The sequence below is a fragment of the Microtus oregoni genome, unplaced genomic scaffold (genome assembly GCF_018167655.1).
Source record: "Microtus oregoni isolate MIOR12 unplaced genomic scaffold, Mior012 000005F_ref0000423, whole genome shotgun sequence".
NCBI classification, from domain to species: domain Eukaryota; kingdom Metazoa; phylum Chordata; class Mammalia; order Rodentia; family Cricetidae; genus Microtus; species Microtus oregoni.
Window position 1 is genome coordinate 60,537,644 of NW_024543064.1, and position 143,512 is coordinate 60,681,155.

At 43.3% G+C, this 143,512-nt stretch overlaps 3 protein-coding genes and 1 non-coding gene across 6 annotated transcripts; 3 read left to right on the forward strand and 1 right to left on the reverse strand.

Annotated features, from left to right (window-relative positions):
• Positions 1 to 28,884: 28,884 nt before the first annotated feature.
• Plin2 (perilipin 2) lies at positions 28,885 to 43,110 on the forward strand. Of its 3 annotated transcripts, none has more exons than XM_041653052.1 (8): positions 28,891 to 29,020; positions 30,150 to 30,206; positions 30,296 to 30,491; positions 34,212 to 34,294; positions 37,256 to 37,541; positions 39,291 to 39,472; positions 41,313 to 41,426; positions 42,397 to 43,110. In XM_041653052.1, exons 2-8 carry the CDS (start codon positions 30,177 to 30,179, stop codon positions 42,781 to 42,783), a joined length of 1,278 nt encoding a protein of 425 aa, XP_041508986.1. In that variant the 5' UTR covers positions 28,891 to 29,020; positions 30,150 to 30,176; the 3' UTR covers positions 42,784 to 43,110. The 3 variants fall into 3 exon arrangements, with proteins under 3 accessions (XP_041508988.1, XP_041508986.1, XP_041508987.1); XM_041653053.1 differs by lacking the exon at positions 28,891 to 29,020 and adding an exon at positions 29,406 to 29,424; XM_041653054.1 differs by lacking the exon at positions 41,313 to 41,426 and having other exon boundaries at positions 28,885 to 29,020.
• Haus6 (HAUS augmin like complex subunit 6) lies at positions 42,936 to 98,071 on the forward strand. The gene is made up of 18 exons (XM_041651157.1): positions 42,936 to 42,994; positions 59,646 to 59,987; positions 62,117 to 62,212; positions 63,576 to 63,654; positions 65,462 to 65,591; positions 68,913 to 69,057; positions 70,037 to 70,102; positions 70,516 to 70,564; positions 72,029 to 72,199; positions 74,788 to 74,981; positions 75,995 to 76,121; positions 77,415 to 77,517; positions 79,241 to 79,322; positions 85,312 to 85,378; positions 86,982 to 87,167; positions 90,544 to 90,679; positions 92,277 to 93,269; positions 94,183 to 98,071. Exons 1-18 carry the CDS (start codon positions 42,936 to 42,938, stop codon positions 94,221 to 94,223), a joined length of 3,066 nt encoding a protein of 1,021 aa, XP_041507091.1. The 3' UTR covers positions 94,224 to 98,071.
• On the forward strand, positions 85,107 to 85,237 carry LOC121448944. The gene has a single exon (XR_005974414.1).
• Positions 98,072 to 99,902: 1,831 nt separating the features above from the next.
• Positions 99,903 to 101,509, reverse strand: Rraga (Ras related GTP binding A). The gene has a single exon (XM_041651449.1). The coding sequence runs from the start codon at positions 101,239 to 101,241 to the stop codon at positions 100,300 to 100,302; it is 942 nt and encodes a 313-aa protein (XP_041507383.1). The 5' UTR covers positions 101,242 to 101,509; the 3' UTR covers positions 99,903 to 100,299.
• Between the last annotated feature and the right edge of the window lie 42,003 nt (positions 101,510 to 143,512).

Genomic DNA, 143,512 nt, shown 5'->3' on the forward strand with positions numbered 1-143,512 from the left:
TGTGTGTGTGTGTGTGTGTGTGTGTGTGTGTGTGTGTGTGTGTTGGGGATGGGGAAAGAGGAGGAGGTAGAGAGAGGAAAGAGAGCCAGGTGTGGTGGCTCAAACTTTTAAATGCCAGCACTCTGGAAACTTAGTCACGCAGATTTCCAATAAGTTCAAGGCCAGCCTGATTTACAAAGCAACTTCTGGGACAGCTGAGCTACAGAATGAGGCCTTGTCTCAAAAAACAGAAATAAAGAGAAACAAGCACCAGGTACGTAATCCTAACACTTGGGAAGTGGAGGCAGGAGAATCACGAGTTCAAACACTTCCTTCCCTAAATAGCAAGATTCAAGGTGTCCTGGGCTACCTGAAACTCTATGTCAACAAAGCAGGAGGACAATGATGGCTCAGTGGAAAAAGGTGTTTGCCACGCAAGCCTGAAGAACCAGGAACCCACATAAAGGTGGAAGGAGATAACCACTTCCCAAAAGTTGTCTTCAGACCTCCATGCACGCGCTGAGCATCCCTGACATTAATAGAAACGAGGAAGAACCTTCTGTACCTGGAATAAGTGTGGGAGGGTGCTGACGGGAGTCCCATGGTTGACACTGGTGGATTCCCTCCTTGTTCTCTGAAGCAGGGCATCTCAACTGAACCTGGAGTCCACTAGCTAAGCTGGTCACCCTGGCCACTTAATTCCAGGGATCCTTGTCCCCCAAGGGCTGGGGTTACAGGCAGATTGCCATGCCCACCCAACCTTTTTATGGAACCTGGGGTTTGGAGTTCCAGTCTTCATGCTCCCCTGGCAACTGCTTTACCCAGTAAGTCATCTCTCCAGGCTCAGATCTATGTTTCTGTACCCCTCATGCAGGAAGCTGAGGCAGAGGATTGCCACGAGTATAACGTACCTTGTGTTACATATTTTGTCCTATGCCAACTTTGGCTGTAAGGTGAGACTGTGTTTAAAACAGACGAAAACAAATAACAAAACATAAACAAGCAAAAAACAGTGTGGGGGCTGGAGAAATCATGCCACGTTTAAGAGTACTTGCTGCTCTTGCAGGGGTCTAGAGTTTAGTTCCCAGGACCCAGGTTGGACACCTGAGACCAGGGTGCAAATCCAGCTCCAGGGGATCTGATGGAACCCTCCTTTTGGCTTCTGAGGGTACCCATACTCAATAACACATGCACACACATAATTAAAAAGAAAACAAATCATTTTTTAAAAATCACTTTACAAGAAACATGGTATAGTAGTACACACCTTTAATCCCAACACCAAAGAGGCAAAAGCAGGCAGGTTTCTGTAAACAGAGGTTTCTTTCCCACCCTCCAGGTTCCAAATAACCATTCAGAGGCTTAATATTACTTATGTTTGGCCAATGGTTCAGACTTATTATTAGCTAGCTCTTATTTTTAAATTAACCCATATTTTTAAATCTATGCTTTATCACATAGTTCGTGACTAATTATTACCTCATTTTTTACATGTCTTTCTTCCTCGGCAACTCGTTGACATCTCCCAGACCCTACCTTCTTCTCGGGTATCTCTGCTTGGATTTCCCACCCAGCTCTATCCTGCCTTACCATAGGCCAAAGCAGCTTTATTTATCAACCAATGACAGCAGCATATATATATTTTTTTGAGACAGGGTTTTTCTGTAACTTGGGAGCCTGTCCTGGAACTAGCTCTTGTAGACCAGGCTGGCCTTGAACTCAGATCCACCTGCCTCTGCCTGCCAAGTGCTGGGATTAAAGGCATGTGCCATCACTGCCATATATATATATTCTTTTTTTAGATTGATTTATTTATTTATTATGTATACAGTGTTCTGTCTGTATGTATACCTGCAGGCCAGAAGACAGTACCAGATCTCATTATACATGGTTGTGAGCCACCATGTGGTTGCTAGGAATTGAACTCCTCTGGAAGAGTAGTCAGTGTTCTTAACCTCTCAGCCATCTCTCCAGTTCAGAGAGCAGTACCAATTCAAAATGTACAGAAAGATACCCCACAGCAGATCTCTGTGAGTTTGAGGCCAGCCTGGTCCACATAGTGAGTTCCAGAACAGCCCCTGTCTAAAGTAAGGTAAACAATCCCACCAAAAAAAAAAAAAAAGTCAGTCTTCAGAAAAATCAGACACACACACACACACACACACACACACACACACACACACATTTTTAAAGCAGAGTCTTACTGCCGAAACTCTGGCTGCCTGGAATTTGAACTTGATATGTAGATTAGGCGCTCCTTGAACTCACAGAGATCTGTCTGCCTCTGCCTCTTAAGTCCAGGCACCCAAGCAAGCTTTGGATCTCTTGGAGTTCCAGGAGGTTGTGAGCCTCCTCACACGGGTTCTGGAAACAGAACTTGGGTCCTCTTCAAGTGTAGTACGTGTTTCTCGCCATTACGTCATCTCTCTGGCCCATGTTTTTTAAAGATTTAGGGTGAATTGTGTAATGGTGAGCACGTGTAATCAGACGTGGCGGCAGAAGGATCAGGAGTTCTAGATTATTAGCTGCAGACGGAGTTTTAAACTAGCCCGCCTTTGGGCAGGGGAGTGGGGCAGAGGTGGGGTGAGGAATGCTTTGGAAGCAAGGATGGAATCGTAGCCTGGAAAAGCATTTGGAAGACTTTAGCAGGAGAAAGGGAATGTTGGCCTGGGGTGAGAGTGGGGCTAAAGTGACTGGGAGCTGAGTCACCAAAAGCCTGCTGACAAGACCCATTGAAGGTCTGCGGGTAGTCCCTCGCTCCACGGGAGTACCATTTTGATCACCAATCGGCAATTCTGTCACGTACCTATCTCCCTTTGGGTGACTGTATTTGGCCTTTGTCACCTCCAGCCCCCTCCATTTTTCAGAAGGCCTATCTTTATCTTTGCAGAGTGCTTTGAATAGTTGTTAAATGAGCTGGGTGTTTCACAGCTTGCATGGAAAAGCCCCGGCTGCAGCCTGCCCAGTCCCACCCTCATCACTTTCTCGGGAATCCTGAGTGTAGTCACGACTCCAGGAGGAGCTTGGGTTTCATCAGATGTCAGTCGGAGCATTGCAGGTTCTACTTATCCACAGGTGAATTACTTAGTATTTGTTCCTGTTTTCACCGGTTCTTTAAAAAAGCCATTCAGGAAGAGGTTCCTATTTGCATCTCTCATGGTTGTTACCAGAAAATGAGGAATTTAATTGCATCTTGGGTGGTCTTCAAGTAAAAAGGGACGGTCGTATGGAGGTGCTAGAGCTATGACTCTTACCCACCTCAGGCAGCTCGCGGCTCACAGAGCACACGCACACACACATACACAAGTAATTAAAATATCTTAACCCAGAAGTCTGGAGAAGGGCCTATCATTAACAACAGGCAGAGGGTTTTTGATTTCTCATATTGATTTCACATAGCCAAATTGCCACCTGAATACTTATTGAACAGACAGATACGGAGCACTTGATCTTTTCTTTTTAATTTGTTCCTTGATTTATAACTATGTCTGGATTCCACGTATTCACTATTTCAAGTACTCTGTGTGTGTGTGCGTGTGTGTGTGTGTGTGTTTGTGTGCATGTGTGCCCGCGCTGTCTCTGTTTAAGCTTTTCCTTAGTCTCAATCTTTGGTTTCTCTCCTGCAGCTGCCCCTTTGTTTCCTCCACTGTCTTCCTCTCTGTTATCGGAAAAGGGTTTTCACTTTTTCTATGACGCTGCCATACCCACCCCCATTTCTCCCCTCCCCCCTCCCCTGCTACCAGGGATACCCTGATACCCCAGTTTTGTTTTTTTTTAAGACAAGAGTCTTGTTGTATAGCCCTGGCTACTCTCACACTCTTCACTCTCCTACTTCTATTTCCCAAGTGCTGGAATTAAAGTGAGAGCCGCCATGCTCAGTTTACCCCTCTCTTCCCTGGCCAGCCTCGGGTGCACAGTGTGTGTCGGCTGACGTGAGCGTAGGGTCTTGTGCATCTATACTGGGCTACCTTGGCTATAGGCTAAGGTGAACTATCAGCATTAGGAGCTGGGTTCCCAGCTATTCTGGTCAGTACGTAATAGTGTCTCTGGCTTTTGTTGGCATGACCCTGATCACTAACTACATGAGCATCTTCTCAAGTGCTACTGGACAGTCACTTGTTTTTTTGGTAAAATGTTCAAGGTTTTTTTTTTTTGAGGCAGTCTCTTGTGTCCCAGGCTAGCTTCAAACTCACTACTTACTTAACCAAGGAGAGCCTTGAACTCCTCATCTTCCTGCCTCAACCTCCCAAGTGCTGAATTTCAGACATGTGAAACCACGCCCAGAAAAAAAAAATCTTCATTTTTTTTTTTTTTCCTTTTTAAAGATAGAGTCTCACTGTGTAGCCCTGAGTCTCATGACTGGTCTGGAACTTGCTATGTCATCCAAATTGGCCTCGAACTCGCAGAGATCTGCCAGAGCATTGGAATTAAAGGCATGGGCTGGTGTGCCACCATGTCCAGTCTTATATTCTAAAAAAAAAAAAAAAAAAAAAAAGAGGAAGCTTTTTTCCTATCATTTGATTGTTTTGACTGTTAATCTTGTAACAGGGATGCCGAGTAGTAAAACGTCAAGCCATTTAGCCAGACATCACGGTGCATGCCTGCGATCCCTGCGCTTGGCAGGCAGAGAGCAGCACCGCAAACTCAAAGGTCAGCCTGGTCTACACAGCGCGCTCCAGGCCAACCAAGATGACATAGTGAGACCCTGCTGCATTTTGAATCTTTGTACCATTGGAGCAAGGGATATGAAATATAGGAATCTAGAAGTGGAATCTGGAAGGCACACTTTCATGTTGAAACCACTATACTCCTAACCACCTTTTGTGGCCTGAGTTCTCATGTTTTAAATGTGTAGTGTTTCTTCCCACCCTGGTGTGCCTGGCCTGTATGTGGCTCAGCTGGGGAAAAGGTGAAGGGGTAGGAGTTGCAATTAGAGGATTAGTTGGCATGAGATAAGACATTTTTGAAAGCTTTTTCTTTTCTTTTTGAGATAGTGTCTTACTGTGTAGACTAGGCTGGCCTCAAACTCAGAGCTCTATCTGCTTCTGTCTCCCAAGTGCTAGGATTGTAGGCCTGTACCACCATGCCGAGTTTTGAAATGTTTTGAACAGAGGATAACATTGATGCTGTGTTGAGATTACAGGTTTGGTAAGTGGGATAGAGTGGAGGACTTCCTTCAGAGACTAGTTAAGAAACCACTGGAACTGGGCATAATTCTATCTGTTTGGCAGGATAAGGCATAAGAATCTTTTTTTTTTTTTTTTTTTTGGTTTTTCAAGACAGGGTTTCTCTGTGGTTTTTGGAGCCTGTCCTGGAACTAGCTCTTGCAGACCAGGCTGGTCTCGAACTCACAGAGATCCGCCTGCCTCTGCCTCCAAAGTGCTGGGATTAAAGGCGTGCGCCACCACCGCCCGGCAAAGCATAAGAATCTTGAGTCAAAGCCTGCCTGGGTTACTGGGTTCAGATAAAATGAGGGCTAGGATCTGTATATCATGTACTTATCATATGTAAGGTCACGTGTTCAATCCCAAGCTCAGGCAAACTAAACCAACAACACAAAGCCACTGTAAACTAAGCATGGTAGTGTACTCCAGAGTGGTATAATCCTATGCCCAGGGGATAGAGGCAGGAAAATAGCTATGAATTAAGATCAGATCAAAGGGGAAAAAAAGCCACTTAACCCCCCACTGCATTACTGATTTATTTAGAATGCACCCTCTCTCCTTTTGAGATGGGGTCTCATGTAGTCCAGGCTGGCCTCCAATCCCCTGTGTAGCTGGGGTTACAAATGTGTGTTCATGTCTGTCTGCGATGGGGTTTTGTGTGCCTGTTTTCTCAGGGCTGGCCATAAAACCCAATGCCTCAATTACGCTGGTTGTTAACTCTACCACAGCCCCAGCTTTGCCTGGAGCTCTGAGGGCTGCAAAATGGATTACATCCCAGCGTCTTGAGCAACACATCGGCCCATTCATCCCGCGTGACCCTTGCCCCAGATCGGTTTTGTCTTGCATAATGTTTCATTATTCATGGAACTAACTTTGGTCTAGATTTGAGTCATTTCCTGATAAAGTTTTACACCTACCTTGTGATGCTAAAGGTTTGCTGGTCTTAAAAGAAAACACAACTAACTAAGCAGCTCAGGCGAGCTCTGAACTTTGGCCTAGTTTTTGGTGTAACTGACACTGTGCTCCTCGGTGAACTTTCACCTGTAAGTCTGGTTTCCGGAAATTATGAAGAGTGATGAAGGTGAGCCTATTAGTCAATTTCAATCTTTCTAAATATCTCCCAAACGTATTAGCACATGTATTTAAAAAATAAAAGCATCTTTCTTCCTTTTCTCTTTTTGTTGCTTTTTGAGACAGTCTCATGTTTTCCAGGCTAACTGAGGACGCCTTGAACTTCTGATCCTCCAGTCAACACCTCTTGAGTGCTCAAATTAAAGGCATATGTTACCACACTAAGATATAGTCTGTGCTGGGGCTCGAACCCAGGGCCTCAGGTATATTAGGTGAATTACATTCCTAGCCCCAAATGTTACTTCTATCTCAGCCAGAGGAAGGAGTGATTCTTTTTATTTATTTATCTATCTGTTTGTTTATTTAGACAGAGCTGGTCTAGCTCACAGTAGCCTGACTCACTATGGTTTCAACATTGATCTTGAACTTCCGATCTTCCTGTCTCTAGGGCCCAATTGCTAGGATGACAGATTTGAGCCACTAGGCCCAACCGTTTCTATTTCTCATTCGCTTGCTCTTTTGATAGAGAATCTCACTACACGCACAATCCCAACACTAAAGGAGCTAAAGGAGGAAACATCGCTCCAAGTGTACAGGCAGCCTGCGCAGAGAGAAACCCCGTCTGGAAAAGCCGACAAGCTGGAAAGTGCTTTGGGCTGCCTCCGTTTAGTTTTTCATATTTTGGTACCAGAAACCGATCCCAGCCCTGCTTAAGTCCCAGCTTTCCCGCTGAGCCACACGCTGTTTCCCATCCTTTGTAGATTCGCCCCTTTAGCCCTGGGGCACAACTAACTCCAGACTCTGGTAATCACCTCCAAGAGAAAGGCTCCTCAAACAACGCTGGGCTTTGTGTGTGAACAGGGACGACGGATGCAGTCTCAGGCTTGCACTTTGAGAGCAAAGGTTGAGACCAGAGGTTGGAAACCTTTGTCTATAAAAGGCAATATGTTTGGTTTTGCAGGCCACGGGTCCTCTAGGCTGATTACTCGACTCTGTCATTATAAACTGAAAGCAAACAGTCCGTGTGCCGTCAGACAGACACAGCTGTGTTCCAGCAGGGTTTATTTGTAATGACAGGAGGCAGGCAGGAGTTGGTGGTGAGGCACTGATCCCTGCTAATTGATGGTTTTCAAACAAGCCCTTTGACACCCACAGGGATGAGAAAGGGGACAAAAGGGGAAAGCTGGGTAATTTTCTCATACGGTACTTCAACCAGAGACATATAACTTTAGAAGCTCTTGTTTACATGGTTAACTAATTTCCACAATGGGGTTGGTAGGCAAAAAGTGAGAGAGTTGCTTGCGTGATGTGTTTGTTGAAGGTCATCGTAGACGTGAGTCTGTCACTTTCTTCAGTCCAGCCACCGTGCTTTGATTCACTATCTTCCTAAGATAGCTCATTTCTCAACTTCTTATTTATTCATTCGTTTGTGTGTATGTGTGTGTGCCTGGCGTGGATGTTTGTACACACACCCGTGTGGGTAGCAGCCTGAGGAAGCCCGAAGACGGTGCTGGGTTCCCCTGTAACTGGAATTATAGGGAGTTGAGAACCACCATGTGGGTTCTGAGAATAAAACCAGAGTCCTCTGTAAGAGCAGTAATCGCTCTTAATGGCTGGGCTAGTTCTCCAGCCCCTCCAATAACCACTTCCGGTCATAGTGCTTCTCAAACTACAGGGGTCCCTATTTGTCACCTTTAATCTTCCTATTATCCCTCCCTAGAAGTAAATGTTTCCCATTTTGTGATTCCCAAGGAAGAGGAGGCTTCTTTCTCTGTAGCTTTGGAGCCTGTCCTGGAACTAGCTCTTGTAGACCCGGCTGGCCTCGAACTCACAGAGATCCACCTGCCTCTACCTTCCTAGTGTTGGGATTAAAGGCGTGTGCCCCCACCACCTGGCTGAAGAGGAGGTTTCTAATTGACCTTGTAGACCAGTCCCTTGTGGCTCTCAAAATTCGCTGAAGATGCCCTCCTTGTTTTCATGCACATTTGTTGCCCGGGTTCCATCCCACAACTCCTACTGGTGGCACCCTCAAATACCAGTGGCTTTCTGGAATCATCTGTTTCACCACCCAGAAGCTCTTTAGTGGTTTAATGTGTTCTCCCTCTCTTTCTCTCTCCATCTGGTTAGCGACTCCACCTTTCTTTTTATATATATATATATATATATATATATATATATATATATATTTATTATGTATACAATATTCTGTCTGTATGTATGCTTGCAGGCCAGAAGAGGGCACCAGACCCCATTACAGATGGTTGTGAGCCACCATGTGGTTGCTGGGAATTGAACTCATGACCTTTGGAAGAGCAGGCAATGCTCTTAACCTCTGAGCCATCTCTCCAGCCCCGCGACTCCACCTTTCTTCTTCCAGAGCTCTCTCTGTCCAGAAGTCCTTTCTATACCTCCCACCCAGCTTTTGTCCATTTAGCTTTTTATTACACCAGTCACAGTGACACATCTCACACAGTGTAGAGAAACATTCCGCAACACATTGTGAACAAGAAATGTTCTCTGGGTCTTACCTGCAAAGCACTGTCAGAACCAAGGAGCCACATTTAAATTCTTGGGGAAGACTAGCCTTTGGGGCTGTGGGTTGAAATAATAGACTAGAAAAGGATTGAGAGGCAAGATGGCACTCAGCTTGTGCAACAGGCTCTTGACGTTTGGCAGTTTCAGCAGCAACAATATGGGAATAAACATAACACCTAGCAAAGGCACAGCTGATTAGTTATCGACTCTAAGTATTGGATGTTTGAGTATTCACCTACAACGCTTTCTGTTTCAGAAGATAAACCTCATCCCGTGAATGCCTCAGGAAGCCCTCAGAGTCAACTCTGGCGTTAGGCACCCTGAGTCAGGTGGCCTCGGCTGGCGTCAAGCTTTCTGTACAGCTAAGGATGATCTTGAACTACCTTTGCCCCTTCCCACGTTGGGATTGCAGACATGAGCCACTATGCCGGGCTATAAAATAAAATGTCCTTTGATTAATAATTTGCCTCCTCTCATCCTGTACCCCTGATTTTCTCCAGTTATGCAGGCACTTGGGCTTGTAGTTAAATGGCCAACCTAGAGGATGGGTATTTAAGCAGGCCAGGACTCCCATTTGTTCCTTCCTCAGGGAATATGACAAAACCACAGATGTTGGTCTATGGAGCAGCCGTCTTAACTGTCGAAACGAGGTCACTGGAAGAATGGGGCCATTGTAAGCTCTGAGCAGAACACCACTTAACACGGAGTAGGAAGGAGGCAGAGGAACAAGAAGCCTGCTACCTCCAGGCACTTCTTGGAATTGGCAAGCAGTACTTGGCTAGGAATGGCTGTTGCGTGAGTTCCCAGTACTGTGTTGAGTTTAGACCGACAGAGCAGAATCATTTGTCAGAACGAGTGGGGCTTTCTTCTTAAAGTCTTTTTGGTTGGCTGGGACAGGGGCGGAACCCTCTGGGGCCGTCTAACACCAACTGTAAGGGGTGCACCTGAAGTGGTGCGTGGAAGAAAGATGCTGGACGAATGTGGAGAGCGTTCACAAGAGACAAACTGAGCTGTAGGACAGGCAGCCCTCATCAGCGTGGGCGTGGGCGTGGGCGGTCTATCAGGGCATCACGAGGCTTACCTTCTGCTCATGTCTCCCGGGGACAGCAAGGGCAGCTGGGGAGGAGGAGAGGACCAAGGGCAGAAGGCCAAGGTAGAGGGCAAGAGCTGAGGTGGCAGCACCTGACCTGGTGGAGAAACAAGGCTCGTCCTTTGAGAAGTTGCAATTGCAGAAGCCTGGTGACTAGCTGTTGTGGTCAGTGTGTGAGGAAGAAAAGAGCTTTATACAAAAGGGAAAGGGGGGGGGGGGGACACAGGGAGAGACAGAGACTCATTCTCACCCTCAGAGATCTCAGATAATAACTATAATAATTATATGTGCTTAGTTCTTTGATTTCTTTTTCTTTCTTTCCCTTCCCCTTCCCCTTCCTCTCTTGCTCTCCTTTCTCTTTCTTTCTTCCTTCCTTCCTTTCTTTCTTTCTTTCTTTTCTTTCTTTTTGGTTTTTCAAAACAGAATTTTTCTATATAGCAGCTCTGACTGTCCTGGAATTCTCTGTGTAGATCAGGCTGGCCTCTGCCTCCCCAGTGCTGGGATTAAAGGTGTGTGCCACCACCGCCCAGTTCTTTGTACGTTTGAAACAGGCTCTCATTGTGTAGTGTCAGGTGGCCTGAAACTCGCTGTGTAGGCCTGCTTACAGGACCCTTGTAGCCCCAGCCTTCCTCTCGTTGGGATTCCAGGTGTGTGCCGCCACAGAGAGAGCTGTCGTTAGGAACCAGTGCCGTCTTGCACTCTCAGTGGCGCCCAGTGCAAACTTTTATACTTGACAGGGCCTCCTCAAATAAGACTTATTATTCTTTGGGGTATGAAGAAAATACAGGCTTGGTAAGCTGATAATGTGCACTGCACTAAATGATTTGCAGGCCTGGGAACACAAAGGCTCCGCCCACCCCGGCACTCTTCCTTACACATTTGAAGGGCTCCCGTTAGCAGTCCGCTCGTCTACAGTCCACTCCTTATTGTGTTTTATTTTTTGACATATTCTCAACTTACCACGTAAACCAGGCTGGCCTTGAACTCACAGAGACCCCTTGTCTCCCCCTCCGGTGTTCTGGGATTAGAGGTGTACACCACAGGCCTAGCTCATTAGTCTTCTAAGCTATGTCTTTGACTACCTGGGAGGTTTGTGTTGCTGGCAATCCAGACTAGTTAAACCTCTGTGCCCATTAACCACTAATTAGAGATGCTAAAGGGCAAAGGGTGAGATGGGCAAGGCCTCTTGGAACTAGTCCTGTGGATAAAGAAACTCCCACAGGTCCAGGGAAGGAGTTACAGGAGAAGGGAGCCCTGAGGCTTTTGACCAGATTTGTATCTGCAGCGTTTCCTACCTTCCAGAGGGCTGTTAAGGACATCCCTCCACAGCTTGGGAATTGTGGGATGTGGGCCCCAGGTTCTCACAGGGTGCAAGACTGTTATGAGGAAGGCAGTGTGAAGCTAGTGAGGTAGCTCTTGATCTACTTGCTACATGGAAAGCTACTTACGTGTGTGTTTGTGTATGTTTGTGAGCACTCCTGGCCTTGGTGTGTGTGGGTCTATGTGTGCTCCTGTGCATGGGAGTGTGTATGGGTCTGTGTGTGTGTGCTCCTGTCTGTGTGTGTGCATGGGGGGGGGTCCTTTCTGTGTGTTTCTGTCCATGTGTGTGTGTTGAGGGGGTCTGTGTGTGTTCCTGTGTATGAGGGTGTGTGTGGTCTCTCTCTCTGCGTGTATGTGTATTCCTGTCGTGTATGTTTGTAGGTCTCTGTGTGTTTCTGTCCACGTGTGCGTGGGGGGGGGGTTCTGTGTATATGTGTTCCTGTCCGTGTGTGTGTGTGTTGAGGGGGTCTGTGTGTGTTTGCTCCTGTGTATGAGGGTGTGTGTGGTCTCTGTGTGTGTGTACTCCTGTCGTGTGTGTTTGTGGGTCTGTGTGTGTTTTCCTGTCCATGTGTGTATGGGGGGGATCTCTGTGTGTGTGTTCCTGTGCATGTGTGAGTGTAGGGAATCTGAGTGTGTTCTCCTATGGATGAGGGTGTGTCGGGGGTGTGCGTGTGTGTGCTCCTGTACATGAGGGCGTGTCAGGGTCTCTGTGTGTGTGCTCCTGTCCATGTGGGTGTGTGTATAAGTGTGTAAATCTCAGGTAGACGCCAGGTATCTTCCTTTATCGCTCTCCACATTAATTTTTGAGTCAGGGTCTCTCCCTGGACCTGGAGCTCTTTGGCTGTCTAGACAGACTGCATGGTAAGTCTTGGGGATCTTGTCTCCACCTCCCCATGCTGGGATCACAGGCCTGTGAAATTAGCCTGTCTTTTTAAATTTCTTAATCTTAAAAGATATTTATTCTTTAATTATGTGCATGTACTTACGTGGGGTAAACGTGTGTAAGTGCACATAGGGAAGCTTCTGGTCCCTCTGGACCTGAGTTATGGGCAGCTTAAGTCCTCTCAAGGGTTAACTGCCAAGCCATATCTCCAGTCCTTTAAATTTTTTTATTTATTTTTTTATTTTTTGGTTTTTTTGAGACAGGGTTTCTCTGTAGCTTTGGAACCTGTCCTGGAACTAACTTTTGTAGACCAGGCTGGCTTGAACTCACAGAGACCCGCCTGCCTCTGCCTCTGCCTCCTGAGTGCTGGGATTAAAGGCGTGCGCCACCACCACCCGGCGCTAAGTACTTTTTAAATTACATTCTTATTTACCTATTTGGGGTGGTGCCACTTGTGGAAGTCAAAGGACAATTTGCGGGAGTCAGTTCTCTCTACAACCTGCGTCCTATAGATCAAACTCAGATTGTCAGGCTTGGGGCCTTTACTCACTGAGCCTGGCCCTGTGCCTGAGGCTAAGAATCTGAACTCAGATCCCCACGGTTACTGAGCAAGCCCATTGCCAGCGGAACCAAATCTCCAGACATTTTACTGTTGTTTTTGTTTTTGAGACAAGGTCTTGTGCTCTGGCTAGCCTAGAACCTGCTGTGTACACCAGGCTAGGCTCAACCCTGACAAACTTCTCTCTTTGCCCCCAGAGTACTGGGATTCCAGGAGTACACTGGCACACTTGACCACTGGTTTTCTCTTTTAAATTTGTTATGCTTTTGTGTACCAAAGTAGAAACACAAATTCACTAAACATTTCAAACCTTTCTGCTGTCCCTGCCCATCTGTTCCCAATTGTCATTTTGAAGTATTTGATTTGATATAAGATGTTAAGATGTTTCTTTTTTCTTTTTCATTCTTTTCTTTTTTCTTTTCTTTTTTTTTTTTTTTTTTTTTGGTTTTTCGAGACAGGGTTTCTCTGTGGTTTTGGAGCCTGTCCTGGAACTAGCTCTTGTAGACCAGGCTGGCCTCGAACTCACAGAGATCTTCCTGCCTCTGCCTCCCGAGTGCTGGGATTAAAGGCGTGTGCCACCACCGCCCGGCTTTTCTTTTTTTTTTTTTTCAAGATAGGGTTTAACTGTAGAGCTCTGACTGTCCTGCAACTTGCTCTGTAGACCAGACTGACCTCGAAACTCAGAGATTTGCCTGCCTGCCTCTGTCTCCCGAGTGCTGTCATTAAAGACATAAGCTGCCATACTCCACACATGCCTTGGGATTTTGAAGAAAATTGTTTCTTAAACCACACAGAATCTCTAACCAAAAGAAACTGCTCTATAAACAGAGATTCCTTGGCGGTTTAAAGTATGTGTTCCAAGGTGTGTGTGTGTGTGTGTGTGTGTGTGTGTGTGTGTGTGTGAGAGAGAGAGAGAGAGAGAGAGAGAGGGAGGAGAATAGACCTGGGAAATATGGGGAGTAGGGGAGGGGAGAAATCATCTTTGTTCCCTTTGGGGAGGGTCTGGGAATGTAGCTCAATGGAATTGTTTGCTCAGTGCCCCCAGGTGCTGAGTTTTGTCCCCAGAACTGTTTGTGTTCCTTTTCTGGGAAATACTCTTTCTGTTCCTGATTCTTGCCCTCTCCATGATGTGTATTTCCCGTTTGGAAGAGATGCAGGGACAAGCTCCTCTTTTTGTGAAGCCAGGGCCTGGCAGATACCACACAAAGAGAGGGGAAAGGAAGGGAGGGGAGGCACGGGAGAGAGCTCCCAGTCGTGTGCATTGGCTCCGGGTTTGTCCTGGCTGGGTCCAGAGAAAGCTTGCTCAGAGATGGTATCACTGAGAGTCGGGGCAGAGGAAGCAGGCCAGCTCAGGGGAAGGCACAAATGGTGTCAATATCGACAGGCCAAGCAAGAGGTTTCAGGCCACAGGGACTGAGTGACATAAGGTTTTGTCATTAGTTTTGAACCTCTTAGACTCTGCTCTCTGTGGGAAAGGGCCCTTTGCATGGCCTACCAGGTAAGAAAAGGAGAGGGATCAATACTACAGTCTCCAGGTCCTGGCTGGAGTTGTTCATCTGCCCTAGCCAGAGCCGAGAAGCAGGGCTGACTGAGCAAGCCAGCAGGGAGCAGCAGCTGCTCACTGCAGGGTCTGTGGGATTGGAGTCACAGATAACGCAAGGACACTGAAGCCACCTGCTCAGCCCAGCGTGGGGAGTGAGAGCGAATGGCAGCCTCCAGCACCCGTTCCACAAACTAAGGCTCCATGGTTAGACTGTTACTGAACAGTCCAGGGAGCAGTGAGCCTGGAGGCCATCCTCGTCTGGGTGCCACACTGTGCCCCGGGGCATCCAGTGTTGAGTCAAGGTGGGCTGGGCAACTCAATGCTCTAAGCCTCCCTAGAAGCCATGGCCCATTCAGAGCCTGGAAAAGGGTGGACAGAGGGAATCTGGAGGAATACAGAATGGGGTGGAGGCCTGGGGTGGAACCATCACTCCTGCACAGGCAGAAGCCTAAAGGTGACATTAGAGGGCACAGGGACCTGTGGGTGGGAAGGCAAAGAAGCGACAGTCAGCAGAGCTGCCCCAGTGTGATCCTGAAAGGTCTGTGTGGAAGGTGTGTGTGTGTGTGTGAGTGAGGGTGGTTGCGAAGAGGGTTGGCTTGGACTTGTGGTTCCTCTATCTGTCTTTTTTTTTTTAAGATTTATTTATTATATACAGTGTTCTGTCTGCACGCCAGGAGAGGGCATCAGATCTCACTACAGATGGTTGTGAGCCACCATGTGGTTGCTGGGAATTGAACTCAGGACCTTTGGAAGAGCAGGCAGTGCTCTTAACCTCTGAGCCATCTTTCCAGCCCCTATCTGTCTTTTTTTACATTTTTATTTATTTATATTTTATTTTATGTGTATGATGTTCCACCTGTCTGTGTACCACTTCTGTGCCTGGTGCTTGGATTACCTGGAACTGGAATTAAAGATGGTTTTGGACCAGGCGGTGGTGGCGCACACCTTTAATCCCAGCACTTGGGAGACAGAGGCAGGTGGATATCTGTGAGTTCAAGGCCAGCCTGGTCTACAGAGTGAGTTCCAGAATAGGTTCCAATGCTACTCAGAGAAACTGTGTCCCGAAAAACCAACACAACAACAAAAACAACAGAACAAAACAAAAATATGTTTTTGGGTGCTGGGAATTTAAACGTCATTCCTTAGGAAAAACCACCAGGACTCTTAACTGCCAAGTCATCTCTCTGGTACTATTCTCCCACCCACATTCCTTTTTTAAAGGAAAAAATCTTACTTAGGTCAGGAAGACCTTGAACTGACTGAGTGGAGGCAGAATGACCTTGAAGTCCTACCCTCCCTCTCCCCACCCCCAGCTGATCTTAAGTGTTGTACCACCACACTTGATTTCTATTCCTGTGGCCTGTAGCTCCTCACCGAGTTGTGGCCTTTCTCGTGCGCTGGATGCTGGATGTACTTCATGGGAGGCTCTGCCTGTGCTCCTGGAAGGGAAAGTTTATCTGGTTCCCACATCCACCTTCAGCATGAACAACTGCTTCTCGAAACCCCAGGATGGTTTCAAGGGGCCAAGAACTCTGCTGAGCACTAAACTCAAGTGGGTCATGAAGACCCTGGGGATAGGCCAGAGGTCCATGTGGGTCCCTTCTAGGCCATGCTCACCTCTAGCCCAGAGCTGGGACGTCAGAGGCTTGACAGCTGGCTCAAATTTCTTCCCAGGAAGCATAGCCTAGTTGAAAGATTTTTATCTTTCAGAGGGAACTGTTAGAAATTAGATAGCCAGAAAATTTATTCACTAAGAACGTGAAAACTTGGTCACAGAATCTTCGACACATCCACAAAACAAACAAAAACTGGTTTTATGAAACACGCAGGCTGACCTTGGCAACTGAAGAGCAAGGGCTCTGCCCAAGTGTCGCTGATTCTTACAACTTACGATAGGCTTGAACAAAACCTTTGTAAACGTCTGGTTGAAAACCTGCAGTTTACACCTGGACCCCGCCACGGCAATGCAGCCACGGCAATGCAGCCATGCACCTTTAAGGCCACACCACCAACCAGCAGGTCTGGACATCGGGGCTAGCGTTTGGGAGGAATGCTGCTCGAAATACATAATTTCCTAGAGACACTACACAGAAAAAGTTATGTAAGTGGCATAGCCTAGGACGTTAGCAGCGACTGCCTGTTGGCACACTTAACAGCACTTCTGTCATCGCTGTGACTGAATGCCAGATAAGAAGCGACTTAAAAACAGCTTGGACCGGTGGCTCAGGCTTATTATCTCAGCCCTCAGGAGGCTGAGGCAGGAGGAGCTACAGGAGACCCCGCCTGCCTGAAGAAAGCATTAAGCTAGACTGTGGTCGTATGAGCCTTTATTACTGCAGGCACTCAGGAGACAGAAGCGGGCAAATCTCTGAGTTCGGGGCTAACCTGCTCTATAGGGTGAGTTCAAGGACAAGCAGGGCTACACAGAGAAGCTGTCTCAAAAAAACAAAATTAAAATAAGGGCAGTTGAAGGAGGGAAGGGTTTATTTAGGGGCTACAGTGTCATGGCAGGGAAAGCATGGCTGCAGGGGAGGGCATAAACCCCGGCTGCAGCTGTAGTTATGGGTGGTTGTAAGCCGTGGGAACTGAACTCTGACCTCACTCAATCATCGCTCCAGTCTCGTAAATAAACTAAGAGAAATGTAGTGGTTTGAAAGAAGATGGCCCGACTTTGTAGATTCCCCACGCGAGGCCTTATCCTTTCTGAGGAGTGGATAGGCGTTTGGGTGGGGGGAATGTGGGAGTGGAAAGCAGGAGGGGAGGGACGGAAAACTGTGGTTGATATATAAAATGAAAAAAAAAAAACCCACTTTTTTTTTTTTTTGGTTTTTCGAGTCAGGGTTTCTCTGTAGCTTTGGAGCCTGTCCTGGAACTAGCTCTTGTAGACCAGACTGGCCTCAAATTCACAGAGATCCGCCTGCCTCTGCCTCCCGAGTGCTGGGATTAAAGGCGTGCGCCACCACCTCCTGGCTGGAAAAAAAAAAAAAAAACCTTTTACATAAAAAAATAAAAAAATAAAAAAAAAAAAGAAAGAAGATGGCCCCCACAGGAAGTGGTACTATTAAGAGGTAGAGCCCTGTTGAGGTAGGTGTGGCCTTGGAGGGAGTGTGTCACTGTGGAGTGGACTTTGATGTCTCTTTTGCTCAAGCTTCTCTTAGTTTAACACTCAGTCCACTTTCTGTTGCCTGAGCAAGATGTAGCCAGTACCATGTCCGCTTGTGCTCCGCCATTCCCCCTGCTGGATGATAAGGGACGGAACCTCTGAACTGTAAGCCACCATCTCAGTTAAATGTTTTCCTTTGTAAGAGTTGCTGTGGTCATGGCTGTCTCTTCACAGCAATAGAAACCCTAAGACAAAGAGGAAGAAGAGGAGGAGGAGAGGTTTGGAAAAGAGGTATTTTTTTTATTTTTAAGCAGCTAGTCATGGTGGCTCACAAATTTCATCCCAGCGCTGTGTAGGCAGAGGCAGGTGCAGAGACAGGGTAGCATCTGTAAGTTCAAGACCAGCAAAACAAACAAAACCGGCAGCCTGCTCTCTCAAGCATAATTTCACACCACACACCAATTTTAGCTTTAGTTTTTCTCATTTAAATCCTTTGACTTTACAGACTTTTTGTTGTCTTCATGTAGAGTCTCCCTTGCTTTTGTAGACCAGGCTGGCCTCAAGCTCACTAGTGTCTAAGCGTGGCCTTGTTACAACTCTCAGAAACTCGTCTGCTTCATTCTTCTAAGTGATATGATTACATGTGTGATCACACCCAGCCTTTGTGAAGAGGTCTTGCTATGTAGTGCAGGCTAGCCTCAAGTCTGAGCACTCACCAGAGAACTGAAGATGGCCTTGAACCTCTGACCCTCTTGCCCCCAAGTGCTGGGACTACCAACGTATGCCATCAGGTCTAGGGCTTTTTCCCTTTTGGTTTACTCCGTGCCCTAGCCCATGGGATGCTGCCACTCACATGCACAGTGGCCTCTCTCTCAACTAAACTGAAAACACCTTGACAGATATGCCCAAAGGCGTATTTCATTAATGACCAAGGCATTTTTAAATCCAATCAGTTTGGCAATAGAACTTGATTATCACAAGCATATTCAGAGAGCTGGGACTGTAGCTAGGTGGAAGAGGACCTAACATGAGACCGTGGGTTTCAGGGCCAGTGGAGGAGGAGGATAGATTCTGATGGGCTCCAGAGTTTCTCCATCTGTTTGTCTGTCTGTCTGTCTTAGTTAAGGTTTCTATTACTATGAAGAGACACCATGACCATTGCAACTCTTTTTTTTTTTTTTTTTTTTTTTTTTTTTTTTGGTTTTTCGAGACAGGGTTTCTCTGTAGTTTTGGAGCCTGTCCTGGAACTAGCTCTTGTAGACCAGGCTGGTCTCGAACTCACAGAGATCCGCCTGCCTCTGCCTCCCGAGTGCTGGGATTAAAGGTGTGCGCCACCACCGCCCGGCCCATTGCAACTCTTATAAAGGAAAACATTTAACTGAGGTGGCAGCTTACAGTTTCAGGCATTATCATCATGGCTGGCAGCATGACGGTGGGCAGGCAGACATGGTGCTGGAGAAGTAGCTGAAAGTCAAGCAACTGGAAGTCAACTGTGACTCTCTTTTCCTTGTAGAACTGCCTAAGAGTGTTATGGTTTTTTGTTTGTTGGTTGGTTTTTGTTTTTGTTCTTTCGAGACAGGGTTTCTCTGTAGCTTTGGAGCCTGTCCTGGAACTAGCTCTGTAGACTAGGCTGGTCTTGAACTCACAGAGATACACCTGCCTCTGCCTCTCGGGTGTTGGGATTAAAGGCATGCACCACCACCGCCCGGTAAGACTGGTTATTAAACGAATGGGCAGCGTCAATATTAGGCTGTCTTGAAATCTCTTCTGCCAGTGAAATTAGTTCAAAACTCTTCCTCCTGGACTGGCCTGTGGTTAAGTCTGTGGGGAATTTTCTTGATAAATGATTGACATAGGAGGGCCCAGCTCACTGTAGGTGGCGCCATCCTGGAGCTGGTGCTTCTGAGTGTTGTAAGGAAACAGGCTGAGTAAGCCACCGTGAACAATCCAGTAAGCCACACTCCTCCATGGCCTCTGCATCAGCTTTTCCCTGACTTCACGGGATAATGAACTACAGTTGTAAGATTAAATACACCTTTTCCTCCCCAAGCTGCTTTTGGTCATGGTGTTTTATCTCAGCAATAGAGAAGTAGCTAAGACAATTAGTAAAGTTGAATGTTGGGTTCTCCAGGAAATTGTGCTTCATGTTGAGCAATCCACACAGAACGGACACTAGTCAAACTGCTAGTCACTGCCTCGTGACTTCCTACACTACTCTTTTTTTTTTTTTTTTTTTTTTTTTTGGTCTCTGGTCCATGAGGATGGTAGTCTTACCTACTTTTAGGTTCAGGTGAAAAGAAGACAGGACTATTTTCGTAAAGGAGCTGTTTTGTGACAGGACTGGCTAGTCCCTAGTCTGGTTTGAGACAGTTTTCCAGGAAGAACATGATGGAGCTATATACAATGTAAGCTATTCTGCTTCTCTGTTTGTTTTAAATTTTTTGAGACAGGGTTTCTCTGTGTAACCCTGGAAGTCCTGGAACTCACTCTATATACCAAGCTGGTGTTGAACTCAGAGATTCATGTTGTGGAACTATCTTTGTACACTGTAAATATGTATTACTCTTATTGGTTAATAAAGAGATGACTGACCTATAGCTAGGCAGAAAGAGATTGGGTGGGAAAGCCAGACTAGAAGGATCCTGGGAAGAGGAAGGGTGGAGTCTCAGGAGTCCTGAGCCAGATGCAGAGGAAGCAGGACATGTAGAAAATGAGGTAACACCTGGCAGTGGTGGCACACGCCTTTAATCCCAGCACTCAGGAGGCAGAGGCAGGCGGATCTCTGTGAGTTTGAGGCCAGCCTGGTCTACAAGAGCTAGTTCCAGGACAGGCTCCAAAGCTACAGAGAAACCCTGTCTCGAAAAACAAAAAACAAAACAAAAGAAAAAAAATGAGGTAACAAGTCATGAGCCACGTGGTAGAATTTAGATAAGAAATATGGGTTAATTTAGGTTGTAAGAGTTAGTAGTAAGCCTAAGCTATTAGACAAGACTTTATAATTAATATTAAGTCTCTGTGTGGTTATTTTGGAGCTGCTGGCAGGACAGAGCTGACCAGTGGCCCTGACAAAAAAAGTCTGCCTACAGATTCACCTGCTATACAGTCCCGGCTGTCTACCATGAGACGGTTTGCCAGTCGGGCAAGGGGCTGGAGATTGAAACACACACACACACACACACACACACACACACACACAAAGAAACATGGGTCATCCTTGAAATAAGAATGTCAATTTTATTGTGTTCCAGGGCAGCTTTTATAGGGTCATGCCCTAGCTCTCACGACTTATCAGCTGCAAGCCCACCAGAAACCTCTCCCCTGGCATCATGACTCATAAGGGTCTCATAACCAGAGCAGCTGCAAGCATAGGAAAACAAGTTGTTAACTCTGATAGGCAAGGGGTCACAGAAGATTCGGAGTCTGAGCATCTGCAGTCCCCAACAACCTGCCTTTGCCTCCAGAGTGCTGGAATTAAAGGCATGCAATGACCAATACTACCACCACCACGCCACCACCACCACCCAGCTGTGTTTTGTTATTTTGATATAACATAACGTCAGGGAACACTAGCTATGATCTCTTCTAACTCCATCTTTCCTAAGGCCCAAAGGAACAAATGTAAATAGCCCAAGTGCCCCCCCCCCGCCCGAAGAAACAAAGTATATATTCTTGAGTCAGACAGACTATGCCTGAATAATGGGCATGACTGGCACATGCATCTATTCCCAACACTCAGGGAGGCTGAGGCAGGGACATCAGGAGTTCAAGGCCAACCTCAGCCTCGTAGGGAGTCTGAAGTGAAGAAGTAAACTAAAACCCAAACAAGTCAACAATGTATTTATAGCCCAGTCCTGCCATTTTCTAGTTGATGGTCTTAGGGCAGAGAGCTGAATGTTCCACGGTAGCGTTTGCCAGGGGGCTCAGATAGTCTAGAGAGAGGAAACACTCTGTTCAAAGAGGGAGGAGACAGGAGAGGTCCAGCTGCACAAAGGAGGGGATTGGAAGGAGGCAAGAGGCGACTCTGGCAGGGTGGAACTGGAATACCTGGTGTTAACACAAGAGGGAGGAGAAATGGCGGCGGGATGGGGGAGGGGCTGTCTTCCTGCTAGCCAGTGCCCGCCCCCTCCTTAGGATCACTTTGTGTGACCAGCATGCCTGCAGGAGGCCATGGCTTAATCTTAGTAGACACTAACTTCAGACACAGGCTTCAACACACTTTTATACCATTAGCATTGCTACAAACCGAGACAAGATGTCAGCGGCTGCATCTGCGTAGGCTTTATAGCTCAGGAAGGCAGACTGGGCAGTGTCTGGAAGTCGCTGACGCCTGAGATTCCTTCAAGCTCCCCTGTCAGCTCAGCTCTTTGTTTCGGTGCTCAGTAAGACTCTCCTGAAAAATAAGGTCATACACAGGTCTAAGTCATTCCAGTCCCATTTCTATGTGTGTGACATTATTCTACCTGTTCAATTTATTGATTCATTTGTCTTTCACAGAAACTTTCAAAATAGGCTGTATTACTCTCATCTTTCAACGTCTCAAAACTTTGGCCAGGTGTTACCACCTTTGATTGCAGCACTTGGGAGGCAGAAGCAGGCAGATCCCTATGTGTTTGAGGCCTGCCTGGTCTACATAGCTAGCCCCTGGCCAGCCAGGGATACACAGTGAGCCCTAGTATAACATACATAAAAAACATAGGTAAGTGTACAGCTTGATAGTTTCAGAGTATGTGTGTGTGTGTGTGTGTGTGTGTGTGTGTGTGTATATATATATATATGGCGCACGCCTTTAATCCCAACACTCGGGAGGCAGAGGCAGGCGGATCTCTGTGAGTTCAAGACCAGCCTGGTCTACAGAGCTAGTTCCAGGACAGGCTCCAAAGCCACAGAGAAACCCCGTCTCGAAAGAACAAAAAAAATAAAAAAATAAAAAAAATTATATATATATATATATATATATATATATATATATATATATTAGATTCCTAAAATAAAAAACAACCCCCCCCAGGACCCTAACTCCACTTGTAGTCCCCCCCCTTTTGTTTGGTCTAAATATCATCCACTTTATTTATTTATTTATTTTTGCTACCTTTCCTAAGGCAGGGTCTCTCTCTCTCTCGTAGGCCTTTAAGTAGACCAGGCTGGCCTTGAACTCACAGAAGTCCACCTGCCCGCACCTCCGCCTCCTGAGTGCTGAGATTAAAGCTGTGCACCATCATGTTTGGCCCCATCCTTACTTTTTTACCTTTTTAATTTTATTTGGGTTTTTTTGGGAGGCAGGGGGAGGTACTGGGTGCTATGGTATGCTTGTAAAGTCAGAAGACAACTAGGAGAAGCACTTCTTTCTCTTCCTACCGTGTGGGTTCTGGGAAACCTCACTCAAACCATCGTGGTTGGCAGCAGACACTTCAGTCTTTTGAGCCTTCTTGCCCCCACCCTCGCGACCCCTTTAAGTAGTATCTTGCTGTGTAGTCCAGGCTGTCTGGAGTTCACTATGTGTAGCCCAGGCTAGAACTGAACTCCTGGTAGTCTTCTTGTCTCCGCTGACCCAGGGCTGGGATTACAGGTGTGTGCCGTCTCACACCCTTCGCTGCCTTTACTTTGTGTGTGTATGTGTGTTATATGTGCTTATGAATGTATGTGCAAGTGCACGTACCTCCATGTGCAGAGACCAGAGGACACCACAGGGTGCCCTGCTCTGTCACTCCCCACCTTATTCTTTGGAGAGAGGATCTCTCTCGCCGAACCTAGAGTTAGGCTGGAACCTAGCAAGCCCCAGTGGTTCTCCTCTTTCCCCTTCTTCCCTCAGTGCTGGGCAGCCACATCTGGCTTTTTATGTAGGTGGTGTGTACTCTTGCTGGCACAGTAAGCCACCTCACCAGTCCCTTGATCTTACCTGTAACATCAGAGTTCAACAGGCACGGAAACATGACTGTAAATCCCGATCACGTGACCTCTAATCCCAGCATTTAGGAGGTGGAGTTGAGGAACAGCAGTTCAAGGCCAACCTATACAACACAATGAATTTGAGAGTAGCCTAGGCTACACAGGGAGGCCCTGTCTCAAAAAAAAAAAAAAAAAAAAAGAGAAGAAGAAGAAAATGAAAAGACCAATAAAAGGAACTGTCAAATAACTTTTATCTAGATGAGGAAGTATTGGGAAGTATTGTTATCTACATTTTACAGGTGAGGGAACCAAAACAAAAATTAATTAAGCAACTAGCTCAGATCATCTACCTGGCATCTGGCATCTAATCTTGGCCAAGATGCCGCTTGGCCATGTGACAGATCAGGTGTCTGTCCTGAAGCTGTTCCTTCATAAAAAATGGTGGTAATAATTCCACGCCACCCACGCGCTACACTGTTGTGAGGTTTTACCAGTCCTCTCAGGTCCTGACTCAGTAGGTCAGGAGAAGGAGGCAGAAAGCCTCAGACCGTGGGAACCAGTGTTGTGAAAATAGCTTTGCTGGGCATAGTTCATGCCGTATTCCTAATACTCAGGAAGCTGAAGCAGGAGGATCACTGCAAGTTTGAGGCCAGCCTGGGCTCCATAGTGAATTTAAGGCTAGCCTGGGCTACAGAGTGAGACTTTGTCTCAAGAGAAAAAAAGAAAAGCAGCTTGAAGCTGCCCCTAGTCTCGGGAATTCTTTCTTGTTCGTTCTTTCTCTCTCTTTCTCTTTCTTGCTTCCTTTCTTCCTTCCTTCCTTCCTTCCTTTCTCCTTCCTTCCTTCCTTCCTTCCTTCCTTCCTTCCTTCCTTGTTTTGGTTTCTGAGACAGGGTTTCTCTGTGCAACAACCTTAGCTGTCCTGGAACTAGCTCTGTAGACCAGGCAGCCTTAAACTCATAGAGATCCACCTGCCTCTGCCTCTGCTGGGATTAAAGGCATGTGCCACCACTGCCGGGCTCTTGTTTTTTCTTTTCTTTTCTTTTTTTTTTTTTTACATCTCAAACAGATTTATTTTTAAAGGAATGGCCTAAGGGAGGGAAAAAAAAGGGGGGGATACAGAAGTATGGCCTAGAAAATAAATACAAATGTAAGCTGTTTTACTAATTATTTTATAACCACAAACTCGTACAGAGGATGATGCTCCACACAAAACACAACAGATTCAAACGAGGTGTTCCCTTAGCAAAGCTAAAGAGTCAGTCTCTGGTATTTGGAATTTAGGATGCAGTCCTTGTTTTTGGATGGATCACTGGGTGTTTGGCACAGTCCATGCTTTTAACCAGATTTGAACAGAAGAATGACCACCTGACCCAGGTAGAAGTAGATGAAGTGTTTGGTTTCATGTGTCACATAACTACCGAAGTTCCGCCCCACAATGCAGTGCCAGGTGGGGTTGTACTTCTTGTCAAATTCCTTCTTGAGGGGCTGGAGAGATGGCTCAGAGGTTAAGAGCATTGCCTGCTCTTCCAAAGGTCCTGAGTTCAATTCCCAGCAACCACATGGTGGCTCACAGCCATCTGCAATGAGGTCTGGTGCCCTCTTCTGGCCTACAGGCATACACACAGAATATTGTATACATAATAAATAAATAAATAAATATTAAAAAAATTCCTTCTTGATATGGGCCGCAATATCCTTTTCTATGTTGTACTTCTCCAACGCCTGAGTAGCGCACTCCACCGAGTCCTATTGCATCTCTTCCCACATGTCTGCATTTTTGATCACCGCCTTCCTGTCGCACGTGGTTGCCGTGGAGCAGGGGCCAGCCGGCTGCTGTGAGCTCCCGAGGAAGGTGCTGGCGCCGCTCAGGCAGCAAAGAAGAGCCGTTGGCTACCGAAGCCGTGGCGCATCTCTCTTGTTTTTTCTTAATGAATTTATTTGCTCTACTTAAGTGATGATGATGACAGTGATAAAGATGACAGCAACATCTAGAGCCAGGCATAGTGGTCCCAAGGTTAAGAGAGGTCAAGGTCAGCCTGGGCTGTACAGTGAGTTCAAGACCAATCAGGGACACTATTTCAAAACCAACATACCTAAGAAATGGAATGAAACTTGTAAAAGAGGAATTCTTTGCTCAAATTAAAATTTAATTTGACATCTATATCCTGATCCCCCTGCTCAAGTGGGCTTTACTGTGTATAATAATAATAATAACAGACATTCCTTTATAAGAAAGAGAAACTTTTTTTTTTTTGAGACAGGATGGTTTTGAACTCCTGATGCTCTTGCCTCCACATCCTACATGCTGGGTTCCAGGGCACCTTACCTGGCTGAGAAGAACTTTTAACTTTAAAGATTTTTATTTTATTTATGTGTATTTCCGTGTGGGTATGTGCATGTGGGTGCAGAGTGCACATACCTGCAGAGGCCCAAAGAGGACATTAGATCCTTGGAGCTGGGGTTACTGGTGGTTTTGCTGTAAGCTACGTGATATGGATGCAAGGAACCAATATCTGGTCTTCTGCAAGAGTAGCAAGTGTGCTTAACTGCTGAGCCATCTCTCCAGCCTTGGAAAAGAACTTTCTGTTTTCAAACAAAAACAGAATGTTAAGGCAGATGGTGGTGGTGCATGCCTTTAATCCCAGCACTCGGGAGACAGAGGCAGGTGGATCTCTGTGAGTTCGAGGCCAGCCTGGTCTACAGAGCAAAGTTCCAGTACAGCCTCCAAAAGCTACAGAGAAACCCTGTCTTAAAAAAAAAAAAAATTAAAAAAGAGTACTATGTAGCCAGGCATGGGTAGTTCATGCCTTTAATCCCGGCACTTGAAAAACAAAAACAGGAAGATCTCTGTGAGTTTGAGACCAGCCTGGTCTACATAGGGAGCTCCAAGCCAACCAGAGATACATAGTGAGACTTTATCTCAATAAACCAAAGAAAGTAAATCTTAAGGCAGACAAACAGTGTATTAAAAAGGCAACCCAAGTGCAGTCTCAAAGCAAGGCTGCTGAGTTCTAGATCCCAAAGGTGGTCACAGTGAGGAGGAGGTCCTCCCTGGGGTAGGGGTGTGCGATGGTTTCTGTCCGAGGTCTTAGAATACCCACTGAGAAAGAACGACACAAATCCTATGCTAAGATGTGGTCCAGGGACCAGAGCAAACTGTGGAGTTTAAGGATTAAGAGAGAGACAAGGACCCATGAGATGCACACCCTGTCCAATCAAATCCTGACTGAAGTGTTCTTTATCTGCCCACCCCAAAAGAAAGCTCTCCTCAGGATGCCTCACTCTCCTTGAATGGGCTCCTCCCCTTCTGAACGTTGTTTTCGCCACAGGCTCCCAGATCTCACACAGGTGAAAGTGAAAAAGAAGGGGGCACAAATGCCCTTTGTGGATTAGGATAGTCTGATTCCTGATGAATCCCTGCAGCCCTGTCTCTCACAGGCAAATGAAAACAGACTGGAAGTTTGACAACTTTAGAGAGGGGAAGTGACTCACAGGCTTGAAATTTAAAAAGAGGCTTTTTTTTTTTTTTTTTTTTGTAGGGGAAAGGGCAGAAAAAAGGCGTCAGATTAGAAAAAGTCATAAGGGATGGGGTGGAACGACAGTGGACAGACTAGATATCTGCTTAGAGTAACACCAAGCAGGAAGGAATTATTTGACCGCTTTTTTCATCATCATCAGAAGAAGAATTGGGGGTGGAGTTGCGGGGACAGGGTCTTGTTATGTAGCCTGGTTGGCTTAATACGCATTATGTAGCCCAGCCTGGTCTCGAACTTGTAGCAATCCCTCTGCAATCTCCTCATTGCTTCAGCTCACAACCGTTACTTCAGTTCCTAGCGATGCCATGTTGTCTTCCAGCCTCAGAAGGCACCTGCACAAAGGTGGCATATAAACACTCACACAAAACAAAATCTTTAAAAAAAAAAAAAAAAACAACACTTAGAACTTCTTTGACATTTTGGACTTCTTCAGACATTTTATGGCTTACTTTTTTTTTTTGTTAACACAGTGGTGTCTTTCGCAGTGCTGGCGATCGATCCAGACATACATTTTTAAAAAAATATTATTTATTGCCGGGCGATGGTGGCGCACGCCTTTAATCCCAGCACTTGGGAGGCAGAGGTAGGCGGATCTCTGTGAGTTCGAGACCAGCCTGGTCTACAGAGCTAGTTCCAGGACAGGCTCCAAAGCCACAGGGAAACCCTGTCTCGAAAAACCAAAAAAAAAAAAAATATTATTTATTATGGATACAATATTCTGTTTACATATATGCCTGCAGGCTAGAAGAGGACACCAGACCTCATTACAGATGGTTGTGAGCCACCATGTGGTTGCTGGGAATCGAACTCGGGTCCTTTAGAAGAGCACGCAATCCTCTTAACCGCTGAGCCACCTCTCCAGCCCCCAGACATACATTTTAACGAGCCAGTTTGGACCCTTGGACACACTGGCATGCTTTTTGCATGATGCAACATTGGTTAAGTGATTGATGTGGAGGTGACGGCTGCCCAGAGTTCAAATTTCACAGCTCCAGAAGCAGCTTCCATAAGCCTTGTTTAGTGGGATCTAGCGCTGTTGCTGCTTCCCTTACTCCATCCTCTGGGGACAGGGGAACTGCATGGCTAGGGCATGAGGGAGTATCCTTCCTAAACCTGTTCCCTCTAGTTTTCCTTGCAAGGAGTCAAAAGGCATGAGCCTCTACCTTTCCCGGGAAAGACATTCTCTGAACCCTTATGACTTCAGGTGGCTGCACAGCTTTCCAGATCAATAACCCGGTTCACACCCGTGCATCCTACACAGGGGTGAAAACGCCTCGGATGTTGATTATTAAGTTCCCTACAACAAACAGACAACAAACAAACAAACAAAAAGAAAACATTGTATAACGGGCAGGGCAGTAGTGGCACATATCTTTGATCCCCCCTTCAGGAGGCAGAGGCAGGTGGATCTCTGAGTTCGAGGCCAGCATGGTCTACAGAGTGAGTTCCAGGACAACCAGAATTGTAGATTGAGACCCCTTCTCGAAGTAAAACAAAACAAAAACATTTCATGAGTCACAGCCAAGTTGGCTGTCTTCCTTAATTTTGGGCTGCTATCACTCCAGGGCGATTTGGAGTTATCTTGCTGAAGAAAACACAGAGAGCAGTGCCAAGCTTTGTCTTTGAAAATCCAGATTAACCTTTCAATTCGAAACGTTTGATAAGTTGTCTCTGTTCGAGAACAGGGTGTTTATCTGGCATGAGACTTGTAACTGACTCCTGCTGCAATTTCCCAAGTGGTGAACCAACCACATCCCGCTGATGAATTGTTTACATCCAAAGAGCAGTAAACCAAAAATCTCTACAGGTCGTTATTGTGTTGGAATTTCACAGATCTTTGTTACTTTCTTGGCCCAAAGTAAAAGTTAGAACCGCGACTTCATTTTTGAAGCGTTCTTTTCTTGAGGGATATTTAATTTGTGCATTTTCCAACCCCTCACCCCCCACCCCGACCCAAGTCGAAGGCCTCGCTCCCAGGGTTCCCGGTCTCCTAGCACCGGGCTGGGATTTCCTGGCACTGGGCTTGAGTCCCTTGCCAGGGAAGTCCCTAGTTTCCCGGCTCTATGCTGGGATCCACTCTCCCGGGCGTGTCCCCGGTCTTCTGACATCAGACTGGGCTCTGCTCGCTTGGCCTGGGTTCCCTCCTCCCCGCTGGGCGGCTCTAGCGACCCAGCCCCGCCTGTTTTTAGCTGGAACCCGGCTCAGCTGCTGCCTGTGGCTAGGCTATCACGTGTCACGGTGGCCTGGGCGGGGCAGCCAGGCTCTTTTTAGCGGTTGCTCTGGGCTGCCCGGCTGTGCGGCGGGCTGGACCGTGCGGATTTGCTCTTTGTTCTGCTCTCCGGGCCGTTAGGTGGGTGCTGCACCAGATCATCAGGTCCCCCAGGCGGCCGCCGCTCATCTTGCTCTGCGCTCGGGACTGCAGCAGCGGGTGGCGGTTGTGCGCGAGCAGTCCCGGGCTAGCTCTCGCTTTTGTTTCAGAGCTTTACTTTCTGCTTGTACTTCCGTCTGGGCTGTGGTGGAGCGACTTGGGTTTGTCCTTTAAACGTTTAAAGGGAAACACCTTACAGAAGTACTTATGGGGGTGCGTAGAGGGAATGGTCTCGTTTATCCTTTAACGCCTCACTAGGCAGCGCCGTCTGCTCTCCGGCTCTCCAGAGCCCAAGCTGGCCTTGAACTCTGTCTCAGCGCAGGGATCACAGCACCACCCTACCCTTAGCAAACGTTGTAAAGTGCTATTTTACGGGCTGCACTAAGGTATGGATACTGGGCTCGAAGCTTCCACCTTCAGGGCAATTGTTGTGGAACTGGGACCTTTGGCAAGAGGCTGAACTGTGGCTGGACAGGTTCTGCTGCTGGGCAGACAAACGGCAGTTTCGTGTGGGTGTGGGTCACTGGGTAGCTAAATTTTACAGCTAGCGCCTCTCCCGAGATGTTCCTAAATTCCCTGGGGCGGCTCTTTCTTGAACTCAGTCGGCATAAGGCATTCACTGCTAGTTTTAATCTTTTTCATACGGGTGGTATTTTGAGATCCCTGAGGCTGTGAGCTGGTGTGGCCTGTACCTAATTCCAACACTAGGGAGGTTAAATTAGGAGGACCAGACTGGGCTTTAGACTGACCGAGGCTTGAGTAAATCAAGGGCACCCCTTTAATTCTTGGGATTCTGTCACAGAAACCGGCGTACCTGTTTCTCTACATCGAATTGTTTGCCTTTCTGGTTAGCATTTTTGAAAAGAGGTTGCCCTTCAAAGACGTTTTCTAGTGTCCTGGTTAAGAGATAGGACACGTGCTACTGACTGCTCATTCCTGTTGAAAGTTCTTAAACTGCTCTGGAGCCTCATCTAGCGTCAGGCTGTTGGCGCTGCAGAGGGCTGAGTTAGCCAGTGGGAAACTGAAATTTATCTGCCAGAATTGAGCACCTTCCTGGGTTGGAGAAGGAATCGCTTCCCAGTGTTCTGAAATCAGTTTCTTTTCTCTCCAGGTTTCTTTTTTTCTCCAGGAGGAAAAAATGGCGTCAGTTGCAATTGACCCACAACCGGTATGATTTTTTTTTTTTAAATACCCGTTTCTTGGCCCCTTTCTCTCTTCTGTTTTGAGTCATTAATATCCACTCCTCTCTGGTTGCAGAGCGTGGTGACCAGGGTGGCCAACTTGCCCTTGGTGAGCTCAACCTATGACCTGGTGTCCTCGGCTTATATCAGTACAAAGGACCAGCATCCGTATTTGAGATCTGTGTGTGAGATGGCGGAGAAGGGCGTGAAGACCGTGACCTCGGTGGCTGTGACGAGTGCGTTGCCCATCATCCAGAAGCTGGAGCCACAAAGTGAGTTCAGATTTTCCAGCCAATATTGAGCCCAAGGGACTAGGTAGGGTGAGTTTGAAACCCTCAGGCACCAGGAAACCCTCAGGCCTTCCTGAAACACAAATCGACCTCTGTGTGGAAGCTGTCTGGTGACCCTCATTGTCACAAAGGGACTGCTTTGTAGCCACGTTCTCTGATAGGAACTTCCCAGCCAGGCATGGTGGCTCATACCTGTCATCCTAACTGCTTTGGAGAGGAGATGGAGGAGTGTCAGCTGAAGGTCAGCCATGGCTACACAGTGAACTCCAGGCTGCCTGCGTTGTATGAGACACTGTCTCAAAAAGAAAAAAATAATAAGGCTACACTTGGCGGTGTATGCATTTAGTCCCAGAACTCTGGAAGTGGAGGCCGGCAGATCTTTGAGTTCAAGGCCAGCCTGCTCTACCTAGCAAAATACAGGCTAGCCAAGGGTACATAGTGAGACCTTGTCTCCAGACAAAAACAAAAAAGAAAGAAAGAGTAAATTTCAAAAATGCTTTTGTGTTAGTAATTGAAATTACAAAGGAATCATCTGGGGGGGGGGGTGGATTGAGTTAGCTTTCTCATTCAAATGTGCATATAGAAAATTTTTATTAGATTTTAAATTATTTTGTGTCTGGTTGTGTGTCTGCGTTTGTGTGTAGGTGTATGCCATGACCCTGGTCAGAGAATAACACTGATCAGTTCAGATCATCAGGCTTGGCAGCAAGCAAGCCTACTCACCGAGCTATCTTGCCTGCCCAAAATTTCTTTTTCGGGCAAGGTTGCACATTGTAGCTCATGCTGGCGTGGAATTCCCTATGTAACTTTATCCTTAAAGAAGGATATCACCCTGCCTTAGCCTCTCAAATGGCTGGGATCACAGGCCCAAACCCACTTGCCTGGTTTATGCAGTCCTGGGGACAGAACTTTGTGCTTGGCTAGGTGAACACTCAACCCACTGAGCTACATCATCGGTCCAAAACTTTGTATTTTTAATACTAACATTATTGATATAAGGAAAACACATCGAACAATTAATCCACTTAAATTAAAAATGACTGTAGCACAATGGTAGGGCAATTTCCTGGCATTTATGAGATGCTGCGTTCCATGCCCAGAACTGTAAACAATGAGAGCGAGCTCATTTTCATTAGCAGTCAGTTCCCACTTCCTTCTGTACCCCTCGGTTAATAGTAATCTATTTTTATATAAGATTATTTCTGGCCTCTGGTGTAAGCAGAGTCCTGAAACGTGGGCTTCTCCAACAGGCTTTTTTTCACTTAGCGTAGAGGTTTTTCAAGAACTGTCTGGGACATAGCGTCGCATGTACTGCATAACCATGACAGACGTTCATGCTGTATCTATTCTTAATCCCTTTTTTTTATTAAGGAATAATATTACATTGTGTGGGTAGAACATATTTATCTTAGGGTTACTGTTGTTGTGATGAAACAGCATAAATCCCAAAGCAACTGGAGGAGGAAAAGGTTTCTTTGGCTAACACAACCTGAATCACTGTCCTTGAGGGAAGCCAAGGCCGGAACTGACTCCAAGGCCACGGAGGAGTGCTGCTTACCCGCTTGAGTCTCTTGGCTTCCTCAGCTGGCTAATAGAAACCCAGGACCACCAGCTGGGGAGTGACCCCACCCACGATGGACTGGGCTCTCCCCCATCAATCACTAATTAAGAAAGTGCCCTTTAGGTGTGTGGATAGCCTTTTTTCTTGATTAGGTTCCCTCCTCTCTGATGACTCTAGCTTGTGTCAAGTTGACATAAAAACTCGCCAGGACAGTACGCCTCCCTCTTTTTCTGTGCCACAGTGTGTCTTTCTGTGTGTAGGCGGATTCTGGGGATCTGAACTCTGGTCTTGAAGCTCCTTTGATAAGGGCTTTACCACCAAGCTATCTCCCCAGCCCCAACAGTTTATCCATTCATCAGCGGATGGACATTAAAGTCGCTTCTCTTTGGGAAGGTGATGAATGATGCTTCTGGGAACATATGTATGTACAAGTTTGGGGAAGAATATTTTCAGTTTTGCTAGGATGTATTTAGGAGTAGAGCTGCTGGGTCTTCTATAACTGTTTAAATTTTAGAGGAATTGGGGCTGGGATTGGGACTGAGGGTTAAGAGCACTGGCTGCTCTTCTAGACAACCTTGGAGAGATTCCTAGCACCCACATGGTGGCTCACAACTATCTCTAACTCCAGTTTCAGGGGATCCAATGACAAAAACACCAGGCTTGTACACTTGGTGTACAGACATATACACAAACAAAACACCCACCCATACACATTGGATTTGTTTTTTTCAATTTTAGAGGAATCACCGGACTGTTTCACTAAGTGGCTACACCGGTGATTTTATACTCTCACCACCAATTTTTTCCAAAAACATGAACTGCTTTTTTTTTTTTTTTTTTGATTTTTCGAGACAGGGTTTCTCCGTAGCTTTTGGTTCCTGTCCTGGAACTAGCTCTTGTAGACCAGGCTGGCCTCGAACTCACAGAGATCCGCCTGCCTCTGCCTCCCAAGTGCTGGGATTAAAGGCGTGCGCCACCACCACCCGGCACATGAACTGCTTTTGACAAAGATTTGAATCAGTTTCCAAAGGCTAAATTAGGGCATTGGTGTAGCAAGTTTTAACCTATCCAGTCAGCCAGCTCCCAAATTATGACATAGAAATGTCTTTTTTTTTTTAAAGATTTATTTATTTATTATGTACACAGTGTTCAGCCTCCATGTATGCCTGAAGGCCAGAAGAGGGCGCCAGGTCTCATTACAGATGGTTGTGAGCCACCACGTGGGTTGCTGGGAATTGAACTCAGGACCTTCAGAAGAGCAGTCAGTGCTCTTAACCACTGAGCCATCTCTCAAGCCCTAGAAATGTCTTATTAATTATGAAAACTCAGCTAATAGCTTATGCTTATTTCTAACTAGCTCTTATAACTTAAATGAGCACATTTCTATTAATTTACTACTTTTAATTGATTAATTTAATTAATTTACTTTGTACTGCCCATGCTGCTTTCTTGCTTCCTCTGTATCTGGTGACTTTGCCTTCTTCCCAGCATCCTCTCTGCCCCGAGAATCCTGCCTAGCTATTGGCTGTTCAGCTTTCTATTAAACCAATCAGAGTGCTACAACTTCACAGTGTTCAAAAAGATTATTCCACGTCACCTTAGATTATAAGCATCCTTTGAGAAGCTCTCCCAACAATGCTAATTCTCAAGAGACTTTGATATGAATACTTGGCCTGTTACCTTTAACGGAGAAGCTTAGACTGAAATCTGGGCCTTATTAGGGGGACCCAGGGTGCCATTGTTCTCTGGTGAGATCCCAAAATGTATCATTGTGTACTGAGATAAATAGGGACTAACCTAGTTTTGAGAGTTTTCAGTTACTTTACTTCCTGACGGAAGGTTCGGAGGAAACTTGCCTACTCTGTTGCTAACATTGAGGCCGTCCTCCTAAGCTGCTTTTCCTGGACAGCCCCTTCCTTACCTGTCACTGGAGGAACATTGCTAGCAACCTGTGTAATTTCCTCCTGTCCCAGCGAGAGAAACCAGGAAGCAGATCCTGTGGGGTTTTTTTTAAGGAAAACAAAACTGCAATCTTGCTATTTTTTGTAATAAGGCGAAATTAAAGCCAAATAAAGGCCCAAGGTTTTGTCGCATGTGTTCTATACTTCAGTGACCATTTCCCTGTTTCCTGTTTCCTGCAGTTGCTGTTGCCAATACCTACGCCTGCAAGGGGCTAGACAGGATCGAGGAGAAACTGCCTATTCTGAATCAGCCTACTGCTGAGGTGAGGCTTGCTGCTCGGCGTGTTTCATCTTCTCTTTAGCCCAGGCTCTGTGTGCCACAAACACATGAGTAGCTTGCCCTTAAGCTCGAGCTGGGTGTAGTTTTGAAGGAGTAATGGCTGCCCCCTGACTTCCTGAACTGCTGCCGGGTTAAGTCCAAGAAGCAGAGAGGAACTAGCCGCTTTAGGTTAGGATGCTTTTAGGCTGCTCTCTATCAGTTTGTAACTTGGCTCCCGCTGTGACACTGCTCTTAAATAACTGGTTCCTTACTGCGCTGGATGTGGATAGAGCTGGGCGCAGGTCTGGGCTGGCTTTGTGCAATGCTGGTAGGAACCACAAGTATACGTGACACTAGACAGTGTTGGCAAAATGGTTGCCTCATCTGTCCTCGTGATTCTGTAGCTCAGATCATGCCCTCAATTTTTCTTTCTGGTTAAGAATACAGCATTGGGGCTGGAGAGATAGCTCAGTGGTTAAGACTATTGCTGCTCTTCCAAAGGTCATGAGTTCAATTCCCAGCAACCACATGATGGCTCGCAACCATCTGCAATGAGGTCTGGTGCCCTCTTCTGGCCTTCAGGCATACACACAGACAGAATATTGCATACATAATAAATAAATAAATAAATAATTGAAATATTAAAAAAAAGAATACAGCATTGCACAAAATGATAGGGGAAAATAGGGCTGTGTCTTTCACCATTTAAATCGGTGGGTTTTGTGGATAGCCTTTACAAAGACAGTCTCTAAAATTTTCACTTATGTTGCTTGAGGCTATTGTAAGGATAGGAATTCTTTTCTATTTGGGTCATTTAAATTTTGATGAGGGGTTGGTTAGTGTGGTGACACATGGCCTAGGGCTCTAAGCAGAGGCAGGATATTCCTGTGACTTCAAGACCAGTCTGGTTTACATAGCGAGTTCTCAGCCAACAGGGCTATGCAATAAGACCCTTTCTCCAAAAAAAAAAAAGAAAAAAAAGTTTTTTGATGACTTGTTTATAATATTCAGCATAACTTAAGAACTGGGTTATAGTTCATTGCTTGCCTACTGTGTACAAGGCCCTGCAACACCACTAACAAAAAATAGTCAATTTATTATATTTCAAACGAAAAAAAATTTAGGTTGGGATATTAAACTGAAAGCTTTATAAATTGTAGGGTTTTTTTGGTTGTTGTTCCATTTTGTTTTTGTTTTTTGAGATAGGGTTTCTCTGTGTAACAGCTTTTTTGATAACAGCATTTCTCCACATTGCCTGCAACTTGGTTGGTAGACCAGGTTGGCCTTGAACTCACAGAGATACTCCTGTCTCTCCCTCTCAAGTGCTGGATTAAAGGCAAGTGCCACCACTACCCAGCAGTACACTGAGATCTTATTAAGAAGTAATTTAGAGGATTTTGTTGCTAGAGCTCCTTGTGGCTGTGCGCCACCCTCCCCCGTGTCTTTTGCCATCCTTCCTCGTCCCTGTCATTCTTCTCTTTAACCTAGACAACCCTGTGTGCCAGTACCTAGAGGACCAAGTTCAGCTTGGTCTGCAGTTTTCTTTCTGGAATGATGTGACTTCTAAATGCGCTATCTAAAGTTATATAATCTCACCAGGAGTTAATATGTTTCCGCTTTTGTTTTTTGGGAGGTATAGGGTCTCTTAGCCTAGGCTGTCCTTGGATTCCCTTTGTAGGTAAGGGTGGCGCTAAACTGCTGACCCTCCTGCCTCTGCCTCCCAACTGCTGGGGTTGTAGGCTTGTAGACTACCATGCACCCTTTTTATGGTGCCAGCTCAAACCCAGGGTTTCATGCTGTATAAATACTCTACTGAGGGCTGGAGAGATGGCTCAGCGGTTAAGAGCACTGGCTGTTCTTCCAGAGGTCCTGAGTTCAATTCCCAGCAACCACATGATGGCTCACAACCATCTGTAATGAGATCTGGTGCCCTCTTCTGGCCTGCAGATGTATACATAATAAATAAATAAGTAAATAAGTAAATCCTTAAAAATAAATAAACAAATAAATAAATAAATACTCTACTGAGCTACATCCCCAGCCTCCCACCCTTCTTCAGTGGCCTTTTTCTCAACTTTTACCTATACGCAAATGTAACATTGTAAAGATTTTGGGGGGGCAAGGCAGAGGTTGCTGAGGATTGAACCCAGAGCTTTTGGTTTTATTTTGTCTTTGAGCCATAGTTTCCTTGTGTATCAGAACTCAAACTCCAACCTCAGCCTCTTGAGTGCTGAAATTAGAAGCATGAGCCACCAGTATAAGATAAAGTTTTGGAAAATACTGTATGTAAGTTAACTTTTTGTGGGGTAACTGGAGGAGTGCCTGTGCCACAGTGCATGTGTGGAGGTCCGAAGACAGCTTGAGGGAGTGGGTTCTCTCCTTCCGCCACGTGAGTCTCAGGATTAGAGCTCAGGTCTTCTGGCTCAGTAGCACTTGCTTTGGTCTGCTGGGCCATCTTATTAGCCCTAAGATAAATTCATTTTTGTTATTTTTGGGTGTTTTGGATACAGCGTTTCTCCACATAGCCTAGGCTATAGACCAGGCTGACCTCCCAGGCTTTTAAGATAAGTTATTAATGGGCAAATCAAAGCCAGTCATGGGGACACACACCTTTAATCCCAGCATTCAAGAGGCAGAGGCAATTGGATCTGAGTTCCAGGTCATTAAGGGCAGTGTTGTATGAGACCCTGTCTCAAACAAGAAACACAAGACCAAAACAACTTGCCTCAATAAATTAATCTCGTGTTTATTTATTTTACTTGCATATCTAACAATCCTTAAAGAATGGATGGATGTAGGACAAGGCGGCCTGACAGAGACTTTTAGCCTCACTGAGTCTTAATGCTATGCCCAAGACCAGGTGAAAAGATGCGTGTTCAGCCCGTCTTTACGCAGCCTTTGTAAAAGCCTAAGTGGGTATTCGCCCATTTTTTTCAACAAGCCGGCTTGTCTGTTCCTCTTGCAGATTGTTGCCAACGCCAAAGGTGCTGTGACTGGGGCCAAAGACGCAGTGACGACCACTGTGGCCGGGGCCAAAGATTCTGTAGCCAGCACTCTCACGGGGGTGGTGGACAAGACCAAAGGAGCAGTGACTGGCAGCGTGGAGAGGACCAAGTCTGTAGTCAACGGCGGCATCAACACCGTTTTGGGGAGTCGGATGGCGCAGCTCGTGAGCAGCGGGGTAGAAAACGCCCTTGCCAAGTCGGAGCTCCTGGTAGACCAGTACCTCCCTCTCACTCAGGGAGAGCTAGGTAAGGTTGCTTCTATGCCAAGGGGATTTATGATTCCCTTTTAAAAACTTTGTTCAGCCGGGCGATGGTGGCGCACGCCTTTAATCCCAGCACTTGGGAGGCAAAGGCAGGCGGATCTCTGTGAGTTCGAGACCAGCCTGGTCTACAAGAGCTAGTTCCAGGACAGGCTCCAAAGCCAGAGAAACCCTCTCTTGAAAAACCAAAAAAAAAAAAAAAAAAACTTTGTTCATTTATTTAGACACAGGTCTCACTATGTAGCCCTGGCTGGCCTATAGCTCTCTATTTAGACTAGGTTGGCTTTGAACTCAAAGAGATCTGACTGTCCGTCTCTGGAGTGCAGGGATAAACGTATACCACCGTGACTGATCCAAGGCTATCATTAACCTTTAATTAATTGGTTAATCAAATTACATTTTATAATTTTGCGTATGGCGTGGGAGACAAAGGAGAAGTTGCCAGGGCCGATTCTGTCCTGCCTGCATGCGTGTTCCAGTCACTGTTCTGTTGCTGTGATAAAACACCATGACTGAGGCAACTTATTAGAGAAAGCTTTTAATTGGACGTAAGGTTTTAGAGCCTTAGTGGCCATGATGTTGGAACAAAAACATGGCGGCTGGTCAGCTGAGAGCTCACGTCTTCGTGAGCAGCCCGCAGGCAGAGAAAGCACACTGGGGATGACACCAGTCTTTTGAAACACCAAAGCCTGCGCTGTGACAGACCTGTGGTCCATCGAGGCCACGCCTCTTAATCCTTCCCACACAGTTCCAGCAACTGGGGACCAAGTGTTCAACCGAAAGCCTCTGACCGTTCTCATTCACACCACTACAGTGTGGGTGCTGGGGATCAGACTCAGGTCGCCAGGCTAAGTGATGCCTCTGCCCGCTGAGTCATATGTCACCTTTCACATTGTTTGCTTTTAAGACAGGGTCTCATATGACCCAGGCTGGCCTTGAACTTACTATGTAGCTGAGGATGACTTTGATCCTTCTGGCTCTACCACACTCCTTGCCACGTATTTATTTACTTGTTTGTCTGTTTATTTTTACTGAGACAGGGTCTCACACAGCCCAAGCTGGCCTCAGACTCACTAGGTAGATAACTCCTGATCTCCTAAGTGCTGGTATTATAGGTGTGCACATAGTAAGTTCCAGTCCAGCCAGGATTGCATAGTGACTATTTCTCAAAAAACAAAACAAAACGGGGTATGGAGGCTTATGCCTGTAATCCCAGCACTAGGGGAGCAGAGGCAGGAGGAGGATCCAGAATTTTCTCCAGCCAGGGGTGGGAGAAATGGCTCAGTGGAAGACTCTGGGTTTAGTTTTCAGGACCCACATGGGGGCTTCCAACTGTCTGACTCAGTGCCAGGGGCTCTCGCACTACACACACATGTGATGCACAGATGTACATGCAGGCAAAACACTCACACACAGAAAATAAAAATAAGTAAATTAAAAAAAAAAACAAAACCTTAAACCTTAAAAAGTTTAAAGCCATTCTTGGTTATATAGCCTTAGTGGTCCTTAGGTATCAGGACCCACGTGGTACTGCTTGTACCATGTGCCAGGTCTATGTTGCTAAGACGTTCATGTTGGTGAGAAGAGGCATGTTTAAACACACATGTGTGTGTGTCTGTATGTATAAGTGTGTAACAGATACAGTGGATGTGAACAGTTTCAGAACGTCCTTGTTGGGGTCACAGCTGAGACTCCCTGTTTATTTTCTCTTTTTCTTTTTGTCTTTTATTTCCAGAGACAGAAGCAAAAAAGGTGGAAGGATTTGACATGGTTCAGAAGCCAAGTTACTATGTAAGATTGGGGTCCCTGTCCACCAAGCTCCGCTCCCGGGCCTATCAGCAGGCTCTCAGCAGGGTTAAAGATGCCAAACAGAAAAGCCAGGAGACCATTTCTCAGCTTCATTCCACTGTCCGTCTGGTGAGTACAGTGTTGTTTTAAGGATGAAAGTAGATATAATTGGGAAATTTAAGAATTTCAATATTGTATATGAATAGCCCAGGGAGGAGAATGGGTCATGCTCAGATGACTCTAGAGAAGGAAGTAAAACTCGATCTCCTGGGTGACAGTGCAGCCACCTCCCTGTTTTGTGGCACCCACAGAATGTGGTGCTGTTGTTGCCAGTGATCCAGAGACAGGGTTGGGAACTTCCACAGAACTCCAGCGCTCATAAGATCAGCTCTGTGGGGCTGGAGAGATGGCTTGGAAGTTGAGAGCACTTGTTGCACCTGCAAAACACCCAGAGGGGTTATCAGCGCACACACACACACACACACACACACACACACACACACACCAGTAGTTCAGAAGTACTTGTAACTCTAGTTTCAGCAGATCCAACACCTTCTTCTGGCCTTTGAGGGTACCATGTGTGCACATTGTGCAATACATACATGCCTACATACATACATGCCTATACACACACACACATGTACATGCATACATTCATACATATACTCATACACATAACATAAAAATAGGTCATCTAAAAAAACAAAACAATGACAATAAACACTTACTTTAATCCTAGCTCTCAGGGAGGGAGAGGTAGTAGGGTCTCTGTGAATTTGAGACCAGCCTGGTCTACATAGCACATTCTTAAACAGCCAGGACTAAGACTTTGGCTCAAAAAAGCTAAACAGCCGGGCGGTGGTGGCGCACGCCTTTAATCCCAGCACTCGGGAGGCAGAGGCAGGCGGATCTCTGTGAGTTCGAGGCCAGCCTGGTCTACAAGAGCTAGCTCCAGGACACGTTCCAAAGCTACAGAGATACCCTGTCCCAAAAAACCAAAAACAACAACAACAACAACAACAACAAAAACCTAAACAATCAAATAATCAGGCTATTCTAGAAAGTTATAAATGTATATCTTGAGCAGTTTTCCTCTTAGATTTTTGCCTTACAGATACTTTATTTTTTTTTTTTTTTGGTTTTTCGAGACAGAGTTTCCCTGTGTAGCCCTGGCTGTCCTTGAACTCGCTCTGTAAACCAGTCTGGTTTTGAACTCAGAGATCCACCTGCTTCTGCCTCCCGAGTGTTGGGATTAAAGGAGTGCAGCACCACCACCCGGCTATAGATACTTCTTTTACTTTATAGTTGCAAGAGACCCTAACAGTGCACAGCAAGAGCGGGGACGGGTTTGTGCAATACATCACAATAGATTGTTGTGCAGCCAGTAAAGACTGCCAAGTTCAAGAACGGCATGTATGGTACTGAGCGTCAGTTTCTTCCTGGAAGAACTGGTGGCTGGTGACAAGGAAGAGGAAGGCAGAATTCTCTTCCTCATTTTTTGTTTGTTTTGTTTTGTTTTGTTTTTGAGACAGTCTTGCTTGCTATGTAGTTCAGTCTGGATAGCTTCAGACTTGTAGCAATTCTCTTGCCTCTGCCTTCCAAATGCTGGGATTACAGGCACGCACCACCATGCCTGGGCCTCCTTCCTTTATTTTTTCCCCATGTTTTTTCCTTCTTTTAATTCTCATTTTCCCTTCAGGCAAATATAAACTCTATTACGCTTTACCTGTGCTAAACAGGAGCCACATTGGGCCCCGGCAATTTACTAGTTGCATAGAGGCAATGAAGAGCCCCTGCTCCTTGGCAGGCTGCCACGTCGATCAGATCAGTAACTGCAGCTCTCCTTATCAGTAACTGCAGCTCTCCTTGAACTCTTGCAGCAATCCGTGGTCACCTGTGTCCGCCACGGAGCTGCAAGCCGATGGGAAAGGAAGGGATGGCTGTGTTCACCTGTTTCGTTTCATCACAGATTGAATTCGCCAGGAAAAACATGCAGGGTGCTCAGGATAAGCTCTCTGTCTCGTGGGTGGAGTGGAAGAGAAGCATAGGCTACGATGACACTGACGAGTCCCACTGTGCTGAGGTGAGACCGTGTCACCATGTCTCCCTATGAAACCTTACAGAATGTCTTTCTATCAGCCCAGCCTCATGGCGCAGACCTGGAATCCCAGATACCCTGGGATGTTGAGGGAGGAAGGTGACAGATTCAAGGCCAGCCTGGGCCTATCTCAAAATAAATAAGAAATACTTCTGGTAAGAAGTAGTAAGCAGATAGAGAGGTACCTCCAACCCACATGGTAGAAGGAGCTAACTAACCAAGTCCCTCAGGTTCTCCTTTGACCTCTGCATAAGTACACACAATACATGTAATTTAAATACTATTTTTAGAAGTCAGGAGCGGGCTGGGGTGTAGCTCAGGGGTGCAAGCTCCTGCCTTCAAATGGGTGAGTCAGGTGGTTTCTGGGAAGGATCAGAACACAGCTGAGAACCGACGGTAAACTAGTGAAAGAGTGGGCGCTAATGCCGCCCCAGAACTAGCTCAATCATACAAAGTGTAATCATACAAAATGGATCTTTGTGTCCCCAGGGCCAGTGTACCTCTGAAATCCATATCAATTGTTTGTTCATATTGTATCTACGTATTTGAGAATGTAATATCTAAATTAAACTAACAACAGGGAGTATATGTTCTGATGTCTGCTCTCTCCTGCTTGCTGTTCTTCTTTTTAAAACGATGATGACCTTTGCGGTCATAAGTTCAAATCTCCCACCTAGCTACTTTCCCGCTATTAGAGCAAATAGCTTAAACTCTAAGCATATGTTCCTAGCAGTGAAATAGGATTTGAACTGCTGCATACAGTATTGTTATAAGGGTTATTAAAAATCAAATTGGTTAGGGGCTTAGCTGAGTGACAGAGCATTCCTCCCTGGAGGAGAAGAAGCAGTCAGGAGTCAGCAAAGCTGCATGTATTGGATGTCTGTATGCATACATAGCTAGCATACTGTGGTACCATTGGATCCGCTGCTAATTCTTGAGTGTGTTTTATTTTTAGCACATCGAGTCACGTACTCTGGCTATCGCCCGCAACCTGACTCAGCAGCTCCAAACTACGTGCCAGACTCTCCTGTCCAACGTCCAAGGGTTACCACAGAATGTCCAAGATCAGGCCAACCACTTGGGGGTGATGGCAGGCGACATCTACTCAGTGTTTCGCAATGCTGCCTCCTTTAAGGAAGTGTCTGACGGCTTCCTCACTTCCAGTAAGGGGCAGCTGCAGAAAATGAAAGAATCCTTAGATGATGTGATGGATTACCTTGTTAACAACACGCCTCTCAACTGGCTGGTAGGTCCCTTTTATCCCCAGTCTACCGAGTCTCAGAATGCAGAGGTGGACAAGACCGGCCAGAAGGTCCAGCAGCCTGAGCTCAAAACTCACTAAACCTGTCCTTGTCACCAGTGCATGCTGTCTGCCGGGTGATGCCTTTTGCTAGTTTGAAATTAACCCAATAGATGACTTTAGATTGGAAAAGGAGCTAGTTCAGACAAAGGTCCTCATTGTGGTCATCAGTGGCTGAATTAAGAGCTCTAAAGATGCGGCATTGCCACGTGACCTTTGCCCCCCTGGCTGGGAAGTGGAACGTGTTAGGCACGTGAGAGCCTACCAGAACTTAAAAGCCCAGGGGTACTTACATGTTGTCTGTGGCCTTTGTGCTATTGGCTGTAAATGTCTGTCTGTACTGAATAAAGATTCATCCGTGTGGCTTCATTTGCTCCTGAGTGTCCTGTGTCTTCTGAGCTGGCTTCGTCCTTGTTCATCTCAAGGGGCATGCTTGAGCAATTTGAATTTAGGGTTTTTTTTTTTTTTTTTTTATTCCCTATGGAGAAATGCCGCCTTTGGATTCAGTGAAATTCATAGCAGGGTGGAGCACTTTTATGGCTGTTGTCATGTGGGCTTAGTGTGTTGCTTTCATTGACCTGCTTGATCTGCATGAGTTCCAGTTGGCCTGTTGGGAGGTCAGCAGGGTAAACAGCACTGGGGGACCACAACTGATTTGAAGATTTCAAACAAATCCAAAGCTAATATGAGACTAAATGCATTGTTACTGTTACTCAGGGGGGTGATGGGAAAGGATCACTTGAGCCCCCCGGGGATTAGAGAGCAGCCTGGGCATCAGGGAAGCCCCCATAGAAGGAGTAAATGGTCAGTAAATGGACTCAGCAGGCAAAGATGCTACCTGCCAAATCTGTTGACTTGAGTTCAAGACCCACCCCATGATAGAGAGATAGAGCTGACCCTAAATGTTGTTCTCTGAGTTCCCTATGCACAAGCGTTCCTTATGCACAAACATGCACATGCAACACACACATACACAGGCCAAGGGATGGTGGCTCATGCCTGTTATCCCAACATTCTGAAGGCAGAGGCAGGTGAAGTTTGAGGGTAGCCTGGTCTATATAGCAAGATCTATGACAGCAGGGCTACATAAGAGAAACCCTGAGTCCTAAACAAAGCAAAAACACAATGGAAGTGTGGAACATCTTTTAATTATTTTAAAAAGTGAATTATAAAAAGGGGGGGTGACTGGAGAGATGGCTCAAGGGTTAAGAGCACTAGTTGGGTTCAATTCCCAGTAAGGCACATGGCAGCTCAGAACGGTAACTCCAGTCCCAAGGGAATCCAGTACACCCATTGACGTAGAATAAAGAAGAAAGAACACCCATTCACTTAGAATAAAAAAGAAAGAAGACCATGATGCTATCTTTAAGAGGCCAGAAAACAGTCTATGGCCAAACTTCTCTGCACATTCTTTTGAGCCTGGAGAAATAAAAACTCAACAGAAAACAAGAAGCGGTGCATGGGGCCATGGCAGTACATGCCTCAGATCTTAGTGTGCAGGAGATAGAACCAAAGTTCCAGAATAGTCCCAGTGTGTGATGGCTTTAACCCAGCACTCCAGAGGCAGAGGCACTACGATCTCCAAGTTTGGAGACCTGGGCTACATGAGACCCTATCTCAGAAAAAAACAGAGACCATAAAGGAGAAACATTGCTCATGCGTCCGTTAGAATTTTATTAGGAGACAGTTGTTCAGCTGCCAGCTGACCCAACCCCTGGCAGGATTTTAAAACATTTTCTTTAGATTTATCATGTGTGTTTGAGTGTTTGGCCTCCATATGTGTATGTGTACTATGCGCGTGCCTGATACCTGGGAAGGTCAGAAGAGGACATTGGGTCCCCTGGAACTGGAGTTACAGTTATGAACCAACATGTGGGTGCCAGGGAGGAGCCAGTGTTCCCCACAGCTGGCCTTCTCTCCAGCCAGCCAGCCCCCCAGGGATTTTTTAAGTCCAGAGAAAGGTCTGGCCACAGCAGGCTGCTTTGCTGAAAAGGAATAAAGGAAGCAATTGGGTATTTGCATCGCTTTCCACGAAGACAGCGGATTTTTCTTTCCCCAAGAGCCCAGTTATAAAGTAAGTCACAAGTGAGACTGCTCAGTGTCCACTCGCCTGGATAACTGGCCGAGCTATTTCTGTGTGGGGAAACAATTTCAGTCATTGGTGAGATGCCCATAGGAGGACGTGAGAATAATTTGACATAAGATCTCTAAGCAATCTGTCCGTGGTAGCCGGGCTCCTAGTCCTTTTAAGGGTGGCCTGTCATTTAGGACTGGTCCTGAGTCTCCTTGTCACAAAGCTGCAGTCTTCTCAAGCTTTCAAAACTGAAAATGCAAACTGGGGGTGCAGCTCAGCTGGTGGAGTGCTGTCCTGGCATGCTCTAAACCCTGGCTGGGTTCAGTCCCTAACACCTCATAAACGAGGTGTGGTCACTGCCGGGATCCTAGCATTTTAGAGTGCTGGCAAGAAGAGCAGAAGTTCAAGATCATCCATGTCTATAGAGTGAGTTCAGGGACAGCCTGGGCTACATGGAACTCTAAAAGAAACCTAAAAAGTATTTTCAGGACAGCAAATTCCAGGGGCTGAAGAAATGCCTGATTGGTTAGGAGCACTGGCTGCTCTTGTGGAGGAACTGGTTTCCTTTCCTAGTATCTGACGAAGGCTCATAGCTGCTGTAACCAAGTTCCAGCGACTCTGATGCCCTCTTCTAGTCATGGTGGGCATTGTATGCACACATACACATGCATACCATCAAGCAAAACTCCTATGGATAGCCGGGTGGTGGTGGCGCATGCCTTTAATCCCAGCACTCGGGAGGCAGAGGCAGGCGGATCTCTGTGAGTTCTAGGCCAGCCTGGTCTACAGAGCTAGTTCCGGGACAGGCACCAAAGCTACAGAGAAACCCTGTCTTGAAAAACAAAAACAGAAAACAAAAAACTCGTATGGATAAAGTAATATTTTTTAAAATAGAATGTTTTAAGAAAGAGTCACACTCTGCCGGTCATGCTAAGAAGTGAACAAAGCTGCCCTTTGCCAGAACTAAATTCCAAAAAGGTGGTCTCTGCCCTGACTCATACTTTCCCACGAAAATAAGAAAGAGCATGTGACTTTACCTGCGTTCTTGTTGTGCGGCTAGGACTTGCTGGCGTCCTGACAGCTGTCCTTGTTTGGCAGATACAGACTGGTTTCAGGAGAGGTAGATTATTCATGGGTCTCTGCTTAATTTTTTTTCTTAGTTCAAATTAGTCATAATCTTTCCATTCTGGGCGGCAAAAGTGTGTGTAGTTTATTTCAATTAAGAATATTTGTATATGTGGCTATAAAAATGTTTTTTTTCTTTTACATTTGATTCTTTAGTGTGGATGCAGGGTGCTATGATGGGTGTAGAGGTCAGAGGACAATTCGTGGGAGTCCGTTTTCCCCTACTGTGTGGGTTCCCCGTCAAACCCAGTTCATCAGGCTTGGCAGCATCTGCCTTCACCCCTCTGAGTTATCTCACTGGCCCTGTATGCTTTGTTTTCGAGATGGGGTCTTATTGTGCCACTCGAGCTGGTCTAACTCCCGGGTTCAAGCAATCTTCCTGACTCAGCCGTCAGAGTGCAGGAACTGTCAGTGTGTGAGATACACCTGGCTTGGAGAGTTCATATGTAATAACCACATGCATGCTTTTCTTGTTGAGATGGATCTTGTACTCAGCCCTGGCTGCCTTCAGCCTCCTGAGGACTGAGACGATAGGCACACGCCACAATGCTGACTACTTAATTCTGGATGTGTACTCTTGTGCTTCTCCATGACAAGGGTTTCAGTGCCAACTAAACTGATTATGAAAAGGAGATGGACTGGACAGTGATGGTACACACCTTTAGTTTCAGAACTCGGGAAGCAGAGGCAGGCAAATCTCTGTGGGTTTGAGGCCAGTCTGGTCTACAAAGCCAGTTCCAGGACAGCCAGCATGCTCCACAGAGAAACCCTGTCTTGAAAAACAAAAACAAAACAAAAGTTTAGAAAAGGAGACAGGTCTGAAATCTATTCTTCCTGAGAACAGGATACAGCTTTTTGTTTGTTTGTTTGTTTCTCTGTTTTCTCTCTGTAACAAGAACACAGAGGAGCCGGGTGGTGCTGGCACACACCTTTAGTCCCTGTAAGCCAGCAGGAGGCAGAGGCAGGCACTTTTCTAAGTTCAAGGCCATCTGTTCGGTCTTCACTAACTTGCAATAGTGTGAGACCACCATTTGAGGGACAATGACATGTATTATCTCTAACTGACCAGCTCGGGTAAGTACATAATACCAGGACATGATTAGGGAAAGCACACCTCCTTTACGACATTTAAGGCGCTGAGGAGCTAGTGAAGTAAAAAGAAAACTAAAATTTGTGTTATGCTCGATGCCTCTTTTAGGGAATTACTTAAGGGGAGGAAGAGATCTTTAAGAAGCAGTCTAGCTAGAGGGAGGAGAGAAAGCCTCACCAGCTGGACCTCTCTTGGCTCCCGTGGGACGGGACCAGTTAGCTCTGAGAACTGATCCAGTTCCAGGAATGACTCATACAGAGGCTCTTCTCTGTGATGGTCTCCCGACATGTCTTTTACCCAGTAAGCTTAAGTGTTTACAGCTTTTGTCTCAAGGAAACCTTCAGGCTATAGGTATAGACTTCCCACAGAGGTTGTCTGTGATCCTGGATATTCTGTAACATTTTAGAATGGCTCCATGGAAAAGATCTTACTTAATCCTCTGACTTCTTTGGAGATACTGTTCTCTCACCCTGTGTGCAGATGTTATTAACTCAGCTCTTTCTGGGATAGGCTCAGGTTTTGGTTCAGGCTAGCCTCAAATTTGATTCACGGCAATCCTCTAGCTCTAGACTGCTGAGTGCTAGGATCATACAGGCCTTTGCAACCACTTTGGCAAGTTGAGGAAGCCTTTTAACTTAAATTCACTGTCCCCCTGGGCCAGAGCGATGACCAGGGGTAGGGTTCAGGATGAAAAGGCCTAACTGGAATCACATCCCCACTTCCGGGTGAAATGGTGGGAGGCAGGCGTCTGCCCGCTGCTGAATTTAACAGGTAGGAATGATGATTGGCACAATACACATTCAGATATGTAGAAAGGTGTCAGCTCGGTGACTGCCTCAAGTGACAGGAAGTCAGGAAGATGTTTATGTGTCAGAGGGGGCAGACAGTTCAGTGACCTTTCTTTTCTTCAGTCTTCTGTTTGTTTTTTGGTTTGAGACAGGGTTTCTCAGTGTAGCAGTCCTGACTGTCCTGGAACTCACTTTGTGGACCAGGCTGGTGTTGAATTCAGAGAGATCTGCCTGTTTCTACCTCCCAAGCGCTGGGTTAAAGGCATGCACCACCACCGCCAGGCCTTTCTTTTGTTCTTGCTAAGTTTTGCTAAGTAGTCCAGTCCCCAGTCTGGCTGTGGACTCCGTCTGTAGTGAACACACTCTCCACAGTCCTCAGCCCTCTCCATGTCAGGACTATAAGATGTGCCGCCATGCCCAGCTGAGATTCCTCTCTCACTCGTGTGCAAACAGGGCCCTCAGACTAGAAAGAGGCGGGGTATCATAAGATAAAGCTTTGCATTTCACACAAGAGCCCGGCCTTCAGAGAGAAGACTCCTCCTAGACTTTTAGCTTGGTCCTCATTTCATTTAAGTTCTATTTATTGGAGTGAGCCAGATACAAGATGTTGAGCCTGTATCATAATTGCCTGTACTTTGGGCAGATACTGAAAAAAAAAATCTGCTTTGTACACATACTAGGTGGAAAGAATGCGAATATGAACACAGTTACTGTATATATGGTGTGTGTGTGTGTGTGTGTGTGTGTAGCTGTATGAACAAAGTAACCTGTTATCTGAGTTCCTGAAGGTATAAGGCACGAACTCTGCCGCTGCAGTGCTCTACAGAGCATCCCACTTAGGGCAAGCAAGCGGGGCAGGTGGGTGTGGCCAGCCCACGCAGCTGCTCCTAATAGTCCAGCAAAGGTAAAAAGAGTGCAAGGCAGAACTAAGAGCTCCCGGCCCCCTGGGCTGCAAGCACACCCACAAGCTCACACACCACCCATCAAAGATGAGGAGAGGTTTTCTCAAATATTTGCATGACTCCGCCCCTTTTTCCCCCGCCCCCTTTTTTATCTTTAGTATTTTGTTTCCAAACTATGGACCAGCAAGGCCACTGAGCCAGGAAAGACACTAGCTACTAAACCTGAAGATGCTAGTTCAGAACCCAGGACCCACACTGCGGAAGGAAGGACCTGATGCCTACAAGGTGTTCTCTGACGTCCACCCACACGCTGCGCTGTGCACGCAAACATACAAGCACAAACTAAAAAGGAAAAAGAATCTAAACTACTTCTATGTAACAAACTCAAATTTTATGGGTTTTTGTTTTCGTGTCATTATTTAAAATCTGTTTCCAAAACAATTCCTGAACCTGCATCATAACTTTTAGCACCGTGCGCACATATATACCAGCAGGTTAAATCCCTACAGACAGCATTCCCATGTCCTCAATATGTTTAGTGCCATCTTTGGAAATGTGGGATAACAAATATGCCCATGTGTGCTGTGTATTGTTGGCATGGTGCCCCCTAGGGGTTGCATGGTGAACAGCTTGCAAAACATATTTGGCATCTCTGGCTACCCCACTAATATCACAGTATGCATGTCATACTGACTCCTTCCATCATGGATGGGCATTTTCAGCAAGACACTTCTTTCAGTCCTGCTTTGACACTACATAACTGCTTGTCCTTGGCAAGGAAACAGCTGTTAGCTTTCTGTTTTAAATTTATTTTTATTTCATGTGCTTTGGTGTTTTTGCCTGCATGTGTCTGCATGAAGGCATCAGAGGCCCTGGAACCAGAGTAAGAGACAGTTATGAGCTGTCATGCGGGTGCTGGAAACTGAACCCGGGTCCTCCTGAGGGGCAGCCTGTACTCTTAACCACGGAGCCATCTCCCAGCCGCAGGTATTTATTTTCTAATTCTGGGAAATGATCTGTGAAGCATTTCCCAAAGCCCTGCAAAGGTCAGAGGCAAGATCACTACCTCTGAGCTTAAACTCCCCGTACATAGACCATGGCTGCTCTTAGCTGCCCTTTCCCTCCTATTTCCTTCACAGTATGTAGCTTCACAGTAGAGTTGGAGACAGCCTAATAGTCTAGAGAAACCTGTACAATGAATGGTGTGGCTGGAAGGAAGTTGAATCGTCCATATGGTATCCTTAAATGTGTGTGTACTGGGGTGGGTGCTGGAGGAAGTGTTGGTGGAGGTGGATGTACTATTGGCTTTAGGGACTAGAATTCTGCAAGACGAACCTCCAACATTCCACAAAGAATCTGCAAAGAATTGGTGTATAGGTCACTACTTTTTATTAAGCCCCTTTCACAAGTGAGCTTACATTACCTTTATTCTTTACCTCATAAGTTGGATACTTCAGATATAGGTCGAAAAGAATTAAGGAGCAGAGTGGGGACTTACTCCAATGCCTTGCTGATGTCAGAGCGCATACCCTTCCCCCAATTCTGGCATTCTAACCTTCTGACAGAAAAAAACCATAGTTAGCTTTCATGTTTGATATCTAGAAAGGCCCTCTAGTTTCTTTCTTTTGGTTTTGTTTTCCAAGACAGGGACGGGTACCCCTGGCTGTCCTGGAACTCAGTCTATAGACCAGGTTAGCCTCGAACTCAGAGATCTGCCTGCCTCTGCCTCCCAAGTGCATGTGCTACCACTGCCTGACCTGTTTATATCTTTTTTATTGGTAGCTTCATGTTCAATTTTACACTTAATAAAAATATAGTGATCCAGGCATGGTGGCTCCTTCCTGGAATCCCAGGTATGAAGGATCTGCCACAAGTCTGAGGCTATTCTGGGCTATGGAGTCACAAAAAATATACATACACACAGATATTTTGTTATAGATTTATAAGATAGCAAAATAGAAATGAATAAAGTATTAAAGGCAAAAAGTTTAGTGGATCTTAAAATATACATTCAAAACAAGAGCTCAGAGAGGAAACTAAGCAAGTATATCTTTTAACCTGAGAGGCTAACATGGTAGTTGACTTTTCTGACTGATGCTTCAAACCAACACTGCTGGCCTCTGTGGATCTTAGGTTGATTGAACCTTGGAAAAGTGAGCACCCCTAAGCCGGGCAGGGGTGGCACATGCACTTGGGAGGCAGAGGTGGGCATATCTTAGTAAATTCGAGGTCAGCCTGGGCTACAAAGCAAGTTCCAGGACAGCCATGACTGTTATACAGAGAAACCCTGTCTGGGGGTGGGGGTGGGGACAACAACAACAGAAGGAAGGGAGGGAGGGAGATGGGAGGAAGTTGCCATTTGTTTTCCCCTGTTCTTTTTTGCTGGGAAGAGTCCAGTCTGTAGCACTAAATTTTCCTGCTACTTCCTTTACCCTCCTCTTAGTTAACCTTCTGGTGCGCTCGGGGTGGAACCCAGGGCCTTTGAGATCACTAAGCACAAGCCTTACCGACAAGCCACACCTCTGACACCTGTGATGACTATTTCAACGTTTTGTTGGAGGCCAGTCCTCTGTATGTAACTCAGTCTGGCTTCAAGTTTACCCCCAACCCCGGCCTCTGCCTCCTCAGAGCTGTATTTCAAAATTAGAAAAAATATTGTTATCTCAGATCCTGGACAAATCCTAGAAAATTGGAACATTATAATTTAAAAAAAGGAAGAAGAATAACCCAAAATGCTCCTCATTGTTTTTTGAGAGAGTATCACTATGTAGTCCTGGCTGGTCTTGAACTTACAGAGATCTGGTTGCTTCTGTTTCCAGAGAGCACCTGGCACAATAAACAACAGCGAAACAGTGACACTGTAATAGCGTCTACCCTGTTAGTTCTCCACTAAAGAGAAGTTTCAAGCTGACATAGTGGTGCCTACCTATATTCTCTGCACTCCAGGGGAAGGCCCAAGGAGCTGCTGTGGACCTGAATGTTCACTTCACCTCATTGCTGCTGGTTGTTCTTTGTTAACACAGGAAGCTTAGCGCTTGTTTTCACATCTGTGGTGGTTTGAAAGAAAATGGCACCCAAAGGGAGTGGCACTATTAGGAGGTGTGACCTTGTTGAAGTAGGTGTGATCTTGGAGGAAGTGCGTCACTGTGGGGGTGGGCTTTGAGGTCTCTTTTGCTCAAGCTTCCCTCAGTGTGACTCTCAGTTAGCTTCCTGTTGCCTGTAAGATGTAGGAATCTCAGCTATTCCTCTAGCTTTATGTCTGTCTGCTTGCAGCCATGTTCCTCCCCACCATCATAATAATGGTCTGAACCTCTGAAGTGTAAGGGACCCCCCCTTAAATATTTTCTTTATAAGAGTTACCATGGCCATTGTGTCTCTTCAAAGCAATAGAAACCCTAACTAAGAAACCATCTAAGGTTCTTCTTTTACAGATGCTGGATTTCACTGCCATTGATTTGACATCTGAGACTGATGAAGTTCCTGATATTATACCTTTGGAAGAGGATGATTGAACCAAAGATCACACACTCATAGCCTTGTCCTCTTAGGGCAAAATGCTACAACACAAAACACACTCTTTTTTTGAAAATGTATTACATATCATTTTTTAATATTTGCAATTGTGTTTAATCCTGTGGCTTTGGGGATTGTTAGTCTACTTTTCTAGGGAGTGCTTGATCTTAATTGTAAATTATGTGAATGTTTGTGAGAGATTTTGTTCAGCATCATGTATCATTTTCTATAATTCTTTAACGTTTAATTGCTGAAATACCTATAATAAAATTGGGCTGTTGGTCAGTGAGGTGCGCACTAAAAATATAAAAATTTGGCAGTATAATCCTTGATCAGAGAGTCCTTTTTAACTGAAAATTTGCAAATTTTTGTTTTATCTTAGGATATTATTTTATTTTATTTTGTTTTGTTTTTTTCAAGACAGTGTTTCTCTATATAGCTTTGGAGCCTGTCCTGGAAGTTGCTCTGCAGACCAGGCTGGGCTCAAACTCATAGAGATCTGCCTGTCTCTGCCTCCCGAGTACTGGGATTAAAGACATGTGCCACCACTGCCCAGAAACATTCTTCTTTTGGTAACAGCATACTTGTGTCTCTGGAGGTCTCAGTGGGTCAGCCAGTCAAAGTTTTCCCTTATTCTAGAAGTGACCTGTGGAATATTCCAGAGGAGTAGTGAGCAGACAAAGAGAGAAGCAAGATGGACTAGCCGTACTGAGAAAAGGTACCAAGCCATGTGGCAAAGTGTAGATAAGAATTATGGGTTAGGGGGCTGGAGAGATGGCTCAGTGGTTAAGAGCATTGCCTGCTCTTCCAAAGGTCCTGAGTTCAATTCCCAGCAACCACATGGTGGCTCACAACCATCCGTAATGGGGTCTGATGCCCTCTTCTGGCCTGCAGGCATACACACAGACAGAATATTGTATACATAATAAATAAATAAAATAAAAAAGAATTATGGGTTAAAGTTTGACAGTTAGCTAGTAACAAGCCTGAGCTATATTGGCCAAGAATTTATAGTTAATATTAAACTCTGTATGGTTGCTTGGGCATGGCTTGCAGGACAGAAACTCCTGCATACAGTGGTCATGTCAATGAACAAAAGTTTGCCAACTAGGAGGAAACATAGGAAGTACAGACCCCAAGTTCTAATCTCTCCTACTTAGACCTTGATCAAATTGCTTCATTTCTTGGTACCACAATTTTCTCATGTGTAAAATGAGAATTGTATTGTCAGCAGGGGTAGAGACATGGCCTAGAATAGCCACTAGGCCTGAGGAGTTCCCTGCTTAGGAACATAGGAGGATGCTTTACTGACTATTCGGAAGAATTTCAGGACCACTCTGAGTGAAGCAAAGGTAGTGATTTTATTAAAAGGAAATACGACAAGACTGGAGAGAAACTCAGCTGATTAGAGGAACTTATTGCTCTTATAGAGGACCCAGGCTGAGTTCTCAGTACTCACAGGTGGCTCATAAGTCTGTAATTTCAGTTCTGGGGATCTGATGCCCTCTGCTGGCAGAAGAGGACAACTGCATGAACATGGTACAGAGATCCATGTAGGTAAAACACAAACAAAAATAAATTTAAAATAGAAATAGGCACATGCCATGTTTGATTTAAGCTTGGGCATTTAGAGAGAAGGACAGTATAAACTCATAAAACATGGGTGCTGGTTTCTTGAGAAAGTTTAGGTGTGTGTTTTTTTTTTTTCCTGAGATAGGGTTTCCCTGTGTAGCCCTGGCTATCCTAGAACTCATTGGGTAGAATAGACTGTCCTCTAACTCAGAGATTCTCCAGCCTCTGCCTCCTGAGTGCTGGAATCAAAGACATGTACCATTGTTGGAGAATGCGAATAAAATCATCCCACACTAGCTCAGAATTGAGTATAATGAAGGGTTCTTTATTTAGGGGGAACTCACAGATCACAGTCTTCTGCACAAGTGAGTAACAGGAACTGAATCCAGAAGCCGAGAGAGAGAGAGAAAGAGAGAGAGAGAGAGAACACATGTGCACTCTCAACCTTCATGGCTGCATTTATAGTATAAGAGACCACGCCCAAGTGGGCTGATATCTTAAAGGCTATTGGCTGAAGGAGTTTCCACAGCACCTTCCTCTTTTGTCTAAATAAGAGAGTTCTAAGCCTAATATAAAACTATATACAATAAGAACAAATATCAAGTATAAAAATTAGAATTACAACCAGTATAAACTAGCAAGAAACATGCTAAATTTTTCAATAATTATTCTATCCTAAGGAGTTTAAGTCTTATATTAGAAATGGATTGGCCAAGTCATGAAAGGAAGGTTAACTACAACTATCTAATCTTCAACCACATCAAAGGCCTGAGAAGGGAAATAATATTTGGATGAACAGGAAGAGCAATCAAGCAACTTCCACAATTTGCAATAAATGACAGAAACAATTGGCTACCTGAGCAATCACCTAGCTTGATAACTGTTTTGTTATATGTAATTTTGTTATGTTAAAGTTAAAGCCTTTCTTTTTATTTAGACAGAGAAGGGGAGGTGATGTGGGATTCCCCTCTGTATGCTGTTAATATCATTGGTTAATAAAGAAGCTGCTTTGGGATCAAAAACACTGATGACAACTTATGCTGGAGATGATGTGGGGTAAAGGGAACACTCCTCCATTGCTGATGGGAGTGCAAACTGGTACAGCCCCTTTGGATATCAGTTTGGCAATTTCTCAGAAAATTAGGAAACATGACTTCAAACTCTACTACAGAGCTACAGTACTGAAAACAGCCTGGTACTGACATAAGAACAGACAGGAGGACCAATGGAATTGAATAGAAGATCTGGATATCAATCCACACATCTTTGAATACCTGATTTTTGATAAGGAAGCAAAAAAATATCAAATGGAAAAAAGAAAGCATATTTAACAAGTGGTGCTGGCATAACTGGATATCAACATGTAGAAAAATGAAAATAGACCCATATCTATCACCATACACAAAACTCAAGTCCAAATGGATCAAAGACCTCAACATAAAGCCAACCACACTGAACCTTATAGAAGAGAAAGTGGGAAGTACACTTGAACACATTGGCACAGCGAACCACTTTCTTTTTTTTTTTAAGATTGATTTATTTATTATATATACAACATTCTGCCTCCGTGTATGCCCACACACCGGAAGAGGGCGCCAGATCTCATTACAGATGGTTGTGAGCCACCATATGGTTGCTGGGAATTGAACTCAGGACCTCTGGAAGAGCAGCCAGTGCTCTTAACCACTGAGTCATCTCTCCAGCCCCCACTTTCTAAATATAACCCCAGCAGCACAGACACTGAGAGAAACAATTAATAAATGGGACCTCCTGAAACTGAAAAGCTTCTATAAAGCAAAGGACACTGTCAACAAGACCAAACAACAGCCCACAGAATGGGAAAAGATCTTTACTAACCCCACATCAGACAGAGGTCTCATCTCCAAAATATACAAAGAACTCAAGAAATTGGACACCGAAAGAACATATAATCCAATAAAAAAAAATGGAGTACAGACTTAAACAGAGAACTCTCAACAGAGGAATCTAAAATGGCTGAAAGATACTTAAGGAAATATTTAACATCCTTAGTCATCAAAGAAATGCAAATCAAAACAACTCTGAGATTCCATGTTGCCCCTGTAAGAATGGCTAAGATCAAAACCACTGATGACAATGTATGCTGGAGAGGTTGTGGATAAAAGGGAACACTTCTGCATTGCTGGTGGGAATGCAAGCTGGTACAGTCCCTTTGGATGTCAGTGTGGTGATTGCTCAGAAAATTGGAAACAACCTTCCTCAAGACCCAGTAGTACCACTTTTGGGTATATATCCAAAGGATGCTCAATCATGCCACAAGGACATGTGCTCAACTATGTTCATAGCAGCTTTGTTAGTCATAGCCAGCACCTGGAAAAAACCTAAATGCCCTTTGACTGAAGAATGGATAAGGAAAACGTGGTACATTTACACAATGGAGTACTACACAGCAGAAAAAATAACATCTTGAAGTTTGCAGTCAAATGGATGGAGCTAGAAAACATCATTTTGAGTGAGGTAACCCAGACAGACACAGAAAGACAATTACCACACGTACTCACTCCTAAGTGGGTTTTAAACATAAAGCAAAGAAAACCAACCCACAAATCATAATCTCAGAGAACCTAGACAACAATGAGGACCCTAAAAGAGACATACATAGATCTAATCTACATGGGAAGTAGAAAAAGACAAGAGCTCCTGAGTAAGTTGGGAGCATGGGGACCTTGAGAGAGGGTTGAAGGGCCGGAGTGGGGGGAGGCAGGGAGGGGGGCAGGGAAAAATGTAGAGCTCAATAAAAATAATAAACAAACAAACAAACAAACTGACCATGAGGGAGGGCTTCATCCACAATGACCTCCAAGAAGTCTGGCAGATATCTATATTTGGAAACATAGTATGATTTATGAATTTCTTTTGTTCTGTAACTATTAAAACTCCAAGAAGCTCTTTATACTTTGAAACACAGAGGTCCTTGTGCTCAGAGATAATCACTAAGGAAACCAGCAATGTTAAACGTGCAGGGTTGTCTCCTCAAGGAAAGAAATACATACCATGTTTTCCACCCTGAAGGCTGGAAATGGATGTGGTTAATAGCCTGGTGACTTCCGTGCTATCTGTATAGCCAGACCACATCTGCCTCCTTCAGACTCCTGTCTCAATCAGTCTATAGTGCTAACTTCATCTGTGACCTCATAAGTGGCCTTAGACATAAAACAAACAAAAACCAGCCTACAATTCACAATCCCAGAGAACCTAGACAACAAAGAGGACCCTAAGAGAGACATACATAGCTCTAATGTACATGGGAAGTAGAAAAAGACAAGATCTCCTGAGTAAATTGGGAGCATGGGGACCATGGGAGAGGGTGGAAGAGGAGGAGAGAGGAAGGGAGGGGAGCAAATTAAAATATATAGCTCAATAAAAATAATAAAAAAATTTAAAATAATAAAAATAACAGTAAAAAAAAGGAGAAGCTGCTTTGGGCCTATGACAGCCCAGAACAGGGCAAGGCGGGAATTCTAAGCACATGGAGGAGGAGACAGTAGGCAGAGTCAAAGAGGAGACAGTAGGCAGAGTCAAAGAGGAGACAGTAGGCAGAGTCAAAGAAACACCATGTAGCCTCCAGAGGAGAAAGACACCTGCATGCTGGTACCAGCAAATCATGAGCCTTGAGGCAAAATATAAAAGAAATGGGTTAATTTAAGATGGAGAAGCTAGCTAGAAATATGCTTAAGCTATTGGCCAAACAGTATTGCAATTAACACAGTTTCTGTGTGATTATTTCAGGTCTGGGAGGCCAGGAAATGAACAAGCAGTTTTTGCCTACATCTTAGCATGTTTGGGTGTCTTTATAATGCCTATATATGATTACATGGCCTTCTAAGTCACATTGTTCAGAGGATATAATTTACAAAAAGGTTAAAAGATCAAGACAAGTTTAAAAATTAAGTAAAAACTAGTGCTGGTTTACTTATTTTTCTTTCTTTCTTTCTTTCTTTCTTTCTTTCTTTCTTTCTTTCTTTATTATGTACACAGTGTTCAGCCTCCATGCCTGAAGGCCAGAAGAGGGCGCCAGATCTCGTTACAGATGGTTGAGAGCCACCATGTGGTTGCTGGGAATTGAACTCAGGACCTCCGGAAGAGCAGTCAGTGCTCTTAACCACTGAGCCATCTCTCCAGCCCCCTTCTTATTTTTCTTATCTTGAAAAATTTGTTGTGTTGCTTGGCTTTAGTCCCAGAACTCTGAAGGTAGGGACATGAGGATCAGAGTCCTAGGCCACCCTCTGCTGTACAGTGAATGTGAGATCATCCAATGTCACAGGAGACTCTGTACCGAGACTCTGTACCAAGACACGAAAAACCTCCAGCAAAATTCTTTTGGCAAATGAAACTGTGAAGTAGATTTTTGAAGTGCATTCTTTACATCTAAGGGGGACAAAAGAATATTAATGTAGTTAAACTCCAGGTCATAATCACGTTAGTTTAAAGTAATTATATGTTTAATCCCAGCACTTGGGAGGCAGAGGCAGGCAGATCTCTGTGAGTTCGAGGCCAGCCTGTTCACAAGAGCTAGTTCTAGAACAGACTCCAAAACTACAGAAAAACCATGTCTCGAAAAACCAAAACAAACAAACAAACAAACAAACAAAAAAAACCAACAACAACAAAAAGGAGGAGCTGGAGAGATGGCTCAGTGGTTAAGAGCATTGCCTGCTCTACCAAAGGTACTGACAGAATATTGTATACATAATAAATAAATAAATATTTAAAAAAAAAAAAGGAAAGGGAGAGGCAGTGGCACACACCTTTTACCTTTTACCCCAGCACTTGGGAGGCAGAGACACCCGGATGTCTGTGAGTTCAAGGCCTGCCTCGTCTACCGTCTAAAGAGAGAGTTCCAGGACAGCCAGGGCCACACAGAGAAAAACCCTGTCTCAAAAAACCCACAAAAAGCCAGACAGTGTGTTATGGTCCGAGAGAAGCCCCCACAGAAGACCAACAGCCACATAACAAGATTGCTTTATTAATTCCAACATTGGGGTGGCACTTGGCAACTCCTTAAGATGGGATTCCCTTTTGAGGGAATTTAGGGTAATTCTAGTGAGGAGGGATTAATCTGGGGCTGATTCATGGGAGAAAGATTAGTATGGGCTGATTGGTGAAAGGTCCCAGTAGTTAGGGACCTTCCAGCGCCAGAGTGGGAAAGCCATCTTTAGTTATCAGGAGACTGGGACATCTCCTAAACCAGCAAAGGGGCTTTGGGGGCCTGCTGAGCCAGCAGAAGGCTATGGTTTCTCTGAGGACAGTCTGTTTAGGTTTGTCCCAATTTTAGTGACCCGAAATTCAGGCTTAGATTTCTGTCCGGCTACTAGGAGAGCTTAGTCTGCGGTGGCGCATGCCTTTAATGACAGCACTTGGGAGGTAGAGGTAGGTGGATCTCAGTGCAGCCTGGTCTACAAAGAGCGTTCCAGGACAGTCAGGGCTATTACATAGAGAATCCTTGTTTCGAAAAACCAACCAACCAACCAACAAAAAACTAAAGAAAAAGGTGATTTGTTCAGGGCCGGACACTTGTGTTACTCACAAGCGGCTTAGTGTATCTTTTACCGAACTAACAGCAATCACAACCTGAGCAACAGGAACCTTAAATAAAACTCTCAAGAATCCGGAACCAATATCTAGTGTTCTCAGCAAAATACCTGTTACCCTGGGGCAGGTCGCTGGCCACGCAGTGCTCTATGGGGCTTGTAGTTTTCGCAGTCGGAGACAGGGGCGCATTGCATGGCGGGAGATAGAGTCCTTTAAGGAAGACCAGCCCCGGAAGTCCTGCGGCGCAGGCGCACTGTCCTCTTCGCAAGCGCGGGAGTATCGGTTTGCGGGCAGCGCCGTACTCGCTGGCTCGGTTTCCCGGGCGCGTTTGGCCTTTTGTGCTGGTATGGCTTCCTGCGTGGAGGTAGCGGGCGACCGCAGCGGAGGGGTTACCGTCCCCTCGGGCTGCCTGTAGGAGGGGTGCAAGGGTCCTCACGGGTCGCCGCGGCCTTCGCTTTCCTCTGTCGCACGCAGTTGCCAGTGTCTACCGAGAGGATGAATTCGGCTTTCGAGAAGCGTCACCTCTGGATGTACCTGCAGGCGCTGGGCTTGGATCCGAGCTGGGTCCTCGCCGTGGGCGGGAAGATGTTGCCTCAAGCGCACCTCGGAGAGTAAGGAGACCCGGCGGCGGCGCTGTCCCGGGGGGCCCGTCACTGGCGGCAAAGCCCCGCGGCTGCCGGCCTGTGGCGGCGCCGTTCGGCACCAGTGCAGGGGTGCGGGGGAGCGCCTTAGGGTTGTCCTGCACGGCCTTTATGGGCTGCAGCTGTTGGGAAGCGCGGGGGAACTTGCTTGCAACGCCTTTTAAGTAGTTAGCTATGGGTTTAATTTCGAATCGGGGAGCCAAAACATGTTACAGTGTTACAGCTAGCCAAAAAAAAAAATAGTGGCATATTAAGATGAAAATCAAACGACGCTACCCTTTCTTTCGCCGCTTCTGTAATTGTGACTCAGAAGGAAATGCTTTGTTGTTATTTGTGTACTCTCGACCCGGGCATCTCAGACTTCTGGTTTCAGACCCCTTTTCCGCTTTGGAATTTTTTTTTAAATGATTTGTTTCTTGAGACAGTGTCTTAACTCTGCCCAACTGGCTTTGTGCTTGCGGTTATCCTCTTGAACCTAGGTCTTCTGGGAGAATAGTCGGCTGACCTCGAACTCAGACCGCCTGCCTCTGTCTCCTGAGTGCTGGAATTTAAAGGCGTTGTTTTCTCAGTCTTTAAATACGTGTGTTTACGTGTGGAGTCAGTTCTCTCCTGCCACCGTGTGGGTTCCAGGGATAGAACTCTGGTAGTCAGGCTTGGTGGCAAGCACCTTTCCCTGCTGAGCCACCTAAACAAAACATTAATAGTAGTAACTCCTAAGCAGCTATCAAATCAAACTTAATTACAACTTTGAGGGCTAATATTGTGTCACATTTACTTAAAAAAATACATTTTATTCACATACAGCAAACTTTTTTGTGTGTAATTCTATGAATTTGTAGTTTGTATGGGCATATATTTGAGTAACTACTGTTCTTATAAATTTGAACATACTGAGCTAACCTAGTTGTTCCAGTCCAAGGTGTTTGTTTCAAAGGCTTCATTTTGAAAATCTCACGAGTTTTGTTAGCGAGTGCAGTAGAGGGGAAGCAGAGTTGCGGAATTATCCCCGTTTGAATAAATTGACAGGTGGAGGTGATTTGTGTTCATTCTACAGCTACTTGTTGAGTGCTGTGTCCCACTGGGATATTTTTGGGACGGGGCATTTTTTTTTTTTAAGCATCTCTAGATTGAAGTTTTGTATGTGTAACGAGGACAGTCAACTTCTTAAGAAAATAGTATAGTACTTTGAAGAAATCAGGATAAACTGCTTCATGTAAAAGTGATAAAATAGTGTCTAGCCGGGCGGTGGTGGCGCACGCCTTTAATCCCAGCACTCGGGAGGCAGAGGCAGGCGGATCTCTGTGAGTTCAAGACCAGCCTGGTCTACAAGAGCTAGTTCCGGGACAGGCTCCAAAGCCACAGAGAAACCCTGTCTCGAAAAAAAAAAAAAAAACAAAAAACAAAACATAGTGTCTGACAAATACCGAGTTCTCACAAATGTTAGCTGTTAGTAAATGTCGGTCAGTGCTGTCTTCATCGTGTCAGGGCATGTTCTCTTCCTGGTAATTAGCTTTCCCGGCCCTTTATGTTCAATATTTCATAGCAGTAAAGCATTAGTGCTAGTTTCCTATTTGGATATCCATTTTTATAATCTGAAAATAAAAGCTTGTTTTTATTTTCCCAGGCAGGGTTTCTCTTTGTAATAGTCCTAGCTGTCCTGGAACTCTCTGTGTAGATCAGCCTAGCCTTGAACTCAAGAGATCCTCCTGCCTTTGCTTCAAGTGCTGGGATTAAAGGCGTGCATCACCACCACCTGGCTGTATTTTTTTTTTTTTCTTTTTCGAGACAGGGTTTCTCTGTGGCTTTGGAGCCTGTCCTGGAACTAGCTCTTGTAGACTAGGCTGGTCTCGAATTCACAGAGATCCGCCTGCCTCTGCCTCCCAAGTGCTGGGATTAAAGGCGTGCGCCACCATCGCCCGGCTGTATGTTTTTTTTTTTTTAAATGGAGTATAAAGTGTACCTGAAAGAGAAAAACTAATTTGCCTTGAGCTCTTGAAGAGAAGGAACAGTACCAGTTTGAGTGCGATGCTTAGACAGTTTGATGCTGCATAGCTTTATTAATCGTTTATCTCTGCTTCTTTCTCACTTTAAACCACTAGGAACATGTTTGACAAACTGAACCGTGATGCCTTTCATATAGTTTCTTATTTTTTGTTCCGAACACTGGATGAGTCTCTTGCCAAAGACGTTTTCAGGTAGGAAAAATTATTTCACTTTCTTTTAGTCATTCTCAGATTTGAAAATAGACTTCCAGCTTTGGCCATTATCTTGTTTTAATTAAATGTGATAAAATTCTGGTGTGAGCCTTAGAAATGTAATACTTAACCTTTTTATAGCTGGGTGAGGATTTGGGGGTGTGTGCGCTTATATTAAAAATTGCATATTTCATAAATACAGATTTTGTTCTTTAACATTTGTTCCTGCTGTTCTTAATGGTCTTTTTCTGATGTGAGGATTGAGACAGGGTCTCACTATGTCACTCTGGCTAGCCTGGAATTCACTGTGTATACTGTGTGGCTCTGGCTGTCATGAAACTCACTTTAGACCAGGCTGGCTTCTAACTCACAGAGATCTGCCTGTCTCGTCCCACCATGCCTGGCTAAAGCCTTTAATCCTATCATATGTGAACCTGTTGGGTCATTCTTAACTCAGCCACCATTTTTTATTTTTATTTATTTCAAATAAAAATAATTTTTTTCTGATTTGTTTCCCCCGATTAAAAACTTTGTTGTAGAACACAAAATTCTGAGAACTTCTGTTTTAGAACATGTAAAGACAGATATAAGCGTCATTCCTGACCCCACTAAGCCGAGAACATCACTCTTAACATTTTAGCCTTTTAGTCCTGTTTCCTGTACATGTTTTATTTTTTTCTTTTCTTTTGTACTAGGGATAGAGTTTGCAACTCTGTGCTAGGCAAGGACTCTCCCAGTGGGTTATAACCTCAGCATTGTAACATGTTGTAAAAGTACAAACAGATTGATTCTTTTTGGGGACTCTTTATGTAGCCCTGGTTGTCCTCATACTCCCAGAGACCCTCCTGCTTTTGCCTCCATACTGCAGGCATAAAAGGCGTATACTACCACACTGGACTAAAAGCTTGATTCTTTCAATAAGTATTTATGTCCCAATAAATACTTGGGTAAAAAAGATAATCAAAGGAGTACTAGGTAAATTGTAAGGTTATTATTTTTTTTCTTTTTAATGAATAGGATCTCACTGTTTTTCCTGGCTGGCTGATACTCTGTAGATTTTAACTCAGAGCTCCACATGCCTTTCCTCCCCAGTTCTAGGATTAAAGCTTGCACCAAGACTGGCTTATTTTTTTGGTAAATCTCTATAATATGTAGTTATTTATAATAAACTGAACTCAGCCCACCAATATTGACCTAAGGAAAAAAGAACTATTTTCTCAGTATTTTTAGTTGAGTCAAGAACATTAGTTGAATTCATTTTGCTTTAATGTTTCTGCTGTGGGGGATAATTTTCATGTCTTTTAAATTTTGCTAAGTTTGATTTTGGAAGGGTTCATTAGTCTACTGTTTTTTTGTTTTTAAGAGATTGCTGGCCTCCATTTGACCAAAAACATGACATGGAATTCCGGAAACATTGCTGTGAATGGTTAAAAGAAATTTCTGTAAGTATTTTATTTGTAAGATAGAAGATACAGACTTGAAGGTTCAGATGTGCCTGTAACTCCAGTGTTTGAGAGGCAGAGGCAGGAGGCACCATCAAAGTTCAAGGCCAGCCTGGGTCTTCGTGGTGGGTGCCAGGCTAGCCATGGTGACATGGTGAGACTGCCTTACAAAAATAAGCAATAATAACCACAACAAAAATCCCTTAAGGCTGAGGATATAGCTCAGCAGGTCACTTTCCTAGCATGTGTAAGCCCTCTGTTCCCTCAACAGCACTGTAATAGAACCATCCAAACCAAACCAAGAACAACAAAACAGGCTGCTTAATTACATTATTCTTTTTGTAAAAATGAAACGTGTGTGAGTGTGTGTCTGTATAGGACAGAGGTTGATTTTGGATGTCTAACTTAATCGTATATTTTTATTTATTGAAACTGGATTTTTTTTTAAAATATATATTTATTTATTATGTATACAATATTCTGTCTCTGTGTATCCCTGAAGGCCAGACCCCCTTACAGATGGTTGTGAGCCACCATGTGGTTGCTGGGAATTGAACTCAGGACCTTTGGAAGAGCAGGCAATGCTCTTAACCACTGAGCCATCTCTCCAGCCCCAAAACTGAATATCTTTCCTGTCTCTTTTTCTCCCGCCGTTTCTCTTTCTCTTTTTTTTTTTTTGGGGGGGGGTGTCTTTGTGTAGCCCTGGCTGACGTAGAACTTATTCTTTAGACCAGACTGGCCTTGAACTTAAAGATCTGCCTACCTCTGCCTCCCAGGCACTAGAATTAAAGACGTGTGCCACCATCCTAGCCAAAGCTGGTTCTCTTGCTGAACTTGGCGCTTCTCCCGTACTGCTGGTCTTATTGGCCAGCTTGCCACCGTAAATCATATTTCTGTCTTCCGGAGTTCTGAGATTACAGACATATGCTTTAGTCTGGCTTCTTTTTTCATTCTGGGAATTTTATCTACTGAGCTATCTCCCTAAGCCCCAAAATGAAAGATTTTATTGTGTAACTCTGGCTGGCCTGGAACTATGTAGCTGGTCTTAAGCTCATAGAGATCTGTATACCTGCATCTGCCTGGGTGCTCAGGTTAAAGGCCTTTATTTCTCTCCCTACCTAGGACTGGGGTTATGTGTGTAACACTGTACCCGGCTTTTTCAGGTTTTAAAAATGGTAGGAGAGTGGATAGGAGTATTTATGTTCTCCCCCCCCCTTTTTTTTTGGTGTTTTGAGGCAGGGTTCCTCTGTAACAGCTGTGGCTGTCCTAGAACTAGCTCTTGTAGACCAGTTGGGTCTATGAACTCACAAAGATCCACCTGTCTCTGCCTTCCTAGTACTAGGATTAAAGGTGTGCACTATCACCACCTGGCTGCTTTGTTTTCTGACTTTTTCTCTGTTCCACTGTGGAAATTGATCTTTTAAGCCATTGTGCCATGAAGGGGGTGTGTTGATGGTTTACTGTCCTACCGTGAGGAGCTCATGTGTGGCCCACTGTGAGATTATCACACACCTTTAAAAAAAATATAGTGATGGGGTTGGAGGAATGGCTCAGTGGTTAAGAGAACCCAGTGGTTCCAGAGAACCCAGGTTTGATTACATGGCAGATCACAAGCCCCAGTTCCAGTAAACTGCAGTTCTAGGGTATCTGATGCCCACTTCTGACCTTAGCTCCCAGTGCATGTAGCTGATATACAGACATACATGAAGGCAAAATACCCAGACAAATAAAATAATAAAATTAAGAAAAATAGTGATTAAAAATGTGACAGTTATTGTTGGTTGAATCGTCTCATGTCTTTTCTTAGGCTGAATGTGGAAGTTTTCCCCAGGTTGTTGGCTCACTGTTTCTTTCTCCTGGTGGTCCTAAGTTTATTCATCTGATGTATCATTTTGCAAGATATGTTGCAATCAAATGTATTAAAATACAATCTAATGGTAAGTTTACTTATACTTATCTTTATTCTTGAATTGTTATTGTTCATAATTTTAAAATCAAGATCAAATTAAACCATTTGCCTGAAAAAGCAAATGGTTAGTTAATATTTTACTCATCTATGGTTGGAAACTTCATAATGAACTTGTTAATATTTGTGTTACTTTATTATGTTCTGGTGCAGGGATTGGGGCACATTTTCCATAGGAAAGCTAGATAAGTATGTTAGGTTTTATGGACCACTTAATTTTGTTCTGTTTTTACAGCCCTTTAGAAATACAGGAACTGCCAACAGGGTAGCACATGTGTGTAATCCTAGCACTTGGAGGTAGAGGCAGGATGAACAGACATGTAAGCTCACCTGTGCTAAATATTAAGTTCCAGGCAAACCTGCACTACCTAGTGAGAACTTGCCTTTTAAAATATTGTAGAAATCTATTCTTACCTTGCTTGGCTTAAAGATAACCACTGAGACAACCAGGCCTCTAGTCCAGTGTGCTGAATATTGTTAGCAGTTTAGTTCAGTTACTGGCATTGGCAGATAATTTCTATTTCAAAATTTTTTGATTCATTAGCTCATAAAAATCAAATAAATGATTTCTTAGAGCTAATAAAAATGAATAGTATTTGTAGTTTATTAACTATGGTGCTGTTTTCTTTTGGTCATAAAGTATGGACAGGTATAAGGCAAAAGTGTTGAAGTGTTAAGTCTTGCCTGTCTTCTGGTTTCCTGACATGACTCATTTTGAATAGTCACTTAGTATACTCTATTAAAAATCAGACTATGAGAACTCACCCTGTTTTTTTAAACTTTGTTCTTTCTCTCTCTGTTGGTTTTTTTTTTTTTTCTTTCTTTTTTTGGTGATAGAACCTCTCTTCCTAACTCTGGCTGTCGTGGAACTCACTGTAGATCAGGCTGGCTTCAAACTCAGAGATCCCTGCCTCTGTCTCCTAAGTGCTGGGACTAGTGTATACAACCAGGCTTGGCAGTTTTGATGTTTTCAGTTGTATAAACAACAGTGTGATCAGTAATACAAGCAAATGTTCTTTCTTCCTTCCTCTTCCCTTCCTTCTTTCCTAGCCTTTGTTTCCCTACTACTGGGATTACAGACATGTGCCACTTGGACCAGCAAACTTTTTTTTTTTTTTTAAAGATTTATTTATTTATTAAGTATACAGTGTTCTGTCTGTATGCATTCCTGCAGGCCAGAAGAGGGCACCAGATCTCATTACAGATGGCTGTGAGCCACCATGTGGTTGCTGGGAATTGAACTCAGGACCTTTGGAAGAGCAGGCAGTGCTCTTAACCTCTGAGCCATCTCTCCAGCCCGGACCAGCAAACTTTTTGTTTTAAAAAAAAAAAAAAGAGCTGGGCGATGGTGGCGCATGCCTTTAATCCCAGCACTTGGGAGGCAGAGGCAGGCGGATCTCTGTGAGTTTGAGACCAGCCTCGTCTACAAGAGCTAGTTCCAGGACAGGCTCCAAAACCACAGAGAAACCCTGTCTCGAAAAAAAACAAAAACAAAAACAAAAAAAAAAGAAAATCAAACCAGACTGGAGAAATGACTCAGCTGTTAAAGGCTATACTAACAATCCAATATATATACATATATATGTGTGTGTATGTATGTGTATATATGTGTATATATATATATACATATACATACATACATATATATATATCATATATGAACAAGCAGGCACACACACACACACACACTTAAGTAATAAATAGATATAGGAATGGTGATTTATGCCTGTAATCTAAATTCTAGAAGACTGAGGCAGGAGGATTTCAAGTTGAGGGCCAACTTGGGCTGCATAGTGAGTTTAGGCCTCCTTCATGGGTTACATGGGAGACCAAGTTTGGTGTGCTAACACTTGGGAGACTGAGCCAGGAATATTGCTAGTTTGAGGTCAACCTGGGGCTACAATGTAATTTCCAGGCCGGTTTGGGCTCATAGTGAGAGTGTCTAAAAAACACTGTCCAAACCAAATAAAAAATGAACGAAGCTCATAAATATGACTATAGCCCTGGTTTTGGATTTGTTTTCCACTTGGAAATCATTGGGTGTCAGTTGATAGACCTTTCTTCTTTCTTTTTTAGAACTCCTTTTTATTAAACTGAACAAATCACCCTAATTTGTTTACGTAACCTACAGCTGAGAAACATTTGGCTAACCTTTATAAGAACAGTGCTACAACCCAAACTTTATGAGTATGCATTTACCTGCTCTTTCCAGGTATGATGTTTCCAAACATCTGTGAGCATGCTTTATACATATTTATATACTTTAAATCTAATGCCATATTAGCATTGTGCCTCTTTTTCTGTAAATAGGTGATTTATCCCAATTATATGTAATGCAAGCTGTTTTATATAAAATATGCATGTTTGGATTTTTCATTGTTTTGTTTGATATAACCCTGGCTGGCCTTAGTCTTTCTCTGTGGCCAAGGCTGGCCTTGATCTCCTGATCTCCTCCTTCTACCTCCCAAGTACCAGCATCATAGGTGCGTACCACCATACTCAGCTAAGTATTTGGATTTAATAAGAATTTATTTTGTATTTGGGTTTCTGAATATAACTTCTGATTTAAAGTAATTTTAGTCAAGATTTTGAATGTCTAGGTGACTTCTGAATTCAGTGAACTAATTTTCTTTAACTAATTAGACGTTGTGGAGGTTTCTATGCAGCTTGCTGGGATGTGGATATGTTGTGGGTTGTTTTTTTATATTTATTGATTTATTATGTATACAATACTCTGTGTGTATGCGTGAAGGCCAGAAGAGGGCACCAGACCTCATCACAGATGGATGTGGTTGCTGGGAATTGAACTCAGGACCTTTGGAAGAGCAGGCAATGCTCTTAACCTCTGAGCCATCTCTCCAGCCCCGATATGTTGTGTTTTTGTTTGTTTGTTTTTCCTGTGTAACTTAAGTCCTGGCTGTCCTGCCTAGGACTCACTTTGTAGTCCAGGTTGGCCTTGAGCTCACAGAGATCCACCTGCCTCTGCCTCCTGAGTGCTGGGATTAAAGGCCTGCACCATCACCTTCTACCTGGTAAGTTTTAAGTGCAGTGTGGAGACCCTGCTTGGGAGAATATCCTTATTTTTTTTATTGATCTGTCTTTACAGTAGGTTTTATAGATAAAAGCCTGACCTCTGGTATGTTTGTATGGATTCTTCTTCATTGATCACCAGTAACAAAGTGAAAAGTTGCTTACAAAATGGCACAGGTTTTATTTTATTTTTTTCTCCCGTTTGTTTTATTGAAAAAATAAGCTCATGGTGATGATGTCTGCTATCTTGTCTTCCTTATAGATTCTCTGCGTTTTGCAGAAACATTTAATGCAAAGCAACAGGATATGCACAAGTGCATTGCCAGATGCCACGTAGCACGTAACAGATTTTTACAAATTTTGCAAAGAGAACATTATGTTACCCAAAAATACCAGGAAAACGCACAGTAAGTCATATTTTAAAGTTAGTAAATAGTTTTCTTTTTAAAAAAATATCCCAATATAAACAAGCCTCGACATGATCTATGCCTACTTCAAATACTTGATTACTAATATTGTATTTTAGTTACACAATTTTTGAAATTATTTTTATTTTATGTGTTTGGCTGCTTTACTTGCACGTATGTCTGTGCATCACATGTACCTGCTGCTCACAGAGGCCAGGAGAGGGAGTTATAGACAGTTGTGAGCCACTGTGTGGGTGCTAGGAGTTGAACCAGAGTCCTTGAAGGGCAGCAAGTGTTCTCATTTGCTTAGTCATCTCTTTGGTCATGGAGTTGTAGTTTTAAGTTCTAATTGTGTTATTCATTCTGTAAATTTTTCCATGTTTCTGTTCTGTGTTTAATGTTTATTTCATAGTTTGAATAGATATTTTGTAGCTACCAACAAGTACTCTATGTTAGTCATTTCATAGCACATTCATTCATTCATTCATTGTTACTTGAACCTTGCCATATAGACTGTTTCTTGCCGTATGAACTGTGTTTTTCTTCTACATCCGGAGGGCTGACATGTGGCACACTCTAGTTTATAGTATTTACTTACTGTGTGTGTGTTTATCTGTTCAACAAATTCTTTTTCCTGTGCACTGGTGTCACAGCATGAAATGAGACAGGTAATGAGTCACGGAATAGTTTATCTTTCTACTTTTACATGTAAAAATAAATGTATTGTTTGTACACTCCGTATTGTGCAAGTGGAAGTTAGGGGACAACTTTTGAGTTGAGTCTCACCTTCTGCTGTATGGTTTTGGGGATCAAACTCAGGATGTCAGGCCAAGTGCTTTTCCTCATTGAATCATCTTGCTGGTCTCTTTAGTTTTTATTATTAAAACATTGCAGTAAAGATAAGAATGAAGAAAACAAACAGGTGGCTCATACCATTTCAATACAATGGAAATGTTCTTTTTTGTTTTTTTTCTTGCAGTTTGTCTATTAAGCAAATACGAAATTTGAGATCAGAATACATGACCCTACAAAATCAAATTAAAAGGCAAGTGACTTTTAGAGCCGGAATTTACCTTACACAGAGTTTAGATCTTGAATTATGAGTGATAAACTACTAAAAATAGAAATAGAGTAAATATCATTAGCCAGTTGATGTTAGCACTAGAGCATGGTTTTTCCCTCTCACTTTAATAAAGTTCTTAAAAATTACTGCTTTGAACTTGAGTTCTTTTGTTTTTGAGACATGTCTGCTCTGGGATTATAGATCAGGCTAGCCTTGAACTCAGATCTGGAATTAGGATTACAGGGATGCACCATCACACCCAGCTGAGAGCTTTGTTGTTGTTGTTGTTATTTTTAACTGAAATGCCTGTTTGTAGATTTGCAGACCAGTTTTCTTGGATGTGAAATTACCATGTGGATTTTTTAATGACTAATTTGTTTAATTTTTTTTATTAGAATGAACCCCTCTGATGACCAGAGTAATATACAAGAGAAAATTCAAAAGGTGAGATACATTTTTTAAATAGTAGAGGATATGCTTACTGTGAAAGTTTCTATAGGGCATTAATGTTAGCGTTTTCTAGATCAGTGTATTTCAGAGACCTGACAATGTAAATTCCAAATGAGAAGTAGCAACAAAAAAATATATAACAACTTCAGTTTTGTCTAAAAATATAATTTATGTGTATATATATTCACACATGGGGAGATAACAATGTTAATAATGGGGCATTGGTGGAAAGATTTTGTTTTCTGTGTTCTAAGTTTTCTGTAATGAGCCTTTAGCATATGAAGGCAAAATGTTACTTTCAAAAGAGCAGGAGACATGGCTGAGTAGCGGCTGCTCTTTTGGAGGACCCAGGTTTGGTTTCTAGCACCCAAATAGCCCCTCTCAGTCCCTGTAACTCCTGGGAGATCTGATGTCCTTTTCTGGCCTTCACTAGCAGTGGGTGAATCTGGCACACATACATACATGCAGGCTGAACATCAGATACATAAAATAATAATAATGAAATGTTAAAAAACAGGAAACTTTTTATTTTAAAAAACACCTCATTGCTGTCAAAGAAAACTAAGTTCATAATGTGTACACTTTACCTTACCTTTACTCTGAAAAGAATGGGAGTGTTTCTCATTTGCTTTTGTGAGTTTTTTTTTTTTTTTTTTTTTTCTGATTGAATCCTGCTTACTTACTTCATCTTTCATTTCTCTCTTTTTGAGACAGGGTCTGGATACATAGCCCTGGCTGCTTGGAAGTCAGTCCAGCAGCCTAGATCTCTTAGAGCTCTGTCTGCCTCACCATTAAGTGGTTGGCTTAAAGGTGTGTGCAACCACCACATCTAGCATTTGTTTTCTTCCTTTTTGAGCCTGCCATATGTAATACAATTTTTGAATGGTAGTATAAAGATTTCTTAAGTTTGTTTGAAGATTAAATTAGCTATATTTTTCCTAAGAAATTCTTTAAGTCAGCCCTGGTGGCACAAGTCTTTAATCCTAGCACTCGAGAAGCAGAGGCAGGCTGAACTCTGAGTTGGAGGCATGGTCTAATCTAGTTCTTTGCCAGCCAAAGTTACATAGTGAGAACCTGTTTCAAGTCCCTTCCTCCCAAAAAAACATTTTTTTCAAGCCCCTTTGGAGATAATATCAGTGCTTTAAACAGTTAGAATGCCATCACTTGATTTTCTTCTCAGCTGTATTTCTTTTGTTAGAAGGGGTGAACAAATACTTAAGCCAGCGTTTTCTTAGAATACATATGTGTTATTTATTTGTTTGTTTATTATGTATACATTGTTCTGTCTGCATGTATGTACCAGATCTCATTAAGATGGTTGTGAGCCACCATGTGTTTGCCGGGAATTGAACTTAGGATATCTCTTAAGAGCAACTCTTAACCTCTGAGCCATCTCTCCAACCTCCTAGAGTACATATATGTTGTGTGTGGATTTCTTATTTTGTTTTGTTTTCAAAGGTTCGGTCTTTGTGGACGTTAGTGAATGAGACACTCCTGTTTTTGGAAAAGGAGAGAGAAGTTGTTAGTTCACTCTTCAGTGTTGATAACCAGTGTGTTTTGGATGGAACTAATGTTACTGTTAATATACCAAGACTCTTACTTGACAGAATCGAGGAACAGATGTGTCAGGTAAACTTTGTTGTTTAGGAAATGTGTTAAAACAGTCTCACTGCTTTTTATATTTCCTGTCAACTCTGCTTTCCCACTGCTTCCAGCATTTGTGTTCTTTATCATCTCTAGTGAAGCCTTCATAGAGGTCCTGTCAAAGGTATGTGTATTTGGATTTATTGCTTTAGTTACCTCTTCTTCATTGTACAATTTTGTGTAGCATGGAGAGCTTAAGATTGCTTAGTATGAAAATAGTACTGTTTTGCTTCTTTACATTTTTTTGTGTATGTATGTACGTGTACACACACACACATTCACACATGTGTATATTTGGTGGTCAGAGGACAACGTATTCTCTTCTTCGTTTGTGTCCTGAGGTTGAACTCGGCTTGACAGTGTTGGTGTCAATGTCTTTATCCCCTGAGCCATTTCAACTCCCTCTGAATTAGTTCTTTATACATTTCACCCTTCCTCAGCCTCATCAGTGCTGGGATTATAGGCCCCACCAAGCCCAGCTCTCTTTGAATCTTTTTTTTTGTTGAGTTTAGGAAGGGTTTTGTTCTTCAGCAATTTGGAAAACAAGCCGTGGGGGAAATTTGTGGTAGGTCTCTATTCTGGAACTTGCTATGCACCACAGCTTCTGGTCCCTGTACAATATTACTAATATTTCTAATCTTTCTTCTTTAGCCAAAGTACCACTCATCCACCATCTATGTTATTTCTGTCTTCATATGGGACATTTTAATTGTCTGACTTATTCTTTCCTTAGTAAGTACAGTTTATTTAGTATCTACCACCTATTTGGTATTGATTGTAGTATATAGAAGTTACATGGATAAAAAAATATTTTGTGAAGAGATTTCACTTTAGGGTGCAATATATGTGCATCAAATTCATAGTATGTAACACTCTAGATGTATAAATTCAAATTCCTCTAGGGTGTAGGGCAGGTATCACAAAAGACATTAAGATTGGGGGTGGTGGTGCAGGCCTTTAATCCCAGCACTGGGGAGGCAGAGGCAGGTGGATCTCTGTAAGTTCGAGACCAGCCTGGTCTACAAGAGAGAGTTTCAGGACAGGCACCAAAGCTACAGAGAAACCCTGTCTTAAAAAACAAAACAAAGGGCTGGAGAGATGGCTCAGAGGTTAAGAGCATTGCCTGCTCTACCAAAGGTCCTGAGTTCAATTCCCAGCAACCACATGGTGTCTCACAACCATCTGTAACAGGGTCTGGTGCCCTCTTCTGGCCAGCAGGCATACACACAGACAGAATATTGTATACATAATAAATAAATAAATATTAAAACAAACAAACAAAACAACAAAAAAGAAAAGACATTAATTATGTTTAAGAATATAGATAAGGCAGGAAGTGGTCACGTCTTTAGAGAAAATCACTTTTTTTTTTTTTTTTGAGGTAGGGTCTCACTGTATAACTCTGGCTAGCTTAGAAGTCATACCAGGCTGGCCTCAAATTCAGAGATCCATCTGCCCCTGCTTCGTGAGTGTTGGAATTAAAGGTGTGTAACACCATGCCTGACTTCCACCTTGTTTTTTGAGGCAAGGTCTCTCACTGAGACCAGGGACTCACTGATTAGGCTGTCCAGAGAGTTCTAGGGATCATCCTGTCTTCATTTGCATTGCTGGGATTACAAGTACTTGCCACCAAACCCACTTTTTTTGGTGGATAATGGGGACCTCATACTTGGATGGCGAACACTAAAAAGACTGAATTCTCTCTCCAGCCTCCTCATTTTTTTCCTCTTTCTTTCTGTGCTTCTTTTCTTGCTTTTGTGTATGCTCTCAGGTATGTGAGCTCATGGAAGCCAGAGGACAATTTCAGGTGTCTTTTCTTGTTTTTCAGGTGATAATCCACCTTTTTTTTTTTCTTTTGAGACAGGTTCTCTTACTGACCTGCAACTCAAGTAAGCTGGGCTAGCTGACATTTTTGCAACTTTTGTTAAAATAAATTTGTCAGTTGAAAGGCAGAGACAGGCAGATCTCTGGGTACAGGGCCAGCCTGGTTGACATAGTGAGTTCTAACCCAACTAGGCTACATAGTAAGACCCTGTCTCAAAGAAAAAAAGTTGTGATCCCTTTTGCAAATTTGCTTTCTCATTAGACTTTTTGTAAAAAAAACTGATTAAAAAAACTGATTTATTTTACTTTTTATGCGAATGAGTGAGTATACACACTGCATGTGCACTTGGTGCCCAAAAATGCCAGAAGAGGGAAGCATTTGGTTCCCTGGACCTAGAGGTAGAGACAATCGTAAGCTGCCATGTGGGTGCTGGGAACTGAACTCGAGTCCTGCTAGAGCACCAATTGATCCAATTGATCTTCATTAATGAATCCTCTTTCCAGCCCCTCTATTTTTCTTTCCATCTGTTTGATTTTATTTTCTGCTAGATTTTAGCCTTTTGTATGATATAAAAATGTGTGAATTCTTTGAAAATTCCTTTTGGATTGAAATTATTTCCATAGTTTTATGTTTGGGTGGTGATCAATTTATCCCTTAAGGTATGATATTATAGTAAAAAGCATAAGTATGTACGTATTGCCTAAAGAACCTACAGATCTTTGCTTTTTTTCCCCTTGTTCCTCTTTAGTTGCCGATGGGAAATGTTTATGAGGCTGGAAAGTTGAACCTCTTAACCATTATCCAGTTGTTAAATGAAGTCTTGAAAGTAATGAAATATGAACATTGTAAGGCTGGCCAAGCTAGACTGATAACAGACCTTCACTGCCTTGAAAAAGAAGCCAAACTACAGAGGGAAAGATTATCACATATGAAACATGTGAGGTACACAGAAAAATTTTTTGTTACTTTACTATGGGGTGGGTAGGGTGGTTTTTCCAGCAGAAATTGTGTATAATTTTTCAGTTTTGGCATATAAGTTAAGTACTGGTATTTGGGCCTGAGACATGTCTCAGCAGTTAAGAACACCTCCCAGCAACTACATGGTGGCTCATAACCATGTGAAATGAGATCTGGTGCCCTCTTTTGCCCTGCAGACATACATGCAGACAGAACACTGTATATATAATATATCTTAAAAAAAGAAAAATACTGGTATTCAAGAGTCTTATGTAAGGAATTTCCAGAAAGATATGTGAAGTAAAAGGATAAGTAATGTAGTTTTTATTTTTATTTTTGGAATAAATTATTTGTCTTATGATAATTCTTTTTGCTTTTGAGACAGTCTCACTTTTTAGGCCTGATTGTCTTATAACTCACTATGTAGAACAGGTTAACCTTGAACTCATACATGGTGGCACACAGCTATAATCATAGTACTTGGGAGGCTGAGGCATGACGATTGTGAGTTTGGGGCCAACCTACTCTATATAGTGAGTTCCCCTGAAAAAGTTCCTCATTTGAGTTGGAAGATCATGAGCTTGGCTCCCTACAGGAGTTGATGGAGTGGGAGTGGAATTCAGAGTGAAGATTAGAGCTTGGGGAAAATAATGCCCTGTGGCAAAAGCCTAATCCCAGCTTTTAGGAGGCCCAGGCAGGAGGTGGTGGAGTTCAGGGACATCTTCTGCTAAGTAGCCTAGGCCAGTCTACTGTGTGTGACCCAGTCTCAAAAATGTTTGTTTTTAAAATAAGTGGAGTAGTAGATGTATGATTGCTTTTTTGTTTTAAAATGAGAAAAAATATATTTTAAATTCTGAAGAGTCACTTGTGAGAGTTAATTCAATTTATATGTAGTTTAATGGTTAATTTTTTATATTCTCTTCCCTAATACTATTTTCTTAAATTGTGCTATATTTTTATTTGTCCTTCAAATACAGTTATTTCTTATGATATCATAGGCATAAAATTAAAGAGAACGTCACTGCAATAAGACATTCTGTCCTTGAAAAGGAAGGAAAATGGCATCAGAAGTGGAAAGAATTTCTTGGTCTGTCTCCTTTCGGTCTAATTAAAGGCGGGTCTTCAGTAAGTACTCTAGATTTGTGTTTTGGAGAAGAGTTTAATTTTGGCAATTCTCTTTGTTGTCTTTAAGCTTTTTATTTATTTATTTTTTATTTTTTTATTTTTCGAGACAGGGTTTCTCTGTAACTTTGGTGCCTGTCCCTGAACTAGCTCTTGTAGACCAGGCTGGTCTCGAACTCACAGAGATCCGCCTGCCTCTGCCTCCCAAGTGCTGGGATTAAAGGCATGTGCCACCACTGCCTGGCTGTCTTTAAGCTTTAACAGTCTTTTAATTTATGTTACAGTAATCTAGAAATGTGTGTGTATGTGTATGTATTGTGTTTACACTGAAGTTTTTTTAATAATTGTATATAATTATTATATGTTTGATGGAGCTGGGGCAATACATATATGCCATGGTGCACATACAGAGGGCACAGGGTGACTTTATGGTGTCAGTTCTTCCCATCCCTTTTTGCTTGTGTTCCTGGAATGGAAGTCAGGCCCTCAGACTTGCCTGACAAGTGCTTTTTCCTGCAGCTATCTCATCAGTCCAAGTTATTATTATTTATTTTTTTTGAGACAATTTCATGTATCTTCGGTTGGCCTTAAACTTGCTGTGTGATGATGGATATGACCCAGTGATCCTCCTGCATCTGCTCCCAATTGCTAGAATTATAAGCCCTCACCACCATGCTTGGTTCAGTGGTTTTCTTTTAGCGACAGGTATCTGTTGTGCAGATATGTATCATAGGCTGATCTGGAGCACTTGTAGCCTAAGCTGTTTATTACATGCTAGGATTATCGTGTGTGCTACTGTGCAGTTCAAATGTTTTAATTAATTTGTATGATTTTTTTTCTAAGTACATTACAGTTCTTCATTAAGCTACAGTTATTTATAGTTACTCATTTTAAATTCAGAGGGTTAAAATACTATTAAATAAAATTTGAAACTTGTTTATACAAATAATACGTTGTTTGATTTAAAAAAAAAAGTTTGCAGGGGTGGGAGAGATGGTCTATCCTTAAGCCTACTGTTTTGAGTCCTAGCACCATGCGGTGGCTCATAACCAGCTAAAACTCCAGTCTTAGGGCTTCTGATGCCTGCTTATGGCTTCTGTGGGCAACAGGCACACACATGGTGCTCATACATGTAGGCAAAATGTCCATACTCATAAAACTTAAAAAAAAAAGTAGTTGCAGGATAAATGTTTGGTAATTCATTGTTAGGAGGAAAAATCTATTCGTAGACGAACTTAGCTTTGTCATTGTGGTTGTTTGTGAGAGTGTTTAATATTGTGAATTCTGTATTTTAAGGCTGTGGATCTTTTGCCTCCCATGTCTCCCCTTTCGTTTGATCCTGTGTCAGAGGAAGTATATGAAAAGAGTGTACTTTTAAAGTATCCTGCTTCACTTCCAGGTTGGTGAGCTCCCCCCAGTCCCCTTTAAAGACAGTGTCTCATTGGTAAAGCATTGCCTGACCTGGCACATACTGTGTAGACCAGGCTGGCCTGGAACTTGGAGCAGTCCTCTTGCCTCTGCCCTGAGTGCTGGAAGTATACATGTTCACCACTGTACTTGGTTTATTTTTCATTGTTCATAATAGTTATTTATATTTTTAAAATAATTTTTACATTTATTTGCATGTGTATGTATACTCAACAGTGCTTGTGTTGAGGTTGCAGAACAACCGGGTTCCCTCTTTTTAGCATGTGAGACCCCAGGATCAAATTCAGATCCTGGGTAACTTTTCTTTAATCTATCTTGCCTGCTCTCCAGTTATTTTTACTGTGAAGTGTACGTAAAATTTCTGTTTTGGTGGCAAAAATGTCATGAAAAAGGATAGAATCGTATCATTTGTAAAACATGAATGTTTCAGCCTATGTGAGGACTGGGATTAAGGTGTGAGACACTAAACCTGGTGTTTTATTCAGTACTGAACAGTAGTTAGCCTGGATTTAGAACCCTGGCTTGACAAATCATCTTTAGGACTTTGATGGTAAAGTCTGGCTTCCTGCTTTCTGCTACAGCTGACCATTGACTGTCTCATTGTTCATTTGTGCACAATTAGGTTACAATTTATGGTTGCTTATAAGACTTTTCTTTTTATGTTATGCAGATTAGTTGGGACATGCCTAAATGTAGGTTTGTTTTTATATGTTTGGATTGTGTATATGTATATTCTAGAAGCTCATTATATTCCAAGTTTAAGAAATTGTCTTCCTGTGTCTTCTCTAATATTGCCTGTCTTTCTTTTTTTTAAATTTTTTTTTTTTTCGGTTTTTTCGAGACAGGGTTTCTCTGTGGCTTTGGTTCCTGTCCTGGAACTAGCTCTTGTAGACCAGGCTGGCCTCGAACTCACAGAGATCTGCCTGCCTCTGCCTCCCGAGTGCTGGGATTAAAGGCGTGCGCCACCACCGCCACATGTCTCGTGGCTGTTACTTCTCTTGCATGTCTTGCTTGTTCTCTCTCCATATCTCTGCACTTTTTCTTCCTAAGCACCCTCTGTGCCTGGAAATCCTGAATAGCTATTGGCTGTTCAGCTTTTTATTAAACCGGTCAGAGTAACATATCTTTACACCATGTAATCAAATATCTTTCAACAAGCTGGGTGGAGTTGGTGCACGCCTTTAATCCCAGCATTTAGGGGAGGCATAGGCAGGCAGATCTCTGGGAGTTTGAGGCTAGCCTGGGCTACAGAGCAAGTTCTAGGACAGGCTCCAGGGCTGCAAGGAAATCCTGTCTTGAAAAACCAACTGCTGAGCCATCTCCATCTTTCATTTTTAAATCCTTTCCTTCTGGAATTCTGTCTTAGGGTTTCTATTGCTGTAAAGAGACACCAGGACCATGGCAACTCTTGTAAAGGAAAACATTTGATGGGGTGGCTTACAGTCCATTATGCTGGTACATGGAGGCATGCGGACAGGCATGGTGCTCGAGCTGAGAGGCCTACATCTCCAGCCACAGGCAACAGGAAGTGATCTGAGACTCATGACTTGAGCATAGGAGACCTCAAAGCCCACCTCCAAAGTGACACACTTTCTCCAACAAGGCCGTACCTACTCCAACAAAGCCACACCTCCGGTGTCTCTTTACATGTTTACATAAACATAACTAAAAGAATACTTTTTACACTTCCTTAGATACACATAAAGAACATAACCAAGAAAATGGTAATGGAAGAGAAGCCGATACCCTAGGAGGTGTGTGTGATCTAGCCGACAGGTAAAGCTTTTGATTTTCATACTGACTGCTGATTTGAATCTCATCTTAAGCCAGTTTACAACTTTCTGTACTGTAGAATAGTGTGTGATTTCTTCCTCTCAACTAGACAGTGTTTTTACTGCAGACCCATTCTTGCAGAAGACATTCAGTACTTGCTGTGCCTGGGCATTTCTTTCCTCTTCTGTTTATCTGAATATTGGATTACATTATGGGGATTGTCTGAGTTTTGAAGGAAGTATAGGTTTGGAAATTACAGAAGGTAAGTTTGGGAATCTTGCCCTTTCCTTTATGTGTGTGCTATTTTTGAATCACTCTTAATTATTGAATCTAAAATTTTGGGGCATTTGAGGTAATCTGGTTTGGTAGGGAACAGACTAATGCTTTCTGTTGCAGTGGCTGAGTCTAATTTAGCTTTTAGTTGGTCCGTGTTTTCTGTCTTTTTTTATCTTTCTATTTTTCTTTTGAAGTTTTTTGAGACGGGGTTTTTCTGTGTAACTTTTGGCTGTCCTGGCACTTGCTTGTTGACCAGACTAGTCTTGAGCTCACAGAGACCTGCCAGCTTCTGCCTCCTGAGTGCTGGGATTAAAGGTGTGCGCCACCAACACCTGATGATTCATCTTTTTCTTCTTTAGCCTGCATAGCTTGCTGTTTCCATCTGTTTTATAAAAGTTTCTTTTTAATTCATGTTTTATTATGTTTACAATGTTTACATTGCCTGCATATAAGTGTGTAAGTGTACTGAGTGCATGCCTGGTGCCCTTGGCTAGAAGAGGGTACTAGATTCCCTGGAACTGAAGTTATAGTTGCGAGCTGCATTGTAGGTACTAATAACCAAACACTCTGCAAGAACAGAGTGCTCTTAGTAGGTGAGTCATCTCTCTGGCCCATATATTGAAGTTTTGTTTATATATACAGTCAGTGTTCTGCCTGCATGTATGCCTGCAGGCCAGAAGAGGGCACCAGATCTTCTTATGGATGGTTGTGAGCCACCATGTGATTGCTGGGAATTGAACTTAGGACATCTGAAAGAGCAGGCAGTGCTCTTAACTGCTGAGCCACCTCTCCAGCCCCAACATTTTTTTTGTTTGTTTGTTTTTGTTTTCTCCCTTATCTTTTTTTGCTTGTTTGCTTGAGGCAGGGTCTCACTGTGTAGTTCTGGCTCTCCTGGAATATAAGCTGACCTGCCTGTCTCTGTGTCCTTAGTATTAGTATTAAAGGTCTGCACCACTATGTTGGACTTATACTGAAGTTTTTGATATTTTATAAATAGTTAACATTCTTTAGAAAAAAATATTAGAAGACATCTGATTTACTCTAATACCAAATTTAATATGAAAAACTTAAGCTCATTTCATTACCACTTCCTTCAGGAATTCTACTTTCTTTATTGCCTGTTTTCTGTTATCCCATTTTAGCTCTTACAATCAGTGACTGGTGACCAGTGAGGTACCTTAGTGGACAAAGGTATTTACTACCAAGCTTAAGGACATGAGTCCAGGCCTGACCCTTCAGACTCACATAGTGGAGAGAGGGAACTGACTTCCACATGTGTGCTGTGAAACGCACAACCTCCCCACCGTTAATTAAAACATAAAGCAAAAAATCCCTCTGAATTAAATATATGTAATGTGTTGAAATAGGAGCAGCGGGGCTGCGTCTCCAGCACCCCGGCTGCCTGGCTAGCTTATGCCTGAAATAACAACACAAAAACTGTATTCATTTAATCACTGCTTGGCCCATTTCTATCTAACCTCTTCTAGGCTAAGTCTCACATATTAATTTAGCCCATTTCTAATCATCTGTGTAGCGCCCCTAGGTGCGCTTACCGGGAAGATTCTAGCCTATGTCCATCCTGGGTCGGAGCTTCATTGCGTGCGACTGCCTGGGAGCTGGGAGCATGGCGTCTCTCTGAGGCATCTGCTCCCGAGAGGAGAGCTGTGGAGTCTGAGCTCACTTCCTCTTCCCAGTGTTCTGTTCTGTTTACTTCTCCCCCCTATCTTCTAACCAATGAGGGCCAAGCAGTTTCTTTTTATTTAACCAATGACCTTCCTCCTTCAGTAATGTGCATATTTTTATTGGAATTAAGAATTATTGTGTAACAGTGAAACAGATATACTTGAATAGGTAGTTGTATTATGTGTGCATGTGTGGTGCATGCTTGTGAAAGCGTGCATGTATGCAGTGTGTGCACCTATGCGTGTGTGCTAATGTGGAGACCAAAGCATTACTAGGTGTCTGTTACTCCAGAGACAGTCTCATTGAACCCGGATTTCACAAATTAGGTTGGGTGGCTAGTGAGCCTTTGTGGTCCTTCTGTCTCTTGTCTCCAAGGACTATAGGTGTGGGCTGCCATGTCTGACTTTTTATGTGGATCTGAACTCCAGCTTGTTCAGGAAGCACATGAACATCTCTCCAGCCCTTGTATTGTCTTTTACACTTATTTTTCTGTGTGGATGAATGATTGCATGTATGTGAGGTCACAGTGACATCCTGTGTGAGCTGGTTTATTCCTTCTAAGAGTTGTTCCAAGGATCAAACTGAGGTTGTCAGGCTTGGCAATAAAGTGGCTTTATTTGTTGAGCCATCCTGCCACTCCCCATCTATTTTTTTTTAACTTTTGTTTTTAGTAATTTTGATGTGTATGGGTATGTGCACATGAGTGCAAGTGCCTGTGGAGTTCAGAGGATAGTGTCAGATCCCCTGGAGTTGGAGGTTCGGGTGGTTGGGAGCTGCCCAGTGTGTATGCTAGGAACTGAGCTTGGGTCCTCTGCAGGATTAGTACTGCTGTTACGTTTGGGGCTGTTGCTCAGTACCGCCATGTATTATTTGTAAGTATATGTTTAGGCCTTTCACATACATGTATCCTCACAGGTAATGAAAGCACCCTAAGTCCTAATGCTGGTTTTGATTAGAGTGAACTGATGGAGATAGCATTGTACTCAGTATTCAGTAGCAGTAGTCGTTCCTTTGCTGTTGTGAGCACTCTCATTATAGTGATTTTTGCAAAATTTCTAATGTATAGTGGTAATGATGTTTTCTTGATCTATTTATTTACTTTTTGATATTATTTTTAATTTTTAAATTGCTAGCCTGCAATTTTCTGTGTATATCAGACTGCCCTTGAATTCAGAGTTCTGTGTTTTGCTTCCTGGGATAAAAGGCATGTGCCACCACACCCAGTATTTCTCAACTCTTAATCTCTTACATTTTCTTCTTATTTTTTAGGAAAGAAAAAAAAAAACAGCCCCCCCCCCCCCTCCGCTGTGCTAGTGCACGCCTTTTATCCCAACACTGGGAGGTAGAGGCAGGTTTGAGGCCATCTGGTCTACAGAGTGAATATCAGGACAGCCAAGGGCTACACAGAGAAATCCTGTCTAAAAAAACAAACAAAACCCCCCACAAAACCTAAATTCTAGTCTTGCCTTTCTTTTTTAAAAGTTACATATATATATATATATATATATATATATTTTTTTTTTTTTTGATTTTTCGAGACAGGGTTTCTCCGTAGCTTTTGGTTCCTGTCCTGGAACTAGCTCTTGTAGACCAGGCTGGCCTCGAACTCCCAGAGATCTGCCTGCCTCTGCCTCCCGAGTGCTGGGATTAAAGGCGTGCGCCACCACCGCCCGGCAGTTACATATATTTTTAATTAGAACATATTAACTGTGTATAATGTTTTTATATATTCATATGTCATCCTTAAAATATTTTTATTAATTCTTTGAGAATTTAGTAGTGTGTTTTGATCTTATTCACCACCCTCTCCCCATCTCATTTTGGATCGACCCTACCTCCCTATCCACCCAACTTCAACACTCCTCTTCCTCTAGTTGCTGGGGATGCTGTACCTATTACTAATTAGCTTGTTTCAGATATTATTATTATGATGATGATGATGATGTGTATGATGTAGAGGGGTGGTGTGCACATCCCATTGTGTACACGTGGAGGTCAGAGAAATTTTGGGGATCGATTCTCTCTTCCAGGGTGGGTTCAGGAATTAAGCTCAGACCTTCAGTTTTGCACAGCAAGTGCTTTAACCTACCAAGTCATAACTCCACCTTCTTAAAAGATTTATTTCATACTCATGTAATATGTATATGCACATTGGTGCCTGAGGAAGTCAGAATAGGGTGTCAGATTATTCGATCTGCCTATACACATGTTTGGAACTGAACTTGGGTCTTCTAGAAGAGCAACAAATGCTCTTAACCACTGTGCTGTCTCTCTAGGCACTACCCCACCTCCAAAAACAAACAGAAAGAAACAAAAACTCAGTCCTGTCAGAGCTCTAACTATAGAGCCTGGAACTGAAGAGCCTAGGAGGAAAACCCACCAGATTAATTAGCAAAGCTGTTCAATTTGTGTTCTGTCCTGGAAAGTAAGCAAAGTGCTTACACATGCCAGTGGCCCCCCCCCCCTTTCTTTTGATCTTAGAATTTAAAAGATCTTTTGAAACTTGCTGTTTAGTAAGGAGAGTTTTTCTGTTTTTCTTTTAAAGAAAGTTTATTATTTATGTGTGTAACTTATGAGTTCCTGCACTTGCCGTTGTGTACACATGGACCATGGCACACACGTGAAGGTCAGAGGAGAGCTTTCCACCTTTATATGGGTCCTGGGGCTCAAACTCAGCTTATCAAGCTTGCATTGTGAGGTATCAGCTGCCTTCTCCATAGGAGCCATATTGCTGGCCTGACCTTGACCCTCCTATCTTAAACTGCAGTTTTAGAATTACAGGCACACGCCACCATGATACCCTTTTATGGGGCATGTAAACATTCTGCCAACCTTATCCACGTTCAGCCATATCCCAGAGTTAAAGTTATTTCTCTTAAGGTTTTTAAAGTGTAAAATAAATTGTTTTATAATTAATATGAAAAGGTAACAACATTTTAATGTTTGTGCAGAGGAGCAGGGGAATATAAAACACTAAGGCATAACAATGGAGAACACTAAAACACTGAACAAACAGTTTCATTATATATAACAGTTGTTATAGGGCAAGATTCACAGGAGAAACTGGTTTTGGATGGGAAATATCAAGTCTTTTTGTTAAAAAATTTCGTTCTTCAAAATTAAAAATTTTATGATAGTGAAGAATCTGTACACGGGAAGGAGAAGAACTTGAAATGGGTTAATAGTGTACAGATTACTATTTTTATTATTAAGACTTGCACTTCATGAACATACATATTTTAATTACTATGTTGTATTTTTTTTATGGCCAGGAAAGGGATTAGAATAAAGAGTATTTATTTGTTTTGTTTTGTTTTTCAAGACAGGGTTTCTCTGTAGTTTTGGAGCCTATCCTGGAACTAGTTCTTGTAGACCAGGCTGACCTCAAACTCACAGAGATCCACCTGCTGCTTCCTCCCAAGTTCTGGGACTAAAGGCGTGCGCCAACACTGCCCAGCAGGAAAAAGATTTATTATTATGTTGTGTGTGGTGGAGCACAGATGTGTCTGTGTGCAAAAGTTAGAGGGTAACTTTTGAGAATCTATTCTGCTCTGCCGTGGGAATGGGGATTGAGTTCAGGTTGCTAGGTTATGTGACAAGTGTTTGCCACTGAGCTGTCTGATATTACAGGTGTGTGCTACCATGTCTGCTTAAAGGAATATTAAAGTCTCTGCTACTGTGAAATCGCATTAATATATTGAGGACTTTGTAACTTTGTTAGTTGAATTTGTTTTTTAAGTTGTATTGAAATTGTTGTGTGCCAACTCATTTAACCATGTAAAAACATTATTGACGTAAAAGATACAAAGAAAGAAAGTTTGAGTTAGTTGGGAGAATGATACACAGATTGGGCAGAAGTACTGCTCTGATTGTCACTAAACCTCCCTAAAATAAATTGCCTTTCGATGACCAGGACGAATTGAGTGAAATCGTCATGGACAGATACGGGGCAGACAGTTTCTTAGATATTCAGATTCATCAAGTTAGTGAGTGCCTCCTACTTATAACCTGGACTTGCTGTCTTTTCTTTCAGCCCTGCGCCTTCCCCCTTACAATGTGCCTCGCCATCAGATACCAACAGTATCACACTACTTGAAAAGGTATCTTGTAAAACAATTTTCATTTTTATTGTTAAGACTCTGTAGGCAGAGTTTCTCTGTGTCTCAGCAGCTGGTCCCAAATAAACACACAGAAACTTATTAATTATAAATACTCAGCCAATAACTCAGGCTTCTTACTAGCTAATTCTTACTACTTATCCTGTATTTCTTTTTTTTTCCTAGTTTTTATTTCTAAACAATCTTTTCTCATTTTACATACCAATCCCAGTTCCCACTCCCTCCCCTTCTTCTGCTTCCACCACCTTCCCCCATCCCATACCCCATCTACTCAGAGAGGGAAAGGCTTCCCATGGGAGTCCACAAAGTCTGGCACTTCACTTTGAGGCAGGGACCAAGGCCCTCCCCGCTACATCTAGGCTGAGCAAGGCATCCCTCCAAAGAGAGTGGGCTCCAAAAAGCCAGTTCAAGCAATAGGGATAAATCCTGGTCCCACTGCCAGTGGTCCCACTGACTGTCCAAGACACACAATTGTCACTCATATTCAGAGGGCCCAATTTAGTCCTATGCAGGTTCCCTGCTGTTAGTGTGGAGTCAGTGAGCTCCCACTAGCTCAGATCACCTGTTTCTGTGGGATTTCCCATCATGGTCTTGACCCCTTTGCTCCTCCCTATTTTCAACTGGACTCAGGGAACTCAGCCAGATGCTTAGCTGTGAATCTCTGCATCTGCTTTCTTCAGTTGCTGGATGGTGGTTATATGATGGTAATTAACGTAGTCGTTAATCTGATTATAGGGGAAGTCAGTTCAGTCCCTCTCTCCTCTATTGTGGATTCTTGGAAATTTCCCTAGTGCCAGGTTTCTAGCTAGCTGCATAATGGCTCCATCAATCTAGATATCCCTCTCCTTCTCTGTTAGTTCTACCTTGTGGCTCATGGCTTGTTAACCTCATTTTCTACACATCCCGCTTCCTCTGCATCTGGCTTGCGACTCATCTAATTCCGCCCTTCTTCCCACGAAAGCATTCTCTCTCCCCTGAAAATCTTGCCTAACCATCGGCCAATCAGCTTTTTTATTAACAAAGAGAGCAATACATATTTAGAATTTGCAAAGATTGTTTCACAGAAGACACGGCCTTGCTAATTGACCTAGGCTCTTGTCTTGAACTCACTGTGTAGCCCAGGCCAATTTTGAACTCATGACAATTCTCTTGCCTCAGTTGCCCACATAGTGGGATTACATAGTTGTCTATTGCCTGGCTTTAAAAACAGATTTAATTAATTGTGAATATAGTGATTTAAAATAAACAATTATTTTTGGTGACACAATTAAGTTTTTTCCTCCTGTTTTTTTTGTACTTTTTCTATTATCTTGCTAAATGTGAATGTGAAATTGTTTCTTCACAATAGTATTGTCTGTTGCCAGTGTGATGATACACTCCTGAGATCCTGGGCTTTGGAGGCTGAAGCATAAGTGTCTCTAGGGGAGGCTAGCTTGGGCTACACTGCAGTTCCAGGTTAGCCTGGGCTACTCAATGAGACCCTGTCTCAAAAAGTAAAACATCCCTACTTTTAACCCATGAATCTGGAGTGAAGATAACAAAATCACCATGATCATTAAGGTTATAATTTTATGTCTCTTTTCAGGATCCAAATATGAGAACTCCCAAAGAGAAAAACATAATGACTTATAAGAAAGTATCAGACTCTGATGTGGAAAACTCTCCTTTATCAGACATTGGAAAGAATACACAGAAGAATGTATTCAGAGGGTCTCTGCCAGTGAAAAAGAGTGATCCATTCCAGAAGGAACAAGATCGTCTAGCAGAAGAGGTTAGAAGATTATTGATAAATATACTTAAGTTTTTGTTATTTTCTTTTGTTTTTGTTTTTTGTTTATTTTTTTCAAGACAGGTTTTTTCTGTGTAGCCTTGGCTGTCCTGAAATTCACTCTGTAGGTCAGGCTGGCCTTATACTCAGGGATCTGCCTGCCTCTGCCGGGATGAAAGGTGTGTGCCACCACTACCTGGCTTCTTTCTTCATATTTGGTATTTTCTAAGTTGTATTGGAATCAGAAATGGAGTACAGTTGTTGAATAATGGGGTAATTTGAAGTTAAGGAAGTCACAGATAATAAAAACTAATGCTAGGGTCTGGAGAGATTGTTGAGTAGTTAAGAGCATACACTGTTCATTCTTGCAGAGGACCCGAGGTCTGTTCCCAGCACCTATGTTGGGTAGCTCACAGCTGCTTGTAAATCAAGATCCAGTGAATTTGATATTTTCTTCTGACCTCTTCAGCCACTGCACTCATGGACATGCACATAACACATAAAAATAAAAATAATCTTAATAAAACTTAAGGCTAAAATAAAATTAGCCTTTTTTGGGGGTGGGGGGATTGGTTTGTTCTGTTTTTTTCAAGACAGGGTTTCTCTGTATAATAGCTCTGGCTGTCCTGGAACTCACTTTGTAGATTAGGCTGGCCTCGAGCTCACCGAGATCTGCCTGCCTCTGCCTCCTGAGTGCTGGGATTAAAGGTGTGCACCACCACCACCCAGCTTCAAATCAACCTTCTTAAAAATGTAAAAGTAGATTTCTTATAAACCTATTTAGTTAAGATTGACATTATTACTTACTTCCCATTCTGTAAATATCATTCAATGTATAAACGTAGTACATGTTCGGTAGTTAATTGATAAAACCATTGCATAAATTGTTAGGTAAATGTCTTCAATGATTATAGTCATTTGAATTCTTTGTGTTTCTTGGCTTTTTTTTAAATATAAAAACTAAGATTATGTTAACTTTGCTTTCTAAATATTTCCAAAGTGACTAAAGATGTAGCAATTCATTAACTTTAAAGTTTTTTTTTTAGTTTAATTCTTTTTGTGTCTGTCTGTCTGTGCATCATATGTATGTTTGGTGCCATAGAAGGCCAGAAGAGGATCTTGGACTCCTTAGAACTGGAGTTAGAGAGTTGTGAACGACCATGTGGGTGCTGTGAGCTGAACCCAGGTCCTCTGTAAGAGCAAAACATTCTCTTAGTTTCTGAGCCATTTCTCTAGCCCTTGATATTTTTTAAAGTTATTTTAATATTTAAAATATTTTTCTGACTTTTTTTTGTATGTGTGTGAATGTTTTACCTGCATGTATGTATTGCATCACATATGTGCAGTATCTGCAGAAGTCAGAAGAGGGTGTTAGATCCCTGGAGGTAGAGTTACTACTGATTGTTGTGAGCCAAACCTAGGTCCTCTGCAGGAGCAACTGCTCTTGACTGCTGAGCCATCTCTCTGGCTCCCTTAGTTTTTTTTTTTTTAGATTTATTTATTTATTATGTATACAACATTCCTTCCATGTATGCTTGCATGCCAGAAGAGGGGACCAGATCTCATTACAGATGGCCGTGAGCCACCATGTGGTTGCTAGGAATTGAACTCAGGACCTCTGGAAGAGCAGCCCCCAGTTGTTTGGTTTTTAATGGCAAAGGTTCTTGTGTTTGTGGTGTTTCTATTTACATAAATGTGGAGGTGGCGGACAATTTGGAGAAGTTGGTTCTCTCTTTCTACCATGTGTTCCCTGGAATCAAACTCAGCTCATTGTAGCAATGTTTTTATTATGTCAAGTGACTTGATCAGTACCCACAGGTCAGTTTATACAAATTAAATACTCGAGCTTTTCACTGTTGCTATCTTGATTCTTTTATAATTTAACATTATTGAATTAATATTTTATTAAGCAGTCTTAGCATATGACAGTTTATTTCCAAGTGACTTAAAAATAGGCTTTATTAAAGATTATTAATTTGGGTTTTAGCATCTCCTTATCAGTCTGACCCTACTAAATAGGCACTGTACAGTATCAGAGAATGGAATTAATGCCAACTATTCTATTTGTAGCATGAGGCCAATTTCATGGTTTCTAAATGCTTCTAAGTTGCTAATATTCTGTTGATTCTCTTTATTGACTACACTAAAAAGATGATCAGTTCTTTTAAAAATGGAATTCCCTAGTTATGGAAAGTAATGCATGTTTTCAGCTTAATAGAATTTAGATTGCTCTTGGGAAATGGAGGCAGGAAGGTCAGGAACTCAAGATCATTCTCTGCTAAATAGTGAGTTCCAAGTAATCCTAGGCTACATGAGACTCTTGTCTCAGCAAAACAAAATAAAAAAATGTGGGCCTGAGAGATGGCTCAGTGTTTAAGATCACTTGTTGCTTGTCCGGAGGACCCAGGTTTGATTTCTAGCATCCACATTTTGACTCAGTCACCCATAACCCCAATTTGATGGGATCCAACAGGGTACATACACATGTGTGCAGGCAAAAACATTTATGCACATAAAAGTAAATAAATTAAAAAAATTAGAAAAGATCCCAAAACACAATAAGAAAATTAACAATGGAATAGGGTGGGATAGAAGAAGAGAATCCTAAACTCTCATGAGACTGAAAGTAAAATGAATATTCATTTATTTAGTGGTTTAAGACAGGATCTTTTCATAGCCCTAGCTGGCCTTGAGTTCATGATGATGGTTTTCCTGTCTCTGTCTCTGAAATGCTGGGATTACAGCTAAGTTCCAGGACAGTCAGGGCTACACAAAGAAACCCTGTTTTAAAAAACAAAATCAAGGGCTGGAGAGATGGCTCAGCGGTTAAGAGCGTTGCCTGCTCTTCCAAAGGTCCTGAGTTCAATTCCCAGCAACCACATGGTGGCTCACAACCATCTGTAATGAGGTCTGGTGCCCTCTTCTGGCCTTCAGGCATACACGGAGAAAGAGTATTGTATACATAATAAATAAATAAATAAGTTTAAAAAAAATCAAAACCCAAAATCTTCCTGAGTATAAAACTTTTCCTCCTCCCCTAACACACACTCTCTCACAGGGTTTTACTATGTAGCTCTCTCTGGCTGTCCTGTAACTCACTCTGTAGAACAGGCTGACCTTGAACTCAGATCTATCTGCCTGTGTCCTCAGTGCTGGGGTTAAGGCGTGCATCACTACACCTTGCTAAATTTAGTTTGTGTTTCGTCTTGCATCAGGATGGTACCTGGACTATCTGCAGCATGTCAGGGAGCTTCCTTTCTGTCTAATCTGCCATCTCTTAGTAATGAACTGCCAGCTTTGATGTGCTCACAGTTCCTCCTGGAGCTTTGTTCATCTTTTTGTCTGGGATTGTTCATTTTCTTTTTCTTTTCTGTTGCAGGTTGCCAGAGTAGTTCTGTCTGATTCGCCGCAGTTCTCTGAAGGAAAAGAAATAAGATTGGAGGAGCTGATTGACACTCTAATTTCTAATCCTTTCTTGACTAGGAAACAAATTCCCCGAACTCCAGAAAACTTGAGTAAGTTATGCTTTCTTTTGTTTTTTGAGACAGGGTTTCTCTGTAGCTTTGGAGCCTGTCCTGGAACTAGCTTTCGTAGACCAGGCTGGCCTTGAACTCACAGAGATCCGCCTGTCTTTGCCTCCCGAGTGCTGGGATTAAAGGCCTGTGCCACCACCGTCTGGCGTAAATTATGCTTTCTGTCCCATTTTCCCTTCCTAAGATATTGCCACTGCCTGACTAATGACCTGACAGTTCTTTGGAAACAGTCTAAAACTGTTTCTGTATTTTTTTGTTTTGTTGGCAATGACTTTTATTCTGATATGAAATTTTATTGAAGTATTCAGTGTGAACACTCATGTTTATACAACAATTGTTCATCAGTAATCTTTTGTGACTTCAGTGTACCTACACAGAAGCATAATCAGTCTTGGTATTAGGGTTTTGTTTTAATGTGTTACTTGACTATTTTTCTACAAAATATTTTAGTTTGTTACTTGAAAAAAAAATTCTGGGGCCAGTTGAGCCATCTCTTACATAGTAGAAGGAGAGAATGAACCCCTGGAAGTTGTGCTCTGACTCACACCTGCATCATAGCAAACACACACATGTGCACACACACACACATGTGCCCACACATACACTCTCTGTCTACATAAATAAATGTGCTTAGTGGGTACGGGGATTATGTTTTTTAGTCAGCAGTCATATGCAACTATCACACTGCTTACATAGATTTTTACCCTTTGGCAAAATAATCATGACGTCAAATGTTTCCCCCTAATACGTACAATCGGGTAGGCAGACGTCTGATACATATTTCTTTATTTAACCAGTGTAGATCGTTTGGGTTAAATGATTAAGACAGTTTCCTCTTTGCTGATATAATTCATATTGAAGTGAAACAGCCTCGGCTGGTGTTCTTCAGATGACAGCCAGTGAAGTGGATGGGGTCCTCAGTGTTTTGTTTTGCTATTTTAAAGTTATATTTAACACAGCCTTGCTAATTTGTTGACACATTGTTTATAGCCATTTCCATGCTACAATGGAAGATTTGAGTTGTGGGAGATCAAATAGTCAACAAAGCCTAAAATACTAATATCTAATTCTTTATCAAAAAAGGTAATTTCGGGCTGGAGAGATGGCTCAGAGGTTAAGAGCACTGACTGCTCTTCCAGAGGCCCTGAGTTCAATTCCCAGCAACCACATGGTGGCTCACAGCCATCTATAATGAGATCTGGTGTCTGCTTCTGGTATTCAGGCATACATGGAAGGAATGTTGTATACATAACAAATAAATAAATAAAAACAAAACAAAAAAAAAACAAAGGTAATTCCTCCCACTTCTGGTATGGATGGACAAGAAAATAAATTTTTCATGTATGTAATTACATGTATCGCCTAGAGGTGTTAAGTGTATTTTAGGAACAGCTGTTATTGTGTGCACTGACTTGATTTTAGGCATTTGGAGGTGAAGGTTTGTCATCATGCCAGCATGTGTATGGAACTTGGACTGAGGCAGTAGCTTTATTTTCAGCACTAGATTGAAGGCTTTCATTGCATGTGTTTGGGAATATGTAAATAGTAAATTATGTTTTTTTTCCACCACATTTATTAGTAACTGAAATTAGGAGCTCATGGAGAAAAGCTGTTGAAACTGAAGATGACGGAAGTTCAGATGCGATTCTAGTAGACCTAAAAGCTAGAGGAGTGTCTCCAGAGTCTTCACTGGCACTGAAGAATCAGAGGGAACTAAGCATGGCTATTTTTTCTTCCGATTTTGATCAGTCCTATTTGCCTGAAGAAAAAGCTGTTCCAGATCAGCTCAAAAGTGTGCCTCAAAAACCTTTGGTGACAAGTCAGATCAGTGAACCCCCAACACAAGACGAGTCAGACTCGATAAATAAGAAAATGCTTTGTGACCAAGAGTTAGAGTGTGCAGCCACCAGACTTTCAGAAACCGGACAAATGGCGGCATTCTCCCTTGCTGTGGGCAGTGGGATAGATGTGATCGGTAAAAGAGAAGAGGACTCCGTTGGACTGTTGGAGTACTCACAAGCTTCCTGTAGTGAGCCTTCCACACGTAAAACTCCGTCATGGGACCCTTTGCAGAGGCTCAGTGGTTTTGGAATATTACATGAAACTCTTCCAGAAGCTGGCCACCTAAGTCTTAATAGCTCTACTAGTTCAGAGACGAGTTTTAGACTGGATCCAAGTAGTTGTGTGTGCTCTGATGTTTTTCCAGATGATGTTGGAAAAAGACAAGCTCCTCCAGAAGTTGATTCCAGTTTTCAGGCTATTCTTAGTAGTTATGAGGCTTTGAAGAAATCCCTTAACAAAATAAAGAAAGAATCTCACCTGTCTAATCCCAAGACACTTGAACAACACAAAGTAGAATTGAGCCCTGTAGCCAAAGACCTCCAAGTGGATGATACTCATACTTTTTTGGGCACTCAGGATTTGCTTACTGACTACACAAAGCCACCTTTCCACATGTCCCTTGATGAAAGAATACAGTCTATATCACCACTAACTAAAGTTTCTCTGGTGGAGCAAAAATTGAGGACTACGTTACCAGGTAGTCTCAGGGAATTCCTTCCTAACTTAAAAGGTAAGAGTTACCCAGACCTGTGCATACACCCTTGGTGAACCATTCTCTCAACTTTTTTTTCCTTTCTAAGACAGAGTAGCATCGTACCTCTGGCTAAATCAGATTCACTGTATAGTTCAAGTTCAAATTTACCAAGTAGCCCAGGCTATTTCTAATCTCTTCCTGTTCACTTACTTTTTCATAAGTATAGTACAAAGTGAATGTTGCATGATCATGGTTGGTAATATAAATAAAATCTTTATACCTTCATCTAGGGTAAGAGGAGTGATCCCTTGCTTTATGGGTACTTTCAGAATCCCTATGATTATATATATCTATGGAGAGAGACAGACATATCTATCTTTCTAAATATAATCATAGTGCCTGGGTAGGCAGAGTTCTACCTGTAACAATAAGTTATTGAAGCCAAGTGGTCAGCACATTTTATTAATCATAATTCTCCTATTTTCATGTCTTAAAAGTTGTATAATAAAGAATTAAGGGCTGGAGAAATGGCTCAGAAGTTGAGAACACTGACTGCTCTTTCAGAGGATCTGTAATGAGATCTGGTGTCCTCTTCTGGCCTGCAGGCAGAAATGGAAACAGAACACTGTATACATATAAATAAATCTTTAAAAGAAAAATAAAGAATTAAAATTCCATTTCAATATTTTAGAATACAGACCTTGTTATACTGATTCCTGGCTTATCACTTTGATTTTCCCATGATAATTAAACATTGGGTTTTTGAAAAGTATTCTCGGAGAATTTTGGAGAAAAAGCATTTCAGTAGAAATGGTAATTTTATTTTTTATTTATTAGTGAGTCTTGCACAAAGTGAGCCTTCTCGAAATCAAGAAATTTGCTACTACTTAGAATTGTTTCTACTTTTCTTTGTAATGTTTATTTTCCTCCTTTAAAAAATCAATTACAGAAGAAGAAATCTCAAGAGCCTTGAAGCAAGAGAATCTCTGATTTGACAAGATGAAGCAATTTCCAGTTAATTTAGCTGTGATGCACTTAAACTGAAGCCTATCATTCAACCGCAGCTCATCTAGAGACACACATTGGAACTGTAATACTCTTTTTCCAAGGTCAAAGGAGTTATGGATGCACTTTGGCTTCTGGTAATGTCTTTAGGCATTTAGGTCTTTTCAAAATAAATATATGAGGTTGTAATATGACATATTTAGATAGTTTGTGAAATTGTAAACAGGCTTAATGAATTCCAAGTATACGATCCTGCAGCCTGATGTTGATGGATAAAACACATGTGATAAGACAAGACAGAATGAATTGTGAAAAGGGGAAAGGTAGAAGATGACTGGACATTTAAAGAACACTGTCAAACTGTATTATTTCGTCTACATAGATTGAGAATTTAATCCTAGTTTATATTTAACAAAAATATAAATGAAAAACCAACAAATTTGTTTTACTCTTGTCTATGGGTGATATGGGGTGTTTGGGGGGAAAACAACAAGTTTTATGTTACTGATCAGAATCAATTAAAGTTCCCCAATGCCTACTGAATATCCCAAAATAATTTGAGAAAAATGAACATGGATTTAAGTAATTGTGACATTTGTACACTTTGCCTTATTGTCAGGGCTTCTGGCCCAGAAATGGGTTTGTTTGTAACGTCCAAGGAATGAATACGTGCGCCTGAATAGGCGTGGGCAGAAGAGGCACTGAAAGGTTAATTTCTCCTTCAGTTCCTTGTATTGTCTCAGTTTATAACTATCTAAGTCTTGTCCACAAGTCCTCTAGGATACGAGAGAGGAGAAAGGTCGGAGGAAAGAGTACTGGGAGTAGATGGGCTGAGTGTCAGAGGGATTGTGCAAGAGCTCCTTCATGGCAGTGGAAAGGAAAGAGGACAGTGCTGGGTTTCACAAATACAGGAAAGCAGGGACCGTAGGGAAAGCCATTCAGTCGTCTGTTTTACAGACAACCTAGTATCCAGATTCTGAGTAGCGTATTAGGTAAGAGGAGCATCTTGTCTTGTCAGAGCCAAAGCTGAGTGTTGAATGTGCATGCTTATTTAACCTTCATAATTGAGGTAGCAGGTGTACCTAGCCTGCTGGTATTGAAGCTAGGGAGGTAAAGGCTAGAGTGGAATGCAGGGACCAACTGCACCAGGATCATCTGAGATAGGTCCTAGAAATCTCAGATATGCTTCCCTGGTAATTTATGAGTTCTGAAGGAGACTCCTGAATAGCGGGGGGCCTTCCTCCTGGGTTCTAGCTTAAGCACAAACCACACCCAAACATCTGTTTTCATAGATCCTTTATTAAGTGCGGAAGTTAAAGTGGCTGCTTTCTGATTCAGGCAGGAAACAGCAGCAAATGACTTTGCAGAGGCAAGTTTTAAAGAGGAGGAAAAGGGGAGGTCTATGTTAGAATGGGCTAGGATGCGGTGGTAAAGGAGGTGTAGGGTATGAGGGAGAAGGAAGAGAACAAGGGAAAGGGGGTTGGAAGGAGTGTTTGTCCCTTTGGAGACATAAAGAGGTGAAAGACAGACATGGTGGATAAGCATGTGGCGGTTTATAAAGTTAAGGTGGGGGAACCTGTGTTAGGATGAGGTATTTAATTTTAGTTGGGCATGTTAATTAGGTGAACCAAATGGGACTTCTGATTGCTGGACCTTGGTAGTAGTCATCCTGAGGAGGAGGAAGTAGCCAAATAAGGAAATAAACCATGGTGGCTAGCTTTAGGAATGTAAACTGTTTTTAGCAAGGCAGATGGAATGGGAGTGCCAAATGTTGAATGGGCTCGTGTCTCTTCATGTTCAACAGTTTTCTGCTAAGAGGTTATGATTCATATTAGCCCTGGGGTACCTTTAAGAAACAGTATGCTATTGTATGTATATTGCTCTAGGAGCCCTTCATTATGAGAGTCAAAAGATCAAATATCTGGATATATTTTACTTAGGAGTCACTGACATTTACCTATGGTCTGCTGAGTGTTCCCGACATGCTTATTTCCATTTTAGCACCATGAACAAAATCTTTTAGTTTTCCCAAACTGATTATAACAATGCTTTTGGCATCTTTCTATTCTGTATCTCCTGAAGTTCCCTTTGACGATAATAAGGAATTACTTTATTAGAAGCCCCTTGATGATTTATTGTAATTCTAGAATAGGTTTCTAATTTAAAGACAACTCTACTTAGAATCCTCTTTTTTCTTCCTCCGGGATCTTTTGGAGTACTTCCCTTGCTCTTCTAGCTCACCTCAGTTCTTTAATTATTTTGACTTGAAAAATGTAATAACCTTTAATCATACCAGTTATTTTTTAAATTCTCTTTCCATGTGTGTGGATGCTTGCCTGCATGTCTGTCTGTCCCCGGGGAGGCCTGCATCAGAAGTCAGATCCCCTGGGACTCGAGTTACAGGTGGTATTAGCTTCCATGTAAGTGCTAGGACTTGAACTTGAATCTCCAGAGTAAACACTTCTCTAGTCAGTTATAGTTCCTTTTAAAGCTCAAAACAGCATTAAATCCTTTAATTAATAAACACTCTTGAGCTGGGCATGGTGGTAAATGCTTTTAATCCTTTAGCACTTGGGAGGCAGGGACAGGCAGATCTCTTAGAGTTTCAGGCCAGTCAAGTCTACAGAGCGAGTTTCAGGACAGCCGGGGCTACACAGAGACACCCTGTCTCGATAAACCAAAACAAAGAAACCCCTTCTAATCCCAGCACTCGGCAGGCAGAGGCAATCAGGTCTCTCGAGTCTACATAGTTCCAGGACATCAGGGCTGCACCGTGAGATCCTTTCTGGAAAACAAAGCTCAGAACTATCACATTTTCCACCTTGAAGTTTTAATTTGTCCTCCCCAAACCATGGTCTGAGCCTTTTTTGAAGTGTTGTGTTGTTTTGGTTGTGAGAGGGGCTCTTGCTATTTGTTCAGGTTATTCTCGCAGCAGTCTTCCTGCCTCAGCCTCCCAAGTGCTGGAACTACAGACGTTTGCCTAGCTTTCCCTTAGTATCTTCATTAGACACTTCCCCCAAATTGTATGTGATCTCTGGTCACAATTTATATACAAACTTAGATACCTACCTTCGTAACCTATGTAGTTCTCTGTGGGGTATGCATATGCATACAAACACATAAACACATATCCCGTGGGTCACATTTCATTGGTACAGATACTTAAGTATTGGAATTTTGTGTGCCTCTATGACAGAATAAAAGAAGGGTAAATGAGTAGTCCCCCCCCCCCCCCCCTTTGGTTACATGAGAGTATACCTTGTTTTCTTCACAGAGATTAAACTGCAAATGACTTCTACATTAAGTAAAACTTTAGATGCAAGTATGTCTCAATTATTATGGTGGAGGTGGGATCAAACCTATGAGCCCTCCCAGCCCCTGAAAATTAATTGTTTGAAGAGGGCAAGCATGTAATGTTGCTGAGCATGAAAAATGTTACCGAGTGGGATAAAGAACACTTTGAGAAGTTAAAGAACACGTGGAGGGCAGGGATTAAGCTGAACAAAATATCCTAAACAGGCATTTTGAAACCTTATTCTCAGCTGTTAGGTATGACTTCTATTTTATCTGAGGTATAAACAGGAATTCCTGAGACCTGTATAAAAGAAACTATTTTTGTCCTAGAGCACTTAAAGACAATGTGTTGAAGACATTTTGTTTAATGTGTGAAGACAGTATGAAGTTCAGTACCTGGTTCTCTAAAGATCACCTTTTCCTTTATTCACTGAGAGTCTGCGAGCCCATGCTCTTAAGTGGAAACTGTCTGCGCCCTAAGAATTATTTATTAAATGTGTTCTACATACTACTACTGTCTAGAATAAACATTCAGTGTTATGCCACCTGTCTGGAATTCTCTTTATTAACACACCACTGATTTACCACATATAAAAGTACAACTTGGTCAAAATAATTTGAAAGGCTCAGTGATACAGGTAAGAGTATTTTGTTACTGGCATTTCCTCCCTAGAATCTACACTTACTACAACAGGTTTTTGTTGTTTTTTGTTTGTTTTATTTTGAGGAAGGGTCTTTCTGTGTAGTCCTGACTGGCCTGGAACTCCCTGTGTAGACCAGGGTGGCCTAAGTGAGTGATTGGTCCTTCTGCTTGCCTCTGAGTGCTGGGTGGTGACACCATTCCCGGTTTCCACCATAAATTTAGTAGGTAGGGAACCTGTCATCACACCTACTGCTAGTGTTTAGTGAATAAGGTAAAAAGCTTAGAAACTTTAAAGCCCTATCACTTATATGTACTGCCTCATTTGTAAAATGAAAAGTTCCAGATTGATCGGAAGTCTCTGCTCTAAGAGACTACTTAACACAGCCTTTAAGCTATTACTAGAACTGGCGTGGGGCAGTTTATATCTGTATTGTTTTTACCACATCATATATGGCCAATGCATATTAAGAACCTGGGAATCGCTCCTCACAAAGTAAGTGATTTGCTGGTCAGTATCATTTAATTTCCAGATAAGTACAGATGGCAAAATACTAATTCTGGGTCCTTGGTTTCTTCAGTTTGTAAATTTGGAATTACTTGAAGGAATAATCTGTACCTAAAATGATAGGAATGGTTTATTTTTCCTTTGAGGTAAGACTATAACCCAGGCTGTGCTTAAATTTATGATCATCCTACCTTAGTCTCCTGAATACTGGGATTACAGGGAATGAGCTGATGTTTAGCAAAAGCTAGGTTTTTATTTTTTGTTCTTTAAAACAACTTTCCTTCAATGGTGGTAGAGGGGTCTAATAGGAAGGTCTGGTCAGGAAGAATGCTGCTGTGTCTCACCTTAAGGTCATATCATGTATTAGTGATAGAAGTAACCATCTCTCAGGTTGTGAGGATAAATTAAATACACGGCATTGAAAGGCTTCAAGCTTAGCCAGATGTCACATGCTATAATAGGAATGACTCAGTGGTCAAAACAAGGTGCACTATTCTGGATGCTTCCTCCGTTAAACTTTTGGCAGTCCTTATTGGGCCCACAAACAAGGGAAAAGGCACAGTGAAATCCTATGTCTTGTCCAACTTCAAAGTAAAGGGTCAGAACTGGGATTTGAATCCAGGGCTTCATCTGCTAGACAAGTACTTTACCGTTGAGCTCTATCCCTAGTCTGAACTTGGGTTGGGGGGAGGGGGAGGGTCTCGTATTTTCTCTAACTAGTCTCAAACTTGATGACCTTGAACTCATAACCCTGCCTACACCTGGGATTATAGGCATGTACCACTACCCCGTTTTTATGTGCTGCTGCTGTCTGGACCCAGGATATTGTGCATTGCTAGGCAAGTCATTTACCAGTTGAACTACATTATATAAATACCTAGTCCCTTAATACAATTTTTAATTAAAAAAATTTTTTTTATTTGTATGGCTGTTCTGTGCCTGGTGATGGCAGAGGTCAGAATATGGTGTTGGATCCCCTAGAAGTGGAGTTAGAGATGGATGTAAACTGCCATTGGGTGCTCAGAGTCCTGCGAATTGAACCCAGGTATTCTGGAAGAGCAGACAGTGCTCTTAACCACTCCAGTCCCACAGCTACAGCTGCTACAAAGCACTGCCAGAGTGATGGAGGCCCAAATAGGAAAAAGGGGTTTGCCAGCTAAACAATACTTGTGGATAATCAGAATCTTTACTATTAAGGACCTTCAAATTATTTCAAACAACATTTTAAATTGCTAACAATAAATGTTTATTTATGATTGAAACCGATGACTTAGAAATACATTTTAATATCTTGCTGATAAAATAGTAACATCCCACCTTTGTAATCTGATAATACAGAAGATAACTACTTTAATATTCTTATTATAACCAGGTAACCAGAACACGCACACAAATCCCCTACTTTAGTGTTACACCACACCAACTTTTCATAAAGGCCGTCTTGAAGCTCTACTGGGTAGCTGAGTAAATAGCGTCCAATGCAAAGAATAGGGAAGATATGGGATCCTAAGCACACGTTTCAAAGCTCACTTTTAAGCACACGACATGAATATCAAAAACAGGGGATGCAAAGAAAAGAAAGGTAATTCAGCATTTTACTAAAGAGCATTTGGCATTACTCAACGCATGAGGAGGCTGTGCTTGGGGCCATCTACTCTCTCTAGCTTCTCAAAGTGTTTCCTGGCATTACGAATGTTGATCAGAGTAGCTGCGGAAGGGATGGATGGGTCGGACATGACCACCATCACATACGTGTTGGATGTGAAGATGTCGATGAAGGCAGCGAAGTTAGAATTCCTCACTTCCATGCTCTGGAAAGAAGCGGCCAATTTACTGCAGCTTAGCTTGAACTGCTTGATGATGTTGCTGATCTTCTCAAAGCGGTGCACATCACGCTGCTCTTTGCACTGGTAGTGGGAAATCACCAAGAACGTAGCTCTCTCGAACAGCAGAACTTCGTCAGCCTCAATAATCTGGGCAAAATTCCTGAGGTTCATCTCCAGCTGCTGAACGTTGGGGATCAGCTGATAGACGATGCTGGACCAGGCTTTGTAGAGCGTCTCATCCCAGATGGACGTTCGAAAACAAGCGCACTCCAGCGGGCGAGACAAACGCCTCAGGTCTTCCTCTCGCTCTTTAAAAATCAGGTCACGTTGATCTTCCTGAACCAGATCCATTTTGTGCACTAGGCAGAAGATTTTGGCGTCAGGTGAATTCTGGAGGATGGCTTCCAGACACGACTGGTAATAATGCATGTCTTTTTCCAGTTCGCGGCTCTCCACGTCAAACACGTAGATCAGAACCTCCACGTTACGGAAGATGTTGTCCCGCTGGCTGGTGAAGTAATTTTCCATAAAGGTGTCCTGGCCGCCACAGTCCCACAGGTTCAGCACCAGGTTCCCCAGGAATCGAACGTGGGAGTGCTCCACGTCGATGGTGGCACCCAGGCGCCTGGTGTCGCGCGCGATGTAATTCGCAAAGATGATCGACCTCATGCTGGTCTTCCCCGACCCGCTCTTCCCCATCAGCAGCACCTTTTTCTTCATGGCTGTATTTGGCATCACCTGCCGGCGTCGCCACGAACAGGGCCTGAGGCGCGGCCTAACGGCGGACCGACCGAGGACCGGGACGGCGGCTCCGGACGCTGGGCGACAGGCACCGCCGGACAGCGGGAGGCCGAGCGCGCGAGCTCCGGGCTGGAAAGACTGCGGCGAGGCGAGTGCTCAGGGAACAGCGCCGGAGGCAATGGCTACAGCCGCTGGAGCTAGCGAAAGCCGAGCAGTGAGGCGCTCAGCTCCGGCCGGGACGCCACCCACTTCTCGCCGGTGTCTCGCGAGAACTCCGAGTTCCTACCGCCACCCACTTCCGGTGGGGACATCGCGAGAATGCCGGCTGAGCCCTGCTAGTTCGTGCAGTTCTGAGAAACTGCTCCTTAAAAGCAATCTGAACGTAGTGGAGAGGGGACCCTACACCGGCGTTGGTTCTGTTTAGGTTGCACTGGGGGGTTGCGGGAGGGATCGGGAGAGCCTGGATGGGAGAGTGCTGCCCTCGCGTGGCCGAAAGTCCCATGGTCACCCTACGAGAGAGATGCTTTCAGACCTAAGCAGGCAGGTGGAGGAAAGGCCTAATTTGTCAGCCTACATGGAATCGGAGGCTGCGAGAAGCTAAGTAATTGCCCAGGACTGGGCCGTACCTTTACCAGAGACATCCCGACTTACTGGTTAGTCCCTTTTCTACTTCCAGACGAGCTCCTTGTTCATATCTTATTTTCTCATACTCTCAGACTCGAGCATTTATAATCAGAATCCAGAATCTGAGGAGAGAGTGGTATGGAACACCATGCTTTAGCTATATTCTCCACGCTACCGTGAGGACAACCATTTTCATGTGAGGAGATCAAACCTTAGGAAGCTGGAGTCTGCAGGAATGACAGGGTTTGCTCCCTTCGCCACAGGTCACAGTGCCTCCCCCAAGCACAGGGCTCTGCTCTTCAACTTCAGGACAGATAACCAGTGACATGCAGTACATTCGGGAACACCAGGGCACTTCAGATTCCTAAGTTAGGACACTACAAACTTACTGTAAAGCCCTTTTCAGGCTGCATACTACACTGTACCAGTAAAGACATTCCCTTACCTGTTCAAAAATTGAATGTTGGGGCTGGAGACATGGCTCAGCAGTAAAGTGTACGCAGTGTTCGGATATGACACCCTCTTTTGACCTCCGTGGTCTCTTGCACAGATATGGTGCACATAGACTCACTTAGGCATGTGTATATACACACACTTCTCTTCCAGAGAACCTGGATTCGATTCCCAGAACCCGCCAAGGCTCCTTGAAACTGTAACTCCAGCCCTAGGGGATCTGATGCCCTCTTCCAAACTCTATGGTACTGCCTATGCGTGGTGCACAGACATACATGTAGGCAAAACACCTATTCATATAAATGATATTTAATATACGCACAAAATTAAAAAGTGATCAATTTTCCTTTATACATTAATGTGTGTGTGTGTGTTGAAATAGATGTCTTGTTTAGGGCTGGCCATTCAGTATTGATTTACTCTCAATACTTGGACCAAGCATGAGTCTCTGCATTAACAGCTGCCTACTACAGAGAGAACCTTCTCTAGTCGAGGCCGAAGACAGCTATAATTAATCTATGTTTTTAAACACAAATATTTAGAAGAGAGTTTGACATCTCCATTTATCAAGATAACAGTAGTAGGTTCCTCCAGTTTACAGTACCTGGCACGGATTCTCTCCTTTGGAACAGGCTCCACATCCAATCCATTAAAGATTGGTTACCCCCATAATCTTTGTGCTGTTACTGCATATCTTGACTGGCAAGTTGGTATTGCGGCATACAGGGTTCATCACTGGCACCTCTGATGACCTGTCATCCCCGGCAGCCTGCTTAGTACCCCCTGGCACTAGGAAATCTAGCCAGCAGGGAGGAAGGTTTTAGTTCCATTCCAGCTGGATGTCTTTATGTTCTGCAACCAAAATATATTCTGTCTTAAGCCACAGGGTCTCACTGTCTTGTTATGGTAAGTAGCCAAGAGGGATAGCAATAGCTTCTGTTGTTTTGGAGGCCTCTGGGGCCTTTCGGGCCCTGATCCTAGGTCTGGAACTGAATCTTTGTTTATATAACCCACATCTTCTGGGGAAGTATTCTCCACCCATGCTGGATACCAGTGGTCAAAGTTTATATATATACATACATACATACATACATATATATATATACACACACACACACACATTTCTCACACATATGTGTATGCGTGCGAATGTGTGTGTGTGTATAAGGGCTTTCCTTACGTCCTTAGTTTTGGTTAACAAACTTCCCACCCCTTTCTCACCCTGTACCTCTACGTCATCACTGCTTACATTTTTAACTTCCAGTATTTCCCCCTCTCTGTTTTCTATTTTATGTGTGCTACTATACCCTCCATTAAGAACCCTCACCTTTTTTTTTAGCATCCTGAGTTCCACAAGTACCCCAAAGTAAACACATAAATCTAGAAATTCAATATACTTTGTTCTGTAGGTTTCGTGTCTGAATTTTTTTCAGGTTTGTTTTTGCGTGTGCCCGTATGTCTGTGTGAATGTATGGCACACGTGGCAGGGATCTGACCTGGCATTGAATCCCCCTGAACCAAGGTTACAGGCAGTGGAGAGCCACCTTAGTTGGGTGCTGGCAGCCAAACTTGACTCCTCTAGGAGAACAAAAAATGCTGACAAACTGCCGAACTATCCCTCCAGTCCCTACTATTTTAATTGTAGTATGGTGAGAGGAGTCTCTTTTCTGATCTGTCTGTGTGCTGTTCTGAATGTCTTCTCTGTCTAGACTGGCAACTCTTTCCCTAAATTTGGGATATTTCTGTTTGATTCATTTGAAAACACTTTCCATGTCTTTATACATGAGTTTCTTCTCTTTTTTCTATGCCTATAATCCAATAAATTTGGCCTTTTCAGAGTATCATATGTATCTTGGCATTTCCTTGGAGCCTGCTCATTAATTTACCTTTGTGCTTGTTGGATTGCTTCACTTTCTCCACCTTGTCTTCATGTTTAGATGCTTAGATGTTCTGTCCCTCACCATCCGTTCTTGCTGATACTTTCCATAGAGTTTATTTGGTCTATTATTTTTTTACTTCCAGATTACAAGTTAGTTTTTTCTCATTATTTCTATCTATGGCGAATTCCTTTCATATCACCCACTGTCTTTCATATTTCATCCGACTGTTTGTGAGTCTGAACATGTTTATGGTCATTGTCTCTCCTTCAGGGGTCCCTGTACCCCCATTGCCAGCAGAGCAATGGTTTGTGGAACGCAAGAGGTAGTTTGCTTCAGCATGACTAGGCGGCTGGTGTGGTTCAAACTTTGGGAATTTGACCCTGAGTAGTTTATTTCAGGCATATTTAAGCACAGCCCAATCTGGTGAAAACCTTCCTGTTGACAATTAACTTAATCCTGTGTGTACAATAAAGCCCATGACCTGACTACTTCAGAACGATTTGTAAAGTACAAGTGACACTTTTCCTAAAGATAGGTCCTATAGATTGATGAGCTCATGATAAGGGTCTGGAGGAGAATCCGATGTGGTCTCAACCACACAGACAGCACAAAGGTCACCAGGCTGTTAACCACATCCTCGCCCAGCCCTCTGTGCTCAAAACAAATTATACATCCCTCCATTTGAGGGGACAACCCCGTGTGTTTAACATTCCTGGTTTCCCTAATGCTTATCTGTGAGGACAATGACCTTCATGCCTCCCACAACCCCCCTTTTATTTTTTAAAGAGAAAATTGTGAAAATAATAGAGGCCAATACTGAATGCATTACCTGCATGGCTAGTCTAACTAGTATAGGCAAGCCTAGCAGAATTATAAGAATAGCTACCAGAGGAACCTAGGAAGGGGAAAGCCACCTTAACGATGATGACCTTTTAAAGGTCATTTGAGAGATTTTGTTTATCTCCTATGCAGATCATTAATTTGACCATCCACAGTATGAGAGACATCTGACACATTAAAGCAACACATGCCAGGAAATGGATGGCACCCAAGATTCTCTTTTCCATCTCTTGTATTCTGCTGTTCATGCTTGTATTTATGGTTCCTGATCATTTTCCCATATTTTCTGTTTCCAGAATTCCCTCGGTTTGTATTTTTTTTAATTGTCTCTATTTTGGTTTTCAAGTCTTGAATCATTTCTTTCATCTGTTTGATTGCTTTTTCTTTTTTTTTAATTTATTTATTTATTAAAGATTTCTGTCTCTTCCCAGCCACCGCCTCCCATTTCCCTCCCCCTCCCCTAATTAAGTCCCCCCCCCTCAGCCCGAAAAGCAATCAGGGTTCCCTGTACTGTGGGAAGTCCAAGGAACCCCCCACCTCCATCCAGGTCTAGTAAGTTGAGCATCCAAACTGCCTAGGCTCCCACAAAGCCAGTACGTGCAGTAGGATCAGAAACCCAGTGCCATTGTTCTTGAGTTCTCAGTAGTCCTCATTGTCCGTTATGTTCAGAGAGTCCGGTTTTATCCCAGGCTTTTCCAGACCCAGGCCAGCTGGTCTTGGTGAGTTCCCAGTAGAACATCCCCATTGTCTCAGTGTGTGGGTAAACCCCTCATGGTCCTGAGTTCCTTGCTCGTGCTCTCTCTCCTTCTGCTCCTGATTTGGACCTTGAGAATTCAGTCCTGTGCTCCAATGTGGGTCTCTGTCTCTGTCTCCTTTCATCGCTTGCTGAAGGTTAATATTCAGGAGGATGCCTATATGTTTTTCTTTGGGTTCTCCTTATTTAGCTTCTCTAGGATCACTAATTATAGGCTCAATGTCCTTGGTTTATGGCTAGAAACCAAATATGAGTGAGTACATCCCATGTTCCTCTTTTTGTGTCTGGCTTACCTCACTCAGGATAGTGTTTTCTATTTCCATCCATTTGTATGCAAAATTCAAGAAGTCCTTGTTTCTTACTGCTGAATAATACTCTAATATGTATATATTCCATACTTTCTTCATCCATTCTTCCATTGAAGGGCATCTAGGTTGTTTCCAGGTTCTGGCTATGACAAACAATGCTGCTATGAACATAGTAGAGCATATACTTTTGTTGTATGATAAGGCCTCTCTTGGGTATATTCCCAAGAGTGGTATTGCGGGGTCCAGGGGTAAGTTGATCCCAAATTTCCTGAGAAACCGCCACACTGCTTTCCAAAGTGGTTGCACAAGTTTGCATTCCCACCAGCAATGGATGAGTGTACCCCTTTCTCCAAAACCTCTCCAACAAAGGCTATCATTGGTGTTTTTGATTTTTGCCATTCTGACAGGTGTAAGATGGTATCTTAAAGTTGTCTTGATTTGCATTTCCCTGATCGCTAAGGAAGTTGAGCATGACCTTAAGTGTCTTTTGGCCATTTGAAGTTCTTCTGTTGAGAATTCTCTGTTCAGCTCAATGCCCCATTTTATAATTGGGTTGGTTAGCCTTTTACAGTCTAGTTTCTTGAGTTCTTTATATATTTTGGAGATCAGACCTTTGTCAGTTGCGGGGTTGGTGAAGATCTTCTCCCAGTTAGTGGGTTGCCTTTGTGTCTTAGCGACAGTGTCCTTTGCTTTACAGAAGCTTCTCAGTCTCAGGAGGTCTCATTTATTCAATGAGGTCCTTAATGTCTGTGCTGCTGGGGTTGTATGTAAGAAGTGGTCTCCTGTGCCCATGTGTTGTAGAGTACTTCCCACTTTCTCTTCTATCAGGTTTAGTGTGTTCCGACTGATATTGAGGTCTTTAATCCATTTGGACTTGAGTTTTGTGCATGGTGATAGATATGGATCTATTTTCATTCTTCTACAGGTTGACATCCAGTTTTGCCAGCACAATTTGTTGAAGATGCTCTCTTTTTTCCATTGTATACTTTTAGCTCCTTTATCAAAAATCAGGTGTTCATAGGTTTGTGGGTTAATGTCAGGGTCTTCTATTCGATTCCATTGGTCGACTTCTCTGTTTTTATGCCAATACCAAGCTGTTTTCAATACTGTAGCTCTGTAGTAGAGTTTGAAGTCAGGGATGGTAATGCCTCCAGACGCTCCTTTGTTGTATAAGATTGTTTTGGCTATCCTGGGTTTTTTGTTTTTCCATATAAAGTTGATTATTGTCTTCTCCAGATCTGTGAAGAATTTTGATGGGATCTTGATGGGGATTGCATTGAATCTATAGATTGCTTTTGGTAGAATTGCCATTTTTACTATGTTGATCCTCCCAATCCAGGAGCAAGGAAGATCTTTCCATTTTCTGGTGTCCTCTTCAATTTCTTTCTTCAAAGACTTAAAGTTCTTGTCAAATAGATCTTTCACATCCTTGGTCAGAGTTACCCCAAGATATTTTATGCTATTTGTGGCTATCGTGAAAGGTGATGCTTCTCTAATTTCCCTCTCTGTTTCCTTATCCTTAGTGTATAGGAAGGCCACTGATTTTTTGGAGTTGATCTTGTATCCTGCCACATTACTAAAGGTGTTTATCAGCTGTAGGAGTTTTTTGGTAGAGTTTTTGGGGTCGCTTATGTATACAATCATATCATCTGCAAATAACGAGAGCTTAACTTCTTCTTTTCCGATACGAATCCCCTTGATCCCTTTATGTTGTCTTATTGCTATTGCTAGAACTTCAAGCACTATATTGAAGAGGTATGGAGAGAGTGGACATCCTTGTTGTGTTCCTGATTTTAGTGGGATGGCTTTGAGTTTTTCTCCATTTAATTTAATGTTAGCTGACGGCTTGCTGTAAATAGCTTTTATTATATTTAGGTATGACCCTTGTATCCCTAATCTCTCCAAGACTTTTATCATAAAGGGGTGTTGAATTTTGTGAAATGCTTTTTCAGCATCTAATGAAATGATCATATGGTTTTTTTCTTTCAGTTGATTTATATGCTGGATTACATTGATAGATTTGCGTATGTTGAACCAGCCCTGCATCTCTGGGATGAAGCCTACTTGATCATAATGGATAATTTTTCTAATGTGTTCTTGGATTCAGTTTGCCAGTATTTTATTGAGAATTTTTGCATCGATATTCATGAGTGAGATAGGCCTGTAATTTTCTTTCTTGGTTGGGTCTTTGTGTCGTTTTGGTATCAGGGTAACTGTAGCTTCATAAAAGGAATTTGGCAATGACTCTTCTGTTTCTATATTGTGAAATACATTAAGGAGTATAGGTATTAGCTCTTCTTGGAAGTTCTGGTAGAATTCTGCATTGAAACCATCTGGTCCTGGGCTTTTTTTGGAAGGTAGATTTTTGATAACGGTTTCTAGTTCTTCGCGACTAACAGGTCTATTTAGATCGTTCACCTGGTTTTGGTTTAGCTTTGGTATGTGGCACTTATCTAAAAACATGTCCATTTCTTTTGCATTTTCTAGTTTTGCGGCATACAGGCTTTTGTAGTAAGATCTAATGAGTCTCTGAATTTCCTCTGTGTCTGTGGTTATGTCCCCCTTTTCATTTCTGATCTTATTTATTTGCGTGTTCTCTCTCTGTCGTTTAATTAGTTTGGATAGGGGTTTGTCGATCTTGTTGATTTTCTCCAAGAACCAACTTTTTGTTTCATTGATTCTTTGGACTGTTTTCTGCGTTTCTATTTTGTTGATTTCCGCCCTCAGTTTGATTATTTCCAGTCTTCTGCTCCTCCTGGGCGTGTCTGCTTCTTTTTTTTCTAAAGCTTTCAGGTGTGCTGTTAAGTCTCCAATGTATGCTTTCTCTGTTTTCTTTAAGTGGGCACTTAGTGCTATGAACTTTCCTCTTAGCACTGCTTTCATAGTGTCCCATAGGTTTGAGTATGTTGTTTCTCTATTTTCATTGAATTCCAGGAAGACTTTAATTTCCTTCTTGATTTCTTCCTTAACCCAGGTGTGGTTCAGTAGTTGACTGTTCAGTTTCCATGAGTTTGTCGGCTTTCTGGAGGTAGGATTGTTGTTGAATTCTAACTTTAATCCGTGGTGATCTGATAAGACGCAGGTGGACACTGATATTTTTTTGTATCTGTGGAGGTTTCCTTTGTTTCCGAGTATGTGGTCAATTTTCGAGAAGGTTCCATGGGCTGCAGAGAAGAAGGTATATTCTTTCCTATTTGGGTGGAATGTTCTATAGATGTCTGTTAAGTCCATTTGCTTCATTACCTCCAGTAGTTCTCTTACTTCTCTATTAGGTTTCTGTCTGATTGACCTGTCCATTGCTGAGAGAGGTGTATTGAAGTCTCCTACTACTAGTGTGTGTGGTTTGATATCTGCCTTGAGTTTTAGTAATATTTCTTTTACATACATGGGTGCTTTTATATTAGGGGCATAGATGTTCAGAATTGAGACATCATCCTGACAAATTGTTCCTGTTATGAGTATAAAGTGTCCATCTCGATCTCTTCTGATTGATTTTAGTTTGAAGTCAGTTTTGTTAGAAATTAATATGGCCACACCTGCTTTTATCTTAGGACCATTTGCTTGAAAGACCTTTTCCCAACCCTTTACTCTGAGTAGATGCCTGTCTTTGTGGTTGAGATGTGTTTCTTGCAAACAGCAGAATGTTGGATCCTGTTTTCATATCCAGTCTCTTAGCCTGTGCCTTTTTATAGGTGAGTTGAGACCATTAATATTAAGTGATATTAATGACCAGTGGTTGTTCATGCCGGATATTCTTGTTGTTTTTGGAAGTAGAATTTGTGTGTCTCCCTTCTTTGAGTTGTGCTAGTGAAGGGTCGCTAGATGCCTGAGTTATTGTAGGCAGTGTTGGCAATGTTGGATTCCTTGGGTTGCGGTTTTCCTTCTATTACTTTCTGTAGGGCTGGATTCGTGGCTACGTATTGCTTAAATTTGTTCTTATCCTGGAATGTCTTGGTTTCTCCATTTATAGTGAATGAAAGCTTGGCTGGGTATAGTAGTCTGGGCTTGCATCCATGGTCTCTTAGCTTCTGCAGTACTTCTATCCAGGACCTTCTGGCTTTCATTGTTTCCATAGAGAAATCAGGTGTAAGTCTGATCGGTTTACCTTTATAAGTTACTTGGCCTTTTTCCTTTGCAGCTCTTAGTATTCTTTCTTTAACCTGTATATTTTGTGTTTTGATTATTATATGGCGAGGGGATGTTTTCCTTTGATCCAGTCTGTTTGGTGTTCTGTATGCTTCTTGAATATTCAAAGGAATATCTTTCTTTAAGTTGGGAAAGTTTTCTTCCATAATTTTGTTCAAAATATTTTCTGGGCCTTTGAGCTGTGACTCTTCTCCTTCTTCTATTCCTATTATTCTTATATTTGGTCTTTTTATTGTGTCCCATAATTCCTGAATGTTTTGTGATGAGAATTTGTTGGCTTTGCAGTTTTCTTTGATCAGAGTGTTTATTTTCTCTATGGTGTCCTCAGAATCTGAGATTCTTTCTTCTATTTCTTGTATTCTATTGATTATGCTTGTTTCTGTAGGCTGTGCTCGATGACCTAGATTTTCCATATCCAGCTGGTCCTCAGTTTGTGTTTTCTTCCTTGCTTCCATTTCAGTTTTCAATTCTTGAACTGTTTCCATTACCTGTTTGATCGTTCTTTCTTGGTTTCCCAGGGTATTATGTACATATTTACTCATTTCTTCAAATTTTTGGTTATACTTCTCATCCATTTCTATAAGGGCATTTTTCACATGTTGTTTAAGGGACTCTACTGCTTTCAAAAAGTCAATTTTTTCCACTTCTTCTGTGTTAGGGTGTTGGAGACCTTCTGTTGTAAGATCATTGGGTTCTGGTGTTTTCATGCTGATTTTCAGATTATTGGGTGAATTCTTTCCTTGACGCCTGCCCATCTCCTCCTATCGATGCTATCTAAGGGGTCTGTTAAAACTGGTTCAGGTTTCCCTGCTGGCCAGGGGCTCCTCTTACAAAATGCCCTTGCTCTGTTTCCTGGTTCCTGCTGGGGGGGGGGGCAAGATCCCTCTCACCCCTCAGAAGGGTCTTCAAGAATAGGACCGGGCTCCTCCTCTGCCAGGGACCTCCCCAACCGAATGCCTACCTCTTTGGTTTAATTGTAGTGGGGCGATCTGTTCTCGGTGTTTCGCGCGGTCCCTGCAGCCTGCTTCTGCTGCTGGGATGGTTCCCGCCACCAGCAGCCTGTGTCCTCTGCTGCCGCTCTGGTCCCCGCCGGTTCCAGCCTGTCCCAGTTGGTCCCCGCCGGCTGTACTGGGCGTCCTCCGGCCGCCTTCTGCCGCCTGATTGCTTTTTCTTGATTGCCTTCGGAATTGGTTGATTTCTTCCAATTTTTTGTTTGTCTTTTTCTCTATTTCTTTGCGGAAATTTTTCATCTCCTCTTTAAGGGCTTCAAACATTTTCCTAAAGTTATTTTTTTAGGTCATTTTCTTCTGCTTCATTTGTATTGGGATGTTCAAGCTTGCTGTTGTAGAGCCACTAATTTTTGGTGATGCTGAGTTGCTCTTTTTTGATGGGGGAGTGTCATGTGTCGGTTTGTTGATTTCGTTGGTCCAGCGATGGAGAAGCTGCTGGGCCCATTTGATAGGCCCACCCTTAGGTGGGCGGAGTGAACAGAGCGGAGCGCTGGGAGGGGGAGGCTGAGTCAGAGAGTTGCCATGATTCTCCCACTCCAGACAGACGGAGGTTAAGATCATTCCTGGTAAGCCAGCTGGTGGGCTACAGCAGATTATTAGAAATGGGCTAGTCCAGGTGCGAGAGCTAGCCTAGAAGAGGCTAGATAGAAATGGGCCAAGCGGTGTTTAAAAGAATACAGTTTCTGTGTAATTATTTTGGGGCATAAGCTAGCCGAGCAGGCGGCCGGGGTGCTGGGAACGCAGCCCCGCTGCTCTTATTACTACACTTTTTGGTGTTGAGTGTGCTCTTACCTTGCCTATTCTTCATTTCCTCTGAGTGGTGTAGTTGGGGCTGTGTCTCTGGTGATCACTCTTCCAGGTGCCAGTGGATCTAAGGCTAAGATGGTTGCTCCTCATGGTATAGTTGGGGCCACAGTTCCAGTCACCCTGGAGGTCACTTGGCATTCCCTGTTGGGGATTGTAGACTCCCAGACCCTGAATTTCCTGTAAACAACTTGTTTTCTATGCTTGCAGCTGCTCCAAGCAAAACAACTTTTTTTTCTTTCTTTCTTTTTTTTTTTGTGCTTGCAACTGCTCTGAGCAGGAGACGGGAGTGGTTCCTGGTGGGTTTGCATATGAAAATCCTGAGAGCTAGGGCATGACCATTGGTCAGGGAAGGCACTATATAAGCTGCCCTGGAACACAATGAAATTGGCATTCTTTTTTCAAGGATGACCATGTGTATGTGTTTCAATCTCCAGCCCCTTGCCAGCTGGGCTCGTGAACTATCCCATAGTGCAGGCACTGCACTTTCTAGAGGTTGCTCTGCAATCCCCGAAGTCATCGCTGCCTCTGGCTTGCTCTCAGGGAAGCTGCTGGCTCAGGCCAGCTCCTGTGGAGGTTGCTAGCCCAGGCCCACTCTGGGCCTGCTCCCTTGAGGTCACTCTCTGGGACCTGCTCCAGTGGAGGTCGCTGGTTCAGGCCTGCTCCTGCAGAGGTTGCTGGCTCATACCAGTCACTCACTGGTCTGATTTTCTTTTAAGCAGGATCATTTTCTTGCATTAAACATCTTCTTTTATCTTTCTAAGGTAATTACAATGTTAATTTTAAAAAGGTTTTTATTTCTGGGGATTGCCCCCAGGGACTTCTGCATGCTGTTGTTTGCATCTTTAGACTAGAGTGTCAAATTCTCCCAAGAGTTTTCCACTAAGTATAAGTCCATTGTCATTCTTATTTTTAATAATAATGTTACTATTAGTTAGCTTTTCATTGATGTAAAGAAATACTCTAGGTTGGGCATGGTGGTGCACACCTATAATCCTAGCACTAGGGAAGCTAGGCAGGGGATCAAGAGTTCAAGGCCTGTCAAAACACAGCACAACGAAACAAAACACAGAATGAAGCAGTGAAAGGCCAAAGAGGTGAGGCTGAGCTTGGGAGTCAGGGACAGGGAGGGTGGTAGGCCGATGAAACAAACACCTTAGTCTCAGGATGTCTATTCAGAATCACACACACACACACACACACACACACACACACACACACACGGCATTTCTCAGAACTGGGTGTGGGATGAGTTACAGACCAGTCATTTGTTACTTTCTTGTGGTTCCTCAGATCCCCCATAGCTGCCATCTTATGTGAATCATTCTGGATGGCCACACCAGCGCCATGTTGTCCAAACCTCTGCCTGGCTCTTGGTATCTTTATTTTTCTCACTATGGCTTATGAGGAAAAGATGGTTTATTTAACTTTTAGTCCAAATGGCCTACAGCAGGTTCAATGAAGGATGCCCCTTTGATTACATCACGCCATGGCTCATGAGGCTAGGAACTGTGAAAATGTGTGTGGGCAAGGAAGTTATTTTGAACCAGGTGCAGCTTCTAAACTATCCTCTCACGAGAACCACCAAAGAGCACCAGGAGAGCTGCTTTCTGAAGGTGGGCTTGACTCCCAAAGGTTCTCCTGCACCTCAGGAGTGCTTTCCTGTGCGCCAAGTCTTCATTCACAGCCATGCTTTGGGGACATAAAGGACAATCTTGATTTTGAATAGAAGAAAGCCTGTCTTCCACTATTGAGTTTGTAGGCATGCTTTGATCTTTCTATTTATAAAAAGGAGTCCTAAGCCTCAGTGTCTAGACACCCTCTGATTTATTGGTCCTGGGGAGTGAGACTGATAATCTTTGGTGAGATAATTGCGCATTTATAGGAAACTGGAGAAGGGGATCCATGAGCCTATGTGTTTCTTAAAGAGATTTCCAAGTGACCCACTTGTTTAAAGTGTAATTTTCACCCTGTCATCAGAAGAATCACCTTCACCTAGATTATTCTGAAGTGTGTGTGGGAGCTGTGGCCTTGGGGTATAGATTTAGGTATCCCCAAATACAGTGTTCCAAGGTAAAAACAGCCTCCCAGAATTTTTATAGTAACAGAACAAAGGAAACTATAAATCAAAGGATTAAAAGAAGCTTTGGTGGAAACATCAGGGAGGTGGTCCCAGCAAGCCGGGGATATTTTGCTGTTGGGCTTGGATGCTCGCTGACAACACCCTTAATCTTTTAATCAAGAAGGTTCATCTGCATCAGCCTAGTACACAGCTTCTTTCCAGGTACTCGTGCACGATCCCTACTGAAGCCTTCAGTTCTTGACTGTTTTGGATGTTCTGTGGTAAAAATTAGTTTTCTGAGCTTTTCCCACTACTGGCTCAGGATTCTGCTCTCTTGAGTTGCCGGTGGCTGTGCCAGAGGAGCAGCAGATGGCAATTGAAGTTCAGGTGTCAGCCCACCAGGAGGAAAATCTCTGATGGGTGAATCTCAGATAGACAAGGCCCCAGACTCCAGATTGTCTTTTGCTTCTGCTGTGCCTTTACATGTCTGCCATCTTTCTCTGCTATCTGGCACGGTGTGAATGGATATGGGGAGATCCCCAGTGCCTGTAATGTAGTGTGTTTATCTCATGGAAACATCCCATCCTACTGGGCATTTTTATTTGTATATTATTGTGAGGATGGTTTCTTCCTAAGCTCTACTGTCAAATTGATAATAATGTTAGTTTAAATAGAGTTTTGATGATAAAAATAAAATAAGGAAGTGTGACACAGCTAGAACCCATGAATTTTTATTGAGGAGCCCTATAGATGGTGCCTTGGGCTAATGATTAAGAAAAACAACTGAGTCCCAGCAGCCCATCTAGTTTAAATTCTTCTCATCTTAATGTTGGGAGATGGACTGGAGGTTTCGGAGTGAATCATAACTGAAACAAAGCTTTGAAAATAAAGTTAGACTAAAGGTTTTTTTTTTTTTTTTTTTTTTTTTTTTTTTTTTGTAAAATATGAGGTGAAAAACCCAGGAAGACAATCTAAAGTTTTAGGAAGGCACATAGTTGAGTGAGGAGCACTTTAAGATCAGGAACAAGGACAAAGCTGCCCACTTATTACTAGCTGACACACTTTCCTTGCTAGGATTGGTTGGTGATCAAAGATGATGATTAATTCCTTATGCCCATTTTTGCCCTCAATCTCCTGATACAGAAAACTATTGATGAGTGGGTATACACCATAAAGATGTAAGGTGGAGCTGACTGATTCTTTTTCATATTTAAAAGTTTAGATTTGTGATTCTTTTAAGATTCCTTACAAGGTAAGATTACCCTTTAAGATAAGTAATAAAGTGAGCGGTCCTTTCTTTGTAATTGCAAAATGCAGCTTGCCAGTAAGAGAACATCTTGCTTGTTTATAGACTATTAATTTATAACAAGTTGCTTGGGTATAAATTTACGTGGGTTCTTGGGATAATTTGTTTTTCCCCTGTAATACTTAAAATGTTTAATCATGTAAGGAATATGGAAAACATGCTGTGTTTTACTTGATTTAATTGTAATTATCCACTTGAAAAACAGATGTAACCACATTGTAATTTTTATATTGCTTGAAAGATTTTGCTGGGGTATATAAACTGTAGGGAAAAGAATAAAGATAGAGTTAAAATGAGTTAGAAGGAAAATATCAAGAATAAAGATAGAGTTAGAAGAAAAACATCAGGAATGAGAGAAGGAAATCACCAGGAAAATAAAGAATAAAGAGAAGGCAAAAGAAGAATAAAGAAAAGGCCTGAAGGGAACCCTCAAGAGAGTGTGAGTGGGGGCTGGAGAGATGGCTTAGAGGTTATTGCCTGCTCTTCCAAAGGTCCATTCCCAGCAACCACATGGTGGCTCATAACCATCTGTAGTGGGGTCTGGTGCCCTCTTCTGGCCTTCGAGCATACACACAGACAGAATATTGTATACATAATAAATAAATAAATATTTTTTAAAAAAAGAGAGTGTGAGTGTCCTGCCCCTAACCACCTCAGATAAAAAGTCTTAGTACTCAGACTCCATGGATTCCCTTTGAGGCCTGCATTGCTGGAGCCTGGGCCCCAGGCAGTGAAAGTGAGTTAGCTACATCAGTTGCTGTCCTTTGTCTTCTGTTCCCATCTTAGAATTTACCCTCTTATCACACTACTGTCCTTTTAGTGGAATTTAGGGTAAAGAAAAGAATTACATGTGACTTTATTTGGACAAGAGAAAAATCTTTAATCCCAATAAAACAATAGGTCTTTCTCTCTCTGAGACATACTAGCATGGAGGTCAGAGGACAACTTTTGGAAGCCAGTTCTTTCCCTTTACCAGAGTGTTCTGGGAATTGAATTTAGGTTGTTGGACCTGGTGCGGACCCTCAGACCCTGAACTTTTTATGAACCCTTGCCTGCTGGAGTAAACAACTTGTTTTCCTATGCTTGCAGTTGCTCTGAGCACGAGACCCTCATGAGTTCCTGATGGCAGGGGAGAGATTTCAGGTGGGCTTGTTGCAGAAAAATCCTGAGACCAAGGGTGTGGCTATTAGTCAAGGATAAGTAAGCTGCCCTGGAACACAATAAAGTTGGCATTCTTGTTTCAAGAGGGATCCATATCTCTGTGTGTTTTTTAATCCCCAGACCCTTGCCTGATCGCAGTTCCAGGTGGTTCAGACACTACAATTTACTACACCCAACCATCCAATAGGATCTTCTTATTTATTTATTATAAGCAGCTCATCTCACTATGTAGTCCTGGTTGGTCTGGAACTTGCTGTGTAGACAAGGCTGTCTTTGATCTCATAGAAATCTACCTGCCTCTGCCTCCTGAGATTAGCTTCTTCTTAAAATTTTTCTATGAACATAATTTTTATCCTTCTTGGGTAAATAAGAATAGAATTTCTGGGTTATATTATATGGTAAATAGTGTAACTTTTAAGAAAATGGCCAAACTATTTTCTTTCTTTTTTTAAATTTTATTTATTACTAATTTTTTTATGTCCTGACTGCAGTTTCCCCTCCCTCCTCTCCTCCCATTCCCTCACCCACCTCTCCTTGGCCCTTCCCCCATCCACTCTTCCGTTTCTGTTCAGAAAGGGGCAGGCCTCCCATGGGTATCAACAAAGCATGACATATCAAGATCAAGTTTCAGTAAGACTAAGCACCTCCCTTGTATTTAGGCTGTGAAAGGCAATCCAGTGTGAAGGATAGGTTCCTGAGAGTCAGTAAAGTATTAGGGAGTACCTAATTGTTATGAGTCCCCCAAATAGACCAAGCTACACAACTGTCACATATGTGTAGTCTCCAACCCAAGGAAGTTAGTTAGCTACACCATGAAAACATAGGCAATAGATAATCCCACACCAGCAGAACCCAAAGAAGGGAAACATATACACATACACCACCACCACCAATAACAATAAGTAACAGGAATTAACAATCACTGATCATTAATATTTCTCAATATCAATGGACTCAATTCTTCAATAAAAAGACACAGGCTAACAGAGCAGATATGAAAACAGGATTCATCCTTCTGCTGCATACATAAAACACACCTTAACTTCAAAGACAGACATTATCTCAGAGTAAAGGGTTGGAAAGACATTTTCCAATTAAACAGACCTAAGAAGCAAGCTGGTGTGGCCATCCTGATATCTAACAAAATAGACTTCAAACCAAAGTTAATCAAAAGAGATGGAGAAGGGCATTTCATATTCATCAAAGGACAAATCCACCAAGATAATGTCTCAATTCTGAATGTCTATGCTTCAAACACAAGGGCACTCACATTTGTGAAAGAAACATTATTAGAGCTTAAATCAATACTGAATCCCACATATTAATAGTGGGAGACTTCAACACCCCGCTCTCATCAATGGACAAATTGACCAGAAAGAAACTAACCAGAAAAAAAATGGATCTAACAGATGTTATGATTCAAATGGATCTAACATATCTACAGAGCATTTCACTCAAACACCAAATAATATATCTTCTTCTCAGCATCTCAGTGAACTTCTCTAAAACTGACCATATACTTGGTCACAAAGCAAGTCTTAACAGATACAAAAAATTTGGAATAACCCCCTGTGTCTTATCAGATCACCATGGGTTAAAGACTGAGTTCAATAAAGTATTTTCTTCTTCTTCTCCTCCTCCTCTTCTTCTTGTTTTTTTTTTCTTTTTTCTTTTCTTTTTTTTTGAGACAGGGTTTCTCTGTAGTTTTGGAGCCTTCCTGGAACTTCTTCTGTAGACCAGACTGGCTTCAAGCTTACACAGATCCACCTGTCTTTGCCTCTTGAATGCTAGGATTAATCACCACTGCCTGGCTCAACAAAGTATTTTCAAAAACAACTAAACCATGTCATACCCCAGCTAGCAATCTGGGGAGTCAATACTTCTGTCTTGTCCTTGGCAGCAATATTGAATTACAGTCATTCGAATCAATGTGTAGTGGAATCTTATTGAATTTGCAACCTGTATATCCTAATGGTTATTGCTATGTATTTTGTTGGGGAGGTCTTGAGGATCATTCTCAGGTCTGGTGACTTGCTAGGAGGACTCACAGCTCTCAGCGTATTGCCTTACAGCTCTAATGATTACACAGAGAGAACTCAGAGAATCTAGCACAAGGGAGAGCCACTCAGGCTGAAGGCTGCTGGGCACCAGGTGCTAGCTTCCTGGAGTCTTGCATAGGCCTTGCAGAAGTTCAGCTTAATTCCCCCAACAAATGAAATACTGCCTGGTAGGGAATCTCAGCAGAGTCAGTTCTTAGGGTTCTTCTCCTCCCCTCCCAGCTCTGTCTTTTTTTCTTTTGAAGCACAATTAATAAAAACTCAAAGACAGATATTTGGGTTCAACCTGAAGATCAGACAAGCTAAGTAGTCAGCCACTGGCTCTTACTTCAACCTCAGTTTGAAAACAGTGATCCTGCCTCCAGGAAGCCTCAGAATGATACTGAGCCTGAGAGCTTCATGCCAAGGTTTTCATGCCAAACACATTGACTGGATGAGCCACATCCATCACCCTGGCCCCTCACCTCCAAATTTAACTGCATAGTCATGAGACTCTCCCCAGTTTTGCAAATCTTCATTACCTTGGGCTATTTTTTTTAAGGCATTGATTGGTTTGTTCTTGTAGCTCCTGACAAACTCAAAAAGAAAAGGGAAGAGGAAGGGCATCCTGAGGTCTCTTTGCTTGTCACAACTATCTATTTTTGTCACTGTAATAAAAAAAGCACTCATTACCTGATCATTTTGGATGACAAGAGCCACAGGAAGGTAGTGAGTTGGGCAATGAATACTCACCTCAAAACTTGCCTTCACTTCTGCTAGCAGGTTCATGAATAGAGAGCAAGGTTTAGGTAGCAGGGGAAAGAATGCCTGTCTCCAGACCAGCTACTTTGTTAGAACTACATTGTAGACCCTGTTCCTTGACACCGAACAGTGTGTGCACATGGTAGACCTTGTCCTTGGCAATGAACAATGTATGTCTATGGTGGGCCCTGTCCTTACAATGAACAATGTATGTCTATGGTGGGCCCTGTCCTTTTTTTTTTAATATTTATTTATTTACTTATTATGTATACAATATTCTGTCTGTATGCCTGAAGGCCAGATGAGGGCGCCAGACATCTTTACAGATGGTTGTGAGCCACCATGTGGTTACTGGGAATTGAACTCAGGACCTTCGGAAGAGCAGGCAATGCTCTTAACCACTGAGCCATCTCTCCAGCTCCTGGGCCCTGTCCTTACAATGAACAATGTATGTCTATGGTGGGCCCTGTCCTTACAATGGACAATGTATGTCTATGGTGGGCCCTGTCCTTACAATGAACAATGTATGTCTATGGTGGGCCCTGTCCTTACAATGAACAATGTATGTCTATGGTGGGCCCTGTCCTTACAATGAACAATGTATGTCTATGGTGGGACGTCTTCTTGGCAATGAACAATGTATGTATATGGTGGGACATCTTCTTGGCAATGGGCAGTGTGTGCACATGGCGGACCCTGTCCTTGGCAATGAATAATATGTGCAGGTTTTGATGTATTTTCTAAAAGCTTTCACTTCTCTCTCTGAGGCCTCCTTCCTTCCTCTATTTCATCTCACATTTCTATATTCCCCTTTATCAGAAAGCCAAGAAGTAGCTTTACTGTTTTTAAAAATGATTGTCAAGCACTGTGCCAGTTTGAGTTTATGTCTTTGACTATCTATAACTCAGGTGGGGAAAGTATAAATAGTTAGATACCAAATATTTTAGCTTCTGTGGGACAAAGGCAAAATCAGGAATGTTTCTGTAGAATGTGACAAAATCCAAATCTTTATAGACAGTGAAATTAGGACTTTATGTTTCACAGATCATGGAATGTTACTTTAATTTTTCAACCATTTAAACATGTCAAACATTCTTAGCTCAGTGGCTCTACCAACTAGCTACCGACTGAATGTGGACAGCCGGCAATGATTTGCTGACTTCTGTTTCAGTCTGGCACGGAAGAAAAACCTAAACCACAGCACACAACTCAACATTCTGCCGTCCACCGTTCCTCACACTTCAGACCAGACTGACAGTCTGAATTCCAGCCCTCGGACTGAGTGGACAGGGACACCCAACTTTTGCAGTCTGTTCTCTGACCTCCACAAGAGTCCTGGTGCGCATGGCTCTCACTACCCAGAACCTGCAATAAATAAATGGAGAAAAGAATCAATGTTTGAATCCAAACATTCTACTGTAGACATCTACTGTATACTTTTGTCTGCTTTTGAGAAAGGAAACGCTATGCAGCCCAAGCTGGTTCAGAACTTATCTTCTTGCCTCATTAACCCAGGTGCTGGGATTCTAGGCCCGTGCAACCATCTCCAGCTCTACAGCAGGGGCCCTTGACCTTCCTTTATCATCGGAACAAGCTGCTGTCTTGTGAAAACATGACTCCCAGAATAGTTTTGGTTTTGCTTCTTTGTGAAGCCTCACTTTGTAACCTAGGCTGGTCTTGAGATTTTGACAACCCTCCTGCCTCAGCCTGTATGTGGGGATCACAACCTAAGCCATCATGTTGTGCTCAGATTTGGGGTTATTTGATACTGGAGATTCCAGGGCAAATATCTGAAGTGGTTTTCAGGACCAGGTTAACTGTTAGGGGAGAGAGGTAAAATTGAATCCTCAAAGCTGTGGTCCAGCATCACTGTCATGTCATTAAGAACTCGTGAGAGATGCATGTTTTCTGGAGCCCAGATCCCAGAAACAACAGTAACTCGGGGTGGGGCCTGGCAATCTGGTTTCCATACAGCCAGGTGGTTCTGATGCTGCTAACATTTGAGAAGCCCCTGATTCCAGGTTTCATTACCAGCAGCTGGAGAAGCAGTGAACCACCTGAGCAATAAAGGGGTGGGCCCTCTCCTACAGCTTTGTTCTTAAGAAAGGAGCAAGGCCTGCGGTTGAGAGCAATTCCAAGATGCCTGGCAGCCAAGACACAGATTTTCCAGGAAGATCTGGAAACGGGACTCGGGGCCAACATTTTGGAGTTCAGGGCGTGCATTTCCGTAAGGAGTACGGTGTGTCTTAGAGATGGCACGTGCCACCCTGACAAAAATACGTTTCAGTGTCTTTGCATTATGTGACCGTGGTATTAATTAACTCGGGGACCCAGAGGCTTTGCAAAGCCCTCTAACGTATTCTCCATCATCCTTCCAAGGTCCAGTGGCAGAGTCCCTGTCTTGGGGGCCAGTGAGGCAGTGGGAGAGGTCTGACCTCACAAGAGGTCCTTGTGATGTCATTGACACCTCAAGATGCCCTTTTCTGTGAAGGTCACAGGGAACTCAGTCCTGGACCCTGCGACTTGCAGGGGCCAGGCTGCTGGCGGCAGGCGCGTGCTTCCAGCAGCAGAGGTCGGAGGAAGCATGCAGACTTAACCGGGCTGGCGAACTGTCTGTGTTCGGTGCTGCTTGTTTGCGCAAGGACAGTTTCAGGAAGGGAATAGACTACAGAACTTTGCAAAAGGGCCACCTAAGTTTTCTTCTGAGCAAAGACAGCATCTATCAAGGTCCTCCAGAAGTGTGCTTGCCGTCCCGCTGTGGGGGTGGATGCTCCGAAGTGAAGGATGGGGAAAAGGAAATGCATCTGCGATCTCTGCTCCTGCGGGTAAGGTAGTCACCCCCATCAAGGTCAATCTGAGGAGGCTTGATTTTTACACTCCCTAGGGAACCGAGTCATTTTCTTAGAAGACAGGCAGTGTCTTCATTCCCCTGCTTTCCCAGGCAGCATCACGCTGGAGTCTGGTTTCAGGCTGTATTGCTGTCAATTACCATTTGACACACACCCGTTGAAACAGCATGCCCATGTTCGGGTGTTGTTGTGGTTTTGGTCCTACAGGGTAGAGATTTAGGAACCTTAAACCAAGCTTTATCCAGGTTGAGGTCAGTACTGTTTCTTGTTAGGTATTGATGGTCAGCCAGTATTGTTGCGATTTTTAGGACGGGGGAAGAGTTCTTTTTATGTGGGTCAATTTTCCACTCACAGAAATTGCTATTTTGTCTGGGAAGCACAAGGCACTGGAACCAGTTGGTGCAGTGTTGAAGGGGACAAGGGTCACCGGGGAAAGTACTTCGCAGTCTCCTGCCCAAGGCATTGTGGGATGCCTTCTTGCCGCCTGCCTTTAGGACCATACTGAAGTGAAGCGTAGTGGAGGCAGGGGTTTGGGACAAAGCTTTGGGCTGCTGTCTCTGAGCTGATCCTTCTGTTTTCCTAGGACAATTAGAGAAGTGCAGTACTAGGCTAGGGGATGGGGGGGGGCAGTCCATAAGAGGGTGGACCCCAGAATTGCTCCCCAGCCTTCTGGCTAAGACGAAGTGAAGAGGGTGGCTTCTGGGGTTGTCCCTAACTATGGCATCTTGGGTAGGCAACTGAACTTCTCCCCATTAAAATTTCTTTATATTTTCCTCATAGGACTATTATAAATAAAGGGATAATGTGTGCCATACTGCACATGGGATTCTACAGACCCTGCTAGTGTCTTGAGATCTGCAAAAGGGTTTACCAACTGTAGCATGTTACATGAAATAACGTACTTACTGTATTTGGGAGAACTCTGAAAACAGAAACTTTTAAAATCTCCAGAGTCAGTGAAGAGACCGCAGCCCTGGCTGCTCATTGCTCCTGCTTAGTGAGCAGTCTCTAGGGATGGTCCCACCAGCAGTCTTAGACACTTCCTGCCATTTCCCAGGGTTCTGAATGCTGCCACATACAAGTGTGGCCCTGGCTGCACTTGCCAGCTGGGACCGCAGCAGTGTCCAGGGCTGGTTTTACACACTAGTGAAAACCAATTTGTTGTTTTAAGACTCATCTCCTCTTGGGGCTCTCCTTATCCCAGACAGCTCTCAGCTGTGGTGTGGGGTTGAAGTCTTTGAGTTCTAACTTTGCACAGCAGGGGAGGCTCAAAAATGTGAGCCCATTTTCATCTTGTCTGAAGGTCAGAGAGTTCCAGCTTGCTCTAAGTTGTTGCCATTCCACCCTGAGTTCAGAGAGTTCTGTTCCTTCAGGGTTATTGTCTGTTTCTACCTCAAACAAAGATCTCACCTAGATTTAGATCAGAGAGTTCTGCTCTCTCAAGATTATTGCCAACAGGTGTGGCTAATAGCCAGCCCTTATACTTCAGGTGTGGAGAAAGTGGAACTGTTTCTACCTCAAACAAAAGTCTAAGGAAAGCCGGGTGGTGGTGGCGCACGCCTTTAATCCCAGCACTCGGGAGGCAGAGGCAGGCGGATCTCTGTGAGTTCGAGGCCAGCCTGGTCTACAAAGGGAGTTCCAGGACAGGCTCCAAAAGCTACAGAGAAACCCTGTCTCGAAAAAACCAAAAAAAAAAAAAAAAGTCTAAGGATCCAACTAAGTTTCTACTCCTCTAGGGAGATAACAATGAATTCCACACAGGGAGTGCTTTGCCTACAGAATGTTTTGGTCTAGGGTGTGAGTGGTACTTGGCTTGTTCTAGCAATAGAATTTTAACTAAGAATGTAGCCTGCAACCTTCATCTGGTCTGTTCCTTTCCTTGTATCATGTTAATGCAGCTTTAAAAAAAAATCTTACTCCTGCCTTTTGAGGTATTTTAAGTAAATGGAAATTAAATACGGGCGATTTCAGTAGTCACTGGAACTCCCTCCTGGTACTATCCTGTTTCTGTTTTATTATTTTCACTCACGTCTTTGCTCCCTTTACTTATTTTTCTAATCCCCATGCTCCTACCCTGGTAAATGGTACTATTTGTTGAAGCTGGTCTCTGACACAGCATGCAGTCTAGGTAGGAAGGCAGGATACATTGGAGAGGCTCAGGATATGCAATCAGATGCCATCCCACCCACCTCTTATTTGGTGTCTGTCTCGGATGCCCTTTTCCCTTCACCCTGCAGAGTTGCTCCTTCCACTGGGTATGAAGTCTCTCTGGTGTTCCTTCTTGCCTCCTCCTTTGTCTGCTCCTTTCCTTAATGGGTCTGTCAAGTGATGGAGGAAGGTCATTGGTTAAAAAATAAAGAAACTGCTTGGCTCTTATTGGTTAAAACATAGGTGGGAGGAGTAAACAGAACAGAATGCTGGGAGGAAGAGGAAGTGAGCTCAGAGGCCATGCTCCCCTCTCCCGGGCAGACGCAGACGATGAAGCTCCGACCCAGGATGGACGTAGGCTAGAATCTTCCTGGTAAGTGCACCTTGGGGTGCTACACACATTATTAGAAATGGGCTAGTCCAGGTGCGAGAGTTAGCCAAGAAGAGGCTAGATATAATGGGCCAAGCAGTGTTTAAAAGAATACAATTTGTGTATTGTTATTTCGGGTTTAAAGCTAGCCAGGTGACCAGGAGCTGGGGCGGCAGGAACGCAGCATTAGCATTGCATTAAATCTGTAGATTGCTTTTGGCAAGATTACCATTTTTGCTATGTTAATTCTACCTACCCAAGAGCATGGGAGATCTTTCTACTTTCTGGTATCTTCTATCTTCTTCAACTTTTCAAAGATTTAAAGTTCTTGTCATACAAGTCTTCCACTTGTTTGGCTAGAGTTACTGAGATATTTTATGCTATTTGTGGCTATTGTGAAGGGTGATGTTTTTCTGATTTCTTTCTCAGCCCATTTATCATTTGTGTACAGGAGGGCTACTGATTTTTTGAGTTAATCTTGTATCCTGCTTCATTACTGAAAGTATTTATGAGTTGTAGAAGTTCCTTGATAGAATTTTTGGGGTCTCTTATGTAAACTATCATATCATCAGTGATCAGTGAGAGTTTGACTTCTTCCCCTCTGGTTTGTATCCCTTGATCTCCCTTTGGTGTCTTATTGCTCTAACTAGGACCTCAAGAACTATATTGAATAGATATTCAGAGAGTGGACAACCAACCCTGTCTTGTTCTTGATTTCAGTGGGATCGCTGGGAGTTTTTCTCCATTTAGTTTGATGTTGGCTGTTGACTTGCTGTATAGTGCCTTTATTATGTTTAGGTATGTTCCTTGTATTCCTGCTCTCTCCAAGACCTATATCATGAAGGGAGGTTGTATTTTGTCGAAAGCCCTCCCAACATCTAATGAGATGATCATGTGGTTTTTATTTTTCAGTTTGTTTATATGGTGGATTACGTTGACAGATTTTTGTACGTTGAACCATCCCTGCATCTCTGGGTTGAAACCAACTTGATCATGGTGGATGATGGTTCTGATGTGTTCTTGGATTCAATTTGCCAGTATTTTGTTTAGTATTTTTGCATCAATGTTCATGAGTGAGATTGGTCTGTAACTCTCCCTCTTAGTAATGTTTTTCTGCAGTTTGGGTATCAGGGTAATTATAGCCTCATAAAAAGGGTTTGGCAATGTTCCTTCTGTTTCTATTGTATGGTATAATTTGAGGAGTATTGGTATTAGTTCTTCCTTAAAAATCTTGTAGAATTCTGAGCTGAAACCATCTGGTCCTGGGCTTTTTTTTTTTTTTTTTTTTTTTGGTTGGGAGATCTTCGATGACTATCTCTACTTCCTCAGCAGCTATAGGTCTGTTTAATTTGCTTATCTGGTCTTTAATTTTGGTAAGTGATATTTACCCAGAAAGTTGTCCATTTCCTTTTTTTTCCAATTAAGTGGAGTACAGGTTTTTGAAATATGAACTGATGATTCTCTGTATTTCCTGTGTCTGTTGTTATGTTCCCCTTTTCATTTCTGATTTTGTTAATTTGAATATTCTCTCTCTGTCTTTTGGTTAGTTTGGATAAAGATTTGTCTATTTTGTTTTTCGCAAAGAACCAACTCTTTGTCTCATTGATTCTTTGTATTGTTTTCTTTGTTTCTATTTTGTTGACTTCAGCTTTCAATTTGATTATTTCCTGCCATCTAGTCCTCCTGGGTGAGTTTGCTTCTTTTTCTTCTTGAGTTTTCAGGTGTTCCATCTCTTGTATTCTACTGTTTATGCTTGCGTTAGTGGTTCCTGATCGTTTTCTCATGATTTCTGTTTCTATAATTCCTTCGGCTTGTGTTTTCTTTATTGTCTCTATTTCAATTTCCAAGTCTTGAATAGTTTCTTTCATATATTTGATTGCTTTTTCTTGGTCTTCTTTAAGGGATTTGCTGAAGTCTTTCAATTCTTTTGTTTGTCTTTTTCTCCATTTCTTTGAGGGAATTTCTCATTTCCTCTTTGTTTCAAACAGTCTCCTGAAGTTATTTTTTAGGTCATTTTCTTCTGCTTTATCTACATTTGGTTGTTTAAGTCTTGCTCTTATAGGGTCTTTAGGTTTTACTGGTGTCGTGTTACTCTTTGTGGTGTTCTGTGTGTTCTTACCTTTTTTACTCATCTTTTCCTCTAATAGGTGTGGTTGGGGCTGTCTGTGATTCTGTTGATTAATCTTCTAGATGCCAGTGTATCCAAGGCTCAGGTGGTTTTTCCTGGTGGTGCAGTCAGTGCCACGGTTCTAGTTACCTCGTTGATCACTCTGTGTTCCTGGAGGTTACTTAGTGCTCCTGGGCTTTGCTCCACTCCCTTGGAGTTTGCTGTCTCAGCCTGCTCTAGCCTAGGTTGTCGGCTCAGACCTGTTTCTGTAAATGTCCCTGGTCTGGTTCTGTTCCTGCAGAGGTCCCTGGCATGGGGTGGGTCCTATAAAGGACACTGGTTCTGATCTACTCCCTCAGAGTTCCCAGGCTTGGGCGTTCCCAGACCTGCAGAGGACCTGGCTCACACTTACTCCCTTAGAGGTCCCAGACTCACGGTCAGACCCACAGAGGTTTCTGGTTCCTGCCTATTCCCTTTGACATCCTAGACCAATGACGGGACCCACAGAAGTCTTGGCTCAGACTTACTACTCCCTCTGAGGTCCCAGACTCATGTGTGGACCCACAGAGATCTCTGGTTCCTGCCTACTCTCTCGGAGGTCCCAGATTCACACCCAGACATGCAAAGGTCCTGGCTCAGGCCTAGTTCCTCAGAGGTTCTAGACTCATGCCCAGACCCATAGGGGTCCTGGCTTAGGTCTACTCCCTTGAAGGTCCCGGACCCACAGTGGTCTCTGTCTCACTCAGCTCAGCAGTTGCTCCCCCGCACCTGTTCCTGTGGAGCTTGCTGTCTCAGGTCAGGTTTGCTCTGGCCCAGGTTGCTGGCTCAGTCCTGCATCCGCAAATGTCCCTCTCTCCTGTGGTTTTGATTGGGCATCTCAGTCTTTCTGAAAGATAGACTTTCTAGTTTCCCCTCACCCATTCCTTACTCTTGCCTGTGTTCCCTCTTATAAAATGCTTCTGACCCTTCCTTCTGCCTCCTAACCCTTGAGGTCTTGCTCACATTATAGGGTTCCCATAGGCTCAGCCCTGTTGTCCTCCAGAAGAAAGGTAGGACCCACTACCTATGCCCTGGTCTTGTAGTCATGTGTCTGCCAGCCTCATGTCTCTACTGATGGTGTGTCCTGGGAAGCTGAGCTCATATTCTGTACCTTTGTGAGGTGGTGGATGGATCTGTCTGCTGAACTAACATGCTGGAGTGGGTTAGGGACAGACAGTCTGGAGTGGTGCTTTCCACAATGGTAGCCACACAATGTTGTTTGCTTTAGTGAACTACAACTAGGGAAAATTAAAGCTAGTTTTTGGTTGCATTAGTCATATTTTGGATGTTCAGAAATCACACAAGCCTGGAGAGTTAGCTGTTTTAGCAGCCAAGAGCACTGGCTGATCTTCCAAAGAACCCAGGTTCAGTTCCTGGCACCTGCATGGCAGCTCAAAACCATCTGTAACTCCAGTTATAGGGGACCCAATGCCTACTTCTGGCCTCTATTGGTACCAGGCATGCATGTGCACACAGTTTTATTTTATTAAAACTTTTTAAAAATTTTGTTGTTTTTGAGTCAAAGTTTTTCTGTGTATCCCTGGCTGTCTGGAATTCTTTCTGTAGACCAGGCTGGCTTAAAATTCAAAGATTTACCTGTCTCTGCTTCTTGAGTGCTGGGATTAAAGGCATGCCCCAACATAGCCAGCTGGTGCACATAGGCAAAACACTCACACTCATATAAAATAAAAATGAAACACGAGTTAAGTGCTTATCATACTGTACTGCAGATGTGAAACATGTCCATCATTACAGAAAGTTCCGCTGGGCAAGGAACTTCCATGACCCCACCACTGTTAGATGCACTCAGAGGCTGCTGGGCTAGAGTGGATTTTGTAGGGTTCTCAGCCTCTAGAAGTCAGGAGTTGTGGTGATTTCTAACCCAAGGAGGGAAGGCCTGTGCGATAAACTCCCTTGGGGAAGAGGCTTCTAGCAGCAGAGGGGCACTGGCTGAAGGAGTCACCCAGCCACCTCCTTTTGAAAACCAGGACTTCTGGGGAGGGAAGGAGGCCCACATTTATCATTTATTAGAGTGAAGATTTCTTTAATACATTTTTTTTCTCAACCTTTTCTTCCCCCTCCCTCCCACTTTTCTTTTTTTCTTTCTTATTCCTTTCTTCCTTCTTTACGTCCCTCCCTCAATCCCTCCCCCTCTCTCTTTCTTTATTCCTTCTTTCCTTCCTTTCTTCCCTCCTCCTCTTCCTCCTCCCTTTTCCCCCAAGCCCAGACTGGCCTGAAACACACTGTGCATGACTTTGAACTCCGTTTCTTCTTGTCTCCATCTCTCAAGTCCTGCAATTACAGACCTGTATCACTCTTCCCAACTTTGCTTTGCTTTTGAGTTTTGTTGTGTAGCCCGGGCTAGTCTTGAACTGGTGACCCTCCTACCTCAGCCTTCCCACTTCGGGGATTATAAGCATGTGCCACTATGGATAGTTCCTTAAACAAGCTCTCAACTATAGTACACAGTACTCATTAGTGGGGAAAGGCTTCAGCATCTGCAGAGGACTTCCATCCAGAAGAATCACTATCTCTCAGGAAAGGGCCACCAAAGGACAAGTTCTTAGGACACGTTCTTAAATTCGGCCACAAGATGGCAGCGTTTTCTCAGCCTATCCTGCTTGCAGGTTCAGCCTGTTTAACCTAAGTGGAAATTTTGTTTTTATTTTAAAATAGGTTTCCTAAAGTTTTCTAGAATGAACAACCAGTCAGAGTTTAGGCCCCAGCATAGCTGAGTGTTACACCTGGAGGAACTGGCTGAATACAGATTAGAACGAAGGTGTCTCAAGTATAACCAAAGATTCCTGATACTCATAAAACTTGGTAGTGAGCTTTACTGGCTTAAGGAAACCAGAAATACTTCACTGTATCAAAACACACTCCACAACTTCCCTTAACAACCAAAGACTGGCAACTGAGATTCTACAATTGAAGATTATAATCCTTTAAATGCGATCAGTACCGAATAAGCAAAACGAAACATCCATAGGTTGCAGAAAGATGGTAAAGTCATCATTTTCAAAAGCCCAGCCATTGTTTATCTCCATATAGCTGCAATTGCAGAGAGGGTTGGGAGGGAGAGAGAGGGAGAGGGAGAGAGAGTGAATGAGTGCTGGTGCATGCACTCGTATGTGCATGTGTATGTGAGTGTATTTTAGAAAAGCAACCTCACAAGAGGGGACAGTGATTCCAGCTGCATCTGAAAACCACCAGGCTTTACCTGTCACTGAAGAAATTCCCACTTCAGAAGGTCTACTGTCTTCATTGACTGTAGAAAATTCAGAAGGATTTCTGTAATTTTCAGATAACTCAGAGCGATTTTGCTCATCATCATGGTAGTTGTTAGCATAGGAAACATGGCTGAGGAAGGAGGTTTGATTCATCCACCTTAGCCTGTTCTCCCCGGGGAAGCATTTAATTTATTTAGTTGTCCTTTCCCAATTCAAAAGTAGGGATTGAAGCTAACTTAGCGACTGGCCTTGGGACAGTGCCTGCATGGGCAATCAGGCGTTAACTGATCCTCAGAGCTGAAGGCGCCTGAGTGATCTCTGGTTCTCTTAGCCTACAGGTAAGGAAATGGAAGCACTGAGCTGAAGGAATGTATTTTGTTAAGCTTGGACAAAAAGTAGGTTGAAATTGTGTCCATATTTAACTGCATATCAGACATTGCTAGATGTTGAAATTCAGTCTGGTGTAATTTCAAGTAACACAGGCCCACTTTTTCTTCTTCTCCTTTCCAACAGGGTCTCCCTATTAAGACCAGGTTGGCCTTGAATTTATGTGTCTATCTTTTTGATTGGATTACAGGCATGCAGCAATATATGTATATGTATATGTATATGATTTCTGCCAGGCTCATCTATACCTATAGGGTGGTCAAGATGGCTTAGTAGGTTCCTGAATTTGATGAGCCCACGTGCTGGAAGGAGAGAACAGACTCCACAAGTTGTCACCTGATCTCCACACGTGTGCCATGATGCCATGGCACACATGTGCATCAACACATACACACACAAAATAAATAAGTAAATGTAAAAAAAAATAAGCAGTTGGAAAAGATTGCTCAGTGGTTAAGAGGGTTTACAGCACAGGACCCAAGTTTGGTTCCCAGCACCCACATGGTAGCTCACAACCACCTATAACTCCTGTCCCAGGAGATCTGATACCCTCCTTTGGACTTGCTCAGCACCAAGTACACACGTGCATAGACACTCAAACACATAAAATAGAAACAAAAGTTTGTATAAATATACCTGTCTTTTTACTTTTAAAAAATTGTGTGTGTGTGTGTTGCGCACACGCACAAGTATGTGCATGTGAGTTCAGGTGTCCTTGGGGCCCAGAGGCATCAGATTCCCCTGGAGCTGATGTTGGTGGTTGTGAACCACCAGTTTGGGTGCTAGAACTGTACTTGGTCCCTCTTCAAGAGCATTTATTTATGCTCTTAGCCGCCGAGGCAACTTACATCATCTTAATTTTTGTTGGTGCTGTGGGCAAAACTCTGGGCCTCATGTACCCTGGGCTAGGGCTCTGCTGCTGAACTGTGTCCACACTGATATATTTTTGATTACAGTAGTGATGCACTATTAATAAAAACTAAGACAGAAATTGGGGTTCAACCTGAAGATGTGAAAAGCAAGAGAGTCAGTCACTGACTCTTACCACAATCTCAGTCTGAAATGGTAATCCTGCCTCCAGGAATCTCAGAATGAGACTGTGTCTGAGAGCTGTCTCCTCCCATTTTATAATTCTCTCTAGGGCTGGGATTAAAGGCATGCACCACCCAATCACTACGCAACTAGTGTGGCCGCTGGAGTTAGAGGTGTGTGTTAGCACTGTATGGCCTGTCAGGCTGATCAGTGGGGCTGTTTTGATCTCAGATCTTCAGGCAAGCTTTCTTTATTAAAACACAATTGAAATGCTACTATACAATAGGAAGGCTCCTGTCCAAGTCAGAAGAATTCTCTAAAGTAAAAAATAGAGCAATCCTAAGATTTTGAGTAAAACACTATAAACAGCAAATCTTCCTCCCGAGATTAGAACTGAGAACCTCTACTTCTTCTAAAATATTGATGAGAAATGTAGATGTTAACAAAGGATTGACATAGCTTGCTTTTATATCTGATTATTTTATAGCTTACTGTGCAGCATTTAAATGATTTTGTGTAGCTTACAGGAAATTCCAGGATGGGATAATGTATCACGGAATATTTATGTAGCATTGGTCATATGTGCAGTATCTCATAAAGAAGGTAGCTCCAGAGAGAACCGGCCAATTTCTCAGGAGGATGTGGATTTGGCTGTTTCTGGGAGCGTGCGGAGGAAGGTGATCTCCAGGGCAGCCATGTATCTGCAACTTAAATCAGTTATGTGAACCAGGGAGGAACTTGTTATTTTAATTTTGGAAAATATTTTCTTCACATTGATGGAAATTTCCTTAACCTTAGATTTTATTTTCTTAGAGTTTCTGTTACAAATTAAGAGGAAGGGAAAAAAAAAAGAAAAAAAAAAAGAAAAAAAAGACTTTGTTGGATATTACATGTTTCAAGAAGAATTCTTGTTTTTAATTTAAATAAAATCGACTTTATAAATTCTGAGTAGGGGGAAAGCAAGGGAAAAACAGGGAAAAGGCTTCACAGATACTTGGTGATGACTTTTTGTGAAGACAAGGGAGGCAACCTTCGCTTCAACACTGATTCATTTCGATTGTATATTTTCTGTCCTTTCATGTTAAGCTACTTATACGCCCTTTAAAAATGTGGCTTTTTAGATATCAGAATTTTAATTGTTCTAATTTCATATTAGACGTAAGGCTGTGTATTACCAGTCAAATTAGACATAATTTGAGGGCATAGAACACAGCTTTGTACTAATTCTGATAGCGTCGGTTAAAACACTCTACCATGTAGGCTGAGAATGACGTGTTTGAGTACCCTGGTTAAAATGGTTAAAACACTCTATTCTGCCATCTAGGCTGAGAATGGATGTTTGAGTATCTTTTTTACATTTTTTATGGTTTATTTAACTTTATTTTATGTGCATTGGTGTGAAGGTGTCAGATCCCCTGCAACTGGATCTTCAGAAAGTTGTGACTGCCATGTGGGTGCTGGGAATTGAACCCGGGTCCTCTGGAAGAGCAGGCAGTGCTCTTAACCACTGAGCCATCCCTCCAGCCCTGAGTATCTGGTTTTAATTCCCCTTCTTTCCTCTTCCCCATCCTCGGAAGATCCCCTCTCTGGAGCTGGCTCCCTGCTGTACCAGCCTCCTTCCCAATTCTGCCTAGTAGGTAGCTTTCCACTCCATTCCCATCAGGGATGTTCAGATGACGTGTAGTTCGCTTGGGAAGATGTCAGGTCTGACAGAGGAAAAGTAACTAACCTTCAGACACACGAGGGCAACACATCAAAGCTGTAGGGTCTCCGTGGTGGGGCTACAGGAAGGGGAAAGGGGCTGGCTGATGCTCAGGAAACGGAAGCAGTCAGGAAGCCCAGTCAGGTTCCGCCTGACTGTGAGCTGTGGCCAGTCATGTGCTGTCCTTGTACAGTAGTGCTAATAGCAGCACCTTGTTCTCAGAGCTGGTAGGTGTGGGGGAGCCATATGTGCTCCCAAGGGAAAGGCGGTGCTTGGGGGGGTGGGGCAAGCCACTTGCTAAAGGTGTTGGTCCCGGAAGAGGGACACTATGGCCGAGGCACGCTCTACTGCACAGGGTCCCTACCTGCCTCTGTGGGATGGTACTGGCATTCTGGACATCTTTTCTTCCCCTTTCCGTCCCATGCCCTGGAGGGGGACGTGTGGATTGTCCCGTCTGAGCTCTACAGGTGTTGGGGCACCACATTCACCTTCCATTCTCTTAATAACGGAGTGATGATTGCTATGAGGACCGCAGAGCATGCGAATCGAAAGTACGCATGCTGGACCAGGCCACGAGTTCAAATTCTAGCCTTTCCACAGCCTGACTGCGCTGCATGGACCACTTTACAGTGGCGAGGTGCCTTCCCATGCCTCGCTTTCTCATCTGTGAAACGGACACAGGAATAGAGCCTGCCTCATGGGGCCGTTGTCAGGGCGAAGCCATGTGAAGCAAGCAGAGAGCATTTGGGAAGGTGAAGCCAGCAAGTGTTCTTACTGTGAAGGCAGCTAAAAGTGCGGTCTGTGTCCCGAACCCTGAGAGAGGAAATGAGCCTCTCTTTTCCTCAGGAGGCTGCATGTGCTACAGGAAAGAGTCAATTGTATCAACGGGCAGAGAGTAAAGCAACGCTCCACAGAGAAGTCCAGGCAGAGGGATTGTAGTTAGATGGCTGCGGGCCGGTTATCCTTGGCAGATTGGAAAGGTTGACAAAGGCCTAACACAATTAAAAATTATTTTAAGTGTAGGCGAGGGAACAAGTTTGCAGAGTTCTCTCCGTCCACCTTTATGTAGGTTTAGGGGATGGAGCTTAGAAAGTCAAGCTTGGTTGGCAGGCGCTTTTGTCGGCTGAGCCATCTTGCCGGCCTGGCTTACAGGGTTTAATTTGCTTTTTACACACAGGCAGGCCCTCTGCGTGCCCAGGGACTGCTGTACCTGAGCCCGATAGTCACTGTCCTGCACAAGTTCAGACTGGCGTGAGCCAGCACTCAGTGAAATGTCTATTTGGGTTAGAGCTTTTCAGGTCTTAAACTCAGTGACTGTGGGCTAAAGCCATCTTCACTGCAGAGCGCAATTTACTGTTCTCTTTATCACCTTTCCCTTTTTATATAAAAAACCTGGCTCTTTCAGAATCACATTAAGGTTTCTATGATTACTGCTCCGAAGGGAAAGGATAGTATTTCTAGGTGGCTGTCAAGTTAACCACTTAGCCAAATGTAGCCATATATTTTGAATATCCAGATATCTGAAAGCCCCTCATTCTAAGGTTAACAGATTGAATCTGTAATGTCAGAAACGAGTTAGGTTTCATCTGTGCTGTTCAGTTACTTAAGAGAAATGCTACCCTTTCGCAGGATGGCGAGTTTAAAAAGCCACCATTTTCCCTGCAACTCCCCATCTTCTCTTTCAAGTGTGCAGTTCAGCCCCATTCTCCAAATAAAGTCGACCTGACGCCCGTGAGCGAGAACGCACAATGGAAAGCAAAGGATTAACTGGGTGGCTTAGTCTTCAATCCTGGTTTAACTGGAGAGCAGCTGTGGGCGTAGGGAAGGAGCCAGGGTGCATGGCGAGCACTGTCATTGCGGTCCTGGGCTTGATGGACTGCAAACCTCATGGGTTTCATTACATTTTATTTAGTGTGTGTGGATGCATGTACCACCGTGCGTGTGTGGAGGTCAGACGACAACTTGAGAGTTGGTTCTCTCTCCTTTATCATGTGTGATCCGGACACTAAACTCAGGTCATCCATCGCCTTGGGCGGCAATTGCTTTTACCCACTGAACCATCTTGCTGGCCCCATCTTTAGGTCTTTGAACTATCTTCATTTTCTTTAAATATTTATTTATTATGTATACAATATTCTGTCTGTGTATATGTCTGCAGGCCAGAAGAGGGCACCAGACCTCTTTACAGATGGTTGTGAGCCACCATGTGGTTGCCGGGAACTGAACTCAGGACCTTTGGAAGAGCAGGCAATACTCTTAACCACTGAGCCATCTCTCCAGCCCCCTGAACTATCTTCATTAATAAGACTGAAGGTTCCATCTATGGTGCTTAAAAACAATGGCAGTCTTGCTGACATGTTGGTACTTGATGGCAATCCTGTCACTGCAGAGGCAGAAGCAGGAGAATGATGAGTTTAAGGTCGGCCTGAGCATCATAGAGAGATCCTGACTCTAAAAACCAAAGCAATCTTCAGATAATGAGTTTGCCTTCGCTCCTCTGATAGTGACTGTCCAGGCTCATAATTTCTGTCTCAAGTCTCTGTAGATGTCTGAAGAGGACTTTGGAGAATCCCTTGGTGACTTTAGGCGGGGGATGAGGAGAAGAATTTCAGAAAATTCCTAATTGATTATCTAGTATATGCATCTTTCATGGGCCCTGAGGACTTTTGGACATGTCTGGCCCATTTTTAGGTACTCTAGTTCTTCCACGCATCAACATCTGTGGGTGCTCCTGCTTCGTATTGCCTCTCACTTTAGATTACATTTTATTATTCTGGTTCCCCACTCCAAAGGGAAGAAGCTAGGTTCAGTCAATTCATGATTATTCTGGCATCCAAGGTCCTTTTCATGGTCCAATTAGCTGAGATCTTGGAGGCCCAGGGCTATATGATACTAGCCAGAGTGAGGGCTGCTCTCTGAGGCCATGAGGTAGAAAACAATCGGAAGAGGAATCAATTGGCTTTCCAAGAACTCTTGCCAAGATCCTCTTGTAGGTAGTGAAAGGTTGGTTGGATGATGGAGTCCCAGGTCACTGAACAAGTGGGCCCAGAAAGACATTGATGGCTTTCCCTGCTTAGAAGAATGTCTTCAGTAATGAGGCAACAGGATGTGTGCACATGCACACACATACACATACATGTATATATATGCATACATATAAACTCACATACATATATATTATATATATATATATATATAAAATATGTATCATATACCTCAAAACTTGAATGAAGACACAGAAGGCACCCTTGTCAAATGTACTGGAAACACTAAACAGGAAGAATGTAGCAAGTAGAGCTGATGACAAGATCAAGATTCAAGTTGTCTCGACAAGTAGAGTGTCAATGTGAAGTTCTATGCTGGGATAAAATAATCAACACTACATATTTATAGTGGGGACTGATCATTTTGGCCATTCTTTGTAAAGAGTCTCCTGGCTTTCACTCAGTGATGTGCTGTGCTATGAAGCATCAACTTAAGTTCCAGGCTAGATGGGAATAAGATGCTCATATCAGAAAGGTACCACTGCCTCATACAATTTGGCCTGGTCAGCTGTTTTCTTTCAAGGATGCTATCTGGTAACCTGGGTGTTTGGATTATGGAGAGCACATTTTGGAAGTGATAAAACTCAAAGCTCGGAAGGTCGGGGAAGGATCCATTTTAAAGTTGTATTCTGTCGGGAGGGGGGGTGTCTTAGTCTTATCCTAGATGGCTCAGGGAGAAGAGAAACAGGTGAGCAGGTCACTTCATGAAAATGGCCTGGGGTCAGTGTCGGTAAAGACTTCATCGAGTTACGACTCTAGGAGCTTGTAGGGGACTTTCTCAGATGGCTGAGGGGAGAGTGGGTTGCTTAGAGTTTTTCAAAAGGATCCAGCATCAGGCAGGAGTTTGACAAAATGGTCTCCAGGTCCCTTTCAACACTGGACACTCAAAATTCTGTAAGGGCAGATGGGCATTCATTTTAATATGATTGAACTTGAAAAGCAAAGAGAAATGGGCGGGTACATGTAATATGAGGAATAAGCTGATGTCCATGTGTGCCTGAAAAAACCAAGGACCTTCCCAGGGATCACAAGGCTTGCATCTTTAACACAGAAATGTGTGTCCACACCATGGCCGTTTATTTGGAGCCTCGATTACGGAGCCTGCCTTTTCCACTGGTGAACCTGCTTTTCTGAGAGTCCTCTGGTACCCTTCTCCAGGTAGTGTGTAGAAAAGCTTCATCCATTGCTTCCAGGACTCTCATTTCATGTTCATGTGGAGGATGTTTTGCAGGCTGGCCAGGGACACTAGCATGTTTTGATGGGAAACATGCTGTAAGTGACAGCCAGTGTGTAGATTTTTGAAGCATATTAGGTTGCAAAGCTGGAACAGTAAAGACACTTGCCATGCAGGTCTGACAACCTGAGCTACATGGCTGGAACCCATGTAAAGGTAGGAGGAGCGAACTGGATCCACAAACAGTTCTCTGACCTCTGCATACATGCCACAAGACTAATAATAAATAATAAACATAGGAAATGCATTTCTACCAAGTTGCTTTCTTTTTGCAAGGAAGTATAGAACACCATAAAATACTTTTAAGTAGTATGGTATAAGATAAAATCTCATGTATCCTAATATTACACAGTGTGGTATACATGCCCCAAGAACTGTATGTGGATTCAGTTTCTGATATCTCTTTGTTTTTATCTTCTGTGTGAGTGTTTGCATGAATGTATTTTTGTGCGTTATCTGTATACTTGGTGGATCTCTTACAGTTGGAACTACCATTCATTGTGAGCTGCTATGTGAGTGCTGGGAACCAGACCTAGGTCCTCTGGAGGTGGAGCAAGTACTTTTAACCATGGAGCTATCTTTCCTTTTCTTTCTTTTTTTTCCTGAGTGTCTTTGTTTTATTTTATTTAATTAATTTATTTTTTTTAATTTTAAATTTATTTATTTATTAAGGATTTCTGCCTCCTCCCCGCCACCGCCTCCCATTTCCCTCCCCCTCCCCCGATCAAGTCCCCCTCCCTCATCAGCCTGAAGAGCAATCAGGGTTCCCTGACCTGTGGGAAGTCCAAGGACCGCCCACCTCCATCCAGGTCTAATAAGGTGAGCGTCCAAACTGCCTAGGCTCCCCCAAAGCCAGTCCGCGAGGGGTACACCCACACACTGAGACAATGGGGATGTTCTATCGGGAACTCACCAAGGCCAGCTGGCCTGGGTCTGAAAAATCATGGGATAAAACTGGACTTGCTGAACATAGCGGACAATGAGGACTACTGAGAACTCAAGAACAATGGCAATGGGTTTTTGATCCTATCTTTCCTTTTCCTTTATCCTTCCCTTTCCTTCCCTTTCCTTCCCTTTCCTTCCCTTTCCTTCCCTTTCCTTCCCTTCCCTTCCCTTCCCTTCCCTTCCCTTCCCTTCCCTTTCCTTCCCTTCCTTCCCTTCCTCGGTGGTTGAAATTGAATCCAGGGTCTTGAGTTTCTCTAGGCAAGCACTTTAACTCAACTAGCTATATTACCATCATCCCACAAGTTTCTGTCTTGGTGTTAACTTTCAGCTTTGAATCGTGGTGTGGCTATTTTCAAATTGTGGTGTTGATCCTACTGAATGGTCCTGAAATTGTTACTTGATTTGTAGCTGATTTCAGCAGGTTTAAATCAACAAGTGGGTGCTGGGGGATTGAACCCAGGTCCTTTGGAAGAGCAGTCGGTGCTCTCAATCATTGAGCCATCTCTTCAGCCCCATGACAGTGGATCTTATTTGACTATTCCTTATGTCATGATGGTAGACTTCACCTGCACATGAATTTCTCCCAACCTTAAATGTCCTAAGGATCCCTTGGAAATCTGTATCTGGGCCCTGTCTTCATATACCTTGATTCCATGTGTCTGAGGCAAGGCATTTGAGTGTTTGAACGATTAGCCAAGAAGCTGTGGGGCAGCGGGACCACACATTAAAAAACATGATGCTAATTTGGTGAGAGAATTATCAAAATAACCTCAGCAACAAAAGGCATGTGTTTGTTGAGAGAACCAGTGAAATTTTAAGATATCCTATCTTCCCAGATCTTGATAAGAAGCAGCAAGGTGAAGATGAAGAGGCTGCTGTCTGTGTTCTGGCAGAGTGCTTGGGGCCAGCATTCATCACCCTCCCACCTCCTTAGCAGGAAGGGTATTCTGTTTTGAGCTCCCACTAGCTTGGGGGAGGAGCTCACTCCTTGGGCTGGAAGTTTCAACTTCCTAACTCCCAGTTGCAATGTTCACACTCCTCCGCGTGGTTTTAGTGTTTTCTGGGCCTTACGGGCCTGTTCTGTGATCTTGATGACAGACTTCTTCACCCTCGAGGAAGCAAAGAGCACCTCCTGAGCACCCCAACCTTCGATCTTCTGTGGAGCCTCAAGGGTGGGAGGGCTGATGTCCTTACTGTGCATGGGACCTCAGATTCTGTAACCCCCGGGACAAACCTGTGGCCCTTCTGAGCTTCTGCGACTCTATCACTAACATGGCAGTGCAGTTTAAAGCGTTTGTGGGTGTTCAACTGAGTGTTATGTGCTTGTGCATTTGTGTGGGTGAGCAGGCGTGTGTGTGCACAGGGAGGCCAAGGGTTGATGCCGATGTCTTTCTCAACCACTTGTCCTTATTTCTTGAGACAGAGTCGCTCACTGAACCTGGAGTTCACTGATTTAACCAGATGACTGGCCAGTGAGTTCCAGGGATCTTCCTGTCTCTGCCGCCCCAGTGCTGGGATAACATGCAGGCCGCTGCACTCGGCTCTTCACACAGGTTCTGAAGAACTGACGGGGCTATCTACTCCCCAGTGCTTCAGGTCCATCTCACCTCCTTCTAGCTGGGACTGCTGCTCATAGTGTTATTTGTGATGGCAACTTTTTTTTTCTAATATTAAGATCATATGACTTGGTAAATTTAAATAGAGCACCCCCAACCCTTCTTAGATAGTCTTGCTATGTAGCCTTGGCTGGCCTGGAACTGGATTTATAGACTAGCTTGACTTCAAACTCACAGAGATCTGTCTACCTCTGCCTCTCAAGTGCTGGGATTAAAGGCGTGCGCTGTCACACCTTCTAGATTTTAGACTTTGATAGTTCTTCATTGATTTGGGGGACTTAACATTTATGCAATCCCCATGAGCCCTGTCTCCCAGGCTTGCTGAACTGTGCTGGCTGAATGACCATCCTGGCTGCTGAGAACAGCAGCTCCTCAGAGTCACCAAACCGTACAACACATTGGCATGCCAACTAAGTATGTCCCAAATATTTTTTCAAATAAGTAAAATGTTTTTTTTAACATCATACAAAACCTTCTGAGAAAAAAAAACATTGAGTTTCTAGATTCTCTTGAAAAACCAAAATGACATGGCAGTATTGTGACTGTTTTTGTAGGTGGTAGTGGCCTGAGAAGACAGGCATGCCTTCTCTAAATTGTTCTTGGTGAAAGTTAAGGGGGAAATACCATGAAACTTAATGCTCTTATCTCCCACAAGAGGGCAGTCTAATCTCTAAAAGAGCGAGCACATCTGGCCTAGAAACCTGTACTGGACCTGGGTGAAATAACTTGTCCAGGCCCCACCTCTGTTTGCACGAGTCAGAATGGAGCCTATGCTTTCTCTTTATGTCCATATTTTCACCCTAATTCTGTCCTAGGGTCTGGTCCCCTCTGTCCCACTCTTGCAGCTCCCAAATCTGCACAAGCTACTTTGTGGAAATGGAAAGAGGGACCTTTTTTGAATATACAGCTTCAGAGCCACAAGTTCAGCTGAGTTGGCAGCTGTAGAAGTCTGATAGGGGCCTTGTGAGGCAGAAACACTCTCTCTCTCTCTCTCTCTCTCTCTCTCTCTCTCACACACACACACACACACACCTTTTTAGCTAGAGTCTTATTCTGCCTAGGCTGCTATTAATAGCCTTGAACCTGATCCTCTCCCCTCCAACCTCCCAGGTACTAGAAACACAGGCACGTGGTACCTACCACTCCAGGCTACCTCCATGCTAGAGATGGAGCTCATAGCCATGGGCCTGCTAGGCAGACACTACCAGCTCAGCTATGTGGTGGTTCTTATTGGCGTAGAATCCTGAGGCGGAGCATGCAACCCCAGTCAGCCCTAATACTAACGAGGCCCCGAGGAGATGCTATGTAAGCCCAGATGCCTGTTTGTTAATTCACAATGAGACACATCTGCTGCGGAGACCCAGAAAAAAAAAAACCCTCATTTTTGCTAACCAGCATATTTTTCTTTCAGAAAACAACAAAACAGAACAAGTCAAAATATAAATTAGAGACCCACACAAGGGTAATACCACAGTTTGACATCGGAGGTTCCCTTGTGATGATTCCGAGCCCTGCACCAAGGGCCTGCATGCTTGGTGCCAGCTCTCCTTATTCTAGCAGTGCTGTGGGTAACTTGATGTAGTTCCTTGCCTCTCTGTTCTCTGGTCCCCATCTCTCCACACCCACTCTGTAGTAGGTCCAGATCTACCTCTCTTTAGCTATGCTCCCCTCCCCCCCGTGAGATTGTTTTTACTTGTAGCACTTTCTACTTTAGGTCCTGCTCCCATTTTATGTATTGAAAATTATTTTAATCATTTGACCTCAGGTTTATAACAGGTTTAGGATCCAAGATCCCCCACCTGCAGCTCTGAAGATACCTGAAGAAATTTCAAAGGTTTATGAGAACTAGTTTAAAAATGTCTTAGGTTAGCATATTCACTATATAAAATAATGTTTCATTATGACACTATGACACTATGATATATATATATATGATATCATATATATATCATATATATATATGATAAAGTATATTTTGATGGTATTCAGCCCTACCCTCATTAACTCTTCCCACCCCTGCTGATTGTCCCTTTCCCATCTCAGTCTCCCTTCTACCCCATGTCTCTGGGTGGCCTGTGTGACCCAGTGAGTTAATTAGGGCAACTGCTATGTCTGTAGGTCCTCAGAAGGGAGACAAAACTAGTTCTGTCTCTAGATGGTGACTTTAGAGGAGTGAAAACAGACCAGCTTTTTCTTTCTCTTGACTTCTTTGTATTTGGCAAAATAAAACAAACATCTTTTCTTTGCCTCTTATTTTTCTCTCATTAAAAAAGTCATTTCTTTATGAGTTCTAGACCAGCAGACCTGTCTCAACAAAAAAAAAATCCATCTCTTAAATCTTAAAATTTTTATTATTTGTGTGTGTGTCTGTGGCTTATAGGCATATGAGTATATGTGTGCCTTTGGAGGTCAGAAGATCCCAGAGTTATCGGTAGAGTTACAGGTGACCGCATCTGTGAGTGACCGCGTCTGTGGGGTGACCGCATCTGTGGGGTGACCGCGTCTGTGGGGTGACCGCCTCGGTGGGGTGACCGCCTCGGTGGGGTGACCACCTCTAATCGGGCTGCCTGATGTGGGTGCTGGGAACTGAACTCTGGTTCTCTGTAAGAGCAAGAAGCAGACTTAGTTGCTGAGCTTCTCCAGGGTGGCACCTCAAACCTATCCTTCTTTTTAGAGTGAACTGAAATAGTTTAATGACAATGTGGAAATAAGGGAAAACAAGAATGAAGAAAAATTTGGATGGTAGAAATTAGATCTTAAGCTGGGAGGTTGTAGCATGATTAATAAAGACCCAAAGACAGAAGTTGGGGATCAACCTGAAGGTCAGAAAAGCAAAACAGCCAGCTCCTGGCTCTTTCCTCTACTTCAGTCTGAAATGGAGATTCTGCCTCCATGAATCCTCAGAATGAGACTGTCTGAGAGCTGTCTCCTCCTGTTTTATATTCCTCTCTAGTGCTGGGATTAAAGGTTTACACCACTACTGCCAGGTTTGTATGGCAAACTAGTGTGGCTACTAAGATTAAAGACGTGTGTCACCACTGCCTGGTCTGTAAGGCTGACCAGGGTGGCTGTTTTACTCTCCGGTCTTCAAGCAAGCTTTATTTATTAAAATACAAATGAAATACAAATATCACTACAGGAGATGGTGGTGCACAACTTTGATTCTATCACGCAGGAGGCAGAGGCAGGCAGATCTCTGTGAGTTTGAGGCTAGTGTGGTCTACAGAGTGAATTCCAGGATAGCCAGGGCTATACAGAGAAACCATATCTTAAAAAACAAAAACAAAAAAAGAGAAGGAAATTGGATCTTAAGTTATTTAACAATTGGCTTTAGTTAAAAACGAACAAACAAACAACTTACATTCTGCCACTACCCCCTGTACTCATTGGATATAAACCTAGGTATCCTAGGTAAA

What these genes read in the sequence shown, in the direction of transcription:
- Rraga (XM_041651449.1), bottom strand. Translation starts at nt 101,241, where the DNA reads ATGCCAAATACAGCCATGAAGAAAAAGGTGCTGCTGATGGGGAAGAGC.
- Haus6 (XM_041651157.1), top strand. Translation starts at nt 42,936, where the DNA reads ATGCGGCATTGCCACGTGACCTTTGCCCCCCTGGCTGGGAAGTGGAAC. An exon ending in TCGAGGAACAGATGTGTCAG is followed by an intron (nt 72,200 to 74,787) that starts GTAAACTTTGTT and finishes GTTCCTCTTTAG; the next exon opens with TTGCCGATGGGAAATGTTTA. An exon ending in GTATCCTGCTTCACTTCCAG is followed by an intron (nt 77,518 to 79,240) that starts GTTGGTGAGCTC and finishes ACACTTCCTTAG; the next exon opens with ATACACATAAAGAACATAAC.
- Plin2 (XM_041653052.1), top strand. Translation starts at nt 30,177, where the DNA reads ATGGCGTCAGTTGCAATTGACCCACAACCG. An exon ending in CCAGAAGCTGGAGCCACAAA is followed by an intron (nt 30,492 to 34,211) that starts GTGAGTTCAGAT and finishes TGTTTCCTGCAG; the next exon opens with TTGCTGTTGCCAATACCTAC. An exon ending in ACGAGTCCCACTGTGCTGAG is followed by an intron (nt 41,427 to 42,396) that starts GTGAGACCGTGT and finishes TTTTATTTTTAG; the next exon opens with CACATCGAGTCACGTACTCT.